General features: G+C 50.4%; 5 protein-coding genes and 3 long non-coding RNA genes across 21 annotated transcripts; 7 read left to right on the top strand and 1 right to left on the bottom strand.

The window, feature by feature from the left end:
* Positions 1–5,978: 5,978 nt before the first annotated feature.
* SLC41A1 (solute carrier family 41 member 1) lies at positions 5,979–27,463 on the top strand. Of its 5 annotated transcripts, XM_055727942.1 has the most exons (12): positions 5,979–6,105; positions 6,718–6,800; positions 7,189–7,944; positions 13,402–13,509; positions 17,595–17,666; positions 17,979–18,123; positions 18,220–18,366; positions 19,139–19,286; positions 19,913–19,992; positions 20,792–20,926; positions 21,913–22,061; positions 23,750–27,463. In XM_055727942.1, exons 3-12 carry the CDS (start codon positions 7,570–7,572, stop codon positions 23,933–23,935), a joined length of 1,545 nt encoding a protein of 514 aa, XP_055583917.1. In that variant the 5' UTR covers positions 5,979–6,105; positions 6,718–6,800; positions 7,189–7,569; the 3' UTR covers positions 23,936–27,463. The 5 variants fall into 5 exon arrangements, with proteins under 5 accessions (XP_055583917.1, XP_055583916.1, XP_027672209.1 ...); XM_055727941.1 differs by having other exon boundaries at positions 6,718–7,944; XM_027816408.2 differs by lacking the exons at positions 5,979–6,105; positions 6,718–6,800; positions 7,189–7,944 and adding an exon at positions 8,444–8,543.
* Positions 27,464–28,805: 1,342 nt separating this feature from the next.
* On the top strand, positions 28,806–38,447 carry RAB29 (RAB29, member RAS oncogene family). 2 transcript variants are annotated; one of them, XM_055728159.1, is made up of 5 exons: positions 28,806–28,966; positions 30,900–30,971; positions 32,666–32,847; positions 34,137–34,258; positions 34,934–38,447. In XM_055728159.1, the coding sequence occupies exons 1-5, from the start codon at positions 28,843–28,845 to the stop codon at positions 35,049–35,051; spliced, it is 618 nt and encodes a 205-aa protein (XP_055584134.1). In that variant the 5' UTR covers positions 28,806–28,842; the 3' UTR covers positions 35,052–38,447. The 2 variants fall into 2 exon arrangements, with proteins under 2 accessions (XP_055584134.1, XP_055584135.1); XM_055728160.1 differs by having other exon boundaries at positions 28,951–28,966; positions 32,671–32,847.
* A 2,059-nt stretch (positions 38,448–40,506) lies between these two features.
* NUCKS1 (nuclear casein kinase and cyclin dependent kinase substrate 1) lies at positions 40,507–57,084 on the top strand. 2 transcript variants are annotated; one of them, XM_055727987.1, is made up of 8 exons: positions 40,507–40,846; positions 48,941–48,990; positions 50,049–50,154; positions 52,195–52,250; positions 52,674–52,826; positions 53,075–53,227; positions 54,043–54,189; positions 54,881–57,084. In XM_055727987.1, the coding sequence occupies exons 1-8, from the start codon at positions 40,830–40,832 to the stop codon at positions 55,078–55,080; spliced, it is 882 nt and encodes a 293-aa protein (XP_055583962.1). In that variant the 5' UTR covers positions 40,507–40,829; the 3' UTR covers positions 55,081–57,084. The 2 variants fall into 2 exon arrangements, with proteins under 2 accessions (XP_055583962.1, XP_055583961.1); XM_055727986.1 differs by having other exon boundaries at positions 40,617–40,846; positions 54,040–54,189.
* LOC129737468 (uncharacterized) lies at positions 41,579–47,513 on the top strand. The gene is made up of 3 exons (XR_008735363.1): positions 41,579–42,734; positions 44,544–44,635; positions 46,564–47,513. It is a non-coding gene; the product is annotated as an uncharacterized LOC129737468 (long non-coding RNA).
* Positions 57,085–68,478: 11,394 nt separating the features above from the next.
* Positions 68,479–73,848, top strand: LOC114018076 (uncharacterized). 3 transcript variants are annotated; one of them, XR_008735409.1, is made up of 4 exons: positions 68,479–69,851; positions 70,352–70,458; positions 70,876–71,057; positions 71,595–73,848. It is a non-coding gene; the product is annotated as an uncharacterized LOC114018076 (long non-coding RNA). The 3 variants fall into 3 exon arrangements; XR_003563493.2 differs by having other exon boundaries at positions 69,256–70,458; positions 71,595–71,723; positions 71,848–73,848; XR_008735408.1 differs by having other exon boundaries at positions 68,479–70,458.
* Positions 73,849–75,590: 1,742 nt separating this feature from the next.
* SLC45A3 (solute carrier family 45 member 3) lies at positions 75,591–106,626 on the top strand. 2 transcript variants are annotated; one of them, XM_055728059.1, is made up of 7 exons: positions 75,591–75,822; positions 76,298–76,407; positions 89,844–89,991; positions 94,790–95,217; positions 95,476–96,309; positions 97,842–98,107; positions 101,617–106,626. In XM_055728059.1, exons 4-7 carry the CDS (start codon positions 95,070–95,072, stop codon positions 102,070–102,072), a joined length of 1,704 nt encoding a protein of 567 aa, XP_055584034.1. In that variant the 5' UTR covers positions 75,591–75,822; positions 76,298–76,407; positions 89,844–89,991; positions 94,790–95,069; the 3' UTR covers positions 102,073–106,626. The 2 variants fall into 2 exon arrangements, with proteins under 2 accessions (XP_055584034.1, XP_055584033.1); XM_055728058.1 differs by lacking the exon at positions 89,844–89,991.
* On the bottom strand, positions 89,998–101,811 carry LOC114018047 (uncharacterized). Its single transcript, XR_003563450.2, has 3 exons — positions 101,722–101,811; positions 91,814–93,084; positions 89,998–90,684 (listed from the first exon to the last, which is right to left on the bottom strand). It is a non-coding gene; the product is annotated as an uncharacterized LOC114018047 (long non-coding RNA).
* Positions 106,627–109,903: 3,277 nt separating the features above from the next.
* LOC106631666 (Krueppel-like factor 15) lies at positions 109,904–116,852 on the top strand. 5 transcript variants are annotated; one of them, XM_055727861.1, is made up of 4 exons: positions 109,904–109,983; positions 111,605–111,687; positions 112,667–113,708; positions 116,458–116,852. In XM_055727861.1, the coding sequence occupies exons 3-4, from the start codon at positions 112,774–112,776 to the stop codon at positions 116,633–116,635; spliced, it is 1,113 nt and encodes a 370-aa protein (XP_055583836.1). In that variant the 5' UTR covers positions 109,904–109,983; positions 111,605–111,687; positions 112,667–112,773; the 3' UTR covers positions 116,636–116,852. The 5 variants fall into 5 exon arrangements, 4 of the variants coding, with proteins under 4 accessions (XP_055583836.1, XP_055583838.1, XP_055583835.1 ...); XM_055727863.1 differs by lacking the exon at positions 111,605–111,687; XM_055727860.1 differs by having other exon boundaries at positions 111,605–113,708.
* The last annotated feature ends 2,958 nt before the right edge of the window (positions 116,853–119,810 follow it).

Here is a 119,810-nt window from a genome sequence, read left to right as displayed (position 1 = left end):
TGCTGCTGAAGAAAAAGTGAAGGGCAAACAGCGCTGGGAAGGCAGGGTTGGTTTTGGCAGGTACTGTGCAAATGCGTGCCGTGAGGTTTCTCTAATGTAGTTTGTTGCAGAGCCTCATTAAGTGCTGCTCATCAGCCAGTGCTGAAATCATGCAGTGCCTCTGCATTATGTTCAACAGAGCTTTACTGCGACCTGAAGTCATTAAATTGAAGTGCTTTAAGCAGACTGTATCTTGCAGGATCCAGTGGTGAAAAATCACATTCCTCATCTCTGCCCATTTTTTCCTATCACTTCTGATAATTATCTGTGTTTTTTTCTTTCCGCAGCTTTGCCGTTCGTACTCATAAATTTCCTTATTTTATCATATTAACTGCTGTGTCATGCTTACCTGCCACAATTCTGAAGGATCACTCAGTGATTTGGTATCTGCACGCTTCTGACAGAACAGTTTTCTTGGTTTTCTTTCCACCCCATTTTACTGCTTCCATGAAATGATTCCAGAGAATATCTCTCATCTTGACTGGTATTTGAAATCTTAGTGTAAGGATGATGCACTGGCCTTTTCTGCTAGGGCTGCGTACAACTTTGCATTCTGTGAGTAGTTGATGACGCAGAGTACATCATGAAAATGCAGATTAATAGCTCTCTGAGCTTTTCTTTTTTGTAATGAGTTTTCTAATTTGTAATGCAATTACCTCTGATTCATCAGAGAAGGAAAAGCCTGCTTTTCTGCTCCGAAGACATATATTTTGGTGTCATACCTAATGGGATTTTGAACGCTGTATCAGTCCAATTCCAGTGTGTTAATGTGTTCCTGTGTTACATCCATAGCAACTTCATTTTTTGCTCTGCTTTGCAGCCGTGTCTACAAAACCGCTATTCTTCTGAGAGCAGTTACCCAAAGTTAATGTGTCTGTAGTTGTCCAGCCATAGCAGCCTGCTAGCCAGCAGACCAGCTGATTTAGGGTCATGCAGGCCTGCTACATGATGCAGAAGAGGTCACATTCCACACCTGCGTTTTCTAAAGAAAACTCTGTTGCTGGCCTTTATTTAAAAGGGTTTGGTTTATTTTCAGCCAAAAGTGACCATGAAGAATTCGGGCACAGAGCTGGAGGAGAATGGAGGAACAAGGTGTTTACGAAGTTGTTTCCTCCAGCCTTGAGTCTGACATAGTCTTGGCTCTTCTTTTGCCACTTCGTTTGGTGTGTCATGGAGCTGGTGAAATCCATTTTCTCAGGCGGGTGCTGTGAAAGCTTCCCCGCTCAGCTCAGCTCAGCCCATGCCACTGAGCCCTAATCTGATCAGTACTGGAGAGCATGACACCCACTGAGGCACCTGGAGGCCACTCAGGCATAGCCTGCAGGATCCTTTGCTGTTATAGAGCAGCAGTCCTCGCCTGTAGCTCAGCCTGTGACCCTTAATCCTGACCTCCACTGGTCTTCAGTACTGGAGTCTCGAACGCATTCAGCTCCCACCCGTAGCTCCTGCGCAGAGCTTGCTAGCACTCTGAAATTTTCACAGTTCAGTCCCCAAATCCAGGCTCTTGCAATAACCCTTTAAAGAAAACTGTGCTTCTGTGACCTGTGGGGTCTCTGGTAGAGCATTGATAGTTGCATGCCAGCATCTCTCAGTGCCCACAGCAAGGCCTAGAGGTGTGTGGAAGTGCTGCCGAGGGAATTATTTTCCTCAACGGAACAGCACAGCGAAGGCTGCGTGTCATCTGAGTTGCCGTGCAGGGGGTTTGGCTCCACTTTCCGGTTCCACAGCTTCCCAGGGTAGCAGAGGCGGCAGAGATAAAGAGCTCAGCATGGTGGGGAAGGGAGTGACCTGCTTCGCTCAGTAGAGATCGCTCTGGCTGATTTAAGAGCTGTGATGGTGGGCCCCAGAGGAAGCTGCAGTCAGTTCTCAGCAGGAAGGAAAATGACCACATGGAAGGGTGGTTAATGCAGGGGGTAGGGGACAAAGGGTAAATGCTCTTTGTCACTGATGGATTTCCCCATGAGTTGGTCACGGCCTGGGCAGTGGGGTATGGGAAGCAGCATGCAAGTCATGTAGCATATCCCAGGGTGATTTTCACACATCTCTTAATTTATATTTTTAATCCAGCACAATTGTATGGTTTATTGTAGCCCTGTAAATACTCGGCTCACTTGAACGCTGTGCCTGATCTTGCACAAGGGGCCTGGCTGCAGTTCAGCTATTTAATTGAGTAACCAAAAAAACCTTGTTCTAGTTCATGGCAGTAATCCTTTACGCAGTGACTGTGCTGACTGTGTCAGTGCGGAGGCTCTCTACATTCTCTCTGTCTAACTACCACAGCCACAACAAGTTATTTTCATGTTTTCCATATGGTGAAGGTGATTAGAGAAAGGCAGCAGTGGATTATCATCACAGATTGATCCAATGGCCAGAGTAAGGGATATGGACTCCTCCAGAAAGCACATAGGAGAAAACCTGAATGTTTTTTTCCCAGATTCTATTTAGCTGTACTGCAGCCACTACATCTGTCATGTGCATATGTAAACTACCTTTTAAACTTACTAGCTCACCTACTGATCGCAGTCCAGCTTCAGTACAGGTCTGAGTTCAGCCTACTGGACGAGCTGTGTAAGTACTCAGGAAGAAATCATAATTATTGCCCTGGAGCACTTCTATCTGTCCCAGTCCCCTTGGATTTTTAAACATTGTTATACAGTACTGCCTAGTTGTATATGGACATCAGAAAAGGTTACTCTAACGTCCTCCCTGGGATTCTGGAAAGCGAGAGGGTCTTTGTGGAATAGGAAATGGGGGAGTTAAGAGGTGATATTCATTTATACTTTTTTAAATATCAGCCTCTGCTCTGGTCAGCCTTGTGGTGTTCATGCTTTCTTCAGCTTTATCTCTGAATACAAATGAATTCACAGCTTATATCCAGAACAAAGCAGAAATGTGAGGCATGTCCTCAGTGCCTCCATGACAGGTGTCCACACTATCACTGGGTCAGCAGCTGCTGACACAGGAACCGCTGGCCTCGTGGAACGCAGGAAGCGAGGACCTTTCAGCTTTTCTCTGCCAGATGCTCTCACATGGCCAAAAGCCCTAGGGATGTACCTGGCAGAGACTGGCCTGTGTTTGTTGCAGCAGGCACAGCACGTGGGTGACACATGAACGCAGTTGGGAGCGGTAGTCGTTCAGACCTTGGAAAAAAGGATGGTGATGGTTTTGTTTGCTTCCAGGCTGGTAAAACAGAACTTTGTGGTCTGCATTTCTTCTTTCGGATCAGGACCACGTTAGGGTCAGCTTCTGACGTTGTTGCCTGCCCTCATGAACTGCTTTTGCTCTGGACTGACGTCTGCAGGGGTAAGTCGTTACTCATAACCTGTTCAGTCTTTGAGTTTGCCTGTTGAAATTTCTGGTTACAAGTAATTAAGAACTAAGTTCTTTCAGAATCCTTGGTCAAAGGCAGCTGAGACTTCATTCAGGTCAGCATTTAGACCTGTGACAGACAGTGGAACTGGAACAGAGAGCAAAGGGACCTCAAGGCGCTGTCAGCTCTGTTAGGTGGGTTTTGTCGAGTGACTTTGGCCAAACTACTTTCTTTTGCTGGATTCTTCTGTGAAAGGGAGAAAAAAAAATCATCCTGTACATATTTGTGTATGGCCTTCTAGGCCGTTACTGAGTGCTGGCCAAGAGCTGGACAGCTTGGTAGTGGTAAAGTCACGTGGCTCCTGTAAAACACATGGATGTGACATTCTGTGATCTAGTGTAGCTCAATGGTAAACTTTCCTCTCCAAGCATTTTGTTGCCTTTGGTACCTGCTACCCTGCAATTGGAAACACATTTCCTGCCCTTTCATCCTCTGCCTTTCTGATCTCTGTGTGTCAGTGTCACTGGTGGGGATTTTATCTATTTCTGTTTTCTTGTCTCAGGCGGCTTTTGTCTCTGCGCTTCCACTTCCTGAGCGTGCAGCTGGCCGGTCTGTTAATCAACAAGGTCACATTTTGGAGCGCGTTGTTTTTAGAGGTGTGGGGGAAGAATGGTTGCTCTGGGGGAGATACAGATTTTCCAAGTCAGGAAGGAAAGATGAAGGCTGTAAAGAGAGCCTTACAGACCAGGTTTATTTGGACAAAGGAAAACGGAGGCTAGGGTTGGAGGCAGGATTTGGAACTCCACTCTTGAGCGTGGAACTGCCACAGCTTTAGTTAAGACATCGTCTCTGTATGTCTCAAGTTTTCCTTGATGTCTCTTTGCCACTGTAACACCAGGAGCTCCTAAGGATCATTTAAATGGCTGCAGATGCTCATCACCCCTTGAAATAGGTTCAAGTAGACTGTAGCAGCAGTTTGGTACAAAGCCCAGTGCACTTTGCCAGATACTTTATCACAGTGAAAGTAGCCCTCTGCTCACCGGCTCCAAAAATTTAGCTTGCTTAGAAGAGACACATTTGCAAAGGTTTTTTCGGCTTGAGAAAGTTAGAAGACCGAAGTGGGTTCATCTGAGCTATCTTTGTGCTGCTTTATGTAAGTATATAGCTCTGCTTCAAGTGTGCCTGTCACCCTTTTCTTCCAAAGCAACAAGTATTTCAGGAAAGCAAGCTCCCCGTGCTCAGTTTTTAACACAAGCAGAAAGAAATGAAGTAGCACAGTGCACAGCTTTAGAGGGGTCACGATCACAATGGATCTCTTGCTGCCATTGACCATGACTACCTTCGTCTCCTTAAGAAATGAAGTCACCAGCTTTAGTCACACTTGGTTCAGTGTATCTGTGGGGCGATGCAGTTCCTGTGTTGCCCTCCCTCTTCCCCTCACACACGTGCTTGTGTCACAGCGACCGTTATTGGCTCAAGACCTGTCTCCAAGGCATGGAGCTGGGAATCTGTAATCACTCCGGGTAGTAACTTGCTGTTGACCCATTCCTGGGAGGAAAGGAGAGGCAGGAAGGAAAAAACAACTGGTCAAAAGTTCCACTCATACAAAAAAAAAGAGGAAAAAAAAAAAAGAAAAGGAAAGCTTGAATGAAACCAGCTCTTCTGATTCAAAACCGCAGAGTTCTACAGAGCAGTGAGGCACTGACCTCTGTAGCAGAAGCTGCTGCTTTTTATGTACATTCTTGCGGGACAGTGTGGTGTATGGAGATGTAAAGTGACAAAGTATGTGACAATATGCACGATTTTCTTTGCTGAATGACATCAGAGAAGCCTTTGGGTCTGGCACAGAGAAAAGCCAGCGCGTACCACTTGTAGCGTGTTGGTGGTCCTGGGCCTCCATCCCAAAATGACAATGTACCAAAGCTGTGCTTAATAAGTTATAGCATTAAAATGATAAAACGCCATTGGGTTGCTATTTTGGAGTAATTTTAAGCAGACCCAAGCGAGGGGTATTTTCCTGGCCGGGGGGGTTATCCGGAGCACCTGGGTGGGTGGGATGGCAGTGACCTGGGTGGGTGGGTGGGATGTGTGACCTGTGACCCCCTCTCCCCAGGCAGGAGGATGAGCCCTCCCCGGAGCGTGCCTCAGCACCGCTGCGCCCCATCGGCTGGGGGTCCCTGGCTCAGCGCGGTGACAGCAGGCAGATGGCGGGGAGGGGGATGGAGGAGCCATTCCTCCCAGCGCCGCAGGTGAGCGAGGAGTGCCCCGCGCTCGACAGACGGACGGCGGGATGGACGGATGGCGGGGCGGGGGGGGGTTGGTGTAAGGAGGGATGCCGAGCTGGGGGGGATGGCGAGATGGAGAAGGGGATGGGAGGGGGGGATGCCGGGGGGTGGAAGGCGGGATGGCGAGGCGGGTGGGGGCTTGGCGGGACGGAGGGAAGGGTGGCGGCCGCCGGTGGCTCCCTGCAGGCTCAGCGCCACGTGACCTCAGGCCACGCCTCCGCGCTGCGAAGGGGCGTGGCCTCCCGCCTGACAACCCCCAGCTGCGCCGGCACGGTTGCTGCGGGGCGGGGCGAGGTGTGACGCCACACGCGCCTAGCCAATAGGGGCGGCCCGCGGCGCTCGGGGCAGGGCCACCATTGGCGGGCGGTGATGTCAGGGCGGCGCGGGGCAGCCCGCCGCGGGTCCGGGGCAGAGCGGTGCGGAGCGGAGCGGAGCGCGGCGGGCAGCGGGCAGCGGCGCGGGTGCGCAGCGGTGAGTTACCGGGCGCTGCGGCGGTACCGGGGCCGCGGCGGCTCCGTGCCGGGAAGGGGCGCGGGCGGTGCGGTGGCCGGGGAAGCTCCGCTCGGCTCCGGGCAGCGTTTCCATGGGGCTGCCGGCGGGGCCGGGCCTCGGCCGGGGCCGCGCTGGAGTGGTGGCTTGCGGGGCTACGGGAGCGCGGGCCCCCCGCGCCCGCCCGGCAGCGCTTCCGCCGCGCAGGGGGCTGCGGGGCTCTGCGGCACCCGGGGAGCGGGCAGAGCCGCCGCTGTGCCGGGCTCACGGTAGGGGGCTTCGGCCTCCGGGCAGGGCGCCCTCGTCCTGCGGCTCGGGGGTCCCTCCTGGGTGCTGGCTTGTGCGGCACGGGGGGGCAGAGCTGCTGTGCCCCCCGCGGGCCCTGGCACTGCCCCCCCCGAAGCGCACGAAGGCTTGTGAAAGAAGGTGTAAAGAGCCAAGGGGTGCTGTGGCTAGCAGCTGTGCGTTGATGGCCGTCTGTTGAAGGCACGGCTTTGAACATGCGCTGGAGGAAAATGTTCCTGAATGAATAAACCGTTATGCTGCCTGCCAGGAGGCTCCATAGAATATCTGCTTTCCTCCCATATATTTCAGGTGAAAGACGAGTTCCTGGAGGGTGACGTTAAATCTAAGGCTGTCCCAAATGCCAGCTCCCACCCTGCAGCCTGCTCAGCTCAGTAAGTAACCTTAACTGGGGACTTGCTGTTACTTTATATAAGAACTCTTGCTGCCTCGTGCTGTAAGGTGAGAAATTCTTCTGGAAGAAGAGGACGACAGTGACGCCTGGAGCTTGCTGGCATTGCTGGCCGTTTTGGCAGAGGGCACAAAACAGGCTGAAACTGAGCAAAAGCCCACAGGAACCTTCAGACTCAAATTCTGTAGGGGGACGGTGCCACTGCAGAAAGTGACAAAGCCCTGGTAGTAAGAAGAGCTTTTCTGGATTATATCATCTTTTAAAAACCAGCCCCTCTCTTAGCTACTCTCGCCTTCCTCATCCCCTTAAGCTTCTGTGTTACTCGGTGGTCTTCATCTGTTTTTCTTTCTGCCTTGTGTGCCCCATCACAGCAGTCGTGCTGCTGGAGGACCTGGAGAAAGATGCGCTAAAGTGTCACGCATCAAAGAAGAAAAACTTGGATCCTGTCTTGGTGGCTGCTGTACTGCACGGTGCTGGAAAGGAGAACTAGAGTGAATTTGCTGTAGTTTCCAGTCCCTGCAGCGTTCCCTGCTAGCTCACTGGTTGGTGTCCTCCATTTCTGGACTTTGCTTGATGGGGATCTCTGCTGCAGGAGCAGTCTCTGCACTCAAAGGCAGGCGAGCAGGGATAGGAGAGGTTGCCTTTAGATGCTGGAAAGGCCATTTGTATAAGCTTCTGGCAGAAGATCTCTTCTGGAACAGCTGTTGGCTGTAGACCCATCAAGTCAAGGGTCAGGATAGCCTCTCTGCAGCATGTCTTCCAAGCCAGAGCAGGAGACCCACCAGGCCAATGGGGCTGTGCTGCCCATTGTGCCCGTGGACTGTCTCACCAGTCCGGACCGGGGGCAGCTGGTGGAGCCCTCAGATTTCCTGGGACCTGATGGTGACGGGGTAGAAGCGGTGGTGTTGGAGTCCCGTGCCAATGCTAAAGGGGTGCGAGAAGAAGATGCCCTGCTGGAAAATGGCAGCCAGAGCAATGAAAGCGATGACACCAGCACAGACCGAGGTCCTGAGCCAGCCTCACCCCTCAAGGAGACCTCCTTTTCCATCGGGCTGCAAGTCCTCTTTCCGTTCCTCCTGGCAGGCTTTGGGACAGTTGCTGCTGGAATGGTGCTGGACATTGTGCAGGTAGGATTGATACTTCCCTGGCACGGCACTGGTCTCTGAATGCTGTCTCTGTAGACCATGGCTTGATCCCATTCCAGGAGGGACTGAAATGCCAAGGCTAGGAACTGTGAGGGGAGGAGACCAGTTACCTTGCATGCTGGTCAGGGGAAACGGGGAGACCTCAGTGATTGCAGTGAGGGTAGGGGAGGCTGCAGGCACCTATGCACCGCAGCTGCCTCAAGAGGAGGAGGTTGCAGCTGGCACGCCTGCAGCTGAAGCACCTACCTGGGTACTGAGACTACTCTGTGTATCACAGCTTGAAACAAAGCCTTCCCTGACGGTGGCTGTAGACATCCCAGTCACTAATTCCACGGGTCCTGTGTCCCTTTTCCATCTTTGACGTTTGCTGCGCTGTCCCGGCACACCAGGCTCGTGCCAGCCGGGTTAATGATTCGTGCGGCACACTTGCATGGCGGCTTGATCCAAAGGTTCAAGGCTGGCTGAGTGGCCGCTGTGCTGCCTTCTTGTGCGGAGGTGATCCTTGGGAAGGGCCAGCCAGAGAGCCGGCTGTTAACCTCTGGATGAAAACTGCCGTGTTACCAGACGTGATCTTTCACGAGGTCTGTTGTGGCAGGTGATGCTGTAGGAACCCAGCACCCATGCAGCTTGTTTAGGCTTTTATATGGGTAAAGCGACTTTGCAAACCGTGGCTCCTGTTCTAGTCTCTCTCATGGGTGTTTTCTAAGCGTGTGTGTCTCTGGCAGCCGCTCAGCTGCCTAACTTCTGCTTTGCTCTGACAGAGTTACTTTGATGCCCAGCCCAGAACAGTGACTGAGGCACAAAGCTTGATCATCCATGCTGTGTAGGTTTATGAAACTGTTTGGATGGAGGAGGCAGCCATTTTGGAGCTGTGGTCAACCCAAAATGCTCTGCTTGAATCTCCTCTGTTTGCTTAAGTGGGGTAAACAAGCCCTCGCGGTGTTGGCATGGACAGACTCGAATGCCGGTCGCTTGTCTGTATTGCTGGCAGTTATGACTATCTCCACCCGAGCTGCGTGCCAGTAGGGTAAGTCAGGCTTTTTTCGTATTTGTGGGTGGTCAAGCAGTCACTTTGCTTGCTTTTTTGCCCCTAATGGCTTATTTCGCTGCATGCCTTTGCATGCTGGTCATCCTTACGGTTTCTCTTGATGCAACCTGTTGAGAGCGAGCCGTGAAGTGACTCAGAACAGGAAAGGCTGGCTGCACTAAGTTAATCCGGGAGAGATTTACCGGAATACTTTTCTTAAAAAGAAAGGCATTTCAAGCATGTTTCCCTTGGTAAGGTCTCTGTGAACTCATGTGTGACTCTTCTGGTAATTTCCCTGAGCGGGTGGTTTGAACCCAACATAAAACCTTGCCCGGAGAAGGAGCAGCCTTTCTGGCTGGGGAGGAGGGAGGCAGGGATGGGATACTGTGGCAGAGTCCTGTGCTCTCCTGCCTTTTTTTTTTTTTCTTTTTAATAGCCATTAGAAATAAAGCTTCGTAAGTCCTCTGTCCCACAGCAGCTCAGCGTGTGGCTATGCAGCTTGTTCTGCCAACTCCTCTAACTCCCTTTAGCCTTGGGATTAAATGAGGCATCTAAATGCCATCGGGTAGAAAAGGGGGTGGGGAGCGTGTGGTCTTGGCTGTCTTGCCTGCAGAGTCTGGGGAGCTGATCTTGATAACTGGCTTTCCAGAGGCTCAAGGCCTTGGATGAAAGGAGATAAGCGTGTGGAGTGGGTAGCTGGTGCACTGGGACGGACTGGAGTCCCATTGCTTTGGATGCAGCCATGGTCTGTGATGGATGGAGGGCTCCATGCACTCAATTTCCTCTCTTTAGGGTAAACGACTAATCAGCCAGCTGTAATTGGTCTCCCCACTGTGAAAACAAGCAGCCCTGGCCTTTGGCCATGCTGTCCCATTACTGTGTCCCTCTGAATTTGCCTCTGCTCCCTTTAGGGATTGGAGAGACCTTTGGGCAAGGTGACATGTGAACGTACCAGCTGCTTTTTTCTGCACTATGGGCACAGTCCCCTCTCCCAGCAGAGCCCCAATTGTTGTTTTCCAGACTTGCCTGCTCCCTGGAGGGTCTTCGGATGGGGTGGACAGTGTTTCGTATGGAGGAGGGAGTCAGCTCGTTTCCACTGCTTGACCACCTCTAGTGTCAGCATCCCTCTGAGGGGGGGTCTTAGCTGGGGCTGGGGGGGACTGCCAGCCCTGGAGCTGTAGTTGTCCTGCTAAGGCCACTTGCTCCTTGGCATTTTGGAGGGAGCACGCTGGGAGAAGCTCGCTATGCAAAGGAGCTGCACCAAGGCAGTCATAGCTCCCACCAGAAGCACAGCCCTCCCTTCTGAGCTGTCATGAGTCACCGTCCCGCTATAATCTGAGCAAAACCACGCTGTTACTCATGATTCTTGTACGCCTTAACTTCGCATGTGGTGACTAAAAATGACAGCAGCTGAGGCAGCTGTTACCCTGGAAATATGTGTTTTCTGCAGGTGCAAAGCTTCCGAGAGGCAGCCAGCCTGGAGGAAACTGCAAAACACCACCTGGGGTTTGATGTTTCTTCCACAACCTCTGGCAGGCCAGGGTCCGACCTCACCCCTCCAGTGCTGCACAGGAGAGCCCAGGCTCTGGTGGCGCTGTCATCTGGGTAGATTTGTGTTCAAAGGGACTGCGGGCTTAGCAGAAAATGAAGCTGAAATAAGTTACACGGAGATTACTTCTGGTTTCTCCGCTGCTCCTCCCCAGAGGGCAGGGAGGAGGTGCTGGAGATGAAGTGCCTCTCCCTGTAATTCTCTTCCCCGACTCCACTGAAAGCGAGCTGGGAGCTCCCTTGCTTCCCAGCTCCTTGCTTCCCTTGCACTCCCCTTTACGTGGAGCAGACTGGCCGATCTTGAAGGATTTTGTGTGCCGTGTTAGCTTCCCTCCTCGCCCCTGAAAGCAGCTTAGTTGTGTGCTTCTCGGAGGGACTGCTACAGGGGGGAGAGGGATATTAGCAGCTCAGTGTCCTGAACTTAAATCTGTATTTCCTTTCTCTTTCCCTTTTTTTGACTGCCCCAAACAGTCTGGCTGTGGTTCTCGCCTCGGAGCCACGTCATTGTTCTCTGCAGGAGCCAGGGAGGCCTTCAAGACGTACTGAATGCCCATAGACCAATGTTGTATAATATCTTATATTAAGAAAGTTGGCAGGAGCCCATGGGTCCTGCTCTTTGCAGTGAGCAAGCTGCTGATGTCTGCAGAAATCTCCTTGTTTTCCTTCCCCAAAGATGGCTTCTGTTCCTTTCTCGAGGAACACCCCTGTCTTGCTCAGGGAGCTGCTTTAGCAGGCTCCAGTTACAGCGGCTTCTGGCACAGCTTGCACTGCAGCCGCCTGTAAAGGTTCATTTACAAAGCCGGGGTGGGACAAGGTGAGGGAGGGCTGTGGACTTGTGCTGGCTATTGCCTGACCCTGCCTCTACCATCTCTGGAGGCAGAAAGAGCCAGGAAACTTTTGCACAGCACTTCCAGCCTGCAGTCTAATGACGATGTTCCTCTCATTAAATGATGCTGGTGACACCCAGCTTGTCCTGCTGGGGAGTGGGAGCGTGTTGCTTGCTGATTGAATTCTAGGTGCTAAGGGAAAGGATTCACCGGTACAAGTAGCAAAAATAATCTTAATGCCTGCCTAAAAATAGTCTGAGGAGAGCCGAGCTCCCCTCTTCTAGATGTGACCTTAAAGCACGGCCTGATGTGCTGTTGTGCTGGATGAAGTGTTTCAGACTGATGCTCTCTCCTGCCCCGTCAGCAGCGAACGCTGAACTCAAATGTCCCCCTGCTCGGGGGGTCGTGCAGAGCCGTACCCTGCCGGCGTGCCCCTGGCTGCGGTGGAAAGACCTCGGAAGCCAAGCTCAGGTTAGCTGGGTGTGGGGTGGTTGGAGCAGGGACTGCAGGAGGTTTCCTTAGGTGCTGCCCATCACCACGGCCGGGAGAGGACTGTTGATTGCATGCAGAAAATCTGGAGACTGGGTACCCTCGAGAGCCTTGTCCTCAAGTAGAGAGAGGGTTGTCGCTGTGCCTGAAATAGCTGAGCAGCTTTCATCCGTGCACCTGGGAGCTGGAGAACACGGTTAGCTTGTCTTACCAAGCTGTCAGAAAGATTAAGGGGATTTTTATTAACTGGGAAACAGTTTTTTCCCTTTGAGGAAAAACGTTCTCAGTTCATCTGTCTAAGCACTTACCTGCCTCCTGTGATCACAGTTTTCTCTCAAATGGTTTTTCAAGTGAGTGCAGCTTGAATGCGGTATTGCAAAGGACCTAGCAGGAAACTTGGAATTTGTTGTCTCAGTGGTGAAGGCAAGCAGCACAAAGATGGAAAAATAAACAAAAATAACTGAAGTCCTTCCCCACAGGAAGGTATTAGTCATGCAGGTAGAGTAACTTGTATTTGCTCTAAGATGTTGGCCGATAGAGTTCCTTGTCCTAGAAAGAAATACATGTCCTGTTGGCTGTGTCACACCACCAGGCTAACTAGCGAAGGAGAGCACTCGGAGAGAGGGAGCCCTTTGCAGGTAACGTTTGCAAAAAGAGAGCTGTGAGAGCCGTGACTGTTAACATGTTCAGGGCAGCAGCCAGCTGTTGAGAGCGTGATTCCAGCTGTGCTCGTGTCCTTTAAGGAGTATGGCAGTCGGGCAATGTGGGAAGCGGGAGTTATTTTGGACACAGGGCCTTCTTGCAAAATATTCATGAAACTAAAGAATCGGGCAGTGAGGTTTGTGTAGCTCGCAGGGCTTTTTTTAAATGCGGTTGTGAGGTTTTTTGGGGGTGGTTTTGTGTTTTCATGGAAGCCAGCTGCTCTCCTATAATACTGCTTACCCTGCAATTACTCTGGTTTTTTCTAAATAACCATTTCTGCCTCGTGCCCCAGGGAGCTGACTTGACCGTAGAGCCGGAGTAGTTGGTAAATACCTGAGCAATGTAGGTGCCAGGAGGGTATGGGCTGCTTTTTGGAGCCAGCAGGATCAGGGGACAGCAATGCCTTGCTCCAGAATCTATTTCTAAGACCTACATGTAGGGAATGGTTCTCAGCTGAGACGGACTGAACTTCAGTACTCGATTCTGCCAAAAACTGCAAGTATTGGGCAAAGTCTCTTCATCTTTCCCTATTTTGGCCTCTGCATGCGTAAACATTTTGTCAGTGGTTAATCTTTGGGGGATTTTTAACTGGAAGTTGCAAGCTGAGATCCGGTTTTTAAGCTCAGCAGGAACATCTTGTCACTACTACCTGAAGGTCAAACACAGTGATATCGCTGCAAAAGTCAAAGTGTGGCACTAGGAGGGGACCTGGGTTGTCAGCTCAGGGCCACACATGGGCAGTGCCAGGTTGCAGAGGCAGATGGGTGAGTGATGCTGAGTCCAAAGCAACGGTTTCTAACAGCCATGATTATTTTTTAATGGTCTGTCTTTGTTTTAATCTTGCAGCACTGGGATGTCTTCAAATACGTGACTGAGGTGTTTATCTTGGTACCTGCGTTACTGGGCCTGAAGGGGAACCTAGAGATGACTCTGGCATCTCGCCTTTCGACAGCTGTGAGTATCCAGGGAGTTGAGGGAGGGAGTGGGATACCTGGTTTGGGAAGGGGTGGGAAGGTGCATGTGTGTGTAGGGGCTGGACAAAAATCTCTCAGTCAGTGACCACAGAACCCAGAACCTTTTAGCATGGTTTAGCATGCTGGGAAGGTGTCCTCATCCCACTGGACTGATCAGATTTGAAGGATTAATAGTCCTTAAGCTTTGCTGGCAGTTCACTTCCTTCTCATGGCTGCTTGTGGGCCTGGAGGCGCGGTGTGTGAACTGACTTGGGCAGTTTAATGTCTGGAGGCCTGGATCCAGTTTCCTTTGTGAGGAAGCTGGTGGCAGGCACGTCATCAAAGGAGGCTGAAACAAGCCGGGTTCAGGAGGTCTAGGAGAGGAGAGAGCCTGGAGGGAACCGTACAGCAAAGGCCAAAACGGAGGGGACCTTGCAGTGAGAGCTAGCAGGTGGATTGACAGCCTCTTGAAGTTGATGGAGAGGCATGGCTGGGCATTTCTTTTGCTAGAATTCAGTCTGATTCCTGTGAAACAGTGAGTTCCCTGTGAGAGATGGGGGCAGGCTCTGTTAGCTCCTCAGAATACTGCGTTAGTCCAGCTGTAAATGAATTGCTTTGTGTTTAATGTTTCTATAACACAGCAGTCTGTCTCTGTAGCTGAGCGGCGCTGGAGAGAGACCGACATCCTCTCCTAACAGGGACAATAATACTCCTTCCTTCTGCAAAGCATCTTCTGCTTGAGCGTGTCAGCAAGCGACTGCCTGATGTTTCTGTGTTTCCCATTATGGGAGTGCGTATAGCTGTGACTCCTGGGAGCTGCAAGGTGTGAGCTGCCTGCTCCGAGCTCTTCCCTGTCCCTGTGCTGTGAGCTGCTGGAAGAGGGAGCCCTTGGCAGCCAGCGGCCTCGTCTTGGCCTTGACAGTGCAAAGGAACCGATGCACCTTGGCCCAAGAGAGCCCCTCGGGGAGTGCTCACTGGGGTGTGGGGATGGAGGACCTCCTGCCTGGGTGGTAGCACCAAGCATAGCCGGCAGAGCTGCTTCTTGGCATGTTCCCTTCCTCTCAGCCTTCCCCTGCCTGGTTGCTGCAGGAGAAGGCACAGGAGAGCGTTGAAAAGGTCTCTGTATATCTGCTGTCCTTGTTCTTCCATCTTGAGCAGTGGGGTGATGCCAGCTGTGACTCTTCACTCCGCAGCAGCTTCTTGTTGGCCTCCGAGGCCCAAGATTTCTGGTGCCTTCCTGGGTGGCAGCAGAGCCAGCGTTGTGAGCTGCTCATCCAGCCTTTGTCACCGGCCGCCCCCCTTGTCCCTTACGCAGTAGCTCCCTGTGGATACCCTAAGGGATGCCATGCTCATCCACGGAACCTGTGGCACAGGAGCGTCATGTTCTGAGAGTCTGAGGTTGTCTCTGTAGTCCCTGGGGAGCAGGAAGGCCAACAGCATTTCCCTGGACTGGCCCCTGGCTCGGCCTCTGCACCCCAGCCCCTGCCTGCCAATTCCTGCTGTGGGGACCAGCTTCTTGGACTCAGGCCTTGCTCTTGGTTCTCTGGAGGAGCGAGGCGCTGGGCTGCCCGGGGGGATGCGTGGGGGGGATGTGCCTGGCGAAAGCTGGGCTGTGGCTGCTTCCCCTGGGTAAGGGTCTCCTCTCCCCAGGCGCTGCTGGGGAGGACAAAGCTGCTGGGAGGCTTCGTGCTGCTCCCGGCCCAGCTGCGCTCTGGTGCTGGGGCTTGCAGGGACAGGCTGAGTGCTGCAGCTTGTGTCGCAGGCTGAGCTTTGTTTGCCCCTTCGTTCTGGGAAACAAATCCCTTTGTTTTATTTGCTCTCCATTGTTCGGATCATGTCAGGATCCTTGCTGCCCCAGACACAGGCCGTTCTCCCTCTTGGCCTTGGCCAGCTTGCACTTTCTGAGGCACGGGCTTATCAGGGCGCGCGCTCGGCTCTCCTGGGACAAAGGCAGCATGGCACTCCTGCCCTCTTCTCTTACGGGGCTGGCATGGAGCAGCGTTGGGGCCGGTTTGGCAGAGGAATGAGATGGCAGAAAGTCACGGGAATGCAAAACTTTCCCCTATCTGCTGCGGTAGGGTCACAAGGGAACTGGCACAGGGAGCACCCAGCCGCCTCGCCTGCCTGTCTGTGCCGAGCAGCTGCTGCCCTTACACCAGTTTGGTCTGCTGGTGCCTCCTCCTGCCCCTCAGCTGACAGCTGTGGGGTGGCATTACCCTCCTGGGCCAGCACCCAGGGTTTGTCCTCTGCTTTCCTTTGCCCCAGGAGAGAAGGCTGTGCTGCCTTTACACAACTCCCCGACCCTCGCACTGTACCTCCTTGGATCTGTGCATGGTGGGGAGAGCAGGATCTCTCCGGCTCGCTACTTTTTTTTTTTTTTTTTTTTTTTCCCCTCATTGTGGGGGACCCACGTGCAGGCGTGCAGAGGGAGGTCCCCTCCGACCAGGGCTTCATGGTGTGGGTCTCATGCTCTCTCTGCAGGAATGCAGCCTGGAGTGGTTTCTCAAACTGCAGGTTTCTAATTAGTGCTGCATTAAGGCACCTCAAAAATTCCTTTCACAATTAAGAAGCAAAACTCTCCCATTAGTTAAAGGATTAAAATCCTGTTGCCAGTGACTACAGCTAGGCTACGTTAATCCCAACCTAATTGCCATGTGGCTGGAATTTTAAGGTCAAGCTTCATATGGAGCTCAAATTCCTGTGCTGGATGTGCTCAGTGCTACTCCAGTCAACCTTTTGTTGTTTTTTCCCCCATTTCTTCCTCCTCTCCACTAAACTGATCAGAATAAGTCACTCCAGAGATGGGTGCATCTCAGTGCTGCTTGAAAAGAGCTGGCAGCTCTCTCAAGTGCATGCAGGAAGGGGAGCAGAAGGATCACTGCTGCTTTGGTTTTTTGCAGAGGCCAGCAAGGAAATGTGAAAGGATGAAACTGCTGCTGGACTGGTGTGCAGAAGTTTGAGTTTGATGCTGTCAGCCAGTAACTCCCAACATGCATTTACCACTTCAGATTGTTTGAGCCTCTCCCTTGTTTCCTCTTCATGGTCATCCACTTCTAATAATACGAAATTCGATATAAGCTTACACCCTCTGCTTATCCGTTCTTCCAGCTTTCCATAAAGACCTAGAAGGTGCTAGGGAAGAGCAGAACCCTTATGTTCTGCAGTAACTGGCAGCCTGCAGTGATTCTGCTGGGCTATTTTGGATCATATGCCAGGGAATTAAAGCAACTTTCCGTCTCTTCTGGTTAGTCTGATTAGCATCTCCCGCAGCTTGTAGCGGTGCCAGATGACCCGTGTGCCATGGCTGCTTCCCGCTACTCAGGATGTCTCCACGTGGCATTAGCCTTGTTTACTCAGCTTTTAACTGAAGCAGTAGTTGTTGCTGCCAGCTTCCTCTGCCCACATGATGCTGCTCTGGCCTTGGTCCATGTTGGAGCTGGGGGCACATGGCTGACCTGAGAGTCACTGCACCCCTACGTCCCTCCTGGCTGGCTGACCTGAGGGGCAGCGTGGCCCTGTTGGGCCAGAGCCAGGCTTGGCTTGATCACCGGTGGGGTGAATTCAATTAGTAAATAAGCAGCAGTGTGTGACTCTGCATTGGGGCAAAGTATATCTTGTTGTTTTGCAAGATTTTCATCAGATGTTCTATTGACGTCGATTCCCCTTCACGCTCCCTTCAAAACCCCCTCTGCAGCGGGTCTGGCTCCGCTCCCGCCACGTAGGAGAGCGGCATCCCATTCCTGCAGCTGGGAAGGGGAAGGTGCCGAAACTGGGAACAGCTTTGGTGTTCTGGGGTACAAGACCGGAATAGGCACTGTATTTACCCAGGGTGTACAGCCCAAGTGTCATTCAGCGCTGCATGTCACGGGCTGGGGTGTCACTGCAGGGCTGTGCCCCAGCTGTGCACACGCAAACACACACGCCTTTTCCACTGGATCGCTCTCCCGTAAGAGTTTAGGGTTTGAGGTCATGATTATCTCCTGTTCCTGGCACAAACTTGTGTAGTTGGAAGGCAGGAACGTATTTCACTGTTAACAAGTGCAAAATGCCGTTGGTCTTTAACGGTGTTGCAATGTCCTCTTGCAGGCTAATATTGGCCAAATGGATACACCCAAAGAGCTCTGGAAGATGATAACAGGGAACATGGCTCTGATACAGGTAAGAAAAAGAAGGTGAAAGTGGAAATATTGGTAGCTGGTGCAAGCCCAGCTGTGACAAGTGTCAGAAGGTCTAAACGCCTGGGGTTTGCTATTGACTGTCAATGTTGCATGTCTAATGGGAGGCAAACGGCACGTGTTTGTCCCACGGTCACCTTACTGTAATGGTTTGCCCTGTAGGTTAGACTTGGTGTTTCCCTGCTGGGTGCTAATCCACCTGAAATGGGACCCTTGGTGGTGTTTCCCTCTTCCTTCACCCCGCGACCATTTTGCTCTTTAGTCCTCTTGGTCACTGTCTAGTTTTTGTTTTCAGGTTCAGGCTACTGTGGTTGGCTTCCTGGCCTCAATCGCAGCAGTGGTATTTGGATGGATCCCAGACGGGCACTTCAGCATTGACCATGCTGTCCTGCTTTGTGCCAGCAGTGTGGCTACTGCTTTCATTGCTTCCCTTGTTCTGGGTGAGAGACGGACCCTGCACACCCTCCATGTACCTCTTCCTGAAATGCTGGGCTCCCCTTGGCCTCATCACATTTTCTTCCTCTTTTTGGTTGCAGGCATGATTATGATTGGGGTCATCATCGGATCCAGGAAAATGGGGATCAATCCTGATAACGTCGCCACGCCAATTGCTGCCAGCCTAGGGGATCTCATCACCCTGGCTCTGCTTTCAGGGATCAGCTGGGGCTTGTACAAAGAGTTGGGTGAGGGGCAACAAAAGGCCTTTGTCTCTCCCTGGTCTTTCCGTGCACTGCTGCATCTCCCTCTCATTTCACCCTCTTCCTTTACCCTTTCTGTTCTCGGGGTATAAAGGATGCCTGGCCTGGAAGCTACCTCAGTTAGCGAGACCTAGTCAGAGCTGATAAGGGGAGGAAATGGACCTTCTTACTGCCTTGTAGCGGCAGACAGTCTTGGCAGGGATCTGCATGCTTCCTTCTCACCAGGTAAAGTAGTAAGGGAGAGGTTGTCCCCTTCCGAGTGCCAGGGACTTGACTGTGGCTAAAGCAGTAGGAGAGAAGGCAGCTTTGGATTTTACTTTTTGTGCTGTTGGCACCAGCCAGGGATCCTCAGTGCAGAGCTGCAGCTGTAGCCTCCAGACTTCCTCTTCCCTCCCTCCCACCTTCCTTCCCTGGTGACTGGGATGCAGGGGATGTGACTCAGCCAGGTTCAGCCAAAGGTGAAGCAACGCCTTGAGGTCTTGCCCAGGAGAGGGAAGTGGGAATGAGCAGTTGAAATCGAAGAAGTCTCACTCGAATCTGTTGATAAAGCCCCTGTGAGTACACCAGGAGAAGGAAATGCCGTGTCCTGCAGAGCTGAGGCTGGCCTGGTCTTGTTTACCTGCCCTTGCCGGAGTTTCTGTCTCCAGGGGTGACAGCAGTCTGTAGGCAGGCTGGATGAGCTCAGCTGAAATAGCACCTCGCCTCACTGCAGCAGGATGTGTCCTTGATATGTTGCCTCTGCTTATTTCCCCCTCAGAGAGCAAAGCCTACGTGAACCCTTTGGTATGCGCCTTCTTCATAGCTCTGCTGCCCATCTGGATCATCATCGCCAAGAAGAATGCGGCAACGCGCGAGGTGTTGTACTCTGGCTGGGAGCCAGTCATTATCGCAATGGCGATTAGCAGGTAGGGAAGCACGGGAGAGTTCCTCTCCCCCCGACACAGACGTGCACCCTCTGCCCTGGCCCTTTCAGCCTCTTAGAGCCCTCGGTGGGTTCAGCAGCGAGGGGGAACCAGACCTCTTCTGCTTCCACAGTCAGGCTGCCAGGAAACTGGGGGTCACTGTGTGTTTTCTAGACAAAAGACACAGGGCTCTAGGTTCCGAGGCACAGGGGTGACTAAGCACCTGGTACCCAGCGCCTTAGCAATGTCCCAGCTGCTGCACAGGGAGGTTCTGGCATGGCCACAGAGTAAACACGGGTCCTGTTTAGCAGCCCTCTGCACAGGAGCCCTCTGCTCTGCCCTCTGAAGGGCGGGATTGCTTTTGATTAGCGTGTTGCAGTAAACTGCACGTTAGGGGATTTAGTCTTTGATGGTTTTTGGCAGCCATGAGAAAAGATCCTGGTAAAACTGTCTTCTGTTATCAAATAACGACGCTTAAAAATCACGTGCAACAACCGCAACCATAGGTGCCTGTTGATAGAGGTGTATATCACCCTTGGGTGCACACCCTGCAGCAGAGAGAACCCTCGGTGCTTTGTGCGTTTCCTAATGAGCTTTCAGTACTGACCTCTTCCATCTTCCCTCGGCAGCGTTGGGGGTTTGATTTTGGACAGAACAGTTTCAGATCCCAACTTTGCTGGAATGGCTGTCTTCACACCGGTTATTAATGGTGAGTTCCTTTCCACTCTGGTACTGCAGCTCTTGGCGAACGGTGGAATAGTCCTGCGTGCCTTATTTCAGGCAGGTTAAGGAGACCTAACTCTCTTGATTGCCAGCGAGACATGGTTTGACTTGAGTTTTACATCAGGGTGGCTCCCTCTGGTGCCGGCCACACCAGAGGGTGGCCTGGGAGGCTATTGCCAAAAAGACATGTGTTCCAGGAGCCCAACAAAAACTGTCTTCATGTCATGATTCCTCCGCGATGGTGGAAGACCCCCATTGTCAGAGATGTGCGCCTTGTGGCACCTGGTGACATAAAAGTTTGGATTTGCAACTCAGAGTCAGGAAATAGAATTGCTTCTGGTATAAAGCTTTGACGTCCTTTCTGCCTAATGAACCAGGGAAACTTTTTTTCTTATTACTTTCTGAATAAATGGAGTTAATTCTGAGCCGATGCATCTTATGCTTGGGGGTTCCACAGTTACATTATGCAAAAAATAATAGTTTTAGACTTCCTGTGTCTGTTTTGGCAGCTGACTCATCTTTTTTTTTTGTTGTTTCGCTTATTTCTTCCAATCAAAGCTGCAGTAATAGTTGCATGTATTTTACTAAGGGGCCTAAAGGAAAACCATAGAACAGTGTGCTTTGTCTCGGCTCTTTACATCCTGCAAAAGTGGAATTCGAGTCAAAAATAGACTGTGCTACATTATTCCGGCACCTGGCAATTCCAGAGCTGCAGGCTGCTGCAAACTGTGCTTTCTCCTTAAAGTGTTTGAGATCTCATCTTGCTGCTCTCTCCCTATCTGCAGGTGTGGGTGGCAACCTGGTGGCCGTGCAGGCTAGTCGCATCTCCACTTACCTGCACATGAGCGGGATGCCTGGAGAGAGCTCCGAAACAGCCCCTCGCAAGTGCCCCAGCCCTTGCAGCACTTTCTTCAGCTCAGGTATCTGTCAGGCGTTGACATATAGTGACTTCTGCCAGCAGCGGTTGCTGCAGCTGGCTGGCTAAACTTGGCTGTGACAGTCGCTGGAGCATTGTCACTGGGACTGCTGGGAGGCAGCTGCCTGCGCAGGGATGCGCTGGTCCCCTGGCCTGCCCTGCCCTCTAGAGACCGTTGGACCTTCAGCAGAGCTGCTGTGCAAGAGGACATAGTTCTGCTGGATGAGGAGGACGTGGTGCACAAGTCCCATGCCCTGACTGTCTAATGCTGTAAATCCTCCACCCTCTAAATCTTTTCCAGATGTGGTCAGGATGCTGAAACCTGCCTGGAGGCTGCTTGAGTCTTGCAGCTCTGCTGGGCTTGCAGAGCTGCAGTTACAGAAAGCTTCTCATTTACAAAGGCTTCCGAGCGGCTCTGTTATTTGTGGCAGTTGTGTGACAGAGCACAGCCCAAGCTTGCATTCCAGCACAGAGTGTGGGCAGAGGCTGTTATTCTCCAAACGTCCTAGACAGCCTTGTTAGCCTGGGTCCTGGCCTTCTGGGCCAAGGCTGTCCCCGAGCGGCGAGGAGGGGCGAGAGGTCCCCAGTGTGGTGGTGATCTCTTAGAAAACCGACCACCAGATGAGGTACACGGCTCCAAGGAAATTTAGTGTTCATGGTAAATTCTTGACAGCTCTGCACTGTCAGAGGTGGGATGTGAATCCTTTGGGCAGCTGAGGTCTGAGAACAGCTTTTGCTCTGGGGACAGAATTAAACTCTCCTGCTGAGCTTGGTGCAGAGTCCTTGGGTGTCCTGACAGCTGAGGCACCATTCAGGGCACTGTCTTCCAGCCTAAATCCGTAGTTCAGGGGTGAGGGTCCAGGGTGCTGGCCCCTGCTTCTGGTTCGGCCACAGCTGTGCTGCCTTGTCCCCTGGAGCCCAGGCAGGCTGCAGAGTTGCTGTGTGTTCAAGCCCATCTAAAGCCTGAAACCCATCTCCGTTTCTTTGCAGATGTGAATTCTCGCTCTGCTCGTGTGCTCTTTCTTCTGGTGGTGCCCGGACACTTGGTTTTCCTTTACACCATCAGCTCCATGCAAGGTGGACACACTACACTCACCCTGATTTTCATAGTCTTCTACATGACAGCAGCGCTTCTCCAGGTAAGCTGGAGCCCCTCGGGGGGAGTAAGGCTCCTCAGGCTGGAGTAAGGGGCTGCTGCCGTGTCATCGGCGGTGGGGACGGGTTCAGCCAGTGAAGTTGTAGATACCCTGCTGAAGGCACAGCGATACGCCCTGTCCCTAGGTGAGAGGTGTATGTACTGGGGAGAGGTGTGCCAAGTAGACTGTATTTGTCAAAAGAACCGGTATCAAACTGAGCAAATCCTCCTTAGTTGGTACCTATACACACTATTTTTCCTTCCTACCATCCTTGGCCAGTTTTGAATCTCTTGTCTCTTCTAAGTCCTCCTGATAGAAGTGCTTAGCTCCGGTGTGTTAATCTGTCCTGTAAGTTGCTTCAGCGATTCTAAAACTTCTGGTGAAGAGAACAGGATGTGGCATTTGCAGCGGCCCTGTGCCTTGTGTGCTCATCCAGCCCTTTCCCTGCCTCCCCTGCAGCGTAGGGACCTGCCAGCTCTGCAGGACGGGGCCCCTGGGCTCCTCGTGGGAGCTGTGAGCACACGGCGATGGTTGTTCTGAGGGACGTACACCGGCCGGGGTACTGGTGCTGTGAAATCCAGGGAAATCTGTGAAATCTGCTTGCAGGAGTCTGGCTGCCTGCGTTGGAGGGCAGGGAGAGACGCTCGGGTTAGGGAGTTTGCTATGGAGCCCAGCTTTGCCCTCCCCGGCTCACCCCCTCCGCTTGCGGGAGCTGTGCCTGGTTTCAGTGTCCCCGAAAACCAACAGCCGAAGCCAGCGTGAGGAAATGAGTCAGAGCATCCATCAGAGGCCAGAGCAGAGGGCTGTCATCCAGGAGGCTAAATTTAGGTTGTGAACTTCTGCTGGGCGTTTGGGCGCTTCGAGGGGGCTTCCGCTCGCAGCCGCTCGGCGAAGCCTCTGCTCTGAGCAGCCTGTGGGCTTGGGAGCGCTGGAGCGGGAGCTGGCACAGAGGGACCACCATCTGCTGGTTCCTGTGGGCCTAAGCGAGACCCTCCCAGCCCCAGATTCACCCAGAGGCATCAGCAACAGGCCTGTAGCCACTTCAAATCCTTGTCCCAGGCCTAACGCTTGAGAGGATCAAATGCCAACACATTTCTTCTGTCTCGGGATACAGAATAAGTGCCTCTCGCCGCATTGAAGCAGATGCGGGGAGCATCACCCTCAGCTAGTTTCAGCTGCAGGGCAGCTGCTCTTTTATTTCTGGAAGCCAGGCGCTGCTGTCCCTGCCCGAGCATCCTCAGTGCTGCCAGGTCCCCTCTTTGCCCCATATCTCTTCAAGCTTATTCTGGTTAGATCTGAAAAACAAGAAGCAAAATTTAGACTTTTTGGTGCCTGAGTGCCAGTGCTCTCCCTTCTAAGCCTAAATTTGATGGTGGCATGTGAAGCTAAAGGAGGACAGGACAGAGGTTGTTAAGAACACGGGGTATGGATGCCCAGGGGCCCGCTGTAGCTCGCCAGCTTCTTTGTGCTGTACTTGTTGCTTTGGGGATGCAGCCCGCGTTAACTGCCTGCAGCGTGGTGCTCAGCAAGGTGGGTCTGAGCTCCCACCAGCTCCGTTCCTCGGGTTGAGGTTGTGCATCTCTGAGCCTGACCTGCCCAGCTGGAATGGCCCCAGCTGGTGCTCCGTGAAGACGGGGGTTGCAGAGGTCGGGATTTGTGGCTGATGTGGCTCTTTCCTTCCTGCCTCCCAGGTTCTCATTCTTCTCTACATTGCTGACTGGATGGTGCACTGGATGTGGGGCAGGGACCTCGATCCGGACAACTTCTCCATCCCATACTTGACAGCGCTGGGGGACCTGATCGGAACAGGTCTGCTCGCTCTCAGCTTCCATGTCCTCTGGCTCATCGGTGACCGGGACTCCGATGTGGGAGACTAGCTCTCCCTGTTTTCCCCCTCCTTCTCACAGCTCTACTCCTCCTCTCATTTTGTTGTTGTTTCTTTTCCTCCACCTTTGCTTTTCTTTGCTTCTTCCCCCCACCCTGTCTTTCTTGAGACTTCATCTTTGATACTGGATTCTCATTATTTTCAATGGGAATTTTATGTGGTTTATATTTCAAGCCGAGTTTGTACAGAAAATAAATCTAGTTTTAGGAAGGACAAAAAAAAAGTGTAATGAGACAATCACCAAGTGCAATTTCATAGTAGTTATGTCTGAACCAAGGTTACAGCGAAGATACTAATCAGTCCGTGCAGGGAGCCCACCCTGTCCCAGTCACTAGAGGTGAAGGGCTGCTTTTTTCGCTTCATAAGCGTTTTAAATACTGGAGGTAAGGTTCAGATTTATTTTACTGAACAGGCACCTTCTAGCAAAGTACAACCTCATGGAGGAGGGCGTGGGGTATCTCCCATCTTCTCTGCCCTGTCGCCCTCCTCCCTTGTGTTCGCTCTCTGAATCCCCTCCTGTGCCTAGCATCCAAAGCGAGTCTCTGGTAGAGGGATTAGCAAAGATGGCGAGGAAGGGTCCTCGATGCCAAAACGCCCGTTCCTGTGTGCCCACGAGGAAAGGGAGCGGTCTCGGGTTGGAGGACTGCAGAGCCCCAAAATCTGGCTGGGAGCAGGCTGGTCTCTGCTGCCAGATTTTGGCTCCCTTTTGCCAGCCACCCGGCAGCATCTTGAAGCGCAGGGTCCTTGCTCTGCCTCCCATCACGAACCGAGTTCAGCTACTGCTGCGCACAGAGGGATACGCGCTGCGCTGTGAAGAGGCTGTGGGTTCTCCCGATCCATCCTTCTCCCTCTCCGCCCGCCGGCGCTCTGCGGGAGGATCTCCTGGAGCTGGCAGGGATGCTGTGTGCAAGCCTCTCCCTCATGCTGGTATGGGCACAGCACTTTTTTCACAGCAGCCTGCTCAGTTCTCTTGACGTTCCTGGAGGGGTAGATGGAAAAATAGATCCTATTTTGTGCGTTAAGTTTTTCTTGCACTTGTTAAGTGCTGCTGACGGGCCCACTGCAGCTGGGAAGAAGCCACCCAATAGCTCTTCCACTTGAGCCCCGAGGCATTTCAGACTTGGGAGCATTAAGGCTCTTGGTGTCTGGTAGTAAAGGACATCCATGTTCAGCCGCTGGATTTCTCTGTCTGTGTAGCTGCCAGCTGGAAAACAGGTCAGCGGGCGCCGTCAGATGTCCGAAGCCCTGGTTCTCAGCGCAGCGCTCTGTGCGGGGCTGTAGCAAAGGAACGCGCTTGCCTTTGAGCAGGCACAGAAAATCTGGCATCAGGGTTACAGCCGAGCGCCGTGAGCGCAGGGTTCCCTGCTCTGCTTCTTTCCCTTCTGCTTTTTGTGCTGTTCGGCTCGGTGATGGCTGAGGCGCCTTCTCTTCTGCTGCTCGTGCATGTTGGACGGACTCGCGCAGTTTGCAGTGGCATGAGAGAAAACCTGTTCTGGCTGCGTGACTGAGGCGCTTGTAAACGATCTTCCTGAGCGCTGTCGGCACTTGACGCTTTTTAGTTTTCCCACTTGGATATAAATCACTTCAGTAAACTGAGTGCAGTTTCATGTAAGCAGGTCTTATCGACTGGAAACTTCACCAAGTTTAAATGATGTGCTGAAGCAGACGGCGTTATCAAGCAGGCTGTAATGCATGAATATAAATTGAATGTGTAAGTGTGCATGGGGGGAAGGTCTTAACATCTGTCAAGGGGGGAGGAAAATACAGTATATCCCATGGAGCCTAACTTCAGTGCTGCACTGTCCAAAGCCTGGGGAGCTGCCAGTATCTTGCCAAGCACTGGGGGAATGCCCTCGGTGTTCAGCAGAGTAGCACCTTGCATCCTGATCCTGGAATGCCAGCAAAGCTCTCATTTTACTTAGCTGGGCAGGCCCTGGGTGCTGGTTCCACTCCTGGTCTGGGCGCTGCCTGTCCTGCTTATTTGCAGCCCCAGAACATAACCTGAAAGCTGCTGGATCTGTGGTTGTCTGCTTTTCTTCTTGCTTTAAGTGTGTTCCTCATAAAACGTGACCATCCTTCATCGGCCCAGTTTCCTCCTTTAGGGTAATTTCTGTGTTTCTTATGCCAGCCAGTGGTGGTCTTCTCCTTTCAGCTTTCTGTCCCAGCAGCGCTGGGCACCTCTGCTCAGCTGGAAGATGGTGTGCTGTGGTGCTGGGAATGCTGGCCTTCCTGGGAGTGAGGCCGGGCTGCGAGGTCCGTTTGTTACTCTGGTCAATACCAGAACTAACTGAGCTCCACAAAGCCCTGCCCTGAGTGCAGACGGTTTTGCTTTCTAGGTAAGGAGTGATTTGTTAGGAACAGCTCCTGCCTCCCTGCAGAACATGGAGCTAATGCGCCACTTACGGTCCAAGCCAAGACCAAAGTAAGTCTGGGATCAGGAACGGTCCCAGCCCAGCCGTCTGGTGCAGAGCTGGTCCTTAGTCTAGAGATGAGCATGCTGGAAAGGAAGGTCAGGATTGGCGAGTGGGAAACCAGTTCTGGAAGGCCACGGGAGCAGATGTATCCAAACCAAATGGCAGTCAGGCTCTAGCCTGCTCCAGGACCTCTCTGAAGTTGCAGAAGAATCTTCTCCTGCTTCAGTGGGTGTGCGCCGAGTTCTCCTCCTCCCACCCAAGCTGTTCATGGTGCTCCGGAGGCAGAGAGGGGATCCCTGCCCTGTCAGGCTGCTCGCTCTCAGACCCTCAGGAGAGCAGGTGATCCATTTCAGAGATGGTTTTCCCCTTTCCGCCTTGCTAACGTAACGTCAGCCTTGCTGTCCCCGTCCCTTTGCAACGTGTCCTTCGTGGCAGTAGCTCTGAACCTCGCGCGCTCCACCCCTGTGACGTGACTTCTCACAGATCGTGTTTGGCCAAAGCTCTGTTCCAAAAAAAATAAACAACAAACCCCAAATTTCTCACCCTGCTGTACCCAAGCCCCAGGGGCTTCTGGAGCATTCTGTGCCGCTCACCTCATTTTTCTGCCTAATGTTGAGGAATAGATATGAGACTTCCTTCCATTAACACTTCAGCTTTTATGTGTATATATGAGAAACTCGCCTGGTCTTTTAGGCGTCACATCACTGTTTAGTTCCCCAAGAAAAGATTCCCCAGAGGAAGAACCTACCGCTCATGGTCTCCTGTAAAATGAAGAGAGACCCAGAGGTGACTGAGACCTGTCATGGGGCTGGGCTGGTGGCGTCCGTACATTTCTATACGGTCTGAGGTGGGGGAGGGGGGAATGGGTCAGGGAAGAATCTAATTTAAATTGAAGAATAATGATGGTCAACAACTTTTCCCACCAGTTGCACTCAAATGCATGCCTACTATACAGCTGACTGCAAATGAAAAATACTGGTTTACTCTTTTTATTAAAGGAAAAAGACTGTCTTAATTATTTATAGTTCCTATAACTGAATTGACAGATGTCAACTTAACTGATAAATTATATTTGGTTAAATAAAGATGACATTTATTTATGTGGACTGTGGCGTCTTTCCTTTCTACTCACTTAAAGGTCTCTTGCATTCTGCAGCTTTGTTTAGCTTACGCTGAAACTCTTTTGATAGACAGTGAAGTGAGAGTTAAGAAAATCAAATAAACGGCGGCACAGGCAGCCAACGGTGGTTGGGACAAGTGACAGTTGCCAGGCTGGCCAGGGCCGTGCCCTGCGTTGTTTGCTGCAGCCACTGCGGTGTGCGGGATCCTGCCCCTGTGCCGAGGGGTGTGGGACAGAAGCGCTCTGCATGCTTCGGGGGGCACGCTGAGCCCCTCAATCGGCAGGAATTAGCGGCCGCCGAAGGACTTCCATCCTCCCCAGCTGCAGGATTTGCTCGTGGGGTGTCTTCCTGCAGGGCTGAGCCTCCTGGCCGCTCGCCCAAGCAAGGATCTTGATGGAGAGTAAAACAAAGCCCCGGCCGCGCCAGGGGCTGCGGAGCTGCCACCGGGACTGTGCTGGCACTGACTTCTCCAGGCCAGGGAGGTCATTTCCCACAGGCTCGGGGTGGCCAGTGTGACACCATGGTCAGGGTGGCCGCTGTGACACCGTGGTCTCAGGGCAGGAGGGGGGTGTGTTGCCCTTTGCTGGCCGAGGGGAAGGAGCGATGCGGGAAGGCCCTGAGCGCCCATCACCGCGAGAGCCGTTTTGGCGTTAAGACCCTGAAGGAGCCCCCGCAGTGGCGTGGCCGTGGCGCTGCTTTTGGAATCCGCGTGTGTGCGCGTGGGGGGATCTTTTTATTTGTCTGCTGGTTGCAAAGGGGCTGGGGGGCCTGGAGGTGTGTGGGGCTGGGGGTGCTGAGGGCAGGGGCTGGGGGTGGAAGTGCAGGGGTACAGAGGGCAGGGTGTGGGGGTGCGCAGGTGCATGGGGCAGGGGCTGGGGGTGAGGGGGGGCAGGGGCGCAGAGGGCAGGGCCCAGGGATGCAGCAGGCAGGGTCTGGGGGTGCAGAGGGCTGAGTCTGGGGGTGCATGGGGCAGGGTTTGGGGGGTGCGGGGTGCAGGCAGGTGCAGGGTGCGGGGGGAGCGGGTCTGGCAGGGGCAGGGTGCAGGAGTGCAGAGGGCAGCGCCCAGGGGTGCAGAGGGCAGAGTCTGGGGGTGCGGGGGGGGTTCTGGCAGGGGCAGGGCGTGGGGGTGCGGGTTGCAGGCTGGGGCAGGGTGCGGGGTGCAGGCAGGGGCAGGGTCTGGGGTGCATGGGGCAGGGTGCGGGGTGCAGGCAGGGGCAGGGTGCGGGGCCGGGCAGGGGCAGGGTGCGGGGCCGGGCCCGGCGGTGCGGACTACATGTCCCGGCAGCCCCGCTAGAGGCGGCGGTTCCGCCGCTGCCCCCACCTGACCCTCACATGACCGCGGCGGGGCCGGGGCCGGGGCCGGGATGGGGCAGCGCGATCGCATGTTCAAGGTGCTGGTGGTGGGGGACGCCACGGTGGGGAAGACGTCGCTGGTGCAGCGCTACGCCAACGACAGCTTCAACCGGCACTACAAGTCCACGGTGGGGGGTGAGCGGGGCGGGGGGGGGCCCTCCGGGGAGCCGCGCCGGGGGCGGCCGCGCCAGCAGCGCTGCGGGCCGGTTTGCGGGGCGGGGATGCGCGGAGTCTCCCCCGCGAAGGGGCACCGCGGCCCCCGTTGTGCCGGTGTGAGCGGCGCTGGTGCCTGCCGAGCTCCGCCGCTCCGGCTGTGATGGGGACGCTCGCTCCTCTCCCTCCCCGCAAACGTGGAAGCGAGAATCTGCAGCAGGAACAACGGCCCGTCGGTAGCCGCTGTGTTTTGCAACTCCTGTAGCAGCTCGGGGCTGCAGGTCCTGCGCTGCTGGCAGCCCGGCGAGCCCCGGCTCCCTCTGCACGGCAGGCTCGGGGCGCCCCGTCCCCATCCCCCGGCAACAGCCACCCCCGGGAGCTTTAACCGGGAGGGGCCGGGGCGGCAGCCCCCCCTCTGCCCGGCCAGCACAGCAGCAGCGTCGGTCTGAGCCCGATTTAACGGCGTGAAGCAGCGCTGGGTACCGGCGGTGCTGTGCGGGGCGGGGGGCGCAGCCTCAGAGCGGGGATGCTGGGGGCGAGGGGGAGCGGGGTCTTTGTTTAACATCGGTGGAAATGAATAACCTACAGGGAGCGGGAGGTGCCAGGGCTTTACCCAGAAAATCTCCAAAACTGTGGGGGCTGAGCACGGCTGTTTAAATCTTGTTCATGAGTCGGGAGGGGATGGATTAGGAGTTGAAAACACCGGAGAGCTGCATCCCTCTGGGGCGGAGCCGCCATTCCCAGCAGTAAGAGCTGCAGGTGGTTTGCTTTTTATTTTATTTTTTTTTTTCTAGTTTGCTCCTGGCTTCCGTAAGTTCCAGCCCTGTTGAGCACGGCTGGCTGCGTAGCTGGAGAGTTTTCCCCCTGCAGTGAAAACCTGATGCATGGCAATTTGAGAAAAAGGCAGCGTTTCCCGCTGGGCTCCCTGCACCGGTCACAGCTGGGGTGTAGGTGGGCGCAGGCAGCGGCTGTGGAGCAGACTCGGAGCCCCACGTACCAGCGGCTGAACGGTTTGGGCCGCGCAGAGCAAAGACAGGCAACAGCACCAAATCCAGCATTTCACTGGCACGCAGGGTCGGGCAAGGGAAGATTTTCTTAAAGCTCTCCAAGCAATAAGGTCTCCGGTGTCCTTTTGTTTGCCTGTGGTTGTTCAGGGTTATGTGCAGGAGGAATTCTTACTCCTGAGCATTGCAGTTTCGGCTTCCTCCGCCCTTGGTTAGTGTCTAGTGCTGGCGTTACAGCTCCAGAGGCCGAGCCCAGGGTTGTGCTTGGGATGGTTACAGACGCTGGAGGACCAGGATGCTGAAAAGCCCCGTGATTTGGGGGAGTGGAGCCCACCCAGCGCTGTGTTTGCTGGAAGAACTCCACCTTGCTCTCCTGCTTCCCAAAGGATTGCAGGGCAGCATCTCTGCCGCCCTTGTGAGGGCTTCGACAGCAGATCCGCTGGGCTCCTCCACAAGGCAGTGGGGAGCGCTGCTCCCTTCCTTGCTATTTAACACTCTGATCTGAAATTCAGGAAGGGACAAGGCCAGCGTAGCATCCCGGGGGAGGGATGGGATGCTGATAACCGCCTGCCTTCTGCTTATCTGAAGGCATTTGGTGTGCCTGTGGTCATCCTCCCGCAGGGTGTGGAGTGGGCAGGGTGTGGAGCCCTCTGGATTTAACACTTACCGTGCGGTTTTCTGTGATGGAGGAGAGGGGTCAGCGCCTGCAGACCCTCCTGCTCTGTGGCTGGTCTGTGCTGGTGCTGGTGTGGGTGCTGGTGCTGGTGCTGGCCCAGTACAAATTGCTGTGGCTGTGAGGGCGGTTGCTGGGTTGGCCTGTGCTGGGAAATTGTGAGAGGGTGTGGAGAAACAAGCCCTGTATTGCAGAATGCCTCTAATTCGGTTTCCTTTGTTTGGGGGGGATTCTCTAGTGGATTTTGCTCTGAAGGTGGTCCAGTGGTCGGAATCTGAGACAGTGCGACTTCAGCTCTGGGACATCGCAGGTATGTTCACGTGAACCCTGAAGCTGCTCAGGAGCAGAATTTAAAGCTCTCAGTGGCTTGGCCCATCTTTTTCTCCCTCTATCTCTTTCAGTAGGAGTCTGCTACAAAAATAAATCCTTAAGGCCTGTCGATTCAAGGGGCAGGACTGCTCTGGTTCACAGTGCTGTCTCTAGTTTGCGGTAGTAATTTAAATATTTCATCAAAAGCCCATCTGCAAAGAATGCAGCAACAGAGATGATAAATCCGATTGAGCCTTTCTTTTTGATTTCAAAGCCAGAGTAGAATGAAGAGGGAAACAGGCTCATTTGTAGCTGGAGATGTAACTTCTCAGTCCCGAGTTTTGTGTTAAAATCCTGATTTCTGGCATGATAGGCAGGAATGCCTGATCCTTGTGTGGAGCAGCTCCACTGACCTCGCGCTGCCCTGGCTGCCGGGATCAGGATTGCGATCTGGCTGCTCAGTGACCTGTGTGAGCAGAGCCAGAGGATCCCTGGGGAGCGGTCATGGCAAGAGGAGACTGTAGGGTGCCCCCGAGGCGATGGGTCTGGCTCAGGAGTGGGGCAGGCGTTATATGCGATGAAGTGGAGCAAGGAGCACCTGCTCCCTGAAGAAGTGCAGAGAAACGCGGTTCCCAAGGCTCCCGAGGACAGGTCGGTGCAGTAGCGTCTCCAAAATGGCACCTTTGGATTAGAGGAGTCAGGAAAACAGGGTTGTGGTTTCCTCTGGTTTCGCTGCTCCGACGCATGCATCTGGAATCCTTAAAAAGAAAACAGGAAGGAGAAGTTTGAAGCAAGAGGATTGCAGCAAGAAACTGATTTCAGTTTCAGCCCTGAAAAGGCGTTTAGGTTTTGGAAAGCAGAGGGGCCACGCTGGTCACGGTGCTGCTGTCGTACCCTGGGCAGAAGGGGCTGCAGGCACCGACAGTCCCTGCCACCTCGGAGGTGTGCAGAGAGTCGGATGGCTTGAGGTTACTCCAAGTGCTCAGTTCTCGATGGCTTCAGAGCGAAAAGCCTGTTGACCAGCTACGGGGCTGCATGGGAGCCCACAGCGGAATCTCCCCGGTGTCAGAAATGCTGGTTGTCACCGTGCCGCTGACCCGTGTGATGTGATGGGAATGCTCTGTGCTGTGTCCCCATCCACACAAACGCAATCAAACCGTGCAGCGGCACAGCAGAGTTACTCTCTGGCTGCAGTTTTAGTAGTACAGGCGGGGTGTAAGGTGTAAGCAGCCGTAACAGCGTGTGTGGGGTGTGATGCCTTGTTTAGTATCGGATTTTTCTCTCTGGAGAGCTCGGTCTGTAACGCTGTGCCCGCAGCATGTGTCAGTGCCAGGGGCACAATCCTGCCAGAGCAGGGATGGCTTGTGGTGGCAGGATTCTGCTCGGGGCGAGGTGAACCTGTGTTCGGGGACACTAACATTTAAATTGTTACACTGGCAGTAATGCAAGTATTTCTGGGACGTCGGCGTGTCTGGGTCAGGATTAAGAGCTGCCCAGTTTGTCCCAGTTCTGGCGCTGTGTTGCTGAGGTGCACCAGGCAGGACACATCTCAGTGCCCACGTTTCCTTGTTATTTAAGTGGAGATTGTTAGCGTCAGTTGGGGGAACGATGTACTGTGATAAACCTGTTATTTGCACGAACAAATCTAAAGTGTTAACTCAGGGGGGGGGCGGTTTTTTCCTTTTGATCTTGAAGGGCAGGAGCGCTTCACGTCCATGACCCGGCTGTACTACAGGGAGGCATCAGCCTGCGTTATCATGTTTGATGTCACCAACATCAGCACATTCAGCAACAGCCAGAAGTGGAAGCAGGATTTGGACAGCAAGCTCATGCTGCCGGATGGGAACCCCGTGCCTTGCCTGCTGCTGGCTAACAAAGTGAGCAGCTCTGGGCGCGCTCTGGGTGTTTGCGTGTGTGCCTGCGTGTGCACGGGAGTGCAAAATGCAAGGAGCTGCCTTTAGCACTAAGCCTTGCCTAGAGCTGCCCCATACCTGTGGTCTTTCTAATCCTTTCCTTAACTCTCCTTGAATTGTCTTCCTTTAGCAAGGAATCTCCTCCATAAGTAGGACGCTGGTAGGACTTAACGTGGGGATGGCACTAGGGAGATGTCAACAGCATCTCTGTCCTGGGACGCGGTGCCTTGTGCCGTGCTGTCAGAGCTCGAGCTCTGTACCTTCTTTCTTTTTCTTTTTCGGTCTTTAATCTGCAGTAGCCTGGGAAGCTCGTGTATGACGCTGCAGGTCAAGTTTCTGTTCAGAGCTGCCAGAGGGATGTCTGGTTTTCATTTGGATGCAGTGTCAAGTTTCACTGTGTAGATTAGTTGCTGTCTTTTAATGATGTATTATTTTTTTTCATTTAAAAAACTACCTCTGTGTTCTTCACGTGCCAACGTTGGCTCAGCAGCCCTTTCCAGATTCAGTTTGAGACTTGCCTGGTTTGAGAAAGCCTAAAACTGGAGATCACCCAAAAACATGATGGGTGGGCAGGAGGGTGGCTTTTCTTCTCCACTTCTCCACAAACAGTGCTCTCCCCCGATAGCTGTTTTAAGGTATTTGCCTCTGCATTAGGGAAATCTGTGTGCCTGTACACACTACATAGAATCTTAGAATGGTTTGGGTTGGAAGGCACCTTACAGACCATCTAGTTCCAGCCCCCAGGGACACCTTCACCAGCCCGGGTTGCTCAGAGCCCCGTCCAACCTGGCCTTGAACCCTTCCAGGGATGATGCAGTCACGCTAAGACAAGCTGTTAGGGGACAGGTTTCTCACTGCCTCCTCGTACGCCCCGTTGGCGTCAGCCTGGCTGCCTCCCTGACACCACACAGGTAACACATTTCTGTGCTGCTGAGAGGCCGGGTGAATTTTGGATGAGTGACGATGCTTTCTTGTCCTGTGCTGGCTGAACCTCCATTCCATGCATGCTTGACTGAGGTGTGTCACTATCTCAGATGAGATAAATATATTGCTGCTTGCAACATCCCATTAAGAACCTTGCCCCAAGAACTCTCTATCAGCCTGCGATCTGGGAGATGCGAACGGCTGAGCCTGCCCGCTGCCTCCGTGCCTGCCTGCCTCCACACCAGCAGTACAGGGCTGAGGCAGAGAATTCTCCTCCCGGCTTAAAAATTAAAAGGCTAAACTTAAAATGACTGATTCTTGCCTTACAGTGCGACCTTTCCCCGTGGGCAGTGACAAGAGAAGAAGTGGATCGGTTCAGCAAAGAAAATGGCTTTTCTGGTTGGGTGGAGACATCTGTCAAGGAGAACAAGAATATCAATGAGTCCATGAGGTAGGCACGGTGGTGATACATCTGGGAGTTAATTCCCTCTTTCAGACGCAGCCGTTTTGAGGTGAGGGGAAATGCTGTCAGTAAGTAACAAATAGCAGCAATAATACGCAAGTAAATCTCCCAAAGGGAAACTGAATTCCGCAAGGTAAGAAGTTTCTCTCTCTCTGGTTAAGCTCTGATGTGCTTTTAGAAACAGAAATTCTTTCAGCAATACCGGGGATGTTCTTTCAGGTATTGGCCTCTACCAGGAGGACGGGTCTTCTTGTGCAAAGATTTAGAAATTCTTTTATGACACACCAGTCCTTTGATGGAGAATTTGGCCTTTTCTGAAAGATATTAGATTAGGTATTCACTGATGGCGAGGTTGGGCAGGTGGCACTTGGAAGGCTGTTGAGGTGTCCCAGTTCCTATACTGGTGAGGTGGTTGCAGTAGGTGTTAGTTATCCAGTCACTGCAGAGTCTTCTGGTGCTGCCAGGTGACAGCAGTAATGCTGCTGCCAGTGCTACGAGGTTCCTTAACCTCATCGTTCAGTCGTTACAGTTCTGCAGGTTTGCGTCCTTCTAGAATGAATCGCTGTTTCTTTTTTTGCGCTGCTGAAAAACGGTGTGCCCAATGCTGGTTTCAAAAAAAAAAAAAACCCAACCCAAACAAACTCACATCTGTTTGTCTTCTAGAGTGCTGATTGAAAAGATGATGTCCTCGTCCACCGGTGATGGAAGTTCCTCTGCTGCCGGGAGTGGGGATTATATTAATATCAAAGAGACAACCCCGCCAGGCTGGGCTTGCTGTTAGATGCACTGACTACACCATCTGCCTTGGGCTTAGCAGCAATGGCCTTTTGTTATTATCATCATTTTTTCCTAAACTGGCTGTCACTGGTTTTCGGTTGGTTTTTTTTTTTGTGTGTTTGTTTTTTTTTTTTACGCGATCGTGAACTGTCTTCTGTTTAGTGCATATTCGTTCTCAGTAGAGCATTGCTACAATGGCTTGGAGTGAGGAGAGGAAAGAAGAGAGGAGTGAGAAGATTCTTCTTTATCCTGGTGTAGCAGCAGCTGGAGGCTCTGCTGCTAGTGATGTAGCGTGGTCCATGTTCAAGCACATGGCTTGGATTAGTTAATATTTTTAACAAATTTTGAGCACTTCGTCTTCTGACATGTGACGGCCTGTCTCAGGCAGGGCGAAGGATGTCGAAGGTACATTTTTAATATTGTTGCACCTTTTATTCCCCACCACCTGCACCCACCATACATAGGGGCACCAGTCCCAGGTGTTACAGTGACCTTCATTTGCTGCACACGGGGTTCCAGTGGTCTCCCTGAGCCTGCGGATTCCTGGCGTGGGATTACAGCAAACTCGTACTTCATACTCTGGAACTACATACCTCTGCTTACGTGTCCTGGAGAGACCAACACATCTCATCTTTGCCACTAACTGTCCTCACGATGTGAAGCCAGATATGGATGAGCATGGTGTCCCAGCTCTGTAAAATTATCAGCGTGAATATGAGCAACGGTGTAGCACAGCCTTTACTTTTGTGTGTGCTGACTGTGGTGCTTAACACAGCAGAGACCTCGGATTTTTTCAAGAATTGCCCAGTTGCCTTCTGTCCACTCCTTCTCCCTCGCCCTCTGCCTAGCACAATCCTGTGTATTCTGTTCTGGTGCCGCTTTATTAGGGCACGGAGAGCTGAATGAGGAATAGGTTGTAAACTCCTTTGTGTGACAGAACAACAGTCCTTTTCACTTTTAGAACACCCTGTATGCTACAGCTTTGCAATTGCGGATGAATTGCCTTCCCACAACTGTTGTGTAGCGAGGAGCGGATTTGGGAGCGGGGCTGGTGCAGGGCAGGCAGTGCTCTGAAAGCTCACCCGCTGGCTTCAGCGGTGTGGGGGGAAGCAAGGGAGAAGACTTTGCAGGACAAAAGGAAACGAAAAGAACCGCTCCCCGCTTGCCTTTTGATGCCTGCTTTCCCTAGCACGTCCCCAGGTACCCACCGTGGAGGTCTTGCCAACAACACAACATTGGTAGAAGCGCACTAGATGGTTATCTGGGGAGAGTTAACGAACTCAGTCTGTGGGGCTGGAGTTACGTAGCGTTGTAGGCCTTTTACATCACCATGCGATGTTCTAGAATTGTCTTGCTTATGTTTTAAGTCAGGATTTGGACAAATGGTCTTCAATAACGGTTTTCCTTTCCCAAGTAGTTTAATTTGAAAACAGGGCTATAAATCGGTTTGTCCGGATTCCTGCTGAATTAGGGTTACTTTTCTTTGGCAAAGTATTGCTTCGGTCTGTCTTTTCTTACTTTCTATAATCGATGGAGGGAGAGGGTGGTAAGAACAGGAGCAGATTGCCTTCACTAAGCACGAAAAGTTCTGAGTTCTCATTTTCTGGAGTTTAAAAGGATCGATGAGTAAACAGTAAGGGCTGAGAAATTTATAACTAGTGTTGTGTTCCAGTGTTTTAATTAAAAGCTAAAATGTCCGGGCAAGGATTCTGTTGTGCAAACACTGCCAAATTTGGGTTTATAGGCACTTAAATATACCTTTTCTGCACTGCTGGATTCACTGTAGAAACATGTGAAACGCGTAGAACTGGTTAGCAACAAAATTGAACTGTCTTACTGAATTCTACTTCCTAAACATTGTATTAAAAAAAGAAAAAGGTGTCTTTAGTTCTTTAGGGAACATGGGGGGAAGGGCCTAATTTTTTAAAGGATCTGTCACAAACCCATTAAGATTCATGTGTTATTTATCGATTTCTGTATATGCGACTCAAAGTGTTTCAGCAACGAGGTCAAGTGTTAAGAGCTGTCCTAACAGATGGAGAAGCAGGCACCCAGTGGAAAGCTCTGCCCAGGACCAGCTGACTACTCAAGTCAGTAAAAACTTGGCCCTGAAAGGAAAATTTCTAATTCCTGTTCCAATGGCCCAGGCAATAGGCCATGCATCTTGCAGGAAAGCATCTTCGTACCTTTTGCACGTCGGTTTGATGTGTAGCAGTGCCTCTTTGGTGTCTGGACCTTTTAATCTGGACCTTTTTTTTGTAAGTGCCTCTCAGAAACAAGCAAGAAGCCAAAGGAAGATCTTTTTAGAAGGTTTTGTTCTAATATAAATAATTTCTGTTTTGCCCAGTGGTTTCCGGTACCGATGTATGCCTTGGTGGTTGTTGGGGTTTTTATTTTTCCACACTGCTTACTGCTTGCTAACATCTTAATAGACAACAGAAACGATCGTTGCTTGAGATCGGTATAAAAACCCAACCAGACAGGAAAACGATTTTACTGTGCAGATGTGTTTGTTTTTTCAGACCTTGCTCTTGTGGCACATAAGGTGCTTAAAAAAGCGAAACAAAACCAAAAGAAACGAACCTTGATTTGGCCCTGTAAAACAAACTGATTCAAAAGCCCCATCTAAACATGCTCATTGCTGGGATAGGCAGTGCGGAAAGAATGGTTGCCTGTAAAATTGATTGTGCCCAGCTTGCACTAGCTGAAATAATTCTCATTTTTAAAACAACTGAAAGGGAAACGCCAACTTGAGCGAAGCAGTTTCCAAGACACATATTAAGCAAAGTTAAGTGTCATTCATGCAGACCGATAAAAACTTGAGTCTTTCAAATATGAATCAGAAAAGCCTTGTCTTTATTCGGATGAACTGTGGTTCACTGGTGTCTTTGTCAGGAATGATCTGTTTTGAAAACGAAGGCACCAAGTTTTCCCTTCTGCAGTGCCTACTTTGACTTTGTACTCTTTGTGTGACTCCGGGCCAACTGTACTTATTTCCCTGTCTTCCACATGTTGTTTCTCATTCCTATAACTTTTAATTTGTGGTCGCGGGACTCAAAACCATATGAAGTTTAACGGTGTATGTTATATATTGATGACAGTGCACTATGGGTCCACATAGCTGGAAATTTTTACTGCAATAGATTTTGAAAGCATGAGGGCAGACTATAGTTCAGAAACCAGTCAACAATATCAAAACAGCTTTTTTTTTTTTTTTTTTTTTTAAATGCTTGCAGTCACACAGCAGTCTTTAAGACACAGGGTTCTGATTACTGTAAAGCTGCAGTATTACCGTGTTTATGTAAAGATTGAAGAAACTGCGGGGAGGTTTTCTCCATATCAGTAACTACTGCAGTATTGCAAAAGTTTGAAATAAAAGTTTGACATTGCTTGTGTAGTAGTAGTTGTTGTTTTCCTGTCTCAACAGTCCTAACAAATGGGTTGACAAGTTCAAACTAGAAAGTCTTGCTGTCTGTAACAGGGCATGTGTAAAGCATACAGCATGAACTGCCCTGCGTTGCCAGCAAAACAAATTAGATCCTTTTTACTGAAACATCTCGCTGTCTCAATTACTGTAGTTTTACTGACCTACGAGCATGCAAAACTTTTGCATCTGTGAGTCAGTCAGTGGCTTTTAATCCAATATATCTAGCTAAGAGGAGAAAGAAAAGAATTCCTTGATGTGGTTGCTTGTTAATACACCTTCCTCCTTAAGGCTCATTAATTCACAGAGTGTATTTTGGGGCTGGCGATGCAGGCAGGCAGTTGCTCTGAATGCCCCTCTTTCTTTCCTGATGAGCTTGATTTTCATGAGTATTGACTTGCATGAAGGACAGGGCACATCTGAATTGATCAGAAAAACGGCAGTCATTCCAAAGGAGACAAATTAAGCTCAAGCAGGGCATTAAATGAACTCAAATTACTCCTATAATTAGGTAAGAAGCTGGCCATATTTGTATTGTCAAAGCAGTCTTCTCAAATAACTCGATGTGTAAAGAAGATGGTTTAAAGTACTGTTTTTAATAAAAGGGAGGAATGAGTCTCTTTAGAGATTCCAGTGCAAGGCAAAGTGCCTTGCTGTGGCAGAAGCTGCCATTTTAATGGACTGTGGAAAACTTTTTATTTTTCCATGGCAAAAGCAGCTCCTCCACTGAACAACATGAGCAGTTTGGGGTTTCTAGGGAATTTAAAGACCCAAAACCCTTCCCTGGATGTGGAGTAAGTTGTGCGTGTTCTTTCTGTCTACCGACTGCTCCAGGGAGAAGCAGCGGTGGCAATAAAATCGGTTCTGATCGTGGAATCTGCACCTGCTTCTTTTCTTATTTTCTGCATTTCTTTGTAAAAAAAATCTTTCATACCGAATCAGTGTAAGAAAAAAAATTAAAAAAACATCGAAGCCCTGTGAAAATAGAGATGCATGCAGCTGTATCGCAAACCCCATGGCACGCACGGCCCAGGGCGGAGCGGGGCCAGTTGCTGCCGGAGCCCCGGGCGGTCAGGGAGCGCTGCCAGGCCTGTGCCGCTGCCCCGGCCGGCCCGGTGCCGTAGCCGGCTGCGTGCTGCTGCCCGGCAGAGCGCTCTGAAGCGCGGCCCTGAATGGCGGCAGCGTGCATGACAAAGGGGCTGCGGCAAGCGGCGCGGCGCTCTTCCCCGCCGGGCCCAACCTCCCCGCCTCAGCCGCGGTGAGCGCTGCCCGGCCCGCACCAGGCCCCGCTCCGGCCCCTGCAAAGGCCCCAGCCCCCGGCGAGCAGCGAGGCGGGGCCGCGGCCGCGCCTCTCCCGTTAGGCGGCCGGCCTGAGGGGAGCCCCGGGGGGGGGGCGGTGCGGGCCGCGGTGAGGGAAACCGGCGGGCCGCGGGGCCCTGCAGGCCCGTCCCGAGGCCCCGGGGCTGCGCGGGCTGGCGCGGGGAGCGCGGCGGGCAGAGCAGCCGCCGGAGGGCACGGCCGGGGGAGCGGCGCTGCCGGGCGGGCCCGGGGGCGGTGCTGCGGGGCCCTCGACGCCCCCGGGGCCGCTGCGAGGCGGCGCGCCGCTTCCCCGCGTTTTCCCTCCAAAACCACGCCAGGCCCCTGCGCGGCGAATCTGCCGGCCGGGCCCCGAGCCCCCACCGCGCCCCGTGCGCCGCGGGGAAAATGCGGGGCGGGGGCGGGCTGCGGCAGCGCGGGCCCTGCGGGGCGGGACGGAGCGGCCTGGCGCGGGACGGCGGCCCGGGGGCACCGGGAGCCGGTGGCGAATCTGCCGGCAGCGGCGCAGCCCGCTCTGCCGCTCAGAGCAGCTTGAGCGTGTGGGGCGTCCTCGCCCCTCTCCCCTCCCCGCGGGGAGAGTGGGCAGGGTCTGCCCGCCGTGATGGTTCGAACTAGCCAATGGGGCGCGGCGATCCGCCCGCCGCGGCCAATGAGCGGGGGAGGAGGTGGTGCCAGCGGGGTAGGCTGCACCGCCCCCCGCTCGCATCCTCTCGGCGGTGCGAACGCGACCATTTTGCGGGGGGGATCGGCGAGCGGCGGCGACCGCGGCGGCGGTGGAGCGGTGACCGGGGGCGGGGGGGCCGCGCAGCCCTCGCAGAGGAGCGGGTGTCTCCCGCGGCGGGGCGCGGGCCGGCGGCGGCAGCGCCTGAGGGGGAAGAGGCGGCTCCGGAGGCGCGGCCTGAGGCGCTGGGCCCAGGGCTCCCGCTCGCTCCGGGGAGGGGACGGGCGACGCCGAGCCCGCACCAGGCGACCGTTTTTTTTTCCTCCTTCCCCTCAGCGCTGGGCGGCGTCCCCCGGGCCGGGCCCGAACCGCCGGGGAAAATGTCCAGGCCTGTCAGGTGAGTCCTTGGTGGAGCGCGGAGGCCCCGCTCCCGCCTCTCCTCCCACCCGCGGCGCCAGCGCTGCCTCCCTCCCTCCCTCCCTCCCTCCTCACGGGCCCGGCCCCCGGCGGCGGGCCGGCGGCGTAGGCCCTCCCGCCCCTGCAGGCCTCGCCGCAGGCCGTGCTCGGGGAAGGGGCAGCCCGTGGCGAAGCGGGCCGGGCCCCAGCGGGGCGGGGAGGCCGGTGCCCCCTCGGGGGAGGGCAGGCGTGCGGCGGGGCTCCCGCAGGGCGAGGGGCGGCTGCGTGGCCTGGGGTGGCGAGCGTGCGCGGCGGAGGGGGCAGGGAGGCTGCGCGGATGCAGCATGGGCCGCTCGCTCTTGTATTTCCCCTTTTTCCTCACAACTTTATATATATATATATATATATATATATTATTCTTTTTTTATTATTATTGCTGATTCGCTGGCCGGGCGGTGAGCGTGGCCCTGGGCTGGCCGGGGGTGCAGGCAGGCGGCGGCGCGTTTCGCTGCGCCCTTACGGGGGTGCGAGGGGGGTGCGAGGCGGAGGCCTCGATGGAGGCCGCGTCCCGCGTCCCACATTTTCTGACGGGAAGAGTGAACCTTAGTGACCCACTTCGTGCGGAGACAGGCGGTGTGCGCCAGCAGGCCTCTGTCGCAGCCCCCTGCACCCCCTTCCAGGGGAGAGGCGGGGGGGGGGGGGGGGAACCGGGGAGGGGGGGGGGCAGAGCGGACCGCGCTGGTTGGGGGAGGGAATGTGCCTGCAATACGCCGTGACCAGCGAGGGTCTGGAGGAGAGGGGCTGTGCATAGAAGTTAAACCACGTTTAGGGGAGGAGTTCGGAGGAGCCGCCCCCTCTGGTAGGAACAGCAGTGAACACACGCCCTTTCCCTCTCGCCCGGTAGCGTAACTGCTTCTCCCGGGTCGGTTTCCTCCCGGTGTTTCCCCCTCCCCACCCGAGAAGGCCTATTTTAGATCGTGGAGAGGAGGAAACCGAGGGCCGTTTAGCTAAACGGGCTGTCTTCTCCCCACCAGTGAAGGAGGTAGGTCGGGGTGTTTGTGTCTTTAGTTAAAACGGCGCTGAAGCATGGAGTTGCAGGGTAATCTTAACCGCGTTGCTGAATCGCGGTAACTTTGGAAACCTACGGTGTAGAGAACTTGCCATGTGTCTGAAAGTTTACTGGGGGGCAGGAATGTATTCTTCTTTACTTTTCTTTGGAAAGTACTCGGAGAGCGAACTTGTAGTTTAAGTTGTCTTTATAGAAAAGATAAGAGGTTTCATAAGGTCTTCATTGAATGCTCTGATTTTTTTTTCGTTCTCAAGATACTTTTAAGTAACTGGTTGTACTTGTGTTCCATGGAAGCCTGATCTGGGATGTGGATCCTAGGTATTTTGGATCTTTTGGAGTAATAAACACAAAATCAGTTGCAGCTGTAAAACTTGACAGGTGTACATTTATAGGTTATAGTCTTGATATTTAAGTAATATCTCTAATATGGTTATTAACCTCTAATATGAGGTTAAAAAATGGAAGCTAGGACTGCTTGCTAAGTAGGTGAGTTTGGCACAGTGATTTGTGAAACAATTGGGGGGTTTATAGCTCTTCCTTAGATCAATAGTGTATACCTGCATGCAGAGGTAAGGGCAGATTAAGCTTAAAGTTCCAGCCTTAGGGAATTGTTTCATGTCAAAAAGGTGGATTAATGGGACTGCTCTGAAGCATCTGTCTTTGGCCTTTTGCAAGGCAGGATGTTGGACTAGTGGTCTGATCTTGAATGACAGTGCCTGTGTTCTGAAATACAGTGGTGATGTGACTTTGCTGCTCAGGGTGACATTTCAGTGTACATTCTGCTGGTGATTTACTTGCCGGCACTGGGCTCTTGCTACAGGTAAGGGAAGTTTCGTATCTTTAGAAGTATAGCTTCTAAGGTTTCTGTATTAAATAACTTCATAAGCGACAGTTTCTAAAAAATAATAATTTCAAAATAAGATATATATATATATCTCCACAATCTGCACTGTTGTGAAAGATCTGACTTGTTTTACCCTCAGTTGACAGGCACTGGGCTACAGGAAATCAGGTGCCAAAGTCCAGCAGGCTGTTAGTAGCAGAAAACTTTTTGGCTTGTGTCAGGAATAGATCTAGCAATGCGCTATTTAGCTGTATTTAATAGCCTTTCAGGAGGAAAAAATGAAAACATTCAGTGGCTAATACATTATATTGCTCTACTGGGTAGTAACTGGAGAACTCTTCTAATGGATTTAAACCTAAAACTTTTTAAATTGTATTTTTTGTCCTGGTTATCTCAGCATATTGTTGGTAATACGGAAGTCTGGTGGAAGGTTCCTCATCAGAATAAGATTTGGTGTTGGAAAGGTTTTCCTTTATTCAGAGGTCTTTGAATTGATGTATTACGTCTGCTAGTCTAGTGCATATGTGCACACCTGAAACAATGAACTTAATAAAATCCATCATATATCCCCAGTTTCTACTCCAGTTCTTGGTGGAAGACTGCCTTAAGTCTGAGTCTGGTTGTTCAAGTCAGTTTCTTAAAATTGTTAAATAGTAGTGATAAAGTCCCAGTATTTACAGGCTTCATGTGTCTGGCACTTAGAGCCAAGTACTTTCTACACAATTAAAGTTCTCCTGCGTGGATAATGATGGTATCTGCACTATTGTTAGAAAACAGCAAGAAGTAAAAAGTAAGGGTACTTACAGTTACAGAGCCTCTGCATCTTGTGGCTAACTCTTCTGAAGTACTGCAAAGAACATTTGGAACTGGTGGCTACATTATTACAGCCCATCTATACTTGGATACAAATGAAGTAAAACATTCTGAGCCACTATTTTTGTATACAGCATCAATTAATATGCTTTAATTAAGAATTTTTACTTTAAATTTGATGGAGCTTGCTTCTGCTTTTCCTTGCTGGTCACTTTCACTTGCTGGTACTCCTCTCCTGCAGGCATTGCAAAATGAAACAGTGTGAGCAAGTATGGAAATCACAGGGTGGTTTTGTTTGTTCATTTTAAGATTAAAGCCAGTTAGAATTGATCTATCTCAGTGCTTCAAGGCTTTATGTACTTAATTTTGCTTTATTAGTAACTCTTGAATCCCAGACTTGCATTGGCACAATGGTGGAAGGGTGGTCCTTTGAAATTTTACTCGCAGGGAAAATATTTATCTATTAAATTTAACTTGTCTTGTTGCCAGTGTTGTACCTGGACAATGTAAAATACAAGTATTGTGATGCTAGAAAACTTCCATAGGGTAGCGGGAAAGCAACACTTCCTTGGGGACTGGCGTTTAACTTGAGTAATAATGTGTGGTAGTGTCCAGGGATAAGCTATAGGCGCTTTCCAGATAAGTAAAAAGATGTGATCCTTGCTCTGAAAGCTTCCAGTCTAAAGAGAAACAGAGAGCAAGGCAGAGGTACAAAAAAAAAAAATAAATCAAAATACCAGGAACAATACAGGTTGCAGAATTGATTTGTGTGTGTGTGTTTTTTTGGGTTTGTTTTCCCCCTCCTCCCTCACCCCCTGCTCTGCATCAGAACATTGCTGTATTTTAAAATCTTCTCAATTGTGGTTAGGTTCAAATGGAGGATGGGCACAAGACTGCTTAAACTGTTGCTGCATAAATAATTTAATTACTTTATGGAGTTTCAAGTCATGTGTATCCCTAAAAATTCTGCAGATACCATGAGCAGTGCCTAGTCTTACAGACGTTTGGAGTTACACCAAGTCCAGACCCAAACAATGACCTCTGTAATTGGGAACCTCTAGTCGGTGAGTCTTGTCTGAGTACAGTTGTGCCAATTTTTAAATAGACTAACACCATAGTGACGTGTTTTAGGTACATAACTGTCACTAGTTTTCGATGTTTCAACTCTCATGCGTAATTGTAAGTGAATGTTCATTTAAGGCCTAAATCTAGCACTGCATATTTTGTTCTGCACAACTTTGAAAATACCTCTAAGGAATATATCCTATCTATATCTATTTTTTCTTACCTATGTATAAAAAAGGCATCAAAGGGGTGCTTTTAATGACAAAACTTACTGATAATATGCTGACCTCAAAGTGGGACAACTTTATCAACCGGAATGAGAACCAGAAAGTGAAAATGACCACTCTTGTCTATGCCAGGCTCGCACTGAGCCTTTACAGTGATGAAGGGTCCATAACTTACTTCATAGATGCTTAGCTTGATGGTTATATTGGTTAAATGCTGTAGTTAAAATAATAATAATAATAATTATAAAAAATCTCAGTAACCATTTAATGTCATTCATTTTACTTGCCATGTTGAGTAAGTGTTGTGTAAGGTTGATACTTCTACTGATAACCATTTGACCTAAACACTCCTCTTCAGTGCACGATGAGATCAGTTACTAGCTTTTTGAAGACTCTTTCTAGCATTGCTTTTCAGAAGTACATGTATATTTTTTAAACACGGTCTCTACCTGTGGATTTTAATGCCTGTGGAAATATCTGGGGATCTAAGCATTCCCATTTTAAAAAAACAAAAGCTTTCTAACTGATTGTTAGTTTGTATTCTGACATGCTGACTTAAAGACTGAAGGTTTAGGGACCTCACTAGCTGAGGATGGGGTATCACTATGCAGTCCTGATTCGGTTGTATAGGCGTTAAGCAATCCTTTTACATCATTACATGCTTTTCGTCATTTCAAAATTTCAGTTTGGTAGGCTCCAAGTATGGCTTGTAGGAATTACTGTGCATTTCTGATTTCTTATTAAATTACTTGAGCATTGCTTTGCTAAGTAAATGCTTCTGATGTAACATGTTGATGACTTAATAGATGAGTTATTCTTTATTGCAGAAGGACTGACAGCTGTTATTAAAACTTAAGCTGTCGGGACTTCTCTATATACCTTTCCTCCCCCAGTCCCTTCTCACATGCACGCTTTAAATGTTAAGCTGAATTAACAAGTAAGTTACCTTAAAATTTCAGTGCCTGTTTTAAACCAGATTGAACAATATCCATCCCGGATGTCTACTGGACTGTCTTTATGCTCAGTCTAAATGAATTTAACAAATAGTTTTGTTTTTTATGGCTGGCTGCTTGCCTTAACATTTAGGTTTTGCTAGTGGCTAAGAGAGACTTTTCATTGACAAAACCAGCAACATTTTTTTTTCCTGGCTTTTAACTCCAGCAAACTTAACTCCTGTGTTTTTATCACCTTGGTGTGATGAAAGATGCAGTCTCTCTTTACAGATTCGTAGTTATTAAGCATTGCCCATCATTGCTGTTGACAGTTTTAAAGAAAAACCTAAGTTGATCTACATGGGGTGAAAGACAAGAGTGGAGTGAGGAGAACGGCAGATGCAAGAGCAGTTTGTTTCATGTTTCTGCCTCTGTGAGCTTCTCTGGTTCTGTTGGGAAGACTTGCAAGTTTCTATCTTTAGTAATACCAGTATAGCTATTCCTTCTTTCCTCCACCCTTCTCCTTGCCCTGCAAAACAAGATAAAGCAAGCCAAACAGCCTTCTCTCTTTTTTCTTCTGCCATAGTGTTGGTTTTGTTTGCTTGGGGTTTTTTAATACAAGTGTCACTGCTCCTGCTCATCAGGTAATGAGAGCCTTGCATGGTTTACTTTCTAGCTGAAAACACAGTGCTTAGGAAGAGGAAGGGTGTTTTCCATAGGGACAATGTATGTCTTTAATGTTTTACCGGACTCTTGTTACATTTTCAGTACCTGATCTAATACGGGTCTGACTGAAATGAGCAACATGAAGCTGTGTATGACCAACTTGCTACAATGTGGTAATACTGCAATTTCCACCTTGCTTGTTTGAGAAGTGATGTCAGAAACCATTGTTTTACAAAGCTGCTAGAACAAAATATCTGGCAGTTCTACTTCCCCCTCCCCCCCGCCTCCTTCTTTACGCTTTTAGATGAAAAAAACCTAATACCTGATCCTTACACTGAATCAGACATCTTACTTAGTAACTTTATGGTTCTTAACATGCTTACCAGAATAAATTCAGTCTTTTCGCATGTGAGATGGCTCAGGAGGCAATCTTCAGGAAGGCTGCCTGTTGGAATAGAAATTTGAGGCCCTGGATGGTATGCCATAACAAGCTTGCCAGTAGCTGTATTCCTAAATCAGTATTTTACCATATTCGGGCTGTGGGTGAGTGAGCAGTGCTCTCTGTAGCACATTGCTGTTGTACTTTGCTCCACTCACGCCTGCTCTGAAGCTTGGATGGTATTCAACCTGTAGAAATCTAATGACTGGTCTAGCCTTCCTTTTGTTTGCTTGTTTGTTTTGGGGGGTTTTGGTTTTTTGAGGGGTTGGTGGGGGTTTTTTGTTTTGTTTTTAAGAGGCTTGGCCTAGGGTTGGATGAAAAACAATTATATTCCTTCGTCTTTTGAAGGCTACTGCTGTAAGCCATGAACAGAAGTACTTGTACAGGAGGGCAGCTTATAATTGATTTCGAATGGATCGACAGCCAGAACAAAACGATGGCTTTTGGGGTGTCTTTCAGCTAAGGGGTCTTATCAGCAATGCATGATGTTAATCACAAATGCAGTTTGCTTATGGGAACAGAATGTGGAATTCAACAGTTGGTGCTCTGCGGTGCGGGACAGGGGAAGGGCTTTGTGGTTCCTGTGCTGGATGGAGCTTGTGTTGGCTTCTCTTTGCAGGTCCTGAAGGCTGTGATGCTGGGTAGGTCACTTAACCTACTGCTTGACTGACTTTTTTAGCTGTGGAGGTGAGATCACGTGCTGATTACTGCAGAATCAGATTAATCATTGGCTTTGGGTCAGAGGGATTGTAAAAAGTATGTGCGGAGGGGTGTCTGAATCTCTGGCGCCTTTTTCAGCTGTGCCACCTCCTCCTATTGCACGTCAGCTGTAAGAGGTGGATGTTTGGAGTCTGAGGCATTACCAGCTAGAACTCGAGTATCATTCAGTTGCGTAGCTCTCTTGGTTCCCTTGAGTAGCTGTATTACAGGGCAGTTATGTCTTGTCAGTAAAGTAGGTGGGACAGGTGCTGAGAAAACAGCCAACGATTACTGACATCTCAGTTTTTAGGTTTCAGAAGTTAGAGAAATGGTTCTAATTTTGTTGGCAAGTGAGGTATTGGTTTCAGTAATAGCTGCTTGTGTAGTTAACTAATTTTGTCCAGAATTGACCATCACATTTTCACTGTTAATGATAGATACCTTGTTGCCTGTGCTAGTTTCAGTTTGGTTAGGGAGCAGAGAAGGTGCTGATGAGGTAAAGAAAGTATTGGTCTGTGCTTATTCACTAGCCAAAAATGCAAGTTGGGTGCAATTCCTATCTTCTTTCCTTGCTGAGCCTAGTGATAATTAAGCATTGTAACAGCTCTCTTACATCTTGTTAGGGCATCAGTGTAACTAATTGAGAAAGCTCCTAGAAGTCCCCAGTGAAAACTTAAAATACTTTAGAAACAGGGATCACATGGGAAAACAGAAATCTCGAGGAGAAGGTAAGAGAGCAGGCATGATTATATTGAGCTGTGAGAAGCAGAAATTAAAAAAAGAGCAGTTCAGACATGTTTATCTAATTAATGATAAGACTGTGTACTTGTTTTATACCTAGAATCCTAGTCTTAAATATCATAGATTGAGACAGGGAGTTAGGGGGAGCTGTGGCTTAAACTTCAGGCTGATGTGTTCTTTAAATGTGTCTTTAATCTTGGGGTAAAGACATCGCTTTAAAATAGTGTTTTCACTGGTATAGTGGTATACGATGATACATGTATATTTTTAATAATGAAATAACTGCATAGCATAGGTTAAGATGGCTCTTCCTGGCTGCAGTCACGAGCCATAAGAGAGTGCTTCTTACCAGAAGGCACTTTCAAATTCAGAGAATATTCTAATACCTCCTTAGGAAAATGCTAGAATATACTGTGTGTACTAATTACTGACTTCAAAGGTATAGTTGGCTTATTTGTAAGAGTTTTCATGGGATGTTTTTGGGCTACATATCCTGCACTGGAAGAAGGATATGGCACTTTCTTGTAACTTGAAGAAACCTTTTTGTATCTCTGAGATTATTAATTGCTAATTATTGTATTCCCCCCGGCTTTTTAACAGGAACAGGAAGGTGGTCGATTACTCCCAGTTTCAGGAATCAGATGATGCTGGTAAATGACTTTTTTCTCAACAATATAATATTCTTGGGCTAGAGCAGTTCATTTATTGCTTCACATGTTAGTTGTTTTGCTTCTAGTTACATCTTTAACTTAAATTCTAAGGAGTTTCTGCTCTTCACAGCCTGAACTGTTAATAAGTATTTGAAAATATAATGATGCTCATATGTTTTGTATTAAACAAACAATGGTGATAGAAATCTTATTATTTAATGCTTGTATTGTTGTAGTGCCTTGAGGCTGTTGGCAGCAACTGTCTTCTTCCTTGGTCTATGTTATGTTCTGTGGCAGAATCTCCCTGATGCCACTTTTTTTCTACAGTAAAACACGTTTTCAATTTATTTTAGTGGACTCTACTTACTAATCCCATAATGTCAGGCATTTTTGTGAATTGCATCTAAAAAAATATGTTTATGTTCTGTGTGAATTAACAAAGTTTTCTGGAAACCATATGGAATATGTTTTGTGGTTTTAGAAAATAGACATACCGCTACTGTTTGCAAAATGAGGTTGCACTGATCAATAATGGAAAACAATTACATGTAGTTCTTAATTGCAGTCCTGTTACTTATATCGTATAAGGTGTTGTGTAATAGTTGTAAAAAGTTACTTTGTAAGCTACTATATAATGATGTACTTTTTCCTATCGTAGGATAGTAAATAGTTTTTGCTGTTACAAGCATGTAGAAATATGTATGGATATTAACTTTTAATAGGTTTACAAAATAACTCTGTTCGTGACTAGCTGTAAAATGAGCTACTCTGTCCTTTTGTGAGGCTTTTTATATGTTTCCTAATACTCCTGTGTCAGACTTGATTGTACGCAGCATTTTTATTGTGCTGTTGGCAGAAGAAAAGGTAAATCACTAGTTTAAGACAGGACTTTGCTTCTATAAAGTTTTGTTTGAAGCTTTGTGGTCTGTTTTTTTTTTTTTTTTTGAAGGGCTTCTTTTTGATGTGCATGAAATGGTCAGTTTAAGTTATAGCTGAGGAAGTCAGTTTGCTGGGAACTAGGAGTTTGATTCAAAACCATTTTGTACTGTCCCGTCCAGATGAAGATTATGGAAGAGATTCAGGCCCCCCATCCAAGAAAATCCGTTCGTCTCCCCGGGAGGCTAAAAATAAGAGGCGATCTGGGAAGAATTCTCAGGAGGACAGGTAAAAGAAGCACTTAATCTGTTACGAACGTATCTCCAAACCTTGTTCTTTATGTGGGGAGCAGTATCTTCTAAGAGGAACGATTGTAAGTGGAATTCAAGGCCTGCAGCGTAAGAAGATACAGAGCTCTCAATCACAGAGCTTGCATAACCAGCTTGGACATTGAGGTGGTTCTTTCTTATCTGAGTAGACACAGAAATAATGTGTAAAGTACTTGTTATTAGCACTTTGTCATTAAAACAGTTTCCCAGAGCTAGATAGGTGGAATAGGAAGGAGTATGATCCAAGTTACAAAAATTGGCAGCTGGCATGGTTATCCAGGTAAGTTAGCAGCAAGATGCATTTCATTTTCCATCGTTTTTTCAGTATGCTCAGAGCATTCCTGTGGTTAAAGATTAAATGGGATGGTACAGTGGCAGTTAGGAGTAGTTAGGCTATTTGTTAGTTTTGTGGTTCTTTTATTTCTGGGTTTGTCTAATTCATCAGCAAAGTAACTGGCTTTGATAACTGAGTAGCTCCAGCAGTGGGAAAGGGCTCTTTTCTAAGTGATGCCCTACGGAATAGTGAAAGTCTTTCCTGTAGAGTGAAGGTATTTTCCTTTTTACAATAATTATGGTCAGCAAATGGTTGCTATAAGACTATTAAGCCAATTAACTGCTTTCATGACAGACATCAGCTTCAGGGATGGAGGTTCTGCCAGCTAGTTCTTGCACTATAAGCCCAAGGTGTCTCTTTATTCTGTTGCACTGTTTGCTGGGATGTACCTAACTTATTGGCAGGTATGCTTCAGAGGCTTCCCTGTTGTGCTCCTTTTCTATAAATTGAAAGCTGAATGTAGGCATGGGAATATTTGCACGGACCACTTGCTATTGTGAACTGGGAGGGAGAGACTGTATTCACCATGGTAAATGCCTGTAACACCTGAAATCAAAGATTTAATGGGTGTGACATATAAAGAAATTGGGCTAGGCAGCTCCCAAAGCAACTAAATAGTTGACCTTGATGTCCTATTAGCTTTGAGGATTTTTAAGTATGTAAGAACATTTCTATGTGTATTACAAACGTTGCAGAGGGCTGGCATGTAAAATGCACTCATACATTTCAGTGACTGAAACACACAGTTGTCTGTATGAGACTGAAAACAGATGGGCCTGAGGGGCTGTAATGTGGCCAGTTATCTAAACTGAGTTCTTGAGAAACGTTGTGTGTCGGCTCCAACTGCCAAATTTGAAAGTAGCAGAGATTTGATCTATTGTATTTCTTGACCTTGGCAAACTCAGCAGTTCAGCTGTTCCCGAAGCACATGTTGTACATCAGTGGCCCTCGAGAGACTATTCACCATTTCTGTTTAAAACACTTGTTTACTCTCTGATTGGAGTGCATGTTCTTACATGCTGGAAGGAGAACCCTCTTTGGACAGTGGTAGTGAGTAATGATAGAGGTTTGGATAAAAACAGAACATTAGTACCTGCTTGATAGGGACACCCTCTGATGAGGGTTGAAACCGCTAGAAGGGAGCGGTGAAGCTCCATCAGAGCAGATCATCCGAGAGATTGTACACCAAATATGTGCTAGTGAAGTGCTGCACAGCAATGTACACAGAATGAAGGAGTCGGGGAAAACAATGACATAAAGACAAGTGATGGCTATAAATCTATTCAGAATTTATTCCATTTATGGACTCAGCCATGCATTAGCATGTAAAACTTCAGAATTTGAATGGAAAATGGAAGACATCTGGATTATTGGTAGGTTTCAGAGTGAAGTGCATGGTTCAGCTCAACCTTATTATTTCCTGGTTGGTTTACTTGACTCCGTGTAAGTTTGTATGTGATTCAGAGTTTGAATATTATCTTTCCAACCATGATAACTACATGTACAGCTGAGTAATTCTGAAGTATAACGTGGTAATGTCTAGAAAAAGTGCATATTCCCAGTCTAGAGATCAGTTTGCTTTCTGAAAATTGATATTTTTCATACAGCACTGACTGAAATCAAAGTTAAAACAGCAGTCAGACCCTGTCTTCCTCTCATTTTCAGTGAGGATTCAGAAGAAAAAGATGTGAAGACTAAGAAAGATGATTCACACTCGGCAGGTAACTAACTACATTGTACAGATAGTGTATCTTCAAAATGAAGACCAGTTTGTAAGAGTTACTGGTGTAGGATTTGACATAGGAAAGAAAATACTCAGAGTAGAGAAGCATGCACTTTTCTAATACACTTATCTTAAACTGGGTGCTGCCTTTACTGCTCTTACTTCCAGCCCTGATTTGGGATAACATTTTTTTGTGTGTAATATGATGCTGCTATAGTTTGTCTTCACAGATACATATAAACATATATACATGTTAATCTCTTCCCTGTATGGGGTAACATATTTTTTTTTGGTGCAATATGATGCTGCTATAAAGCTTATCTTCACAGGTAGATAGTTGTATGTTAATCTCTTCCCTGTAGTTCTTGTCCGTATTTCAGAATGATAGAAGAAACTTCATATTTGTACCTTTTCCTTCCAGATGAAGATTTTGGCAGTGAAGATGACGACTTAGGAGCAGATGATGGCAAAGCTGACAGTGACTATGAGAGCTCTCAAAAAAGCAAAAAAGGAAAAAAGGCTAAACCAGAGAAGAATAAGAGAGCAGCCTCCAAATCCAGGAAAAGGCCTGCAGGTAAAAAAAAAAGAAGTCGTTGCTAGTACGTGCAGTGGAAGATATTGCACATGATTATTGTTGGGTGACTACAGAAATGTGCTTATTGGGTTTAATGTGACCATGTTCTCCTAGTAGCTCAGTTACTCAGCGAGTGTCTTGATTAACTTTCTTGTGAATAACTCGACCTTTGTCTTGCCCACATGCTACCTCAAGACAAGTAGTTTGTATTCTGTATCTCCATTATCACTTGGTGACTTTTGCTGCAGAGGACAGTGAGGACGAGAAAGAAGACCATAAAAACGTGCGTCAGCAACGACAGGCAGCATCCAAAGCAGCTTCTAAACAACGAGAGATGCTTATGGATGATGTGGGTAGTGAGGAGGAAGAACAAGAGGATGATGAGGCACAATTCCAGGAGAGTGAGTAAATGCGACTGATTTTAACTTTTTACAATGTGACATGGGTATAGTACCACACATGAGCTTATGGGTCTGGCCAGACAGCAGAAGGAGCAGTTTGCTTTTTGACAGCAACAGTGAAGACCTAAGTTGTCCTTTTCAGTAACTTCCTTATTACTGTGTATCTTTCCAACAGATCGAACTTGGGTTTTTCATGTGTAGAATTCTTGTTTGAAGTTTCCAGCAAAGATGTATGTGTGTCTCTATAAGCAGCCCTAAAGGATTATTGTAAAGTTTGTCATGCTTTTTGCTGCTGCTTGCTATCCCATTGGTTTTTGAGGCATTGGTGCTACTTTCAGATGATGCAAAAGTACTTTATCCTTGATTGATCGAAGTAGGACCTTCTGTTTCACAAGAAGAGATGGGTTCAGCTAGTAATGAACCGCAGTAAGTTCCTGAAGTTCTGAGTGCAAACGTGATTTCAGAATGGAGTAACGGTATCATTGAAAAGATCACGTAACTTCTCCCTGTCAAGAGATTCTCTTTATTTTGAGATGGGTTACGTATTAAGATGGAGCATATTTTGAGGACCTCAAAACGCTTTACTGTTTGTAACTGCTACACTAGTGCTTTATCCCTACCAGTGTAAAATCTTCTGCTATGTCAAATTTCTTTAGCACAGTAGAAGCAGATAGGTGGAATCGCATAAGGTTGGCGAGTCCTGGTTTCCTGTCTCTGCAGTTTAACTTGCAGATCTCTCAACTGTATCTTCTCTTCCCTTTCTTCCCCCCCCCCCCCCCCCCCCCCAAACTTAAATTTCTCTGTGCTTTCAGCAGATTCAGGAAGCGATGAAGACTTCCTCATGGAAGATGATGATGATAGTGACTATGGCAGTTCAAAAAAGAAAAACAAAAAGGTCTCCAAGAAATCCAAACCTGAGAGGAAAGAAAAGAAAATGCCGAAGCCCAGGCTAAAGGCCACAGGTGAGTCTATGCAAAGAAAGTTACATGGTTTGCTTTAGGGGTTAGTATTTTTTTTTTTCTCCTACAGAAGACTCGATAGAAATCTAGGGGTCGGTAGGCATTCACATGTAATGGTGAAGGGCTGATTCATGTATCGTCGTGATTCATGCCACGATTTAAGGCAGCACTATGAAATAATAAGGTGGCTTTAATTCTTAAATAAGAAATTGAGTTGGTATCTATGTCTCGTTGGCAAAAATTGCCTAGATTGCAAAACTTTCCCTATTGAGATGCTGCAGTCTTGAATTTCTGTGTATCGTAGCCAAATAATACAGTTTGTGGACTTTGATGTTTTCAGGGTGGAGGAAGGTGCAGAAATCTGAACCAAAGGAAAATTTGATTTCTGCAGGAAGTCTATAATCATAATAGCAACGTATGTACTGGTTTGACAGGAGGCTAGTTACATTCATTTATGATGTCATATCCAGTAATTTGTTAGGACTTGCAATTAAGTAGCTTTTAAATCTTGTTAGTTAACTTTTCAGTTCAGCTTTACTAATATGCAGTGCCAAACCCACTGTGTGTGGGGTATGGACAAAACAAAATGAAAGCTGCTACCAAAGTGTCTTGTAAATCCTGTTTATATAAAGTCATGTGATGTTTTAGTCTTTGTTGCTGATCATAACTTTTATAAGCTTTTTCTTTTTTTCAGTGACCCCCAGTCCAGTGAAAGGCAAAGGGAAGGCAGGCCGCCCCACAGCTTCCAAGGCAACAAAAGAAAAGACCCCATCCCCCAAAGAAGAGGATGAAGAGCCTGAAAGTCCCCCAGAAAAGAAAAAATCAGCCAGCCCTCCACCAGAGAAGTCAGGGGATGAGGGATCTGAAGATGAAGCACCCTCTGGTGAAGATTAAATGGCAGTTGAGGAAATCTTTGTTTAAAAAAAAAAAAAGAAAAAAAAGAAAAAGGAAAAGAAAACATACTTAGGGGTAGAACACGGTTTTGGCTGTGGCTTGACTCATGGGCTTTGAATGCTGTCTTTACTTTCAGCTGTTTAATACAGTGTATCCTTTTTTTAATAAGAGGAAACCCTTATACAGTAATATTTTGAAGTCAATGTTCTCTGTTGGCCATTCCGTTCTCCCTCCCCCACCAAATCTGAAAGCCATTTGAGACAAATTAACAGACCATTTAAATATATATTTTTTTCAAGGGATACTGCAGTTGTGAAGCAATAAGGTTTGAGACTGATACGTGGAAACCATACTTACAAATCGTTAAGTAGAATAGATTTCCCAGTGCTGGTAAGAGTTCCTTAAAACTATTCTGTATTTGATTATGTGAAAAAAATGAACCTATGCTTTAACAGACTTCTGTTGATACAAGTTCACTCTCAGAAAAAATGTAGTTGATACGAATTCCAGTTGAGGAAGAGGAAACATGGGGAGGAAACCTGTGTTTCTTGGATTCAGGCACGTTTTTCATGGAAAGCAATCAAGAGACTTGTAGATGGTCCACTGTCTTTTATTTAGAAAAGACCCTCCAATTAGGATGCGAGATCTTTTGTCTTTACTGGATAGAATACTGTTCTGCTTTAGGCAAATTGCAGCTCATCCTGTACAACTCAGATACACAACCTACAAGCTTCTCACATCCATTAACCCTATTTTATTTCTTCCAAGGTTGACTGTAGATGGTCAGAATAGGGAAGAGAAATCAAAAACAATTTTTAAAACTCTGGTTTCCATTTGATATTATGGAAGATGTCCCAAGGAAAAAAAAAAAAAATCAATGGGTAGCATCAAACTAAATTCTTTAGCTTTTGGGGCGAGGGATGTCCTTTTATAAATGTGAAGCAAAGGATTCCTGTAATGCTCTGGTCAGTCTCGGATCCCATGAGTCACGCTTAAGTGTTTCTCTTCTCTCCCTCCATCTGTCCTCAGAAAGGCTATGTAGTCATACCTCTCAGCCTCTCCAGCTACAGTGTTGGACAGCAGACTTCCATCGATAGTGATCATCGCCACGATACCACTTCCATTTCTTCATCCTTCCATCCTACAGCGTGGGAGGCTTTTGCTCCCCCATCGACATGTCTGCTTCTGACTGTTGGTCATCATTCTGCTCCCTAAGCCTGAGAAGTGCTGAATAGGGACAGTATTAAAGGATGAAGCTGGGAGGAAGGGGAGTTTGGAAGCAGTGTAGCAGGGCTATCATTTTATTAAAAAAAGCAGGATGTCTCTTGAAATGCAAGACACTTGAGATGTGTGTGGTGGCATTTTAATGTGTTTTTATGAAAGCAGCCATATCCTTTTTTTTTAACTTCAATTAAACTTCACAAGCCTTGGTTATCAAACCCTAATATGGAGGTTGCTGCCATGTTTGTTGGTGGAAATACTGAAAACTGGACCTGCCGTTTTTCTTTTTTTTTTTTTTTTTTTTCTTAAACCCTTTGTGCTTTCTGTATGTTGCTCACAGTTATCTTATAGCTGACAAGCTTTGCATCTTTTTTTTTTTTTTTTTTTTTTTTGTCACAGAACTACACATTTTGTAACCAGCCTCTTGAAGGTAACATAAGGCAGCTAATTAGTTGGATTTCTGGTGCACATACTACCAGATTTTTAATCCTCTTTGGATTTTAGAGAGCTTTTAGGTGTGATACACTAATATGACCAGAGGAAGGACACTTGGCTGAATGGCGTAGGGAGCCTGAAGATGTTGAGCACAGTGTGGAACCTAAAATGTGGAACGGAATATTAATATAACAGCCGAGTGATTGTCTTGTGTGATTCATAGCCATGAATTTTATTGAGGCTGGTAAATTACTTTACCTTGGCTTATAATAAGTTCTCTAACATTCTTTACTATAATGAAACTACTGTTGCCGTTACAATAAAGATGATCGGTGTTTCCATTGTAAATCTTTTTTTTTTTTTTAAAGTGGTTTAATTTTGCAGAACAGCTTAAGGCTGGAGTCAAGTGTCAGTCTTGGAAAAAGAAACCAATGTAATCCCCTCTCCTCTCCCACACCTCTTCTCACCTTCCAGATTTCTGGGAGAGCAGAGTCTCTTGCATTCCCTCCACTCCTAGTCCAGTGCTTCTTAGGTAATATGGGAAAATAAATGGCCGAATTTTAGAAAAAACATTTGCATTAAATTTGGGGATAGCATACACTTTTGTGAATGTCTGGTCCACACAGTTCCCCTTCAGTCCAGATTGTGTTTCAAGCTATTGTCTGTTGGGTTCTTACGTTTTTTTTGGTATCACAAGTACAAGGATTACTTAAACATAGAATACCTCTAGCTGATCTGGTCAGACAGCTGTTTCTTTACCCGCTAGACGAGATTTTTTTCCTGAAGAGTGTATTTTGTAAGTTCCACTTAAAATATATTCTTTGGGTTTTTTCTAACACAGTTAACTAAAGTTAAGGCTGTGAAAAGTATGTTTCTGTTGTTCTCAGTTCAGGTTTTGGACTGAATTATTTTATGCCTGGCAATTTTGGCCCTTTATCTTACAGAACTGTTCTGCTTTCTCATACGTTCATCTCTCATGGCTGTTACAGGCTGCATGATACTTATCTTTGAGTTTGTCACAACCCAAACACTATGTAAATCCTGTACTGCTACTGGGATTTTGTAACTTTTTCTGTATCTTACTGTTTTGCTGATTTGTGCAAACACTAAGCCCTAACAGTCTCTTGGTTACTCTGTTAGAAATACAGCAGTTTACATTTTTACAGATAGAAGAAAAGTGTGAAGGTTAGTACTTTTTTTTCTTCAGTATGCAACATTTTTCAGTAGCAGCAGACTTAATACTTTTAAATGTCCTTTTTAATTAATTTGTATTGAGCATTCTGATTTCTTGAAGGAGAGCTGTAAAAATGCCTTTCTTTAGGAGTGTGAATAGTTCTTCACGAAGCAGAAAGTTTCATTCACAGAAGAAAATGACTTTGAAAAGATTGTCTTCTGTTTTACAGCTGTAGTTTTGGAGCCTTTGCAGAGAGGTGAATGAATTTATTCCAAAGTTCAGTTAATCTAGTGCCCTGCCCTGGTCTTACTCTTAAAACGGTAGTTCGTAACTAAGGTCCATTATATGTCCTTTCCTACATTCTGTTTCCAAATCCACACCACCACGTTCAGTTTTGCAGTTATGTGCCAGTAGTGTTGCGTTTAACTGGCCACAAGGCTTGGTCAGTAAAAATTCGCAATTCCAGTTGGAATTTCGTAGTAAAGATTATTTGCTTCGGTTTCTGTTTGATCAGCATGGGAATGCCAAACATGCCAAGCTACATGGGTTTCAGAATGGATTGTGGGTGAGAGCAAGACATAGAAATGGGGCAACCAAGAAGCTTTTAATTATGTTGTTTTAACTTCATCAAAGCAGAAGCGTGTGTGGGGAGAGAAGCAGCACACCTTGGGTGACTTCTGCTGGGGAACCTCACCAGTGCTGGGTAATGGTTCTGAGTGTGCTCAGCTGCTGTGCCACCGCACCACTGCATCCGCAGGTGATGGACAGCCAGGGTAGTGGCAGAAGATGCGCTGCATATTCCTTTTTTTCTTTTTTCTTTTTTTCTTTCCCTCTGGTGATGGTCACAAAGGTACAATAGACACTGAGGCACCCAGGTTAAGGAGGGAGGGAAGTAAACTGTAACATGCTGGAAGCTTTTGAGCTGTAGAAACTGGTGCTTTGCTTTATGTAATTTGTTTGTGAAGTGTTTATTTTTATAACAGATCATGTTGTTGAACACATGGTTCTTAAAAACTACAAACTGATCCATGAGTTTAATATTTGAGAAGTGGACGTTCATCTGTTGGGGGAGGCAGGATATGGAAATGTAAGCAGATGGATATTTAAAGAGACACTGTCACAAAATAGTTGCTGGCATATAGGATATGTTAGTTTGGGGGGGGGTGTCACATCTGTATGTGGAAATTATATATTCTCTACATATATGAACAAATAGAAAATATTCCCTGAACCTTGAAAAGTTTTCCTACAGTTTTGGGAGGTTTAAATACAAGTTCTGCTAATGAAACTAGGAAGCAAGACTAACAATTATGTTCTTACTGTCCGTGATGACTCTTTTTAAGTACTATGAGGATTATCAGAGCTCTGAAAGATGACAGTGTCCTTCCTTGACCTCCCCAAATCAAGTGTATCCTCGTGTTAGACTTCCCACTTCAGTAGATGACTGGCATTTGAATGTCTCTTCATTGAACTCTTTATATTAAAAACAAACCACCAATATTTCTTAGTCAAGTTCTCACCATGTGCTGACTCTGTGTATCAACCACTATTGGAAACGACTCTCTAGACTGCCTGCCCCTTCAGCCGCGGTGAATCGAGTGGGTCCATCGGTCTGAGCATGCTCAGTGTGACTGCAAACACCATTGTGCATATGCTTTGTATATTGGGGCGAGGGTTTTTTATATATATATTTTGGGAGGGGTAGTGGGTGGGATGGAGAAATACTCAATCAGCTTAAGCCAGAATAATGTGTGTAAAAGCCCCTGAAGTATTTTGTGTGTGAGTGCGCGGGTGTGAGTGCGCGCATGGGAGTGTCTGACATCTTATTCCCTTTGTGTTCTGAAGATTTGTGAGTTTTACTTTTTTTTTTTTTTCCTGCAGAAGCAATTGTTACAAAAAAAAAATTGTAAATAAGAGCTACATAATTTTTGTTTAACCATGAACATCATGTCACAGCAAACCCTGAATATTCACTTTGAAAGTAGAGGAGGATACTCCAGGTAGGGCCTTGGGCCTTTGGCTGTCGGCAAGGCATCGTTATATGGTATGCAATGAATATTTGTCTTGAGTATTTGCAATCCCCCGTTGAGCTTTACTAAAAATCAGGCTCTTTGCAGTTCCCCTCCCCATCCCTTTTGATTTTTATTTTTTTTTAATCTCAAGAGCAGACAGAAAAAGGGGCAGCTGCAAACAGTGTTCAGTGCTGCTGGCCTGCGGTCGGGGGGGTGTGCAGACACGCTGTCATCACTGGGCCCAACAGGGTTGGTGACTCTTGCGATACCTTGACAATACTGAGATCTACCGCATGGTACTAGGAGTTAAGTCTGAATGTAACATTAATGCTTTATTTAAAATAAAAACAACACTTTTTTTTTTTTTTTTTTTTTAAGGGGTTGAAGTGAACATGACTGTTGACCATGTTCGTGAATTTATAGATGCAACATTCATTGGTAGAATTGTGTGATGGTCTTTTGTGCTACTTAATTTTACATATTCCAGTCTCTGTATGTACCTGCAAAGAAAGAAAAAAAAATAACAAAACCCTGCTTTGCTTTTATTGAAAGGGTTCCCAGGACTGCATACCTGCTCCTGAGCTCTGTTTTAAGTATGTGTATCCTTCGCTTGTATTTTGTATTAAAAAAAAACACAAGGAAAAAGAACCCTTTATTGTTCAGCATGTTGGAATTGTGTCCCCTCTTTTATTTTTCTCCTTTTTGGAATATATTAAGCAACTCATTCTTCTGTATCTTTTATTTTCTTTTGTAAACTTTTTGGTTTTGTTTAAAAATGGCTTTATAAAAGGGCTTTTATAACCCATAAACATGGCTTGTGTAATTTTTCTGATATCGGAAGGTATTACTTTTTGTTACGTGGATATTGGTGAGATGTAGAAACGTGTTCATCTTCCATAAGGTCCGATAGTTTGGGGATTAATTCCTTTGCAGACCTTGTGCTTTCTCTGGGGAGGGTAGGTCAGATTCTGGACAGAACAATTGGGCAAACGTGACCTTCCCGTGAGCTGAGGGGAAGACGGAGAATTAAGTGCTAGTGGCTGTAAAGAACTTGCTCCTTGTTTTCACAGGCTGCTCCACCCCAGAGCTGCAAGTTGAGGTTTTCAGGTTCAAATCCAGTTACTAAAAGCGATGACGAGGGGAGAGGGAAAGCCTTTCACCTGTCACGCTTGCCTCCGTGAGCATGCCCCCAGCAATCAATAGCCTTTTGATTTTGCTATTTGTGGCCCCAGCAATGACAATAACTACACAGCCTGTTCTTTGGAGGTGTCAAACCGGAGAGGACAACCGTGTTGGCCAGGAGCGTGTGCCGAGTCATCAGTAGCTGGTTGTCGTTCCCCAGGCAGATGAACCGACCAGGGTCCAGGTCGCTTTCCCCACCTGTCCCGCACGCTGTAGTGGTGTGTAACGAGTTGGTGCTTTTTAAGAAATCCATTAGAGCCGATTTAATCTTAATTTCCTGCAGAATCTTCGTTGTAACGCCCAACGGCAAGCTGGGCAGCGCCTGGAGGAGTTGGCTCTTTTGTGGGGTTCTGCGGTGGGCCAGCAGGGGGCGCTCCGCCCGCGCCGCCACTGGCGCGACATGTCGTGCATCCCGTGGTGACATTGTGTGTCACTCGCGTGTGTCTGTCTTTAAAACCTGGAGTTGTGGTTCTACAGGGTGAACACCTGAAAGCGTTTGTTTCTCATAGGGTTCAGGCTGAAGCTGCTGCTGGGCTCCTAAGGGAGCTGGCTGTGCTAAGGGGGCGACACGCACTCGCGACCTCGCTGGGTGAGTCGTTTGTGTCTCCTCCTTGGCCCAGTTCAGCAGCACGTTCAACCATAACAAACCAGTTTGGTGCCTGATACAGCTGGACAAGAGACCAGATTGCAGTTGCCCCCAGTGGCAGCACAGACTGGTTTGTGTATTGTTTTCAGCGGTTGTTTGGGCAGTTTTGTGAAATGCTGCCTCTTGCCCGACACAAAACCCTCCCTGACAGCCATAAGCTGGTGCCTGGCTGCAGATTCTCTCCCTCTTCTGTTTATTTTATTCCACAGCATGGTAAAATAAGACTACGTAACAGAGGCGTGTGTGGTGGTGGATGCTGCTAATGATGCTCCAGGCTTCTGGGATGGAGCGTTTAATAATGCAGCTTATGGCATTCCTCCCTCCTTTCTTTAAACGTGCCAGCCAATTAACCTTGACAGGTATTTCTACCTCACTGCTATGGTATCTGCAGTTATATGCTGCAGCCTTGACGTGGATTCTTTATCTGGAGCAGCTGTAGGGTTACCTGCAGGTACTGCTGTGCTACTTCAGTTTTAGGATTAATTAGCAGTTATAGGTGTGGCGCTTCTATTGTCTCCAGAAGTAAACACCACTTACTTACTCAAAGAAATGGTGCAATACTAGGATCTGTGAACTCTTTTTCAAGAGCTGTTCTTCTTCTCTGCTGCCACTAGGCTTTGACCATCCTGTCAGTATACCCAGCCTTTGGCGGCTTTTCTCCTCAATATTGCTCTTCTCAACCCCATGTATTTACTGACCGCTCAGTCCTGCAGGCAGATGCTTTGCCAGCATAAGTTAAAAGTTCCCCTTGGCTCTGTAGTAGTATTTACAGGGAACTAATACCAAAACCAAATTATTTGTTTTCAGATTTAATGGATGTGCATCTGAGAAGTGGACACGCATAATGTTTTGTAACTACAGTGAGCGCTGCCAAACCGGGGGGATAAGATTCCCTTGGCAAAGAATACCAGCTGTCAAGTTTAAATCTAACAGAATTTTGCCTCAGGAATATCCTGTTTGTGTTTCTTTTGGTAGCATTTGGTTACAGGACAAAAATAAAAGGTGGAATTCAAGATCAGATCTGTTTTCTGCAATACAGCTTGGTTTGGCCCTGGTGGGCTTGAAAGAGTAAGTAAATGGGATGAAGTTGATTTAAAGAGCTGCTGTTCTGTTCTTGCCCATCTTGCATGTTGAAGGAAACCTAGAAAAATTGTGGAAGTTGAGATTATTTCCCAGCAAATTCCCTGTACTTGGAAAGTGTATTTTTAGGTATAGTTTTGATGCAGCAAACCACAAAGTGAACAGAGTTGGCTTTTTTACTTCTTTCACTGGTATTTGGGGTCTATGTTGCATGCGATATGATAAATCAAGACTAGAAAGATATCACTAATAACCGAAACTCCTGTGGAGTTGACACAAAGGCTCTCCTGGGGGGTAAAGAGAACATAAGAGCTCTGAAAGGTGTCTGTTCATTGTGCATTGATCTACACGTCTGTAACATGTGATATGTTAGACTTGAATTTGATCTGGGAGTACTGCTTGTTAGTTCATAACCACATCCTGGGCTAACGCATGTCTCCAGCTTCAGGGTTTTATGTAGACCAGGAAATGGTTTTGTGTGTTTTAGGGTTTTTTCCTCTTTCCATGGCTGTAGGTCAAGTTCAAGTGCTATTATCCCACTGTGGGGAAGCATCGGAATGCACTCTCCCCCCATGAATGAAAAAGACCAGTAAGGGATAGCTCCTTTTAAGAAAAAGTTGATGTTAAATTAAACTCTCTAGGTCAAATTCAGCCCTTGGCCTTAAACCATATTTGCAGTTTGGTCTCCTGTGTGTGCATGTTTTTGGATGGAAAATAAATGAAAGCAATCTTGCACAAAGTCAAAGCCACTTCCTATTCTGTCTCTTCAATAATATTTAATTTACCCTTCAAAATGATGTTTTGTTTTATATTCAAGGGTTTGCTTTATATTTGCTTGCAAATTCTGTAGCTTGAAGAGCGACTGCTATTATATTTGAATAATCCCTTGTCTTTCAGGTTGAATAACATTTATGTTTTGAGTAGATAAGATAACAGTTCCAGCAGCAATAAATTTCCTGTTGTCACACTGTCTTTTTTTCCTTAAGCATTTCTAACTAAGCAGTTGGCCTTGTAAGGAGGTTTTGGTTAGCATTATCAATTAGTGGCTTTCTTTAAGTGAGGTCTGTTAGCTTTGTTCATTACAAACATTTTCAAACATTTTTGAATTGATTGGAGTGGTTTATGTCTGAGAACTTCTGTCCTCTTGTGAGATGAAGTTAGTACTGATTTTTTTTTTTAATTGTCTCTTCTGTTTGGATTTTTTTTTTTTTTTTAACTAAATGGTCTTCTGACTTTTATAAAGAGGATATTCTTGTAGTCTCCTAAAGCATGTGCTGTGTTTCTGCTTCACCTCCTGAGAAATGAATGGAATACTTTGAATATAATCCCATTTATTATATAAAGGCATAATTTCTTTTTCCTTAAGCTATCTTTTTTTTTTTTTAATTCATTGCTGATGATGATACTGCAATTGAAACAGTTCTTTTCCCAGAAATAGTTCAGTACATTAGTTTTAAACTAACAGGTGACGCATTTCTCAAAGGCAAACGAGTTCTCATTTGGAAGTGACTCAGGTTCTTTCAGTCTCATTCACATGAAACTTTTTTTGCAACTTTAAATGCGTGATGCCACTTAAGCGACTTCTTTAAACATTTTTCCTCGTTTCCTCCTTTTGTTGAGCAAGGGTGCCGAGAGGAAAAAGAAAATACCTTTGGGCACAAGTCCTTGTTCTCACTCTCGTATCTCCCCACGCCACCAAGAGCTTTTAAGTGTAAAAGACCAAGTGGTAGAGTTTAACAATTTGTGTTACCTCTGATATTTCATTTTCCCAAGTCAGTTAAATGCAAACATAAATATTCTTAATGTGAATAGATTACTTTGAAAAAGCGAGTTGTTATATGAATGCTAGATATTGCTATCTTGGGTCAGATCTAAGGTGAACTTGTTGGATATTTGTTTCTTTCCAGAAATATGTCTTCAGTCTGCTTTAAATTCATGGACTCTGCCTTCCACTGGCCAGGTTTCTGCTGGACGGCTGTGCTGGGTGTCGGTGAGGACAGAAACCTTGATGTCTCCTTTCCGAGGAACCCAAGCCATGTTACAGCTTGGACCCTGAGGCAGTTTGGGGAGGAGAAAGCAGCTCCCTTGACCCCTGGCAGATCTGCCTGGCTGAAGGACAGCTCTCTGCCTCTCTAGTATCGCTTCCCCAGGTACAACGTGACGTAGATGCCCCTGAGTCAGTACTCCATATGGCTGGAAAGGGAGCAACTGAGACGGATGTGCCCAACGAGTGCGGCGTGGGAAGTAGGCTGTAGGGAATTATTCTCTGCCCGTTCAGTCATTTTAGTTCAAACGCAACAAGGAAGAGACCAGTCCTCTGATCTGATGCTAGAACACTGGAGTAATTAAAATAAACAAAAATTCCCAAGACTTTAAATGCTTGAAGGCGTTGCTGACACCAAAACAAATCACCAAGCTTTAAACATAAACCTGGTCTATCTGGCACCATTGGCAGAATGGCTGTTGGCATAACATACTTTAAAAAAAAAATGCCATCGCCTCCTTTTCCTCACTGATACTGCAACATTTCTCAAAACTTACTTTGATCTCTGGGCTTTTCTCTGAAGTATGTGGACCTACAACAAGGAAGGGGTGGGAAATGCCATCTCTAGGCAAGTGTTGCATCTGCTCTAGGGGGCTGTGCTTGCATAGCAGGTTAAAAACTTGTTAGTGTAGACAAAGTTTTTCCTGGTGTGTAGTGAGTCTGGATAATAAACTTGGACTCAACCTGCTGCTAGTTACAGCGCATTCCTCATTGGAATATATCTGAAGTTGCTCTGACAAAAAAAAAAAAAAAAAAAGGAAAGCCACTTGAAACAAATTGCTCGTGTTCTTGGGAATCTTCTCCATCTAACTTCATGTCAGACCCCGGCAGTCCTACCCTTTTGCTGCAGATGAACGAGAGAGAAGCTGTTGTCTTTGTAACTGGGGGTCATGTGGTGGAAAAGTTGAGAAATGCTGTATAAAAGGAAAAGGAAAAAGAACCTCAAGGAGACTTGCCCTCACGCGGCGCGCTGGGATGCTGTCTGAATCATGTGCACCTCTCAGCATGGGTCTCTGTACACAGCTGGAGCAGTTTAAGATGTTCTTTCTGAATTTTGCTGAGAAGTGGCCATGGCCTGTCAGCTGGTGACTTTTGAGCCACCCTGCTGCAGAGAAGGCATGGTGGCGAGCGGTCCTGAGTTAATTCTGGTGGCAAGGCTGTATGATTTTTTTTTTCCAGCTCTCATGCTTAGGCTTCTGCAAGATAAAAATTCCCATAAAAAAAATCAAGGCAAGTGACAGCTAAATCCACTCCAGAAAAGGTTTCTTGGCTCCTTATTAAAAGGGAGTAAGGGGGGTGGGGGGGTAATAGATCGTTCTCTGTAGTTGATCCCATTCTGACAGTGCTCGTTACATCAAATTTGAGCACTCACTCTACCATATGGAAAAAGGGGGAACTCTGTCTAGGACCACTGCTGGGGCGAGTCTCCAATGATGTTTGTGTGTCTTGACCCCAGGCAATTCCTCCATTCTTCCTTTGTTAAACAAGTGATTTGTTGAATGCCAGTGACCCCTTTGTAGGTCTCCTGAGCTGCTGGGGCTGGGAGTGACACAGAATTGTCAATAATCATTTCGGGTAGGGCTCATCATGGAACAATTTTTAACATTCAGGTCAAAGTCATCCCTAGGATTTCAGATAGTGAGGCTGTGTAGGAGGTGAATTAATCACAAAGTTAGCAATGCACACTCACTATTAATATTTCTTTATTTCGTTTGGGAATAGCAGAAGCAAAGGAGCTGATGCCTTGGCTGGTTCTAGGATACCTCCTTCCTGAGTCCTGGTGCTGTGAATTGCAATAAAAATTCTAGGGAAGTGTGACACAGAAAGAAAAATAGCTTTAGCGAGATTAAAGGGAGAGAAGGACAAGACCTGTGAAGATACAGAAACCTGGGATAATGGTAAGCAAATTGGATAGCCGTGATTGCCCTATTCTGTCATTGTGAGATCTGAGTGGAAAACACTCTTATTATTCTTCTGATGATGCTTTTTTTTTTTTTTTTAAATTAATGAAATAGAATCAAGGTTCTCCCAGTCCTGCAGAATCAGGTTCATGCTTCTTTGCAGACAGGTGTATGGCCTTACTCTCCATCTCTAGTATCTCAGTTTCTCTAAGGGAGGCTTCATCATCTAGCAGCTGCTTCCAACCAGCGCTTTGGAAAGGAGCATAGCCTGGGTGTCTTTCTCCTGCAGTCACTTCCTGGCCATACAGTACAAGTATTTCAGAATAAACATGCTGGGAAATATTTGCACTGTGTGCTATAAACAGGGTGCAAGTTGTTTACCTGAAAAAAATATCTGCCCATCAATTGTATAATAAAATAGTCAAGAAAAGGGAAATGTTAAGCTTGTAAAGTTTCATAGATAATTACTCTTGATCAACTGGTTTGACAAGAAATTCCTTTTTCAGCAAATATGGCTGGGGTGGTTTCTGTAAATACAGTTATTTTCTGTTTCAGGTTTGTGCTTCATCCACTCACGATGAATTACGGCAGTTCTCTGCCACCATTGTTACTGCTCTTCGCAGCTGAGCTGCTGGAGCAAATACCCCTGGAAATCTCCAGCAGTGTCCACAACAATGCGTAGTTCTTCATCTCATGGCTGGGGTTGGATCTCAGTTCAGGCTGTAAAATATATGTTTGGACACACGTAATTTCCTATGGCTCCTTCAGGCTGGGAGCTCAGGTCTTGTTCAGCCTGGCAGGCTGAGAGCTGGCGAGCGGGTTTGGCTCAGCACGTGGGGTGCTGCGCGTGGGCACGGGGATGGCCGCGGGGCTGCTGCGGTGACAAACAGGATTTTGCAAGTCAATTTGCAGTGATCTGAAGTGTGTAAGCACCCTCTGAACGTGGCGTGTTTCTTTCAGGCAATCTGACTTTCTTGCCTGGCAGATAACCTGTTCCTCTACTGGAGAGGCAATTCTGCCCCTCAGCCTGTGTGCCACTGGCTGTGCCTGAAGGTTTTACAAGGCTTCGGGAGGCTGGAAGTCGGAGATTTGAGGGCTTTCCCTTTGGAAACTGATGATGGTTCAGACGGCATCAGGGGCTTTGCTTTAGGGTGGACTTTTATTCAAAATTAGTTTCACCCCCTGCAGATTGCTGCCCTCCTCCTTGCCTGGCTGCGATCGCTTGCCTTGGATGTCTCCTACCACCACAGGGTAACAGTTGAGCAGCACCTTTACGGTGTGAGCACCACCTCAGGGGCTCCAGTACCCCATTTCCCATAATGGTTCCTGTTTGCAGATCCCGCTGTGCACCCTGCAGTGGGAGATACGCCACACAGGAGGCTCAGTGGTCCGATACAAACTGGATTGGAACCCCATCCCAAGCTCTTCTTGGGGTGCAAAGCAATGACCTTGCCCCTCTTCCTGTTTGTTTTACTCGGATCCATCTGTCCTGTCTCCTCCTATGCTCGGATGTCAAGGTCTAGGCTGAGGACCGCCTTTTTTGTTTTCTGTTAGGACATCTGCAGGAGTGTGCACGCCTGGGATGGAGCCAAAGAATTACTCTGAAAGAGCCGACTCCAAGTCCTGCACAAAACTCTGGCAAAGCTGAGAACCGTCCTGCAAGCAGCAGGGCTTGCTGAAGTTAAGAGATGTCGCCTGGAGGAGTCGTGGCTATGTGAGAGAAGGAGGGATGGAAAGTAAAAGAAAAAAATTGAGTCGGGGCAGAAAAGCTAAGGGCTCAGTCAGAACGGGTCTGGGGGCACCTCCAGGGTGAGCTGAGTGCTGTGGCGTTAGGTACTGCCTGGAGAAAGGGGTTCTGCCTGGAGAAAAGGTTTGGATTTATAATCAAAGGCAGCATCTCTCATTGTTTAGGCCCTGCTTTATTCAAGGAACTGGAACTTTTTATGTCCCTTTGCAAATAAGTAGAATTTCATTAAAGAAATGAGATGGCCCCCAACTGGAACAAACAGCAAGACCTGCTTTTTCATCTAGTTGCCCTTGTTCCAGAGGGACTTGTATTAGTAAGTTATTGTTTAGTCAAGGTCATCAGCCTCTTGCATACCAGGGCCCCTGGTTTCATCTGTTACCTACCGAGTGTCCCGGGGTCCCGTGGCCGGCGCTCAGCGCTGAAGCTGTCCTGGGAAATTGACTGGATGGCTCATGGGGTGCATCATTTGCAAGTGGCTGAGCAAGTCTGTTGCAGGGAAAGGCTTGGAGACTGAATGGGAGCTGACAGTTTCCTTGGCACCCAAACCAGAAAGAAATCCATTGCTTTGTCTCTAGCTTAGCAGAACTAAAGGGCAGCAAGGCAGAGAGTAGCTTTAAGTTGCCGGTACCAAACGTGCAGGGTGGGAACGAGCTCAATCCATAGGCGGCTTTCTCTAACCAGATTTGAATCAAAATAGGCTATTTCACGAGGAAGACCCTCAAATCTTACCCCGTGGGCTGGAAATTGTAAACTGGCGCCAGCATTGTCTGCTGTGCCCCCTGGCAATGTGACTCTGGGCACAGTGAAATAACATTTACCTCCTTGGGGTAAGAGTGGGAAGGCAGTGGGCAGAGTGTGAGCAATTACCTGATACTCGGGTGGGTGATGTAGCTCAAGATTTTGAGGAGAGTGGTACCTTTCCTAACCTGGCATCTGTTGTGCTGCTGCTGAAGGTCCTGGCCAGGCAATTTTTCCCTGCCTCATTTGTAGGACTGAGGTAGGCGAGGAGTGACGTACTGGGGGAGGAGAGGCAGGGTGGTAGCAGAGATGTGCTGTAGGTCGTAGAACTAGGTGTTGCAAAGTGATCTTTATCCTTACAGTGGCCTTCCAAAGTGGTGCCTGGCTGCTTTTGCGATGCAGAAGGTTAAAGAGCTCGCTGTGGCCAGAGGCCAGGTGTGGGTGGCAAGCTTTGCTATGCCAAGGATTGAAGTCCACAGGAGCCAGAGGTTTGGCGAGCTGGAGGCTGTGGCTGCTCTCAGGCAGGGGACTGAAACAGAGCTGTGCTTCCTTTTCACACAGGGGAAATTTGGGCTTACCTGCACACCGGAGGTGACAGCAACAAAAAGAAAAAAGAAAAAAAAAAAAAAGAAGGCACAGAACAACAGCGGGGGAAGAGGGTTCAGCAGAGCTGTTGTTGTTCGGTTCCTTTCTAACTTCCCCTTAGTGAAGGTAGATTTTGTGGTGCTGTTGAGGTTGGCTGTTTCTCCTCGTCTATTCCTAGCAAGGACATCCCTCCCTGCCAGGATCTGCAGTGTCCTGACAGGGCAAGGGGCAACCACAGCTTGCTTGGCAGGTGGCAGAGTTCAAAACTGGCTACATCCTGAAAAGAAGGGAAGGCAACGGAGCACGTGGTGCTGTGTATGGGGAAAGGAGGCTGGCTGGAAGAGGCAGAGGTTAAGAATGCAGCCCAGGGAACAGCAGGGGGAATGCTAAAATGTTTGTCCTGCACTCTGTAAACATAGCAGATATGCCCAGATTTCAAACCCAGTTTAGCAACGCTCATATACACAGTTTCACGGACAGCTTCTTTCTTTCTGCATCGCCTGCAGGGACAGTAACGTTGACACTGAGCGGCAAACAGTGGGAGCTGTTCCAGTATCAATAAGGACTTGGACGAGGGAGCAAGTTTGCTTGTCTGCAAAGGCCTTGGAAACCAGTAAGTGGTACACGGTGACCCCATCTCCCTACCAAACAGGAATATCTCTCTAACCAAATCCAGCCCTTGCAATATGAGACAGGCTTTGCAGACTCAAAAATCATGAGATTGTTTAAGTCTTGAGCTTCCCAATTAAAAAAAACAAAACAAACCAAAAAGCCAAGAACTAATTGCCTTTTGATTTTGGCAGTTTATGGCCAATCATGTTTCCAAGCTTTTCTCTATAAAAGATGTAGAAATGGATCTAGATGTATAACTAAAAGATGTAGAAAAAGAAAAAGAAAAAAAATAATCCCACCTCACTAAATCCATGACTCCAAATGCTTTGATACTAAATATTATGAAACTTACAGCAAAACCGGGAGAATTAAAATTGTGCAAAGCCAGTGTAGTGCTGACACAGTGTCCCCCCTGCAGTCTTACAGAGACAACCAGCTGCTTGCGCGGCTAGCTGGGGATGGTGGTGCTGAGCCAGGAGATAGTAAACCTCTGGGATGTTGCAGCTTTGCTTTGCTGTCAGGGAGGAAGCAAGAACATGTGCTGTTCTCTTCAGTCTTCAGGAGCGGGCACTTTCCAGCCTGGCACTGCTCCGGGCAGAGGTAATGCCTCTATCAAGGAAACCCTATTGCCATGGAAAATGCAATTTCTATAGTTTGCCTGCGCCAAATTCTCCCTCCTCAGTTATGCTGACAGTGGCAGTTTTCACATGCACAAGAGCCGATCTGGTAGCCCCACTTCCATCCCTTTGTTTTCCTGCAGCCGATGTGTCGGATGCCCCTGGTGCCCAGCAGAGCTGGCCCGGCGGTGCCTCGCGTTGTGGTTAGAGGTGATACCCCTGCTGTTCTGGGGACCCACCCGCCACCTCTCAGGGCTCACGAAAGGAGCTGAAATGCTAATTTTTTGGTACCCCACATTCTGAAGGTTTTAGCCTGATGGCTTCTCCTGAAATGCTTGAGACAAAAATACATTTCCTGTTTAGAAAGAGAGTGAAGATAAGCCCAAAAGTGGAGCCGCCTGCTCTGGCTACCTCAAGTATAAACAGCTTGTGCAGCTGGGCGCTGCTTTTGTTTGTTCTAGTGGCTTTTTCTCTTTAAAGGTGCATTAGACACAGTTACACACAGTCCATCTTTTGGCAGCATCGCTCCCAACTGGCACGAGAGGTCTGGGGCTGTCGGCGTGTCAAGAAAGATCCTTCTAAAAGCCCTGAGCGTGCAGCATGAATTCCCACCTTTGTTTTTGAGGCAACAGCTCTCAGCACCACCAGAGTATGTTTCTGCTTTGCATTTCTCTTAACACTTTTCCACCTTGGTATCTGAGTGCTCTGTACATAGTCACTCCTAACCTCCCTGGGTGGGGTGCTGAGAATGGGTTTATTTTCTCTGCTTACAGAGAGTGAAAGGTTTGTATTGTGAGTCAGCAGACCATCTGCAATCAAGTTCAGGACTCGTTTTTTTCTGTAATTAAGCACGAAATGGGCTTAAAGCTACCTTTGGCCAGGCTGGGGCTGATGTGGCTTCCAGAGTAGATCACACCATCCACGAAATCTCTCTGTGCAGCCAGATTAAGATCCATAGAGGAGATCAGGATTGTGCATTCTCTCTGTGTTGCTGTGGCAGAAGAGCCTGAGCTGTCACAGCGCGCCCTGTGCCCAAGGTAAAGCTGAGATGGTCTCCTGCTCTTTGGCTCCGTGTTTTATTTGCCACTTGTGAGGGTGCCTTACCCCCGTCGATATTCTAGGCAATACCATGAGCTCCGCGGGTAGATGAGATTTAGATAAAATGGGGGAAATCTATGCTATGATCTAATCAGGCACGAGCAGCTGAGAGGGCAGTTGACTCTGGATTTCCCCACTTCGATAAATCAGTCTAGTTTGCAGATTCCCATGATGGCTCAATCCTGCAATGTTCTCAGTCTTCTAGTCCTACTTCAGCAAAATGATTAGGTCTATTTATAAGCCTAGGACTGGATCTACTGAAACCAGTAGTAGAAACAATGTCAGGCTCTTATTGCCATGTTTAGGTACCCAACTATATGGTCTAAATTCTCAGAGCTGCTGATCCCACCAAAGATCCCACTGGGCCCTTGCCAAAGTGCTTCTGGGATCGAGGTGTGGGATCCTCAGCAGCCATCAGCATGGAGCCCTGCAACAGGAAAACCTCTAACGTGCTGTGAAATCCTCGGCTGGTTGGTGGATGAGTTACCGGAGCATGTGAGAAGGCTCCAGGATATGCCTGGTCTTTTGGTCTTGCTCAGCTGTGGGGAGTTGTCTGGTAGATGTGAGATCCGTAGAGCCGTGGTGGAAGGAAGGAGGACCTGAGCAGGGAGAAGTGGAAGTTCCACCAGTGTGTGGCTGTATTTTACTTCTTGTGGTGACATGTCCCTTCTTTCCTTCTGGTAACGTTTGTGAAATGACTGTGGAAAGCCTCGGCTGAGGCCCCGTAGGCAAGCATCGGTGTTTTGGAAACTGGCACTCAAACGCTGCATTGGTGCGTGAGCTGGCGAGAGGCAGCGCAGGGTGAAAGCCGCCCTCGCAGCTGCCCCTGCTGTGTTGGGGACCGTGAAACTCAAATCTGTGCTTGCTCACAGCCGTGCAAGTGCTGTCTCTGATGTGCTGCCACCTTAGTCTCTCTTATGATGTCTGGGTGTAACTTCCAGTGCTTATTCCTCTAAAGGGGAGTAATTGTTCTTTTTTTGTTTTCTTCTTTATCTGTGCAGTAGTAGTACCTTGCTGTCAGCTTAAAGAAAGGTATGGTCTTGTCCCAGAGAAGAGCAGGAGGCAATAAATAAAAACAGTGGTGTCGTGGAGAGGAAGGGGCAAAAGTTGTGCAAAGAAAAACCATGTAGAGGAGCTCAGGGTTCCCTCTGCGCTCCTTGTACTGGGAACCAGTGTGAGACGTAGCAGTTCAGCATGGAGCTCGTCCTGTACAGCAGAGGCCAGGTGAGGCGAAGGTGTGCTTTAAGTAAGTGTGAAAATGCCTTGCTGAAGAGGGAGGAACTAGAGGTGCGTTCACCTGCAGCTAGAACTCGTGAATGCTTTCTGTGGAGGAGCAGAGCGTCTGGCTGGAATTTGAAGAGATTATTGCAATAAAGATATATCGCATCAGCTGGAGCCTTTATCAACAAGTTGCCAAGTGCTTGTCAGAGTGCACAAATATTGTTATCACTGCTTTATTAAAGGATAAATGAGACGAGAGATGGGAAGGCTGAAGTATTTGAGAAGCACCTAACTTTTATGGTGCCTCGATGGAAGGGCATTGGTCGTGTGCCCTAGGAACATAACTGAAGCATGAATGAACTAGTGTTTGATATAGCAGAGTATCAGTTGTCCTAATCTGCCCTGTTAGCCGTAGTTAAACCCACCTTCTGCCTGGTAAATCTAAAAAATGTGATCTGTCCGTTAACAGCACAGGTTGCCCTGCCTCTGGTCTGGAGCACCGCTTCTGAGCAAGCCCTGTCCATCTCCAGGAGGTATTGCTCTTTGGTACAGCTATGGAACTGTACATGTTAAATCTCCCTCCAGAGTTTTGAGAGTAACAAGCCAGACCTTCCTATGACCTGCCCTGTGTCCTGTTGTGAGCATAGATGATCCTAGGGAGGTGGTATCATCCAGCGGAGCTGCTGGTTTGTTCTCTGACTCGCAGAGCTTCGTGGAACTCCCAGCCCGTTCAAACAGTGCCAGCCCGCTGTGGCATGCGGCGAAACGAGCAGAGCTTCCTCTGCGCGACGGTCTAGGAGTATTCACCACCACAGCCTGCAATTTCTTTTATAAAATTGGCTGCTTGTGCCTGGACCAAGCTCACCCAGTGAGTCAGAGCCGGGAATAGAAGATAGGAAACTCGAATTCATGCTGCTAGTCTAACCACTGAGCCCTGCAATGCCCAGCTCCTCGAGCTCAGTGCACAGCATTTGGGAACCCACCTCCTGAGAGTCAGACGCTCCAGGGCAAAAAAAGGAGAAGAAAAAAAAAAAAAAAAAAAAAAAGAGAGAAAAAAAAGCAGCAGCACTAATAGCTATTTAATTGCTTTTGAACTTCCCTGACTATAAAACAGGGGCAGTTCTCCCCACCCGAATTTGGACCCTGGCACTTCACCAACTGAAGTCATAGCCTAGCTCTTCAGCAGTTTTTGCGAGTTCCTAGCTGCATCTGGACTGCCAAAAAACTTTTTTCAGGAAACAGTGGTGCCGTTTCTCCTTGTCACCCCCCCACACACACAGCGAGAGTGAGTTCTCATCAGTTCAAGTGACAACAAATGCAGGTGCTTCTCTGCTTTTTCGATGTAGGGTAAGTCTTTTCAGCAAACTTTGGGAGGGAACAGCTGCTCACAGTGAAAACAAGACTATCCTGCTGATCCAAGCTGAAATGTGACATGGAAATGGATTTTTTGACCTTGAGAGGTACAAAGTTGCTCAAAGGAGGGGACCCTGCGAAGATTAAAAATAACAAGATCTTTGTAACATTTCTGCAGCAAGCAGAGCTGGATGAATACGTTGCAGAACAGGGGGCCAAATCTTTAAATAGTACAAACTAGTACAAGTCTTTTGATGACCTATCAGCTGAAGAACTGGCCCAAGCATTTGCAAACATTAATTTAAGAACAGCTGGTTTTGTCGACTGCATTCTTGTCTCCTGTTTCCTATCCTCCGCTCGTGAGTGTTCACACAAAAAAAGATATTTGTTGATGCAGATGTTTAAGGAAGGCTGTTCCTTCTGAGGGTCCACATCTTGAGGGCTGTACGTTTGAATAAGAGCATTCATTTTCCTCAACTCGCAGTTCTGTTCAGCGATTGTTGGACAAGTTAGATACCGATACAATGTCTAGATCTCTCTGTACAAGCATATATATTCTGTCTGTCTCTCTCCCTCACACGCCATGTGATTTGAAGCAGTCATCTACCATGAATAATGTCCAGGGGCCAGGTCACAAGCTTCCCATAGCATGGGAATCCATTTGCATACAATCCGAGCAATTACAAGTAATGAATAGGTTAGTAAAATCAAACAAAACGGGAAACCATTCACACTGGGTAATACTCGAGGAAGAAGGGAGGAAAAAGGGGGGGGGGGGGGGAGGGAGATGTTCCTTCTCCAAATGCCAGTGGTTTGCGTGGATGCCCGGTCCCCGCGGGGCTGCTGGCAGCGGCACCGGGCGCGCTGGGGGCCCGGGCAGCCCCGCTCCGCCGGCCGCGGGGGCTGGGGGCTGCTCTGCCCGGCGGCGGGGGGGCGGCCGGGCCCCCCCCGCGGCCCCGCTCCGCCCGCGGCAGCGCATGCTCCCTGCCGGGCCGCAACCTGCCCATTTAAACGGCGGCGGAGGCGCGGGCGCCGCACCGGGGCCGGGCGGAGGGCTGAGCCCCGGCCGCGCCGAGGTAGGGCTGGGGGGGGGGGGGGGGGGGGTCGTTGGGGGGGGGGGGGCGCGGCAGAGCGCCGAGCCCGAGCTGCGGCGGGATGCGGGAGCCGGAGCCGGAGCTGGGCAGCGCCGGGGGGACGGGAGCGGTGCGGGGGGGCGTTGTGGGGGGGGTCGCGGCAGAGCGCCGAGCCCGAGCGGCGGCGGGATGCGGGATGCGGGAGCCGGAGCTGGGCAGCGCCGGGGGGACGGGACGGGGGGCGGCGGGGGCGCGGCGCAGCGCTGGTACTGGGGCGGCTGCGCCGGGTCCTGCTGCAGTGGTCCTGCTGATGCTCCTTGGGATCCGCGCTGCTTCCCGGTGGGAGCCCCGGGCGCCCGGGGAAGCGGGAGCGGCTGCAGGTAGCGCGGCGCTGCGCCCGGCCAGGCCGCCCCGAGCCCTCCCAGGGCCGGGATGTGGCAGGAGAGGTTTTGCCCCCCCGTGCTTCTCATTGTTACAGAGACATCTGCTGCGACCGAGTTCGCGTTAAAGATTCTCGGATGGGAAAGGAGTTTGGGAAGCGTGATGTGACCGCCGGCTCCCAGGAATCCTGAAGACTTGTGGGGACAGGTCAGTGAATCCTTAGAACCGAAGGAGCCAGCGCCTGGCAAAGGGCAGTTTCCATTGCACCCCACCGAGGGCTCTGCCTGCGCTGGATAACTTGTCTCTCCCCATCAGCGGGAGTGGGAGGAGGCTGTTGTCTTAAAAGCGGTGCCTAAAGATCCTAACGGGGACAGTCCCTACGTTACTGACTTCGGCATGACTGGAGACTTTGGTAGTAAAACGCCTTAGCTGTTTATGGTAAACATAAACTAAAAGAATAATTTGTCTTCCTGCAGATGACAGCTTTAGGAGCAAGTGGCAGGCACTAGAATAAACTAATAGTTTTATGCTGGCGATAGCCAGGCTTGGCAAAATGCTTATGTTTAAAAAAAAAAAAAAAAATTTTTTTTGGAAGGGAAATGTGTCAGGAGCAGCTTTCCTGATCCTCATCTAGATTTGTCAGACTCATGAGCAATACAGGGAAAGTGCCCAGGCTCAAACCGTGTCCCATTCTGGCACTGTTCTAGATGTGGGTTGAAGAGAGCAGCCTTTGTATAACGTGAGAATAACTAGAAATTTATAGAAACAGAACATGAGTAAGAACTTCAAAAGTACCCAAATGACCTGGGCATTGAAGTCATGCAGGCACTCCTGAAAAACATGTACCAGCCTTTAAACGTTTTATATTATTCACCCTACCTGCAATTTTCTTTCTGTTTTTCTTAAATGTGTGATGCTACCTGGACTTTCTTGCATCATCCGTAGCTACTGCCCTTCCACTCGGTGGGGAGTGGCCACGGTGGCGGACCCAGGCATGCCAGATTGCCAGCCCTGCGCTTGGATTCCAGGCAGTGCCTTAAACTCTGGAACTTATTACCGCAAAGCATCGTGGAAGCCAAGAGCGCTTGGCTTCTGGGATTTGAAAAAAAGGATTAGAAATTTGATATGGATAACAAGAATCTCCAGAATTAATAGCAAATTAAATGAGAGCTTTACAAGGGATACCAATCCCTGTATTTCAGGGCATAAACCAATCTTGGGATTTAGTAGGAAACTTCTCCTTGTAGGGAGATTTTTCTTGCGCTGTTTGCTGGTGGGTATATCCCTCTACAGCTTGTTACAGTGCAGTGTCAGCTGTAAGAACATCTTGTCTCCTTGGCGAGGTTCCAGTTACAAAGTACCTGAACCTCAAGGTGTTTCCCACCGTGGAGCTGTTGCTAGAAGGCCCAAGCCCCATGGCTTTGTGTAGAAGCTGCCTGGAGATAAGGATAACATTATCTGCGAACAAAGCAGTGCTCTTAGTGGCTCTAAGATTACTGTCACTGTAATGTAATAAGAGTGATAGTAGATACTGCAATATGTTCGGGACAAACTCCACCAGCAGCGTCGTTGTGGAAGTGGACAGTCAGCTGTTGTGGGCAGTGAGAAATGTTACAGCCATAGTGCGAGAAGCTGAATTCACTGGACTGCTCGCTGAGTTAGAAAATGTAGCCTTTGCTCCGCTTTATCTTTGAAAGTAGGGATGTCTAGCATAAACTCTTGTTAACCTTTTCCCCAAACTGTTTATTTCGCAGGAGCACTGCAGTGGCAGTGTTGAGGGGTGTGTGTGTGTTTTTGTTTTTCCCTTGTTACACATCTCTGCTCTTTTGACTAAAGCTTCCATATGGAATTCAGGGTGATGGCTGGGCTCTTGTGGCTGATGGCATTGTGAGTGCGCAGTCCTGAAAATAATTTTAAAAACTGTATATAACGATAGCTGCCTAGTTTTGTAATGAAGTTGCTTGTGGAAGCTTTGTTCAGAGTATGGACCAAAAAAAGCTGGTGCTAAAAGCATTGAATCCACTGTATGATGAAGTGACAAGGCAAAACCTGCATTTTGAACATAACTGCGTGTGTCTCCTTGCGTGTCTTTCTGCAAAGCTTCTTTGGAAATATTTGCCTGTTCGCAGAGTGCCTGCATCACTGTGAAAATCATAACCCAGAGCCTTTTGTGTTGGATCCACCAGAAGCTCTGAGGGTTTGCAAATTAATACTGAGGGATGTACAAGAGCAAAGGAAGACAAACGTTGATGCTCGGTGAAAGTAGTCTTTATAATAGTGATATTTCTAATCTGCTAGATTATATTAGTCTCAATCTCTGGTTTCCATAGTTTTACACTGATAAAAAATGGTGTGAAAAGTTCTGCCTGTGGCAGTTTTCTGACTGTTCCCTGTCGAAGGAGTACTGCAGGCGGTGATGTGGCCGAGAACTTCAGAATACTGCTGGGTTTGTGTGTTCTCCCCGACGGTACTAGCGGTTGGTTGGATTCAAGCTGCTTGTAACTCAGTCAGGTCTGGTGCCAGTCTAGACCAGTGCTAGGAGCTTGCTTAAATGACCAGAGAAAACACGTAACGAACTTTACGAAGCGATTTGCTGATTGTCTCTTTTTTTTATCAATACTCTGTATTCTCTTTTTTTATCGATGCTCTATATTCTCAGGCAATTTAAGCGTATTTCGTACGCAGCAGTGGATATAGGACTAATGCAGTCCTCTGATTTTAGTCTCTCTGGAGGTTTATACCACTCTTGTCACAGTGGGATTGTAGAGCTTTTCAGATGAGCTATAAGTGTTGTGAGTAACATCTGTTTGTGTTTATCCTCCACCTTTCTCTATGTTGGAGCAGTTCATCCAAGGAGTGTCTTGTTTTGGTAGTTGACTGTTTGGGGTTTTCTTTAATGTGTGAGTTGCTATCTCCTTTATCTTGGCTAAGGCAACATCAAAGCCAAACACTTGACCCATTGGGTGAAAGTTGTGGAGGTTTGTGATGGAGTCAAGGCTACGAGGAAGCCGAAGCAAAAGGACCAAAGGGATGGGAGGAGAGCAACCGCACGTAGTGGTAGGGGGTGACAAAGCAATAATAGCTGTAAAGCCTCGTGCCTGGAGAGAAGGAAGCACCGGGCGGTGTGGAGAGGGATGCGCAGAAACCAAAAAGAGTTCTGTCTGGTGAATCTCCTCCGTTCACTTCTGCTGTTGCAAACAATTCCATCATATGACGGTGTCCTGTGGCTTCTGCGGGGGGGGGGGGGGGGCAGTCAGCCTAAGACAGCTACTTTTAACGAAAACTAACCCTAGACAGCCAACCTGCGGAGTCTTGTGATCCTTCAGCCGTGCGGTTAAACTCATGACCAAGGTTGCGCTGTGAGTGGAGCAAGGGAGTCATGAGGAGCTTGTGAGCACCTGTCAACTGTTTTCAATGTTTACTTGATTTCTGAATGTTTAATATCAGACATCAAACCTCTCCGTGTGAAAACAAGGATCCTAGGGCTCAGCTGAGAGGACAGAGAGCATCACAGAGGAATCCTTGCTTTTATAAAACTGGGAAACTTTAAAGGTGTCTCTGCAAGGTTGCCACACGATGTAGATGCTCAGAGAAGACCGTCTGTAAGCACGGATCCGTGTAACATAAAGGAAACCTTGCGCTCCCCACAAAAGAATAGGAGGATAGTAAATCAAAGGTTTCTTTTTGCAGTTCTGTGCCTGATGTTTGAATATGTTGAACCCTTCAAGCCTGTTCTACTTCTTGTGCTGCTGTTGCTCCTCACTGCTGTAAGAATCAGTCTGATCTAGTGCTGCAGGCCTGCAGAACTTGCTGATGCGTCCACAAATGAAGCTCTTGAGTTGCTTGTTCAAAAAACATAACTAAATGGAACTATAAAGGCACCATTTAGTTATTATTATTATTTGTATGCATGCTGTTCCTTGGAGGTCCTCAAATTTGTGCCCTTCCTCCTTGTTTTCATATCCTAAAATGTCAGTTCCTCTTGCAGTTCAAAAATATTTGTTTAACATTTTGCCAGCCTGCAGAAGAGGAGAAACAGACCCCCGTGAATATTGTCTGGCAAAATAAGAAATGTTCTGTAGAAATGTGGTCCGAATGGCTTCTTTGTCTCGGTGCTGGAGGGTGGCTGGAACACACACAGCAATAAGCAGGTGCTTGATTTGCAGCTCTGAAACGTTTTTCTTTTTCCTTGTTACTTTATGTGTACTAAAAGAAACTGCTGCTAGTCCAGATCTTGGGGACCTGGCCCTGTCTTACATTCAGGGAGACCTTCTTTGAGAAACACCTGAAATCAGCTCTGTTGATTTCAGAAGGAACCAGCTTCTGGGGACTTGCAGATGAATTCTCATAATTGCCAGGTTTTGAATACTCAGGTGTAAGGATGGCCTCTGGCAAAACAACGAGGTTTATTTGAAAAAAGAAACTTAAAACGATGATGGGTACTGTGTTTGGTTTGTGAGGTCTAAGGTTTTTCCCTTCAATCAAGGGAGTGGATTTTCTTCCACCTTCATTTTATTGAAAGCTGAAGGTCTCCATGGTGGTTTGTCTCCAGGAGCTAGGACTTCAAGAAAAATGCAAATACAGTGAGTGCATTGACTCAAATCAGTGCAAGCTGTCAGCACTCAAAAGCCATTAATGTTCTTGCAGAGCAGGCTAGAGCCAACTTCAGGAATGATGTGTACATAGTTGTGGATAACATCTAAATCTTGCGCTAGGTTTATGGGTTAAGAGTTTTAGTGAAACAGTGCATGCAATAAAATCCATGGATCACACTTTCTTTACCGAATGCTAGGAGTGATTCCTGCTGGAATCTGACCTGCTACGTCAAAGAAACGGAGGTGGTGATCAAACCTCAAATCTGACTCTCTTCTGCCTTCTCCTCCCAGTTGCCTGCTTCTTATTTAGGAGCAATGGGCAGAGCTGGCTCTTCAGTTGGATTCCAGGTGGGTGTAGGTGTACTCACTCAGTTCTCTGTCCTCTCTGCACAGAGGCCAAAAGCCTCCACGTCACTCTGGAACCTGTGTGTGAGTTCCCTGCTGGTGATTTTACACTTTTTCCATCGGCAGTGTGCTCTGCCACTGGTCTGGGAAGTTACACTCATCTCTTTCCCCTCTGCCCAGGGCTGTAGTGCCACTTCTGGTGTGATCCTCTGTTTGGAGAGGGGGTACCCAAAGCATTTTGGTGATCTACAAGACCTGAGCTGACACTGCTGGTGGTGATTATCCCCTGTTGGTGCTCTCCCTGCCCGTGTGGTGTACTGGTCGTCGCTGTGCTACCTCAGTCTGGATTCTGGCAAAAATTCTCCCTTTGCTTAGAGCTGTGCAAACAGCCTGAAGGATTGTTCTGGTCACAGAGAGAGCTTCCTTGTAGGTCTGTGGCGAGAGGCAGTTCATAAATACAAAGAGATGGAGCACAAAGGAACAATGCGATGACAGTGGCTTTCCAAGGCAGCGCTCTGTGCGTACCAGGTACTGGCTCTTGGCGTGACAGGGGAGGGCTTTGTGCGGGCACTGTTGCTGTTAGACTTCAGAGGTGCGTTTGGGAATGTTTATGACAAAACGACTCCTGTGTGCAAGGGGTGGTGGGAGCAGCTGGAGCAATGCTGGAACAAAAGGCTGCTGTGCTACAGCCAAGGCCGACTGAGCAATTAATGGGCCTGGAAGGGTGGCTTTTCGTGAGGACTGACTAAAGCTAGGTTTAGGAAAGTGGCTAAATGTAGTCTGGAGAGGGGTCTGACCATGCATATAAAAAGGAGAGCATAGGAATTACATAGGGGATGACTGGAGGGAGGGAGGGAAGGAAGGAAGGTCGCTTCCCAGCTATTAAATCTCTTAGCCCATGGATATTGTTTCAGGGGAAATTCTTGCAACCTCAGTACTCGAGACCCATCCATCCAGACTGGACAAATCACTGGAGAATGTGCTGTTGGGAGCAGTCCTGCAGCAGCCCCGGGGAAGATGATTCAACAGGGCCTCTTTCATCTTTGATTTCTGTGAACACAGTCTACGTTTGTGCTGCCCCCAGATACTCCCATTCATCACTGTCTGTGGCCAATGTTGATAGCAGCGTATAAGCCTTTTGGGCAAGAGCAGGGAATGCTAGTTATCCCCTCTGCTAACAGAAGACTGTAACTGAGGCTAGTTAGCACATGCTGATGCACAACCAGAGTGGCCCGAGACGCTGCTGTTGATAAGCTCCTTCCTGGCTCTTCCTGGGCACAGCCAGCGTTGCGCCTGCCCGAGGTGCCCTGGCTGTTTGCCCAAGGCAGCCCAGAGCATGTTGCGGGAATATCAGAGGTCTTTTCTGCTTCATTTGTAGCTCACTGAACTTTACTCCAGTAAACATGGGCAAGCGAGAGCCCAGCGTGGAGAGAAAATCCTGCCTCTACTCGGAGTCTGAAATGCACAAACTTTCATTTATCCGCTGCTTTACAGCAGACTTTTTCAGCAAGTGCTAAGTAATTTCAGCGCTCTGACCCCTTTCCTGCCTGTCCTCCTTGATAGATGCAGTCTGTGCTCTCGGTACCAGAGCAAGAAACTAACCATGTGCAGCAAAAAGCCTGAGCGCCCCTGCTCAGAGTGCCCTGCAAAATCTAGGGAGCTTTGAACTTGAACTCCATGCTTAATTACTAACAAGCTAATATTTGGGACTGATATTCTTTCCAGGGCTCAAAACAGAAGTTAGGTTCCTGTTTGTAAGGAGAGATGGGGTGGGGAGTGAGGGGGATGGTAAAAATGCCTTGCTCCATTCACCTCCTGTACAAATGGCAGCTTTGAGCCTTCTCTTTTGAAAATGGAAAACTCCCCTTCCAGATTCTCCATGCTGCCGTGTGTTTTGTGTGAGCGGCTGCAGCTTAATGTCAAATCCCTGCGTGTTCAGGGTCCATTACACATGAAACTGATAGTGAGAGTGGGGAAAGGAAAAGGCTTCTTCAGTTTCCTGTAACGATCTTCCAGTGAAACTTATCTGTCTTGAAAAATAAAATCTGATTGCTTCTTATCTTTGCCGTTATCCGGACAATTTCAGGCAGAAGTAAAAATCATAGCATCTCATGTTTTCAGACCCAGGCCTTGTGACTGGTCTGTCATGATAAGGAAAAAAGTTCTCTCTGCTCCAGCGGTGATCTGAGGGTCCTCATTAAGACAGCAAAGTAGAAGTCGGACACGTAGAAGTGCTGCTTTTATAAGAAAGATCTCGGGACTCCGATATGTGGTCTTTGACCTTAAAGCACCCCAGAGAAATCCTGTTATTCCCTGCACGCGTGCTCTTCACGCGTCCCTTTGGCAGAGGGTGCTTGGCCCACGGCTGCCAGACTGTCCCCTTCAGTCACAGCATATTGGCACAAACCCACCTCCACCGGCCGCTGAAGCCCAGAGGGTAGATGGGGAGCACGGGTGGCTGGAGAGCCAGCAAGCGGGGTGGAAATTGCAACTCTGCCAGAGGGGCAGGCGGCGCGGACAGCGGTGTCTTAGATCAACTCCCAGCCCAAAGTATTTGGAGGGTTTTGCTTTTTTTCTCTCCCCCTTTTAATGCTCCCACCAGAGGTAGCTGCCTGTTGTGCATCCGTTCTTGCACCAGCTCTGCTAGGAGCACTTGCATGATCTCTTCTCTGAGCAGGCGGGTAAAACCCAGCCGTTCCCGGGAGAGCTGCGGGCTGCTGCCGAGCACATCAGGGTCTGATGTGACTGATGGGGGTTCTGTACTCACAGCTGTCTTGGGGCTATTCCTCACGCTGCAAAGGCTCTTTGTCTCATTCAAAGCCATGACCTCATTTTAGAGACAGAAAACAGAGAGGGAGAAACCCACCAACCTGCCAGCAGAGGTCAAAGGGCTCGCTGAGAGATATGTTAGCATCAAACTTCTCCGGCAGGGACACAAATAACTGGAATTGCAGACCAGAAAATTACCATGAAAAAATGGACTAACTACCATGTGATTACAAAAGGGCCCATTAGTTCTGTGTGTGTCTAGGATTCAGAGTATATCCTTTGAGGAAGAGCACGAGGTCACGCTCCCAAAACTTGAAGCAAAAGGGACTGTGGAAGTCTGTGCCTGCTGCTCTCCGGGGACGGCCGTGCGTGGCGCTTTGGCTGCTCGCTCTCCTCCTCCTTTCCTCGGCGCAGCCCTTGGCAAACACGACTTCTGGCAAAACGAAGGAAGGTTAGATTTCGGTGTTAGCTGGCGGCAGCTCCCGCTGGGGCTATATTTGTCGGACCCCTCGCTGCTACTTGATAATCAGCCTGTTGGGGTGCGGGTTGGGCGAAGGAATCCCTTCGCCCCCCTGCCGGGGCTGGGCGGTTTGTTTCTGCAGAGCCCCTGGCAGCTGCTGGCCCAGGAGCCGTGGCTGATGGTTTGGATTTACAGTCTCACGTGTCAGTGCCGGCTGTGGCCTTTGCTCCGGCCCTTGGGTTTTGCTGGTACCTCAGAATGGTCCTCTCCATCCCAAGGTTAGTCCTGAGACTCGGCTGGCCCCGTGACTGTCACAGCTTCCCAAATAAAGCCAGAAATGATGAAGCTCTGTCATGGGGTAGAAGTCCTAGAGCTGTCTCGGAGCCGAAGTTGACATCGGCTTGCTGAGGAGTCAGATGTCCCCTTATGTGGCATTTGTGCTTTGGTTGGAAACAAGAAGTTCCGATTTCACTTCCCATTTCCCAGCCCTGTGAACAGGCATTGCAAAATGGACACAGTAAAGCAGCTAGGGTTTCTGCCTTCCCATCTCTTCTCCGTAAAAGATGGGGAAATTATTCTTCTGGGGCTCAGCACTAGTGATTAAAACGCAGTTGTGTGTCACTTTTCAGTGCTAAGGTGACCTGTGTAGCATGCAGTGGGACAGCTATGTGTTCTCTGTACGTGGTAACAGCCATCCACCAGAACCGGTTTGCTTTTCTCTTTGCCAGTTCCAGTTTGCTGGGGTAAGAGCTTTGCTCTCTGCTTTCCCTGTTTCACCCCCGGTGATCGTTTCCCCTAAGCAGGATTACAGTAATGCAACCCCATGAAATCCCACGTGCTTGCTTAGGCAGAGCTGGTGGATAGAGGACATCGTACCTCCAAATAGGGTGGTAATGACCGGCACAAAAGTCCTTGTGCAATTTAGGTAGCTGTGGAAGAAAATACAGGTTCAATCCAGGTAGACATTCCCAGAATGTTGGTGAGCGTGGGCGTTCTTTGGCTTTGCTTTGCCTATGGGGGCACCAGTGAAGATGCCGTGTGCCCCAGCGTGCCCCAGACGAGCCTGCTGCCAGTGTTAGGTGTGCTGCAGGGTTTCGAAGGACTGTCCAGCCGCAGAGCTCTGGGGACCAGGCAGGTACCGTGGGGTGACAGTGCTACAGCCTGTGGTCAGGGGCACTGCTGGACCCAGCCCTGGTCCCCTGCAGGGCTGGGTGCTCCTCTGCAGTGATGGGTGCAGGCTCTTGGGTGCAGACTCTGCCTTTGCAAGGTTCTCTGAGGAGGAGGACGTGTCCGTGGGTCCTGGGCACAACACACACATCCTCGAGCCTCAGGGATGCGCAGCCAAGTGTTACCGTGGCCGGCACTGCTGGGGGGTCCCGGCAGCGGGGGGGTCTGGGCCACCTGTTGGAGTTTTAGACACGGGGAGGCTGCTGCCCTTTTTAACAGCGTCCATCTCTTTTCCCTCGCTTCCCGGTATTCCCTTTACAACCAGCCCATTGTGCTGTGGGCTACAGCAGCTGGGTGGAGTGTTTCAGGCTCAAGTGTAATTTCAGTGCCTTTAAAAGCCTTTGGAGGGCTTTTTTTTTTTTTTTTTTCTCCTCTCCCCCCAGCCCCCCCCCCCCTCCCTTCCTGAAGAGGACAGCAACGCCAACAAGGGATAATTTGATGGATTACTCTGCGGGGCTGAGGGGCTCTCCTTAATCCCCTTTGTGGGCCTGTTTGACTAGACGCGTAGCAGAAGCCCCCAGCCTCAGGCAGAGAAAAGGCAGCTCAGCAGGGTGGGTTTTACACACTGACATATAAATACGGGCCCTGGTCATGTGGTGCCGGATATAATCTGTGCCCGTTACCACGCTGCAGAGAAGGGGGGCACCTGGAGGGGGCTTATTTTTTCCCTTTCCAGTTCAATTTACATTTTTATTCTTCTGCTAAAAAAAATAATCAAAAAAGGAAGAGGGGGGTGGGGGAGAGGCTGACTCAGACCAAACGCCAGGGCGATGGGCACGGTATTTAAACACCAAAAATGAACCTAAGTGAAAAGCAGAACCAGATCATCTTTCCTTTCCCTTCCCGCTCCAAAACACGGGCTCCTCTCGTGAATAAAAGCCAGAGCCTGGGCCATGCAGTAGCAAAACAAAGCTGTAGCTCTGATGTAGAGCCAGCCAACCTCGTCTGGAGGTCTCGGGTTGTTTATAGCAGACCTGACGCTGAGTCAGGAGGGAGCGATCAGAATGAGCGAGGCTGAAACTGCTGTTTCTCAGGTGGCGTTGTGTGTGCTCAGAAGCGTGCGGTGCTTCTGTGCTTAATGAAGTCTGGTGGTTAAATCCCAGTCCCGAGCAGGTAAAACACTGTGAGACCATCCTAAACCATCCTGCCGTGTGGCGGGCATGAGCAGTCCCGTTGCGGTTCCTTCAGCGCAGTCTGAAGATCCCTCTGCAGTTGAGCTCAGCTACAGGGTATTTACTGGGGTGCTCAGTCCTTCACCGCACCACAGCAGAACTTGGCCCTCTATAGTGCAGTCACCTTTTTGCGGTGTCCCTGAAGGAGATGGGGCTGAGCTGCAGACCCGCAAGGCAAGGCTTCAGCCCTTCAGCCCGGGCTGCTGCCTGCCTGCAGAAAGCCGGGTGCCCAGCTCCATCCTGCGCCGTCTGATCTTGGCCAGGCTCCTCCTAGCGTGGACGGCAGCAGGATCTCCCAGGCGGCCCGAAGCCTGTTGCTGCCGCTGGGTGAACGTGGCAATGACGCCTGCCAACTGTGGGAGAGTTAATGATACCCGCTGGCATCCATCGCGGTGCGCGCTGCTGGGCTGATGTCCGTCCCTTGGAGAAGTGTGGTGAGCTCCGAAAGTGTCAGCGTGGCCTCCGCTGAGTCAGTGACCTCGTTAGACAGGCAGTTTCTGTTTGTAAAGGGGGAGGAGGAGGAGGAGGGTGAGGATGAGCTGGAACTGGCCACTTTTTGCTGCTGTATCCTTTTCACTGGTCAAGCAGGCGGGCACGGGAGCTAAGGCAGCCAAAGCCCGGGAGAAAGCCTCCTGGCAGGGGCGATTCCTTTGTCTGCCAGAGAGAGAAGCAGCTTGTGGGACAGGAGGTCAGTGGAGCCTGTGGGCTGCCCTGCTGTCTGTTTGATGTTCTCATTGCGGGGTGAGGATAAAGCTATTGGCACAGCTCCTGAAAGGAGCGTGAGATACCACAGACGTGCAGGGTGAAGGGCAAGCGGGACAGATCTTTCTCCACCCTGGAAGGCATCCTCTCTGCATGGCAGGCAGAGCAAGGACAGTGCTGTTAGCCTGCCAGGCTGGAAAACATCCTTTCCTAACTCCCGTTCTTAACAAATATTTTGACCTCCGCATCCATCTCATAGGGACTTTCATTTGCCTTTCCCTGGTGCCTTTGCTTTGGTCAGCTGGTGAATGTGGGACAGTGACCTGTTTCACGTGCCCCTGCTGCTCACTGTAACACACAGAAGATACTCAGTGGTCACTTGCCCTCACAGATGCACCTTTACCTGAAGGATATCAGCAAAAAATGCCTCCCAGAGCTTCTGCAGAAGTGAACCAGTCCCTTGGGTTGCCTCTGGAACAGCCCAACCCTGCTCACCAGGACTGACCAGCCTCCCAGGTCAGGAGGGCCAAAGGTAAAGGGAAAGTCACCGGGTGGTTTGTGCCCTGCCCCAGCTCCATGGCAGCTGCAGATGTATTCTGCTGGCTCTGAAATGACTTGTGCTCTGTGGTTGAGGCAGTGGGAGCCTGGCAGGACCTGAGGTTGCATCTCAAAGTCCATCTTGGTGAGCCCTAGCCACCTGGAGGGAAGGTGAATGGCTCGGTGGTTACGGGAGACCAGAGCTTTGCTCACTGAGCGGGTGCAGTCTGGTTTAGTGGCCCACAGACGGGGGAAGATGCAGCCTCCTGAAAATCAGCTGCTGGCTGCAGGTGCTTCACATTGGCGGCTTCTTCTCTCTGTGGCTTCTTACTTTCAGTTCACCAAGCGGGGATGGAGGTGAGCTGCCTTCAGCCTCGGTGCGTGTCTGTTGGGCCGGGGATCAGCCTGCATCAGGAGAGCAGCAAGCACAAGAGGGCCTGAACTAAGCTCTGGCTTTTACATCACCCTGAAAGCCGGATGATCACGTTGTAGGTGCTGCAGCAACGAATTGCAGCACGGCAGGAAGGAACTAACCCCCCCAGTCCTAGTAAATTCAGATGTCTCCCTTTGAACCAAACTGCGTGGAAGGTCTTCTGCGCTGTTGCGGGGACCTGCCCCTGCCTGTAACTCTGGAAGCATCTGTAGCATTTAGTCATAGATTAATATATCCTGGTGTCTGGGCTGCTGCACTGTGGGGTGAGGGAGGGAATTTCAAATGGGCTGGGATGCCCAGGTCTTCCTTGTTCTCGTCGGAGAGGATTTCCACCCACTGCTGCTCTTTCCCTAAGCAGAGCTGCCGAAGCCGATATAATGGAGCCCCCGAGCTCAAAGGAAACGCAGAGTTAATTCAGAGAGACTAAATAAATGGCCGTTCTCCCATCCCTGCTTAATGACCACTCCCCTCTCCCCACGCTGTGAATGGGGTCAAGGAGATTTGGGAGGGGAGGGGGAAGGGGAGAGGGTCAGGAGGGGTCAGGTGAGTTTTCCATTTCATCCCGCGCAAGCCTGCCAGGGCTATTCTCCATGGTGTATTTCACATTCAGCTGCGGTGAATGGACACTGATAGCTGTGAAAGGATCTGGCACTGTATGAACAGCCCTTCCCTAAGCACTCGCCCTTGTGCTCTCTCCCACCCTTTCTTCCAAAGGGCTTCCAGGGAGCGGGGAATTAATAACATTCGTAAAGAGCCCCTTGGAAGGTTGGAAATGTAACGGGTGGTTATGAATGGAAACCCAATGGCCAGCCATACCCTTCGCCCCCTCCCCTCTCTCTGCTCCTGGTGGGAATAGGTTCCTGCACCAAACCTGCCGTGCCGTGGGGAGGGGAGGTGTGGGTCCGTATCACCTGGGGATGGCTGGGCTGGAGCAGCTCCCACCGGAGCTCCCCGCACAGCACCAGCTCCTGCCTCCAGTGCTGGCCAGTACCGGCTGCCTCGTGTGCTTCTCCCCAGAGCCAAGGCTTTGCCTTTTCCTTTGCCAAGGCAAAGGCTTTCGTGGGGAAATTCCTTCCCATGTAAGACAGGGCTCAGATTATTACAGAGCCCTGACGGGTCACAAATAGTTGATGAATCGAATTCTCTGTTGTCTGACCATTGCTGTGGCTGTTTGTTGAACTGTGGGGTAGGTGCGCGACTGTGATAAATCAGGGAGGCTGCTGCTACCACCTTGAATAACAACTCTTGTCCCTTCTGCACCCGTGTGAGAGACTGGAAGGATTATGGAAGGGTGTGGATTCTTCTGAGAGATAAATGAATTTTTGTCTGCCATGCAACTACACCCCAATTTTATTTTTAAAATATCCGTCCCTCCATCTTCATTCTATTTAATCACTGTTTAGATGCAATTACTTGTAAGATCGAACGTCGGAAAGATTAGAGGAGATTGGGAGGAGAGACTCGGTCTTTGCTCGTTCACGTCCGTCAGCGCCCTGCACGTAGTCCACTTTCTTCAGGTGTCTTGGAGTTCATTCCTTCTGAAAGTGAAAGGTGCGGTTCAAAGTCTGTTCGCATGGGCACACAGCAACGCCTGCGCCGGCTGATGGGAGGCGGGAGGTGGGTGTCTGCTGACACTGGGGTTGCTTTCTGTAAAGGAGCCCGTGCATGTGACATCACCCGTGAATTCAGCCCCGTTTCCACGTGCGTGTCTGTGCCCTTGCTGGGGCACAGCTCAGACCAGGGGTTTCCTCATGCAGGGCCCTGCTGCGTCTCTGTGCCACAGTGAGCGCAGGAAGACGTTTGTCAACGCTTCTGCTGTGTGTGAACGAACTCTGAGTAGGGGAAACGTGTGAACTCAACCTGCTGGCCCATTGCCTTTAGAGAAATGGCCCCTGAGAAGCCGCTTTCCCTGGTTCCATCCCTGCTCCTTCTCCTTGCTCCCTGCTGGTGCTGCTGGGGGAGTTGCACCCACGGAGGCAGCCTGCCTGGCTGCTCCCCGTTCTTCTGGGTGCTTGAGCAGGAGAGGGGAGAGAGGGCAGGAGACACCAGGGCTGCAGGAGGTGCCAGCCTTTCAGCTTTGGTTGCCGGTGCTGAAAAGCCTGCTCTGTGCAGGTGGGTGGCAGAGAGCCCTCTCCCCTCCGGTTGCCTTTGTCCGGCATCTGCTGCTTTGCTCCTGCCCCCAGGACCCGCCCTCCTACCTGGCTGCCAGGTGAACCAGCCTCTCCAAGTTGATCTGTTGTTTCTCTGCAGAGAAAGGAAAAATTTGGTTTGCAAGCTTAAAAGTAAAACAGAAACCCTGGGTTTCAAGATGCTTTACTTCTCCTTGGGGAGGGAGAGGAAGAGCAGAGGAAGAGCCTTAATGCTCAGCAGCAGATGATGTCCCCATGGCATGACAGCTTGGTGAGCAGCTGTGAAAAAGCCCCACATGTGGCTCCCTCCTGCTGCTGTGTGCAGGAAAGCTTACACAGAGGGGCTGCTGTGGCCCTTTCGGGGGGGTGGGTGTTATCCTTGCCAAGGCACTTGGCATTGTGCTCCATAGGGAAGGACAAATACTGTCCCTATGGTAGAAGTTTTGGGAAGCTGAGACCACAGGGCATGAGGTGCTTGCTTTCGTGCGGCTTTTTGGACCAGCCACCCCCCACCCCCTGCCAGACTGTGCAAGGTCTCCCCAGCACAAGATGCCAAATCCCACTGGGCTGGACAGGCTGTTGGGTGTGATGTGCAAATGCTGCTGTTACACCAGGATCTCCCAGTCAGGAGATGTTTCCCTGCCTCCTTCCACACCAGGACAAAGCTATAGAGCACCAGCACCAAACCAGTCCTCCTGCATAGTATGCCAGAGGAATTGTCCTGGGAGAGATTAGTGGTTTAAATGAAGTGTTTGGTTTTGCTGCTGGGGCTGTTATTTAGAGCCAGACTGTTACCTGCAAAGCTGCAGGGAACGTCTCATTATCTATAAAACGAAAATAACAATTCCCTGTACTAAATCTCTCTCTGCTGCCTGTTTGTGAAGTGCCAGCGAGACCAGCGAGGGCAGGTAACAAATTTTAACGGCAGGGCAGTGCTTTGGGCAAAGTTCAGGTGTGAACCCAGCCCTGGAGTTTCCTTCGGAGCTGGAAGCACGGTGCAAACGGCAGCTTCCCAGGGCTGGTGCCTGCAGCGTGTGTTTGCTCAGCGCCTGATGCGAGGGGCTCAGGCGCAGGTGTGGTTGTGGAGCTAATATAATATAGTAACGTGGTGTTATCAGGAGGCAGGGAGGGCCCTGAAACCAAACCCGCTCGGTTCCACCTCTGCTTGCCTGCAAACTACTTAAGTAGCTTTTCCTGAATGCTGTGTGCCGCGCTGGGCTGGCTTTGGGGAGCGCAGGGATCACCTGTCACCGCTCAGCGCCGAGGAGGTGAGTCCCGGCTTCTGCCGTCCTTTCAGCCTGGCCTCCCAAACCCTCCTTTTCCATCCCTCTGCCTCTTCCTTACAGAACAACTTGTTCAGATGATTTTCCTAGTCTGCGCTGGTATTTCTTTCCAGCTAAGCCAATCCGTCTCTCTGTATCCCATGAAGAAAACAAAGTCATTGATGGGTGTTGGGACAAAATGCCATTTAAACAGAAAAGGGTTCAGAATCGGTTGCAACTCTGCGTATAACTTGGTTGCTGTTGTCAGCTTCTCATCTCTGGCTGTATGTGAGTATTGCTTCTGGGTATGCTGGGTTTTATTTTTTTGTTAAAGCCCTCTGAGGGTGTGGGGAGGGGAAGAGACAGGTCTTTTCTTAGCCATTGACAAGAAATTCAGCCCCTCTGCCTCAAAACTGAAATTGTCAGGCAGTGGGGGAGACGGACAGATTCCTGCTTCCTCCCCAGGGCTAGAGGTGACGCTGCAGTAAAAGGGAAGAAACCCATTTTTATTTCTCTGTGCGTGTGAGACATCTTTTACTTAACGTTTGGGGTTTACCTTGGGCTAAGCCCCCCTCTGCAAGCCTTCCAGACCCTGGACTACAGCAGGCAGTGGACATTAAGCTAGACCTGGAAAGGAGATGTAAACTGATGGTGGCTCGGTTCACTTTGGTTTGTGAGTCTGCTTCCTCCAGCGAATAGCACCGAGGCTTGCGCTGCTGGAGCTGCAGGGCTGCAGCTTAAATTCCTATCCCAAGGCTGTCAGCCAGCTGGGCACCCATCACAAACGAACAAGGCTGAGACATCCTGTGTCTAGCCCACATCTGAGAAAGGTGGTTGCTGCCCCCAATCGCTTCCTTGCAGATAGAAGGCATCTGAAGCAACACAGAGCCTATCTGGGGTCTCCAAGCGTTCCTTTGAAGTCTTATCGTGCGATTAAAGGAAAGCTGCTGCTGTTCCCCTCTGCCGTTAGCTTGCTGTTTGACCTTGGGCAAGTTATTTAAATGTTCACGGTTATTAAAAGGAGGTATCTTTTGTGACAGTCGAGGTCTAAGCAAGTGTGGAGGGGGAAAGTGAGGGATCCTGGAAGGAAAATAGTATTTATTGTGTGTAATCGGCAGCCCGACAACTCCTCAGCTCAGGAGTGGTGTGTTTCCTCTGCAGCGGCGAGAGGAGAGTGCGATGCTTGCATCTTTGTAAAAACCTCATGGCCACGCTTCCAGCTTCACCCAGTCATCTCTGTATGAGTTATTTGGCTGATGGCAAAGAGGGGAAGAAAGAGAAAAGTGAGAAAGCAGGAAACTGCCCCAACTGTACCTGTTTACTAACACTTGCGCCGTGATGGAGGTCCAATAAACACGCGCGCTCTGTGAAGTTAGGGAACGCTACTTTGCAGCACGTTTGGTGATAACCTGGAGATTTCCCTCTGCCCAGTGCAGCTGTGGCAGAGCTGTGGCCCGGGGCACTGCAGGTTCAGCAGCCCCTCCTGCGCACCCACTGAGCACCCCGCTCAGCCCCCTGACCAGCCGCCCTGCCAGGTCCCACCCGGCTCTGCCAGGCATGGCAAAGGCGAGTGTTGGCGGGGACGTGCCCTGTAGGAGCCTTTTCCTCTCCGCTGCAATGGAGGCAAAGAATTTAGTGGGCTGCAAAACTGGATTTTCTCCTCGTTTCTTCAGATGGGTTCCCTCTCTGCAGCTAAGGAAGGGAAACGATGCACCAGCCGGCTGCTCTGGCGTGCGGGGTGCGGGCAGGCAGTTACGGGGGGAAACTCCTCCTGTGTGTCTCACGTTCTGTTCAGTCCCCTTCATCCAAAGACCCCAAAGCACTTGGGGGCTGCACTGTGGTGGGACAGGAGGCAGAAGCGTCTCTGCAAACTGGGAACATGCTGCACAGTCCAGAAATGGGTCATAAGCTGAAGGACATTCAGGCTGATGGGACCCGTCGTGCCTTGTTGCCACAGGGCAACTCGATCAGGGCTCATTTAGGGTGAGAAGTCGGAGGACATGAACCCTGAGAATTAGGCAGCAAGTTGGTTTACTCCTGAATTAATGTCTTGCTAACTCCTTCTACCTTTCCCAGAATAACTACAGACCATCTTTCTGAGATGCTTTTAGCAAAACAGCAGTTTGGTGGGCTAGATGCTGGCAACCTTGCAGGATTTCTTTTGTTCGTAGACTGACATAGTGGCAGGCTCATAACAGGTTACTAAGAAGCATCTGCTTACTCTTGCCTTAGCTGCTTAGTCCCTGTCCTGATCTGGTGGCCTCTCCCCTCTGAAGAAGGCTGGAGAGAGGGAGCATGTTACTGGGCAAATAAATGACTCAGACTAATGAGTAAGGTAATTGCCATTCACTGTTAGATGAGGCTAAAGTGGGTCAGGTTTGTTTGTGAAACTCCATGGAGGCACCATCTGTTCTCTGCGCCCCATCCCAGGGGCTGGAGGCAGGATTGGGGTGAAACTGCTTCCCTGGGAGCCTGCAGAGCAGCACGGGAGATGCCCCGGTCATTAGGAGCGGTGTGGGTCTCTAGAGATGACCCTGTGTGACTGCAGGCGAGTGCCTGCAGCCCTGATCCTCCAAGTGGGCTCTTAATTGATTTCACTGGGAGAGGGGACCCTCAGTCCTTTTGTCTCTCTGCTACAACTGCCCATCTATAAGATGAGGCCGGACAGGACACTGAGAGGTCATTAGACCTCCCTCAGCCCGAAGGCAGGATTGGATTTTCCCAAACCGTGTCTGACAGGTGCCTGTCTCACCTGTCACGAAACCTGGCACCGATGTAGTTTGCATCTTTTAACCCTGCCGCTCTCCCAGATGTCCCCTCTTCATCGTCCTGTGCCTGCAAGCCTGCCGGGAATGGGGAGACTCTCTTTCAGGGATGACATGTCTGCATGATACCTGGGTTTTGCCCTTTCCCCTGCCCTGGACCGCACTGTGCCTAACAAGCTCTCTCTTCTCTCAGACCACAGCACGTGAGCAGGAGGGGAAGCCTGGGGTGGGATTCCTGCCAGCCCACGGCCAGACCCCACAGTGCTGGGGCCACATCTTGCAATAAGAGGAAGAGGAAAAGACGGTTCATTCACCGTTGCTAAAAATGGGAGACAGCATCTGTCCAGCAGACCAGGAAGGGAAGCTCCAGACCTTGCCTGGGGGGCATCCCCGGGAGTGCCACAGCCGGAGCGCCACAGCCCTGTGGCAGTGAGGGGTGTCGGGGCAGCGTGGCTCAGAGGACCTGGCTCACCATGCTCTTCCACAACCGCAAGACCCAGCTCCTGCTGGTCAACTCGCTGACGTTCGGCCTGGAGGTCTGCCTGGCAGCAGGGATAACCTACGTGCCTCCGCTGCTGCTGGAAGTGGGTGTGGAGGAGAAGTTCATGACCATGGTTTTGGGTAGGCAGTTCGTCTCTCGTCTTTGAGGTGCTTGTTTCCCCTTCGAGACTGGAGGGTGTGGGCTAATGAGGGCATGGAGGCTTGCCTCTGCGGGGTGGTTGCAAGGCTGCTGTTTGGTCAAGGGCAGCTTTGGAGGAGGGGGCTGTGACCCTGTGAAGCTTAATGAGGTCCTGAAGCATCCCAGGCTTTTTATACAGAGCATGCACACCAGCGTCCTCCAGATCTGTCCCCCTAACGCCACCTCTTTCTCTTTTCCAGGGATAGGACCTGTCCTTGGCTTGGTTTTTGTCCCACTGATTGGATCTGCCAGCGACCACTGGCACAGCAGCTATGGCCGAAGGCGGCCTTTCATCTGGATGCTTTGCCTGGGAGTCCTGCTGAGCCTCTTCGTCATCCCACATGCCAGCAGCCTGGCCAGCCTGTTTGCCCTCAACACTCGCCCGCTGGAGATTGCCTTCCTCATCCTGGGCATTGGGCTACTGGATTTCTGCGGCCAGGTCTGCTTCACACCGCTGGAGGCCCTGCTCTCAGACCTCTTCCAGGAGCCAGACAACTGCCGCCAGGCCTTCTCCATGTACGCCTTCATGATCAGCTTGGGGGGCTGCATCGGCTACCTGCTCCCAGCCATTGACTGGGGCGGCAGCTTCCTGGCCCCGTTCTTGGGAGGGCAGGAGACCTGCCTCTTCAGCCTCCTTGCCATCATCTTCCTCGGCTGTGTGCTGGCCACACTCTTTGTGTCGGAGGAGGCGGCCACCCCGGCAGATGTTCTGGATGGCCCAGCGCTGAAGGACGCTCCCCCTAAGCCCTCGCCTCCTGCCTGCTGCTCTTGCCAGCTCTCCAGGAGCTCGTGTCTCCTGCAGGCCAGGCATACGATGCAGGCCCTGAGAAACCTCTGCACGCTGGTGCCGCGGCTTCACAGCCTCTACTGCCGCATCCCCAAGGTCATCCGGCGCCTGTTTGTGGCCGAGCTCTGCAGCTGGATGGCACTCATGACTTTCATGCTGTTCTACACAGACTTTGTTGGGGAAGGGCTGTACCACGGCATCCCCAGAGCCAAGCCGGGCACGGATGCCAGGCGCCACTATGATGAAGGTGAGAAGTGAACCAGCTACTCTGAGGCTGCAGCACGTGTTCCCTAGGACAGCAGTGTTTGGTGGAAGCTAGGAATGAGCTCAGCTCTGCTTGTAATGTGAAATAGTTACAGGAAAGTAGACTTTACAGATGGGTCAGGAAAAAGCATTCCCCCCCGGCTCCCAGAGCATTACACAGTGGACCAAACAGGGAAATTTTTTTGTCCTGTGAGTTACCCAGCAGAGAACTGGATCTGGCAGTGCAGCCCTGGCCTGGGGCTGAATTGTTAAGAGGCAGAACAATCTGGCAGGTTGTGCACTGAACAGGATGGATCCGGCTCTCTCTGCAAGCTGTGGCTGCTGTTGCCAGCTCCTTTCACTGCTTTTCCCTCCTTTTTACATGAGGGGTGATGGTGCTCCCCATCTCCTGGAGAGCAGGGGCTGGAAAACCAGGACATGCTCAGTGGCAGTGCGGTGGGCTTTGCTGCATCTTCCTTTCATGCTGCTGTGAGATTCCCATCTCACATCTGGATCTGGGGAGCCCTTGAGCAGCTTCCCCAGTTCTCACCCTCTCTCCAATGCTTTCTGATAGCGCTCACCGCTGGAATCTGTAGCTGCTGTGTCCACATCATGGGATGCTGCTCGCTGTGACACGTTACCTGCCTACTGTTGTTGCCTGCTGTGGTGTGCCAGAGCCTTGACTCGCTGCCCAGCCCTTCTTTTGCTCTCCCTGATCTAAGTCTTTTATTGTCGGTGGCACCTTCCTGGCCCTCCTCCTCCAGCTGTATATCTTGCCCTCTGAGTTTTCCACTCACTGCCTCCGTGAGCTCTGCAGTACACTGCCTCTTTGTGCTGAGTGTCTGTTTAACTTAAAGGGAGCTTAATTATTACTTAACACTTGCACTGTATAGCTTCCAGGAGGTCAGGACTCCATTGTGCTAGCTGTCATAGAAACATGTGTTGAGTAATGATCCTTACTTCAAAGAGTTAATGCTTTTAATTCCCTGAAATCTGATAGATCTTTGCAAAGGGTAAGGTCTGGATTGCTACCGGATAGTGCAGTCATTTAGGGGGTGTTGTATACTTTACCTTGGCTTAAGCACAATTCCTTGCTCCTTTTGTTCTGTTGCTGGTTTTGGCATCAGATAACAGCAGATCCTGGTTCATAAGCAGGTGACAGATCCTGCCTCAAGAGTAGGAAGGTGCAAACAATGGACAACGGCTTCCAAAGAGAAGAATGGCATTGGGACTCCCATCTCCCATTGCCCCTCTGGTTAGACTGGGGTGCCCAGGAGCAAGCGTAGGAGATACTCGCTGCTGGTGGAGGGTGGGAGCTGCAGGCTGGCTGCTGCAGCCCTGCGATACGTTAGGTGATGCTGCTCTGCTTCCTGACTGAGCCGTGCGGTTCTTGGGGCTCTTTGCAGCTGTGCTGCACTCCGCAGGGGCTGTACTGAGCTGGGCACCCAAGGAGGGGGAAGGGGACCAAAGGTGTTTGGCTGTGTGACGCCTGGGGGTAGTCACCGTGTGTCTGTCACCATCTCTGCTTACCTACAGGTGTCCGGATGGGTAGTTTGGGCCTCTTCCTGCAATGCATCACATCCATCTTCTTTTCGACAATCATGGACCGGATGGTGAAGCAGTTTGGGACGCGGGCGGTCTACCTGGCGAGCGTGGTGTTCTTCCCCGTGGCTGCCTTCGTCATGTGCCTTTCCCACAGTGTCATCGTTGTTACCATCTCAGCTGCTCTGACGGGCTTCACCTTCTCTGCACTCCAGATCCTGCCATACACACTGGCATCACTGTATCATCATGAAAAACAGGTAGGGATCCGCGCCAGGGGGCAACGTGCCAGGTAGCTGTGGGGACAGCTTGGCCAGCCTCTTTTGCCACTTGTAGCTGGTACAGTCAGTTCAGCCCATGGAAGAGAAACGTATGCCTGTGTGCAAAGGTTTTCCACATGTGCCTCTTCTCTCCAGGCTGTGTCTTCTCTGAAGATTCATCTGAAATGGAGGAGCTAAGAGAGTTTAGCGTCTCCTTCCTTAGGCATCCCCTGCTGGCAACAAGCATATTACGCAATTTTAAAAAGTGGGGAGGCAGTAAGATGGGAGAAATCAGCTAGGGTTGGTGTATCAAAAGGGGCGCCCTGTGATTCTCTGTGTTCTGCATACTTTTAGGGAACCTGGTGCAGGTTAGTTACACCTGTGTGCATTCTGCATCCAAGTCACATCTGTAGCACTGCCAACCTGAGGTGCTAAAAGTCTCCAGAATTTTCAGCCCTTAGAGGTCCTGCCTTCCAATTTTTGTCCGTAGCATGAAGATCAGTAAAATGAAAACCTGAGGTTCTTCCTATTCCCCTAGCTCCAAGAAAAATAAACGTTGTGAAACTTTTGACACCAATACAAAAGCTAGTAATCGTGTCCCACAGATGTTATCCTTGTGGAGAAGTCCTAGGAGGTTCCTGAGTTGCACAGTGGATTAATAGGAGTTTCTCTTGTGCTGCAAATGCAAAATTAATTTGTGGTTTGAGAGCAGCTCTTTCATCCCAATAGCAGGCGGTTCATGAAATAAAGTAGGAGATTTACCACAGGCATCCAGATGTTCACATTGAACAAATACTTGTGACCAACCCACCCCAATTTGCATCAGGCACCCTGTCAAAATAGGGGTAGGAGGGAGTGTTCTGCTTTGCAAAAACTCAGCTTGGCTGGGATCTCCCATGGACATAATATCAAGAGGATGAAAACCAAGCTCCACAGGCTGGGAATGTGAAGGCCACATGCCCAACTGTTTGTCAAAGGCTTGACAGGGAAGCGCTCATAGTACAATGAGGTGTGGGTACAGCTGGGTTTGGCCTCTCTGTTGCCCTAACTCGAAAGTTCCTCCTTCCTTTACCAACTACTTTGCGGCAGGCTGCAGGGAGACCCCACAAGAAGTAGTCCCCAAAATGCCTTTTGTGGAAAGTTGTCCAGCGTCCCCATTTCTGTTCTGTCCTTTATTCTTATACTGTTGGAATCTGTCATCGGTTTTGTTTGCCTTCCCTCGTTCCTGCTTCCTCTCTTCCCTCTCTTTTTTTTACTCCCCCCCCCCACTTTAAACGCTCCTCCTGAAGCAAATCAGCAGAAGGGGCATCCAGAGTGGCTGTTGCTTCCACCCTGTGCGGGATCGTTGGCGAAAGCCTGCAAGGCCACCTCAGCTGGAGCTCCTTGCTGTGCACAGGCTGTGTAAGTCACTCTGCTCTCCTGCATGTCCTCTCATCTTCGCATGGCTGCTAAACCTCGTCTGGAACAGGAGGAAAAGCTCTGCATGTTCTAACAGCGCTTGAAAGCTCGGTAGAGGTGAGATGCATGGTGAGCACTCACACCTTCTGCAGGAGGTTGGGGAGAGCTGGGTTCCTTGCTCCCACCGCTCCCCATCAGCTGTAGAGGCAGATGAAGTTTTTGGTTGAGGCACCGGTGGCTCCTGTGGTTGTGTCCTGTGTTACAAGGGGTGGTTTTAAAGCCTAAGTTCTCACCAAGGTCATGCCTGTGAGTATCTAAGTCGTTTTCTCTAGATCTAAATTCTCTGCACTGGTATTTTTAGACGCTCCAGCCAGGACTCGTGTATCTCTGAAGTCCTAGTCGGCATCAGTATAGAAACGAAGCAATTGTGGCGTGAGCCTTTAGGGCAGCTCAGCAGGGTTCTGGAAGTGTCAGTGTCAAGTGCAAAGGGCTGGAGCTGCGGGGGACATCCTAGTCTGGCTCACGCTGTGCCCTTTCTGTGCTGGGTTTGAGTTGCTTTGCAGCGTGATGGCAGTAGGAGGCACGTGGGAGGATTTTGAAGCTCCGCGCAAGGTGAGCGACGGTCATGGGTTGATGCATTTAAGCATAAATTCATGAGCCCAGGCAGAACTGAGGAGCTGAGGGTGTAGTGAGCAGCTGAGCAGAGCCCAGGTAAAGCTTTTGGAAGAGGACTGCTGTTCAGGGAAATTGTTCTCGTCTGGTTTCTCTTCTCAGATTGAATCTGAAACTGTTTCTGCTACAGATCTGCAGCCATGGCCTGGGGCGGCATGAAGGGAGACAGGCTGGTGCTGACACACACCGGGGCAGGGCTGGGTGTAACTGGGTGGGTGCCAGGGCTGCGGGAAGCATTGGGATGGCCTGCAAGAGAGCTGGAGTGCCCACACGCTCCTGATCCGTGTCCAGGTCCCACCTGCAAAAGGAAGTTCAGGCAAGCCCCTCTGAGCCCTGCGGGGGGGTACGGTGCTCTCCAACAGGTGCTGTTTTTTCCTTTTTCTTTTCTTTCTTTGTTCAGTCTCGTGCAGATAATGGATTAATGTGTCCTTCGTTATCTGCTGTACCCCATGCAGACCAGCGGTTGTGCATAATTGCAAGTGCCCTGGAGTTTTAAAGCTGGAGCTCTGCAGCATTTTTGCTGTCTGCACGTGACTGCCCATTATTTGTTGGTGTTAACCTGGAGAGCTTTTTGATCCAAATAACTCTGTGAATACTGCTTGAGTGAGCCGTGCCCCAGAGATCTCACAGGTTGAGCAGAGCGAGGCTAAAAAACGTGAGAAGAAAAAGATTCTTGTTCTTGCCCCCCACCTTTTCTAGCCTGAGTGAGGAGGCGCAGGTCTGGCAGATGAAGCAGCTCAGCTGAGGTCATGCATGCACGGTCTGTTGCAGAGCTGAGAACAGAGCTTTTTCCTGAGTTCCCAGCGCTGTGCCATCCCGGCTGGTGTTGGAAGTGTCCCACGTGCTAAGAAGTGGCTGTGCACCCAGGGCTCTGAACTGTTCGCCTGCCCGTTGGAGGGTTTGGGTTTCCCAGTCAACCGTTTTATAAACGCTCCCGTTTGCACCGGAGGGGACGGTCTGGCTTTGTGATAGCTCCAAGGTGGGCTCTGGCCCTTTGCTCCTGGCCTGCAAGTGTGCGCCAGCGGCTGTCGGGGTGGGATGAGCTGTAGTTGGTGCCCAGATTCCCGTGGCACCCAGTGAGGAGGTGACAACCCAGGGCTCAGCACAGAGCCTGGGCTGACTTTGGGGTGCAGCACTCTGCTGAGCCCCAGAGCTTCAGCACAGCAAAGGCACCACTTGGCCAGATTCCCCCAGGGAGTCAGGGTTGCTTTGAACCCCACGCCAGTTGGGAAAAGCCAGGCTGGCTCCTGGAGCCCATCTCACATGGGCCAGGCTCTCTGCAGGCGCTCCCCACCTCCAACAGCCTGACCCAGTGCACACAAAGCACAGAGTGGTTTTGCTCTCTTGCACAAAAATTGGGGCCCCCCCTGCCCCCCACCTCACTTGCTGGGCTCCACCCTGCCGACTCATTCCTCACGTGCCCTTCTGCTTTCCCCCAGGTATTTTTGCATAAATACAAGAGCAAAGAGGAGGGAGATGCAGCTCGACTGGACAAGAAATCAGCCTTCTCCAAAGGTCTCCTTTCCAGCCAGAAGCTGCCTTACCAGAATGGACACGCTGGGAGCCTCTTCTCTTCTTCCTCCTCTTCCTCCTGCCCTCCAGCTGCCAGCTCGGCTCTGTGCGTCAGCTCCTCCTGTGACGTCTCGCTTATGATGATGGTGGGAGAACCGGACTCGGTGGCTCCTGGCCGAGGGATCTGCTTGGACCTGGCTATTTTGGACAGTGCTTTCCTCCTCTCTCAGGTTGTCCCCTCCCTCTTCATGGGGTCCATTGTCCAGTTTACACAGTCAGTGACTGCCTACATGGTGTCAGCTGCCGGCTTTGGCCTGATCGCCATTTACTTTGCAACCAAAGTTGTCTTTGATAAGAGTGACATGGCGAAGTATTCGGTGTGATGTGGAAAGCGCCGGGGCGGCGCGCGGGTGCCTGCACGTGGCCATACGAGGTGTATGTGTGGTGTTCACGTGGCCACCACGGGAAGCCTCGTGTGGCACCTGCTCTCCCCATGCCACAGCCCCGGGGGCGGGGTAGTTCTGGGGCTGGGGGCAGGAGACATGCAGCAGGGCTAATCTCAGGTGTAAATATGAGGCATCGGGGCATTGTGCTTCGGGCCATCAGTGCTTTCCAAAGGTGCCTTGATCAGAAGAAAGCACTGCACAGCCAGCACCAAAGGGGTTATACAGGGGAGAGACAGGAAAGGACTTTTCCTTTAATAACGGGTCGTGTTTGTGAACAGGAGAGGCGGTGGTATGGGAAGGGGGGGAGGGAATCATTGGCTCTCCTGTTTTCCAGTTATAGCTGTATCCTATTCCCCCGCTTGTAGTTTTACTCAACTTCTTGAGCAATACTTCTGCAAATAGGACACTGGGAGGAGTTTTCTTTGGAAAAAAAGATGGGTGGCTAAGGTTTGGCCGTGGAGCAAAGGGGGTGCGTATGTGTGCACACACGCTTCCGTCCTTCCCCACCTCTGTTGTGACTGGGAGAAACCATTTAGGAGAAAAGTTACTATGTCTTGTTTTGGAAAAACAAGTAACGTTTCATTAGGACCAGTTCCAAAAAGTGACTTACCTTTTACCTATGTACCAAGTTGCATCAGAGGGAAAAGACTTCTTAACTTTTTTTTTTTTTTTAATGATTGTTTTTAGCTTTCTTCACACAGTTCTCAGTAGCTCTGACCTCTCACTCCCCAGTGCTCAGAACTGCTGCCTGCCTTGTCCCCTAACAGATCTGTGCCTCTTCCACACCTGGCCACTAAAAGATGCTGCCATATCACAAGGGAAATCTGTTCTCAGGAGGTTTTATGTCCTGTGGCAGCAAAGTAGACCAGAAGGGGTTTGCTGCAAGGCTGCCTGGGAGCAAGTGTGCCAGTCCAGAGGGGCTGGGGGAGTTGCTTCTCCGCTGATGAGTAGCTGGACTCGGCAGCAGTCACTGCTGGCGTAGGTGCCTGGAGTTGGTCGCTGGCTGCGTCTGTTTTCCCTCAGGAACGTGTCCCCAGAGCAGCTTTCGAGGCCAGACTCCTCTTCCCAGACAGAGGCTGCCAGCTGTGCTTGCCGGCTGGCAGGAGCACACCTTGCAGGGAGCGCAGCCCCCTGCCCAGCACCGTGGCAGAATTAACACCTTGCCAGCATGCCCAGGGAGGCTCCTAAAGCAGCATCATTAACAGGAGGTGGGTGGGATGAAATGTGCCTGCAGCCGCTCTGGCAGCTGCTTCAGAGCAGGGTGAGCTTAGTTCTTGGGGGCTGGACAAACGGAGCAGGACAGAAACTCTTGATGCTGTTTACACCTGTGATTTGCTGATCCACATTACATATTTACTATGTTAGACTTGTTTGGGCTTTTTGAAATTTGTTTGATTTCTAGACAGGAATCGAGATACTGTTACTGAGGCACAACATAAACACTGTTAGAGTAAGGCAAAGTGCCTCTTGCTCCCATAGCACTGGGACCAAATGCTTCTGGATGGTTCCGTCTGCTGAGCTCCCAGGTGTGAGTCATCTCCCACGAGCAGATCGTGTCCCCTTCTGGCCAGTCCCATTCCCCATAGGACTGGACCAGCTGGAATAATTCTGCTGGTGGCAGATTTCTGCCACTCGACTACTCATACACTACTCATAGTCTAGGGTCCTGGCCCGCAGTCACCACGTAGACTCCAAACTGCCTACGGAGCGTGGAGGAAGGCATGAATTGGTCCTTTGGAGGCCAGGCTGTGAGTATGCAGCTGTTCAACGGTCCTTAACTGTGGCTGCTCTAAACAAAGTGTTTGTGACTAATTTTTCTGCGGAGGTGTGTGGGCAGTGAGAGGCGCTGGTGAGGTTCGGCTGAAGGGCAAAATGTTGCTATTTTTGCAAGATCTTGTCAGACTATTCCTTGGCGTGGAAGCAAGGTTACTCCCCTGCTGTCTGCAGACGAGTCCTGGGAGGGCTTCGAAGTTTTTTAAACATTTCTTTCCCGTAAAGGGTCCCTGTTTTTGTGTTATTTCTTCTCAAATTATATGCCTACCAGCCTCCCTTTCCCACAACAAGGTTTGTGTGCTGAAATGCAGCTGTTTTGGGGATGAATTTGGCAGCTGCTTAACCACCTACGGAAACAGTTTCTCATCTGTACTTCCTACCCTGGTCTCTGTCCTCTTCATGCTTCAGGAGGATGCCTTTGAGGCAACATGTTCTTGCCAAAGGTGGGGTGTTTCTTGGATGAATGCTCCCAGTGGTCAGTAACCTCTGCCTCAAAATTTTTCATGGGTCCCTACCTGAGTGCTGAAGAATCCTTTATTTTTATTTTGTTCTGATGTAAAATGTGGGGAACCTTCACAGGTGGAGGCTGCTGTGCTGTTAAGTGCTTTTGATAATTGAGCCATTTTGTTTAAGTGCCTAAAGAGTACTTGCACACCAAACTTCAGGTGTACGGGTTTGAGGATAAAGGTCTTGGAAACTTCATTACAGACATCCAAGAGATAAAACGGTGGGCTGGACGGGGAGGCAGCCTTCTTTTATAATGTTCTTCAGTTTGGAACATGAAAGAACGAGATGTTGCAGTTCTTGATCCATAACTTGTCTGTCTCTCAAGAGGAGAAAACTTCAGCCTGCCAGATACCTCGGCTGACCTGCCCTCCACGTGCTGAGGTGGCTTTGGTGCAGCTGTCGCTGGTGGATACGCTGAGGTTTGGGCTCACGGCACGTGTAGCCTGTGCCTTGGCTGAGCTGGACAGGTTAGTATTAGTGTGGGGAGGGTCTCAGACCTGTCCTTCACTGAGAGACCAAGCGTGCCTTTGGCCCCCCTGTTCTCCCATCCCCTTCGTGGCGCCAGGTCACGGACTTGTCACCCGGATCTCCTCCGCAAATCTGGTGTCTGCTTCTGGAGTGTGGGCTCTGATCTCACTGGTCCTAGGAGAAGGCAGGCTGGGGTTTTCCAGTTTTCTCATAGATCAGATATGCTTCCAGGGAGGTGCCTGCTTTTCCTTAATTTATGTTCAGAAAAGACAGCTGAGTGACCGAACTTGTGGCTCAGCAGCTGGCTGCTCTTGCTCTTTGCCGCCGTGTCCCTGATGGGTGCCCATCATCTTGCTTTGACCTGACCTGTGCCCGGGCTGATGACGGAGCTCGTTTCTCTGGAGCTGGCTGATCCAGCTGGAGGGACACGATCCAGCCTGAACCAGGGGCTCCTCACCCAGTTGTCCTCTGGCTGCACTGCTTTTGCTTTAGCCAGTTCAGCAAGTATGAGAAGGGCTACTTGATTATCCAAGAGACTCATTTCTCCCCTACCCCTGGCAACCTTCTTCCCATTTCTCCATCTGGAGTGAAACCCTGCAAATTCAGTAATTGCTCCTTCCCTTCTTACCCTCCTGTTCCATCAGGAGATTCGGGCTGTTTGCCCTGGATGGGTGGTGGGCAGCTGGGGGGCAAGGGGAGCAGCTTTCTGCGTGAGAGTTCAGTGGGGAGGAAAGACAAGGCAGCAGCCTCAGAGGAGAACAGAGAGAGATCAGGGTAAGGGACCAGGAGGAGAGGGGGTTCCAGGGAAACCTGAGTTTTGTAGCTGTGTGAAGGACCAGTATGGGACACTGGCTGGAACTGGGCTGGCTGTGCCCCGGACACCGGCCTTTGGCACTATGCTGGTGCCCTGGCAGTGGGTGAGAGCATCCCCCTGGTTACAGCCTCGCCCTGTCCATAAAGCACTTCATAACCCTTCGTGCTTGTAACCTCACGCCAGCGCGATGCCAGCCCGTCGCACGAGCTGGCTGCACAGACTGAGCTCAGGTCTGGAGCTGGGGGGTCAGCAGCTGCCTCCCCCACACCCACAAGGGCCCTCTCCGTGTGCTCTGTTATTACCAAAAGCCTTTCTTCCTAGTCCAGGCTCTCGCTGGGGCTGACAGGAGAGGCATTTTCCAGAGCATCTGTTGAGAAACTCCTTTCTTGGTGAGATTTGTCCTTTCCGCCTAACCCAGCGTGCTGCTGCTAAGAGCGGCTTCTCTGTGTCAGGGTCACGTACAGACCAGCAAGGGACACAGGCACGTTCTAGTAAAGGTAAGCGCATCCCTTACATGTTGTCACTGACAGAACCTGTGTGAACATCGAAATCTCCCCAGGACTTGATGATGCTGTACAAATCACAGGTTGCGGTACGAGCTCCTCGGAGGCGGTTACCGTGAGCTTTTCTGTTTCAGGTAGTAGGTGCACTTCTACGTTCTGCTCACGGGTGAAGCATGCTGTGCCTCTCCTTTCCTTCTGGGAGGGGGGAGCAGAGGGGGGGAGGGAGAATGTCTTTAATGTGAGACTTGTGAATCTCAAGGTTAGGGAAGGATGGATGGATGCTGTTTTTCCTTTTGAGATCATATACTGTCTGCCAGATGTTCATGTTTTATTTATTCAGTAGAGTAAATATTTTGTATAAAATGTAAGAGGAAGGCTATTATAAATTTTTATGAAAAGGAGGAAATAAAAGGTGTTTAAATGGGACAGCTGTGTGTGTCGCTAAACCGATGGCATTGCAGGGAGCGCCGCCAGGTGGCGCCACGAGCGCTGCGGTGAGGGGCGGGGCCGGGGCGGGGGCGGGGCCGGGGGACGCTCGGTGTAGGGCTCCTCCCGCCGGTCACCGAGTATCCCGCTGGTCACCGGGCCCGGTATCCTGCTGGTAACTGGGCCCAGTAACCGAGCATCCTGCTGGTAGCCAAGCATCCTGCCACTAACTGGGCCCAGTAACCGAGCATCCTGCTGGTAGCCAAGCATCCTGCCACTAACTGGGCCCAGTAACCGAGCATCCTGCTGGTAACCGAGCATCCTGCCACTAACTGGGCCCAGTAACCGAGCATCCTGCTGGTAACCGAGCATCCCGCTGGTAACTGAGCATCCTGCCACTAACTGGGCCCAGTAACCGAGCATCCTGCCACTAACTGGGCCTGGTAACCGAGCATCCTGCTGGTAACCGAGCATCCCGCTGGTAACTGAGCATCCTGCCACTAACTGGGCCTGGTAACGGAGCATCCCGCTGGTAACTGAGCACCTGCCACTAACTGGGCCTGGTAACAGAGCATCCCGCTGGTAACCAAGCATCCTGCTGGTAACTGGGCCCAGTAACCGAGCATCCCGCTGATAACCGAACATCCCACCAGTCACCAGGCCCAGTAACCCAGCACTGGGCCCAGTCATGGAGCATTCTGCTGGTAACTAGCCTGGTAACCGAGCATCCTGCTGATAACCAAGCATCCTGCTGGTAACTGGGCCCAGTAACTGAGCATCCCACTGGTCAGTGGGCCCCATAACTGAGCACCGTGCTCATGGACCGAGCATCCTGCTGGTAACCAAGCACCAGAGCTGTGGACATAGCATCCCACCGGTAACCGAGCATTCCACCAACCCGCTTCCCTGCCTCTTTCCCCACTGAGCAGGCGGGCAGGTAGGTGCGGAGCCGCCTGCTGTTACCTGTGGCAGCGCTTCAACGCGTTGTGCGTGGAGCTCGGGCGTGAACATCCCCCTCACTCCGCTAGGTGCTGTGCGAGCCTCGGGGAAAACGTGCTCCCTGCTCCAATCCCCAGTAATTCTGTGCCACAGTGTAAATCAAAGCCGGTTGTGTGTGAGCCCTGCGGTGTGGCGGTAGGTACAACCCGAGGGGTTGGAGGAGCTGAGGTGGTCCCTACAAGGGATTTAAGTATTATCAGCACTTACAAAGGCTGCGAAGCGGAGGCGCGGGATAAGTGACACCCAGCGCACAGCAGCGAGTCGGGGCAATGGGGGGCCCTTTCCAAATGACCACTCGTCTTCATTGCTGGGGTGGCTTTGTTTTGTTTTGTTTCTGTTTTTCAAATGTGAAGCCTTACTGCAGGTTTTGTTCAGGCTCGAAGTCTCATGCTTCTTACCAAGCGGAGAAACGCTGCGCTGCCTTGTGCTTATGGGGTAGGTAACAGAAATTCCCTCGTTTTGCAGAGGTGCTGCTTGCCTGGGAATGTGCTCCTGCTTGGAAAGATTCAATCCCAACCCCCCGTCGCCATCAAACCCTACCAGTGGTCCTAGGTAAAGGCGCTTCCCCCCTCTGGTCGGTGTTTGCCACGGGCTGGGGCACCCCGCTGTCATTGTTGTGACTCTGGTGCTTTTGCCCGTCGCAGCCGCGTGCCCCTCGTGATGCCACGAGGAACACCGTGCGTTCCCGAGTGACCCCGTGATGCTGCAAGGAACACCGCGCGTTCCTGAGTGACCCCGCGATGCCACGAGGAACACCGCGTGTTCCTGAGTGACCACACGATGCCGTGAGGGACACCGCGCGTTCCTGAGTGACCCTGCCAGCCTGGAACGCCGCTTGCTGCTGGCACAGGATCGGTCCCCAGCGGCCTGCGAGCCACCCCTTGGTGTGGTTCTGTGGGGCTCAGCCTCCGTGTCAGAGGGGACCCCAAGGCCACCCTCAGCCCTGTCCCTCAGGAAGCCACCAGCTGCCTGCGAAGCCACGGCAAGGACAGGTGGCCTGGTACAGCTCCTGGTCACCGCAGCCGCCCCCAGCGCCACTGCCCTGCCAGGACTATTCCTTCGGTGATGGAAAAGCCGGGTCCAAACCGTGCCAGCAGCGAGCATCGCCGCTGCCTGCTGGGGCTCGACGCTTTTCTCCTGAAACCTTGGAGACATCTGGGATCGCTTCCTGCTTCCCGCTTCCCACTTCCCGGCCGATGGACGGGGCGAGGAAACGATGGTGAACGGCGGCAGCGGCCGGGGCATCTCCTGGGGGACCAGCCCCAGCACCCCGGGACAGCCCGAATCCCGGCGGCCCGGGCAGGACCCGCACGGGGGGGTTCAGGACCGGGCTGCCCGCTCAGCCCGGGGCCGTGCCGTGCCGATCCGGGCCGTGCCGTGCCGATCCGGGCCGCCCGCTCAGCCCGGTGCCGTGCCGGGTGCTGGCCGCACACTCAGCCCGGTGCCGGGCCGTGCCGGACTGGGCTGATCCGGGCCGTGCCGCGCCGATCCGTGCCACCCGCTCAGCCCGGTGCCGTGCCGGGTGCTGGCCGCACACTCAGCCCGGTGCCGGGCCGTGCCGGACTGGGCTGATCCGGGCCGTGCCGCGCCGATCCGTGCCACCCGCTCAGCCCGGTGCCGTGCCGGGTGCTGGCCGCACACTCAGCCCGGTGCCGGGCCGTGCCGGACTGGGCTGATCCGGGCCGTGCCGCGCCGATCCGTGCCACCCGCTCAGCCCGGTGCCGTGCCGGGTGCTGGCCGCACACTCAGCCCGGTGCCGGGCCGTGCCGGACTGGGCTGATCCGGGCCGTGCCGCGCCGATCCGTGCCACCCGCTCAGCCCGGTGCCGTGCCGGGTGCTGGCCGCACACTCAGCCCGGTGCCGGGCCGTGCCGGACTGGGCTGATCCGGGCCGTGCCGCGCCGATCCGTGCCACCCGCTCAGCCCGGTGCCGTGCCGGGTGCTGGCCGCACACTCAGCCCGGTGCCGGGCCGTGCCGGACTGGGCTGATCCGGGCCGTGCCGCGCCGATCCGTGCCACCCGCTCAGCCCGGTGCCGTGCCGGGTGCTGGCCGCACACTCAGCCAGGTGCCGGGCCGTGCCGGACTGGGCTGATCCGGGCCGTGCCGTGCCGATCCGTGCCACCCGCTCAGCCCGGTGCCGTGCCGGGCCGATCTGTGCCGCGCCGGGCACTGGCCGCCCGCTCAGCCCGGTGCCGTGCCGTGCCGTGCCGTGCCGTGCCGTGCCGTGCCGTGCCGTGCCGTGCCGGGCGCTGGCCGCCAATGGGGCCGGCGGCCGGAGCCGAGCCCTCGGCGGGGCGGGGCGGGCCGGGAGCCGCCCCCGCGCTGCGGGAGCCCGGGGCCAGCATGGAGCGCAGCCGGGTAAGGGGGCGCGGGGGGCGCGGGGGCTCCGCTCGGCGGCTCGGCCCGGGGGGCTGCCCCAGCCCCGGAGTGGCTCGGTGGGGCGAGCTCGGCCTGGCCCGGGGGGCTTCATCCTTTTTCCCTCCCTCCCCGGGGATGAAGCCAGCCGCCCAGCCAGGCTCGGTGCCCTCGGCCCCCGGGGGTCCCAGCCTGCTGCTGGCTCGGTGCCCCGCGCGGGTCTGGGGGCAGCAGTTGGTGCGGGCTGTGCTCACACCGCCTTGTCCTTGGCCAGGGCGAAGCGCGGGGCATCCCTTCATCCCCCGGGACCCATGTGGCACATGGCGCCGGCGGTGTCCGGCTTCTCGAGCGCGGTGGTGGCCCAAAGGGCTTTGGCAGCCCAGGTTTTGCAGGGACGCTGTGTGTGTAATTCAGGGCCCTGAGGAGGTTACAGGCGTTTGCTCGTGGCGTTCAGTCACGAGAGGAGAGTTGGAACCCTCGGCTGCATTCCCAGCTCCTGCTTGTTGGCTGACCTTGGGCAAATTACTTTTTCTCCATGCGCTCAAGCTGCGCACATGCTGATTTCATACAGTAATTCAGTGCTCTTGGGGATCTGAAAAACTATAGGAATAGAAATGCAAAGCGAACCTTGAAAACGACATTGACCTTGTCTTGTAGCCTGCTTCACTGAAGGCCAAAGTCAGGTCTGTATTTTCTTGCAGTAGCTTATCTGGGATGATAGTGCTGCTGACGTGCATTTTGCAAAAATTCCAAGTTACAAGGTGCTGACACCTGTAACGGGGATCTGTGAAGTCTGTCGGTAACCGAGCCTGCCACCAGCTCACGCGTTTCTCCTTAGCATTGCTCTGCGAGGTAGCATGTTACTGTTGCCCCCACTTTGATGGGAAACCGAGGACCAGAGCACGCCAGCAACTACCCCAGGATTGCACGAGAAGTTTGCAGTGGAGCAGACCTGATCCGACCTCCTCAGTCCTGCTCAGATCTCCTTAGTCCCAAGCCAGCAGCTCAACCACCGGACCTTCTTGCCCTCTGGTTGCGCTTTTCTTCCTATTGTTAGTTCAACAAAACTGCTCACTCTGAGTTTGCAAGACACATACTAAATAAGGCTCCCGAGTTAAGGAGTTTATAGTTTAATTAAGTTGTCTTGGGGGCATACTGAAGGGATGGAGACTTCCTGAGCTGCTCTACAAGGAAACCTTGTTGGAAAATCCGGTATTAAGACTTTGTGGAAGAGGTAAACAGAATTGTTTGGTAGCCAGAGGGGGAAGGCTTTTCGAGAGTCAGAGAAGCAGAGATCAGAAGGAGATCATAAAACTGGTGTGGAGGAAGGAGTGGAACTGAGTGCTGCCTTGAAGGTGATGGTTCAGAGCACGCACTTGTGATGAAAACTTGAAGCCTGAAGGTTGAGGTTGGCCCAAACACCTTCCTCACCTCACGTGTGAGCTGTGATTGTCTCTGCTCATCAGGACTTGGTGCAGAGCCATGCTGGAGATGGGCTGTGGGACTCCGAGCAGTGTGGCTTCTTGCTCTTGGCAGATTTTGAACGATGTGGGGATTAATTCTTCTTAAGGGGAAGAGCCTTTATATCACATCCAGGCTACTGCTCAATATTTCCCTTTCCTAGCTCTCAGGACCCTGAGGAGTAACAAGGACTGGCTCGACTGGTTTGCAGCTCCGCAGAGATCTCACGGACTCACTCTGGAAAAGGTTCTTAAGGGATTTTGGCATGGGTTTTCTTTCTCTTGGAAACTCACTTTCTGCATTACATGTAAGAAGATCCTGCATTCTTGGGTGGTTTAGGTGCTGCAGGAGCAGGATGTAGTCCCCAAGCTGCCTCCTGGCAGGGGCAGGGACGGTGCATGGCAGCTCGGTGGGTGCTGGGGCTCTGTGCTCACAGCCCCGTGACCCGCAGGGTTTGACGTGTTGAATCGTGGGGAGCCCAGCCACCTTCTGGAGACCTCCCAGGTCTAACCTGGAGGTACTGCGATCTGTTTTGAAATGTGGGGGGGGTGTCCTCAAGGGCCCTGTGAGCTGACCCCAGACAGGCTGTCTGCGATGCTCTCTGGAGGTGTGACGGAGCTGGGGCAGACCTGCCTGAACTGGCTCTAAACTCGCTGGTTCAGGCACCCATCACCAGTGTAACCACTGGTGAACGCTCACCGGAGCCCCGAGCAGTTTGGCAGCCGGCACTCTCATCCCTGTCTCGTTATCTGTTCCCAAACTCGTTAGCTTTAATCCAGCCATGATAGATCTGCGTCAGGGTGTGGTTGTTACCAACATTTGCAGCGTGGGGAAACCAGCACCCTCGCAGGGATCTCAATTAACTCCTAGTTGTAAGCCACAAGTCATCCTCTCTGCCATAGCAGCACATACCTGCCCTCTGGCGTAGGTGGAAGACGGATGAAGTGTTTCACTGTGTATTTTTACCTTAATAAAACTCCCCAGAGAAGTTTGCTTCTGGGGGGAATCTAGCTCTTTGCCGCCTGTTGGCATCCTGCGTAGGAAAATGGTAAGCATGTGTTTCTTGAGCAACAGACTCTTTAAAAACAAAGGCCACCGACTAGTTTTGATGTTTTCTTTCTAATGCACAGTCCATTTTATTCAAAGGTTGAGGTTTTCTTCTTTGTTTGTTGTTTGGTTGGGGTTTTTTTGATTTGGAAATAACCTTGGTGGTGTTCCCTTGCAGATGAATGAAGACTTCCCCAGCCTCAGGAGCCCCCGCTGAGCTCTTGCGGAGGCTTCTGATCTGGCCAAGCCAGGAGCTGTGTGTGGGTAGAGTACGTGAGTCAACAAATGGTCTCTGTGAGTTGCCAGGAGCTGCTGCCCTCCTTGACCAGCTCTTCCCTGCTAGAAAATTTTGCCAGTGCTCTGCATCGCAGCATGCCGCCATCCCTTCTGCCAGGGCACGGCAGCGAGAGGGTGTCCGGCCACCTAGAAGGCTCTGGCCACCTCCTTGCGGGCACCACTAGCCACTCTGCAGGCACCCCGCTCCCCCCAGCCGGTGCAAAGGGGGAAGACACAAAACCCCAAGCCACTGTCTGCGAGGCTCACCTCAGGCTGCCTGATTTCTGTAGCAGCCTCTCCCAGGACTTCATTCCCACCCTGGAGGAGATTGAGGAGTTCCTAAGGGAGAAGGCTGAGTTCCTCAAAGAAGAAGCAAGTGAGCTTCACCCAGGTGGAGGGAAGGTCGGCATCAACTCTGAGATCAGCTTAGGTAGCTCTGGGGGACAGCCTGTCTCTGGTGTTGCTCAAGAAGATGTCTCAAACGCTGCTCAGCCTGGAGGGACAACGGATGGTAGTGACCAGGCAGTAGCTTCTGGGAGCATTCCTGTTGTCCTCCAGATCCAGCCTCTCCAGGTGGACAGTGGCATCCCGCTAGCACAGAGTGCTACTGGTGGTGTGAGGGTGGCCCAGCTGGTTATCAGCTTGCAGGGCCAAAACCTGTCCCTCCTCCCTCAGGTCCAGCCCCCTGTAACCATCATGGACCAAAAGTATGTCAAAATCGCCCCCCTGCCGGTCACCATGAGGCCAGGGGCACCGGGGGATGTGCAAGAGGTGGAGGCAAACCCCAAGCATCACAAAGCCCCCCCTTCCCTCGTCCGCATCCACAAGTGCTCGCACCCGGGCTGCGGCAAGATGTACACCAAGAGTTCCCACCTCAAGGCTCACTTTCGTCGGCACACCGGTGAGAAACCCTACACTTGTGCTTGGCCCAACTGCGGCTGGCGGTAAGTGGGAGCCGCGGGACCGTGCGGGTGGGTGTCCCCGCCAAAGGCCTGCCGTCGCTTGCAGGAGAGCTCTTGGCTGGTGGAAAGCCAGGATAAAATCACGAGTTTTCTTTCCCGAGTGAGTTATAGATGAGAGCTGGAAGGAGGCTGAGAGGAGTAGAGTTTGTGGAGCGCTTTGGGGAGTTTTCACTCAGCCCAAAAGTGCTGAAAACCTCCAGCTGGGGGAGGCATAGCTGACACCCTCCCCCTTGAACACCCCAAATCCCCCCTGAACTGGATGCCTAAACACCCCCTAGCAATACAGCTTTACCAAATGATGTTGGTTATTTATATTACAACAGCGTTGGTTATTTAAATTTAAATTACAACAATTTTGCAAACTTTCTCTGTCTAGTTCAGGACAATTTCTGCAGTTGGGCTACAAAAAAAGGCTTTTCCCATTAATATTTGTCCCAGGAAAGAAGAGTTTCAGTGCTTCCTCAGGAGCCAGTGCATATTCTGTGTTTCTTTAGCAACCCTTTGCTTTCTCTTGCTGTTTGCCTGCCCTGGCTGCTTACATCCCTCAGACACCTGTGCGCTTGTAGCGTATCTCCATGCTGCATTTACTTTTGTTTGCTCTGCACATGACGATGGTTGTCATTTTCTTTCATCTGTCTTCTCTAAATTAACCCTGCTTTATAATCTTGCTGCACTTCTCTGATTATTTTTCTGCTGTGGTGTTCTCTTCCTGGCACTGCGTACCCGTCCCGGCGGGGCAGGATGCTCAGTACAGCCTTTGGCAAGAAGGGCTAATAGTCCTCGGGTCCTGCGTATCACTTTTCATCAGCAGATCTCAAAGCATATCACAAAGCAAACTGGTGCTGGCAGCCCTGAGCTTTCCTGGTTCCTTGTGCAATGCTTTGGCATACACGGCTGCCTTGTTTCCCCGGATGGTGTGTTATGGCTTCTGTCTCAGGCTGGTGAAAGTCTGGAATGTATGAGACTAGATCTGAATGTTGGGACTTCTTCTTGCCAAGCTGCCGTCCCTTTGCCGTCAGCAATTGTCCTTCCATTTCACTCACAACCGCAGTACATGTTGGCAGCTGTTGGCTCCTTTTCCAGTACCAACCAGTACTGCTGAATCCTCCCGGACCTGACGCTCAAAGCCTGGGGATTGAGGAAGGGGACAATGGCAACCACACAATCAACACTTTTCCCTCTGGAAAGGAGGAAAGGGATGGTGCTAGCCTGTACAATAGCATCCTGCAGGCTGTCCACTGAGTCACTGTGCTCTGCTCCGCTTGCGGCCCTGCCCTCCGTCTCCATGGGAGCAGTTCTGCTGTCGAGTGATGTACTCAGCCATGGCTGGGGTTCTCCGAGCCTTCCTCCCTTTTCTAGATGTGGCCCTAACTGTAATAACATCATTTCTCCTGGCCCTGCTTTCTGTGAGGAGCTGAAACCTTGGAACTCGCTTCTCACAGCAAAGCTGGAAATGAAGTCAGCGGTTTGCATGGAAGAGCTGAGGATGGCCTTGGGACGCGTTTTGTTTTTGCGGAGCCTTTTGTGAGCAGCCGCAGTATTTACCATACCAGGTGTGAGCTGGAAATCCTATCGCTGGGAGTCTGGGGTTACAGCTGAAGCTCCTTGCTTTGTGCTTCTTTGCGTGGGCATGTTTCAGCCAGATGGAAAAACCCTTCCGTCCTAATACTCCTGCCATCTGTGTTGGCTCCTTAGAGGCAGAACAGGAGTAAATCCTGTCCAGCCCCCCTCTCCAGCACTCCCCCGACACTCAACATGCAAAGCGTGCTGAAGTCACACCAGCTCCCAGGCTTTCTTGAGACCTTTGAGGTGGCACTCATAAAACAGCTGCAGACCAGCTTGCTGCAGCTGCCCCCAGGTCTGGATCTGTGCGTGCCAGGAAGGGTGCAGGAGAATTAACCATGGGGACATGCATGTGGTTAAAGGGACTTCCCAGGCTGATCTGCTCCAGGTGTGGAAATTACACAGACCAGCAGTCTGAGCTCTGGGTACTCCTGTGGTCCTTGTTGCTGCATCCTCAGAACAGCAGTCAGCTTGCTTTGGCACGGAAACCTCTGCTTCTGCGCTCCAGGCTGGGTGCATTTTCTTTTCCTCCCTTGTGCTTGGTATTTAAACCAGCTCCTCTCTCCCCAGCTCCCAGCCCAGCCCAGGCTGACAGTGAAAACTCACTGCCATTCTGAGAAACAAGGGAATGCTCGGAGTCTGCAGGGAGAACCCATGCTCTCCGAGGAACATCGAGCCTTCTCTCAACAGCGATGCTCTTTTTGGCTTGGTGAGGGAATTACAGTAAAGCCTTTCTACCCAGGCTCCTGAACGGTGACCTCCAGTTGCTGCCAGCCTGGGCTGATGCCCCAAAAAGCCATTTCTCTCAGCATCTGGCTTTGGGGCTGTCAGCTTCCAAAAGGTTTCAGCAAGTCTGAAACAACTGAAGGAAGTAGGTGGACAAGTGTCCCTTAAGAGCAGTGGAAAGAAATGAAGATCTCAGTGAATTATTTTCCTCTTCCCTATCTTTCCGTCACTCCTTGGAGGGGTTTCTTTCTTTCTGTTCCTCCAGCAGGAGCCTGGAGTGCCTCACTGGTAGGTGGGATGCAGCAGAGCAGAAGTGACCTATCTAGGGTCACTCAAGAGGCGGTGGCAGAGCCAGACCTCAGCCTCCCACGTGCCAGGGTCCTCGTTCCCTGTCCTGTCTAGCAGCAAAGGCTGGATCCACCATGCTTCCCTTCTCCTACAGGTTTTCCCGCTCAGATGAGCTCTCCCGACACAAGCGCTCCCACTCCGGTGTCAAGCCGTACCAGTGTGCCGCTTGCGAGAAGAAGTTTGCCCGCAGTGACCATTTAGCCAAACACGTGAAGATCCACCGAGGCCAGCCGTACAGCCAGCGGACGCTTCATGGCGGCAGCAGAAGTTAAATCTTGCTGCTCATCCTTGTGAGGCTGAGTCCAGGAGCCCTGAAGCCAAGCAAACAATGCAAAACCCACTACACTAACGAAGAGAGGGAAATGACCCTAATGAATTATAGGAGATCCGGTGTTATGCCTCTCTCTGTCCGAGGATGTCACATATTCACAGCCTGTTTCTGGTACCACTGTTCCTCTCTTAAATATACGTGACGGAAACACAAGATAATTCAGGGTGAGCGTGTGTGTGTGTAGGGAAGTGGGGCTGGGGGAGAGGACAGATTTACAAGGTGCCTGTGCACAGCTCGTAGGTGTCACCCGCCTGCAGCAGCATGACAGGCAGCATGTGGCTCCCAGCTGGCTGTCCCCACCGTGGGTCATCCCTTAGGCAGCTGCGAGTCACACCGGCATCCCAAGGCTCTGCATCGGCAGCGTTCCAGAGACGGGCAGGGAGGGTTCGTTCTGGACTCACACAGAAATCCATACGATGAGCTCACCTGGCAGGGTGGCATCCAGGCAGAACCAGGGGGGGATGGGGGGTTGTGTTTGTGTCATGCAGCACCTGTGGGGGCCTGAAGGCAGACGTTGGGGACGGCTTTTCTGCTGCGGTTGAGGTGGTGGTTGTGTTGTCCTTAACTCTGCTTTTCTGTGTTGGTGGTTTTTCACCCGGCTGGCACCGGGTGCGCTGGCGTCCTTGGGGATGTGACATTGCGGCTGCAGTTTGAGGGGGGTGGGAAGTGCGTCTGTTCGGCTCGCTCAGTGGTGCGTGTTGAAAGGCCACCAGGAGACACGTAAGTAGCAGCAGCAAACTCCGTGTTTACATGCTGGCGTGAAAAAGCAGCGTTATGGAGAGACACCAGTGCGTATGGAGCCGGAGGGGAGCAGCACGCTCCGGTCAGGGGGAGCAGTGCAGCTCACAGGTTGCTGACGTCCTTTTTGTATTTGACTTCTGGTTAATTAAAGGCCAACTGCTTGCTCCTGTGCCAACTTCCCCAGCCTTTGCAAACATCTGGGAGGGAATTAAGTGCTTGTACAAACAAAGAATAAGCGTCAGGAGTTTAAGCTAGGCAGTGTGCCCTCTCTGTGTGGCTTTGCCAGCATGTCTCAAGCTGATATTTAGCACCTCCAGGCTCTTTTCCACTCAGGTGCGCTCATGCTGTTCTGCTGTTACCCCAGTTCTCTTCCAGAGTAGGACTTCACACACTTCAAGCTGCCCTTGAGCTGACTTCAGTGAGGAGTGTTGGGTTGGACCCAACATAAGGACAGGGAAGTGAGCTGAACTCATTTCCCTGCCCTGTGGAGGGCATGTTTGTACAGCAAAGAGGTTGTTCTCTGGTCCCTGCAGCCCTTCTCGAGTGATGACTCTGGGGAAGGAAACAGCCAGACTGGTGGGGACGGATAAGGTGTCCTGCTCTGAGGGATGGTACAAGCATCTCTGGACGAGACACCAAACTTCTGTGTGAGAAGCACGAGCTCGTAAAGCAATCCGTCCTAGTGACAGTGTTGTGTGGCTGGAGATGTTGGCTGTTGCTGGCTGCTCCTTCCTCAGCGCAGTGACCAGAGCTCTTGGTCCAGCTTTTTTGAGAAGCTACCACAGTGTGACTTCAGGGAAAGGAGCAAGGGAGCTGAAATTCCTTGATTTATTCTTAGTTTAGAATATTTGGGGTTGCTTCTGCTGCCCTTGGAGGAGATGCTGCTGCTGTGGAGGTTGGAGACAGATGGGGTAGGGCACTTTCCACCAGTGAGGTTCTCTGGTGCGCTGAGGGTCCCCATGATGAACTTGTTTCTCCTGCTTTTTGTTGTTCCCGTGCTGCAAGGCCACGGTCCAGCCTGTATAGGCACCAACGAGCAGGGTCCGCTTCCCCCATGCCTTTGGCCCCTACAAACAGCAAAAGTTTCTCCAAAGTGGAAATGTGAGTGCGTGCAGAAATGATGTTAGTGTCGAGGAGAAACGTTAGTAAAGCTGGCTTTGGGTTTAGATTCTGGGTTGTAAAACCAAGCAGGCCGGCAGCTGAAGGCAGGCTGGCTGGCCAGCTTCCAGCCGCAGCGTAGCGGGGAACCGGCTTGTGGCTCCCCCAGCTGCAAGGCTGCAGCGGGAGCCCCAGCTAATGGATCCGCTGTTGGCTTCCAAAGGGCTGGCGTGCCTGCGCGGCGTGTTTCTCGGAGAACACCTGCATTACTTGCTTTCCTAATCCCCAGGCGGGAGAGCAGGGTTTACGACAGAAATAGCTGGAGCCACGCTGCTTGACTTCAGATCCAAGCTTTCCCCAAAGGTCTGGGAGGGCTGGTTTCTGGATCCCAGCTCTAAACTCCTTCATCCTTAGCTCATAAGTGGGTAGGTGTGGATAGGCTGAACAGAAAGGAGCTGCCTGCAGCGGGGTTTCTTTCCTGTGTGCGCAAGTGGAAGTGTCTGAGACCTGCAACCCTGATGTGGACTCTTTGGCGAGAGCTCTCCCCTTTGGGGAAGGAAGGCAGCTTTTGCAAGGCTTAGCTGGAGCTCTGGCCCTGCCTGGGGGAGCGAGCGCTCTCCCAGCGCACCGTGGGTGCTCCCACCTCTGGGGTGACCAGATGCCAGCAAGAAACACAGCCCGAGTTCACACGATGCTGAACCTTTAATGATGAGCCAGAGGAGACAGGTATGCAAGAGCCTCTTTGGGGTTGCCTTTTGTTTTAGCGGGCTTTTTCCTGGCTAGGAATTTACTTCATACCCTCTTTGCTGGCGGGCTCTCTTCAGAGGCTGGATGCCAACATGACTCATGCCCGTCTTGTGCTTTTTATCTGTGTCCCCCCCCTTTGCTCTTCTCCTTCGCTCCAGACTCTTTCACAGCACTCCCTGTTCATTTTGGACCTGCCCCATCCTGCCTCCCTCTGCTCTCAGCCGAAGGCAACTGGGGAGGTTGCACGTTTCCAAAGTGTGGAGCAAGAAGGGCTGTGCCTCATCGGTAGTGCAAGGCCCTGCTCTGTTCTCCAGCAGTTTATCTGCTGAGCAGCTACGGCAGAGTCCACGCTGCTCCCAAGGTGGATCCGCTGTGGAAGACAGGGCTGGTTTGTTTTGCCATTCCTTTTAAACAAACCGCAAAGGGAGGGGAGAGAGGTTTTTATAAAATAAAATACCCTAGATACGTATCTCTTGTGCAATGTGCATTATAGTCTCACCTGCTTCCCTCTGGGGACTTTGGATGAGTGG

This window comes from Falco cherrug, chromosome 16, assembly GCF_023634085.1.
Source record: "Falco cherrug isolate bFalChe1 chromosome 16, bFalChe1.pri, whole genome shotgun sequence".
Taxonomy (NCBI): domain Eukaryota; kingdom Metazoa; phylum Chordata; class Aves; order Falconiformes; family Falconidae; genus Falco; species Falco cherrug.
The sequence above is the reverse complement of the archived record's forward strand: the minus strand, read 5'-3'. Positions and strand labels throughout refer to the sequence as shown.

Coding starts and splice junctions, on each gene's coding strand:
- SLC45A3 (XM_055728058.1), top strand. CDS start 95,070: ATGCTCTTCCACAACCGCAAGACCCAGCTCCTGCTGGTCAACTCGCTG. Junction 96,310..97,841: donor CAGGCGCCACTATGATGAAG/GTGAGAAGTGAA, acceptor GCTTACCTACAG/GTGTCCGGATGGGTAGTTTG. Junction 98,108..101,616: donor TGTATCATCATGAAAAACAG/GTAGGGATCCGC, acceptor GCTTTCCCCCAG/GTATTTTTGCATAAATACAA.
- NUCKS1 (XM_055727986.1), top strand. Junction 48,991..50,048: donor TCAGGAATCAGATGATGCTG/GTAAATGACTTT, acceptor TGTCCCGTCCAG/ATGAAGATTATGGAAGAGAT. Junction 52,251..52,673: donor AGATGATTCACACTCGGCAG/GTAACTAACTAC, acceptor TTTTCCTTCCAG/ATGAAGATTTTGGCAGTGAA.
- LOC106631666 (XM_055727863.1), top strand. CDS start 112,774: ATGGTCTCTGTGAGTTGCCAGGAGCTGCTGCCCTCCTTGACCAGCTCT. Junction 113,709..116,457: donor TGGCCCAACTGCGGCTGGCG/GTAAGTGGGAGC, acceptor CTTCTCCTACAG/GTTTTCCCGCTCAGATGAGC.
- SLC41A1 (XM_055727942.1), top strand. CDS start 7,570: ATGTCTTCCAAGCCAGAGCAGGAGACCCACCAGGCCAATGGGGCTGTG. Junction 7,945..13,401: donor TGGTGCTGGACATTGTGCAG/GTAGGATTGATA, acceptor TTAATCTTGCAG/CACTGGGATGTCTTCAAATA. Junction 13,510..17,594: donor CATCTCGCCTTTCGACAGCT/GTGAGTATCCAG, acceptor GTCCTCTTGCAG/GCTAATATTGGCCAAATGGA.
- RAB29 (XM_055728159.1), top strand. CDS start 28,843: ATGGGGCAGCGCGATCGCATGTTCAAGGTGCTGGTGGTGGGGGACGCC. Junction 28,967..30,899: donor CTACAAGTCCACGGTGGGGG/GTGAGCGGGGCG, acceptor GGGATTCTCTAG/TGGATTTTGCTCTGAAGGTG. Junction 34,259..34,933: donor AATATCAATGAGTCCATGAG/GTAGGCACGGTG, acceptor TTTGTCTTCTAG/AGTGCTGATTGAAAAGATGA.